Source organism: Mytilus trossulus, chromosome 1 (assembly GCF_036588685.1).
Source record: "Mytilus trossulus isolate FHL-02 chromosome 1, PNRI_Mtr1.1.1.hap1, whole genome shotgun sequence".
In the NCBI taxonomy this organism is placed as follows: Eukaryota; Metazoa; Mollusca; class Bivalvia; order Mytilida; family Mytilidae; genus Mytilus; species Mytilus trossulus.
Window position 1 is genome coordinate 80,832,698 of NC_086373.1, and position 102,575 is coordinate 80,935,272.

Consider the following 102,575-nt stretch of genomic DNA (forward strand, 5'->3'; position numbering starts at 1 on the left):
TTTTTGAATTAAAAAAAACAAACTAAGGATTTTCTTATCCCAGGCATGTATTACCTTATCCGTATTTGCACAATCGTTTTTAGAATTTTTGGTCTTCAATGCACTTCAACTTTGTAATTGTTTGGATTTAAAACTATTTTGATCTGAGTGTCACTGACGAGTCTTATGTAGACAAAACGCGCGTCTATCGTATTAAATTATAATCCTCATACCTTTGATAACTATTAACATGAACTTACGTTCGTTGTTATAGCTGCCTAAATAAATAGAACTAGTTGTATAATCTGACGAAGGATTTATTTTCTGTAATAAAATTCTGGAAAACTTGAACTCCTCAAAGGTACAAGGCTTAATTATAACAATAATGAAATAAACGGTACCAATTTTATTGCAAATGATGTGTATTTCGACAACCATAATCTCGTCAGTGATGCTCGAGGCCAGCATATATGAAAATCCGAATTTCTTATTAAACAATTGAAGAAATTATTAAACCTAAAAAGACCAACACCATTTCTATATCCAGACAAGGAAGGATATGTTGTTCATAATTTTATATGATTTCCTAGTTTTTAACGTCAAATATTATTTTTTATTTTTATGTCAAAACCGAAGTTCTTGCTTCCTGGAATAACATTTAAGTGAACTTATGTCTATACAAGAACGAAGATAGTTCAATCAGTAGTCATACAAAACCTGTTACTTTGTAAATCGAAGTTTGTTTTCCTTCCTTGGTATGTGATTTTTCGTAGTACTGGTGTTTAAGTACATGTCATCTTAATAAAAGTCACATTCAATGAAATTTCGATCGATGACAGTTGGACGTGATTGAGGTTGAGTGGATGATATGTGTGGTCATATATGACATATTTGACAATAATATTTCATATTGGTCACTTAAATCCAGATATCGAAGGCATTGCTGATTGATATCCAACATTAAAACAGCCAAATACAACTCAGGTAAGCTATACCTGAGGTAGAAAAGCCTTAGTTTTTCAAAATTTAAAAGTTTTGTAAACAGTTAATCTTTTATTATGACCATATCAATGATACTAAATGTCAGCACAGACATGCCGACTTCTTAGCTGGTGATACCCTCGGGAAATTAAATGGTATTACACTAATGTTCCAATGGGTTAAAATTGACGTCATTCTTTAAGACGTGTTTTTCGATCACCATTATCAACGGATATGTTCCACTATATATACTTGCATGAGCAGTAAATAAACTCATCATAGATACCAGGACCAAATTTAGTATATACGCCAGACGCGCGTGTCGTCTACAAAAGACTCACCAGTGACGCTCGAATCCAAAAAAGTGTAAAAGGCCAAATAAAGTACGAAGTTGAAGAGCATTGAGGACCAACATTCTTAAAAGTTTAGCCAAATACAACTAAGGTAATCTATGCCTGAGGTAGAAAAACCTTAGTTTTTTCAAAAAAATCAAAAATTTGTAAACAGTAAATTTATGACCATATCAATGACAATCCATGTCAGCACAATAGGTGCTGATTACTGGGCTTGTGATACCCTCGGGGAAATAAATCTCAACCAGCAATGGCATACCCTTGTCACATATGAAATAGGTACTGCTGACCCTGCCGGAATACGTAAGTTATCCCGTGACTTGTTTGTGGTTGTTGTTTGTTTGTTCATCGATTTACACTTTTCGTAAGCATTAAGATGTTGATAAATATTATTATTTTGATAAATTTCTTTTTTTTTCTATGATTAATGAATCAGTCGATTTTCTAGTTTTGTTAACTTAACACCTGGCGTACATCAAATTGTAAACCAATTTGTAGCAACCTATAAACTTCGTATCTTTGATGAGTTTTATTATCACTTCAAGTTGAATGTGTCTTTAACTATTTTTAAATCGACAGTCATTTTGTGTTCGTATGTTTTTATTGTGTTTTGAAGTTCTCCGATGATCTTTCAATTTAAGTGCAACCGTTATTTCTTATTCTTAAATATTAATGTATAGATAATACAATACACTAAATTTTTCGAAATACTTAGAATTTTTTAAACTAGAATACATTATTTTAGCTGCATGTGGCTAACCGTTCTGAATTTTAGGTCCTTAATACTCTTAATCTTCGTTCTTGATTTAGACCTTTGAACTTTTGATTTACTCAAGCGTGACTAGGGAGTCCTTAGAAAACGAAACGTGCGTCTGGGGTATCTTTAAGACTGATATCCTAAATAAGTTAATTGTTGAGTTTAAAAAATTATTCTAAATACTAGTTTTCTTATCCCAGGCATAGATAATCTGAGCCGTAATTGGCACAACTTTTTAGAATTTTGGGTCATCAATGCTTTTTAACTTAATAATTGTTTGGCTTTCTGACTACTTTGAACTGAGTTTCACTGACGAGTTTGATGTAGATAAAACGCGTGTTTTGCATATTAAATTATAAGTCTGGTACCTTTGATAACTATCATCATGTCGTAATGTTCTATTGTATTGTTATTTGTGTATTTTCTGTCCTGAATGTTTTTCCATTTATTTGTATCGTAGTCCCGTCATGCAATGTCGTCATTGAAGAGTTGTATTAAACATTGCCAAGTCAGGAAAATGGCAATTGTTACCTTATAGTTCGTTTCTGTGTGTGTTGCATGGTCGTTTGGTTTTTTGTTGCACTATAGTGTTTCTGTTGTTTTACTGTTTTCCTCTTATATTTTATGTGTTTCCCTCAGATTTAGTTTATAAACCAGATTTGTAAGTTCTCAATCGATTTATGACTTTCGAACAGCGGCATACAACTGTTGCCTTTATTCATGTCAATACCAAATTAAGCTTTTTTTTGTAAATATTTATCGAATGTTTTAAAACTGTTGTAGGTAGGCATAATTGTTTTCGACCTGTGTGTCCTTTTCCCTGTTCGACCATGCATTCGTCACGTATTAGTTTAGAGTTTTAGTTTTAAGTATGTTCACGGTTTTGAAGGCAGGTCTTAGTTCTGGTTTAAGAGTGTTAAGTTTCGGTTGAAAGCAGTTAACCATGCCATTGTGGTGGCATCAACTTGTAACTTAGTACACTCGTATTATTCTGTGTTAACTTAAAGGGAAACTTCGCAAAAAAATCAAAAATTCATATTATGTCCATTCTGTATAAAAATGCTCAAATTTATAAATATTAAAGTTTTATTCCGCTAGATAAGAGATCACCATCGATTTTAAATTTTGAGTATCAGTTCTTTGCCTTCCGCCATTTTGTTATCTTGTCCAAATAAAAATCACGATATGTCTATAAACCATAAAGAATCAAAACTACAGTAACCGATGTTGTCGTAATTACGTGTCTATATCTTGTCAATCGTACGGTTGTTTTATCTGACCATGGAAGTAATATTTAGATATTACTTCCATGATCTGACTAACTAACTTGATTCGGAAAATGTTCTTATATTTTTAATAACCATATAGTCTGTTATTTTTAAACTGTTAATATTGGAATTAGTTAAAAAGTTAAAGTTCAAATCATAAATAAGAGTTCCGTGAAAATTGTTTTCGAAAATCTAATTCGTTCATAATTCTTTAAAGTAATATACTTTATTCAAATAAATTAGGATCTTCGCTCCACTGATCACCCGCATGGCTTAGGTATTACTCCCAAAGGTATTGTGAGGGGTGTAAGGTGACACGACCAGGTATTCAAGCGATTTCCTGTCGGGCCTGCAAGTTCATGCATCGTTTCGCTTCTGTAGGTATTGATCAGTGTACACGGCCGATAACTTATAACTTTCCATTTTGAACTATCAGGTGCATGTATAATATACATCTCTGTCTTGCGTGTCCGAAAGTGATATAATATACTAGTCATTACTTAACTCATACGCTTGTTTATAAATAAAATGTCTGGTGTAAAGAATATTATTTATAAAAAAAAAAAAATGATACCAAAAAAAAAAATAAAAAAAAATTGAAGATATACAAATATACGTATTTTTTCCAAGGGCTAATTTGGGGAAAATCAGAGACATAAAATTGTATTATATGTCTCTGGGATAATGTAATATTTACTCGTTGTCAATAGTAAAGGACATAGTTGGATCAGTCCAGAAATGTTGATTAAAAAAATGTGCGCACTTGTCGACGATTCGTTTATACGCCCGGATAGAAAGTTACGGAACTACAGCGCAATTTAAAATATATACATGTATACATTGAACATAAGAAAGAAACACACATTTTGTGCAAATTGGGGTAAAAGTTTTGTAAATAGACTAGTCCACGTATACCAACAGTATGTAATCATCCAATTCGATAGACTATTGTATACCAAAAGAAGAAGAAGAAGAAGAAGAAGAAGAGGACCAATTTGATTTAAATACAGGTCGATCTATAACTTGCTTTGGTTCATCGAAGTAATGAACATAGTAAAATCACAGATTTATATATCAATTAGATTGTTCTCGAATAAAGAAAGAAATTCGTCATCACCACAACTGTTCCGACATATGCAACTGGACGTACACTAATAATCCCCGAGGGATGTGAATATTTTCTAGGAAAGCTATTGAGTTTCAAATCATTTTCAGGATTTATTTTCTTTCTTGATATTCAATGACAGCAAATTTAAAGAATAAACTGCTTGTCAGATGTTTGTCCGCTTTAGGGGTGTTCTTGCCAGTTGAACAGACTTATAATTACATTCAAAAATAGGGAAAGATGACATTAAATTCGTTGTCTTTTGTTTTTAAACATCTTTGGTCAAATAGTTATTAAGTATTATACGTTGTGAGACGAAGACTACTTTAATTAATAAGGACGTCCCCGATTATGATTAAATTTGGTTGACGTTTTTCACACTTGATAAAGAATATCTATTCGTAATTTTTCGATTCCATTCCAAGAAGACCTTAAATTTGCTGTCAATGTTTAAGAATTCTCAAGTACAAAAGTATTTTTTCTTTATTCGTTCATATTATATTCCGCTTCGGTAGAGGTATCTTCAGTGAGTTCCAGTTATTAATTTGTACGTGGCTTTTAAAAAGTCTAAATCTAAGTGTTCTCATTCATTTATTTGCCTAATAAAGACAAATAAAAATACTTTGGTAAAGCTATTTATAATTTCTAAGTTCTCCTTTTTATTAGACATCAATCAAGGACAAAAGGTGTAAATCATTTCAATCGGACATATGAATTAAGTTTCCCGTCTTTAACCAAAAATTGTGTATTTCTTAGTAAATTAACTTATTTGAATTCAAATAAATAATAGCACCAAACATAATTAAATAATTCCACGGCGATCAATTTTTATTTGTCACCAACTTGAATATATATTTTAAATATGTGTATTGGATGCTCCCCTTGTCTTATAATTCACTGATCCGAATAGACAGTCACACCTGGCAAGGTGTGCCCGAGAGGCGTGGTTAAATACCGAAGTGCAAATAACAATTTACCTTTCAACAAGCCATCTACGAGTATTGCTACAGAACCGTGAATACACACATCGTATCAACCAAGTCATAGCAGAGATAGTAAAAGGTCAATAAGAGTACACCAACATATTGTCTTTACAGATTATTGTACTTTACTTTGTTCACCTTATCAGTCCGAAAATACATTAATTAAAAATCAATTTATAACTTTTTGTGTTGTCTACAAAAATAATTCGAATATATACGTTTAACATAGAAAATTTATCTCATGAATATGTACAATTGAACGTATGTGCGTTTTATCTTCTTATTATCGGATGGTTATTAGATAAAGCATAAGTCATCGGCGCGCTTACGATTACGTTAAAATATGATTAAAAACCAAGACTTTTAATGATTGTTTTTTAAATCCCGGCATGCAAAAACCAGGAGAAAACGTCACGACCTACAGGAAGTAGTTAATATTTTTTCATTAAATATTGAATTTCTCCTTTATTACTGCACATATAGCGATAAAACTTTGTGAATATATATATTATATCATAATGAACATATTTAAACCATAAGTAAAAAATCGTGAATTTTCCCTTTAATAAATTTCAAACTAGGGTATTTTTTATGGAAATGAACTTATCTGAAAACATAGTATTTTTAGTTCGTATGAAACCAAATCAAGCAGAAAACTTAACTTAGAACATTGCTTCTTAATTGAAGGTCTATGATAATTGAGCTATTTGACAGGACCTCGAAAAATTCGTTAAACTGGTATGAACTGATATTAAATAATTTATAGAAAATACCATTGATCTATCACAATGGTTCTTTTCAAACTAACTTGAGCTGAAAACTTAACAATTGTTAACGCCCACGACGGCGACGACTACTACGTCGCCGGAAAAGGAATATCTTTGTTTCATCTTCCTTGATTAATAATGCAGACAAGACAACACAAAACTCTTTTAAAAGTTGATACTTAAGATTTGTTTCTCGTTCTCGAAAACCTAGAAGATAAAGAAAATAAAAAAAAATAAATTGAAATTTCATTTTTTTAAATTTTTGTTAAATTGTTGGAAAGCATAAATAAAAACTTGCTTTAAATCTGAGGAAGTAAGAACAAAAGTAGGAACAATCTGTAAAACAAAACCACATTCAGAAATGTTATCCGACCAGATGAAAATGCAACCATTTACTTTATTTCAGCCTGAAACAAAGATTTGAAAGATTAAAAACTATGAAGAAACTGAATCTGTAATTGATATACATGTAGTGATATATACAGCGTCAAACGTATTCAGCATTGTTAATTCAGTTCCATGTTTTGTTACAATTGTGTTTGATATGCATACTAATTGGAAAAGTGTTAGAAACTCTGGAAATCTTATCTACAGCTTATTTGTCTAATGTTATTGAATTTAATCTCAAAAGAAATCCTTTACAGCATCGTAACATGTTTTCAGAGTAACATAAACCACATTCAATTTGTTATATAGCCTATTTTCATTGAAATAAAATGATGTGAAAACAAAGTGCGATTGATCGAATTCACCCTGGTTGTCAGTAGTCTATGACTTGGAAATCTTGTGCTGACAATTCGCCGTTTCAGAATCTAATGCATCCTGGGTAATATTTTCAAAAGCGTACACCAAAGCGTTTTGATTGGTTTTAAACGTTATAACCAATGGAAATTCAACCAATGACGTAACGTTATCTTCACTTTGGGGTACGAACAATGAAATTACCCATGATGCTCTTGATTCAGAAACGGCCAATTGACTCACAAGTACATTTTGATAAAAAAAAAATGGGAAAAACATGTAATTTGATATTTTCTGGAAAATCTTTTTAACGGTTTCTTCATGCTAGTTATTATCTGTTTGGTCCTGAAATCTGCTTTACAACTAATAACAAAAAGCAGTATGATGAGACGCCCCAATACTAACCCCATAACTCCATAATGTTAACGCATGAGTTACTTTTATGTGATCATTCGTCATCGTTCATTAAACTATATAAATAAAAGATATTTATTTGTTGAGGATATCATTTTCGTGTTTTGTTGCAATTTTGTGTGACTTGCATACTGATTAGAATATAATGAGTAATCTTAATTCCATCTTATCTGTCCAAATTTATAGAATTTACTTTCAAAAGAAATCCTTGACAACATCGTAAAATGTTTTCAATGTCACATAAACAACCTGTATCATTGTTCTATAGTCTATTTATGTGAACACATAATTACATGAAAACACAGTGGGATTGAACGAATTTCTAATGGTTGTCAGCAGTCTTCGGTTTTGAAATCTTGTTCCGACAAATGACTCACTAGTGCAATTTTTCGAGTTGGGGAGAACTTTGTAGAACCCCGTTACATCAAGATGCTAGTCACATGTAATTTAATATTTTTTGAAAATTCTTGTTTACTGCTACCTACTTCATGCTTATTATTCTCTGTCTGGTAGTGAAATCCGAGCTTCAAGTAATTACCATATGCAGTATGATGTAATATTCCTAATAATTCTACCAACACCATAACTTTAACGCATTGATCTGGTATGAAAAAAACAATAACAAATGTGTTGGTTACTCTTTTTGTGTTAATTCATCATCATTCGTGAAACGCTATAAACAATAAATCTTTATTTAGTGTGTATTACATTCGTGATAATCAAATTTTCTTCCAAAAAGATTAACATGAGGGGAAAGCTAGAATGTGTAATATTTTTTTTTAACAAATAAACGATAGAAACGTGTCTTTCAACCTTTTGTGAATTCTTCATGGACATTTTATAACACATATTTGTGTTTCTAATCTAAAACATTAAATGGTATATAAATAATGTTTAAAGGCTTCCCATATCATACATATAACCTTGAAGAAATAAGAAATTATGTGTAAATACAGTGAGAGAAGTCTTCTTTTTTTCCTACTGAATACATGGATGTCATTTAAAATGACTGAATATTAACGCCTTAAGTTATAATGCTCGCATGCGATTAACAGTGTTGGTTTCTGTTATGTACTTTTAATATGAAGGGGGTTCCAGAAACATATGTCGAGTAGCAATATAATATCAATGTGTCGGTCTGACAGTTTAGTTGACTAGCAGTCGCCGTAGGTAACATTCGCCTGGTAGCAGGTGCCTCAGTATTGCCACACGTATTGTGTAAGTTAACAGAACATTCAGTAAAATAAACAGTATAAGCAATTTGTGTTAATTTATTGCTCGCATAAATAATGTATAAAGGCTTTATACAATTATGTTTTCTTTCTTTTGTTTACTTTGGAATTAATATCTTTAAATTCAAATGCAGATTATCTTAAAAGCGATTTACATGTTAGCAGATTAATTACAGGTCTTGCATGTTTCGTTCTATTTTTTCGAAGCTATCCTTAATCTTTTAGAAGGGTCCCATCGTTTGAATCTAAATTTCTATAAACAAAATATATTTTTTTTCCGAATGAAAGTGAAAAAAGAAGGATTTGTTTCCAATAAGATGTAGGCACCAACATATATACGACATAAAGAATAAATGACTTTTCTTTTAATGTAATCAAAACATAGTTAGTTGAATGAAAATGCTCCCTTCAAAAAATGATGAATGAAGGTGCCTACATGATACAATACAAGCAACGATATATGTCTAAACACATCTTATCGCAGCGGCTTAGATTAACTGTATTTGTCAGATATAGAGATCAATTGTAAAATGAATTACTGCACCACTTCACAAAATATCATTTCATTTTGAAATCACCAATTTAATGAACACCCATTTGCAGATTTTGGTGGCTCGACTTATGTCTATTCAATATCGTTAAGTATATATTTAGACAAAACATCTCATTGTGAATGGGAATTTTCATTAACTTTAACAACATAAACCACAGGGCAATATCCGTTTTCTAAGGATGTAAATCTGCAACTTTGAGTGCATTTTAGTTAGTATCAATACTGTTAATCTGGACATAACAGATGAGTAAATCCTCTAGGAAAGTTAATCATTGAAAGGCTTCTTTCATATTTGCACTACCAATTTTGAAATAACCCATTAATGATACCAGCCTTAAAGCTTTTATGCCATACGCATGTTTCGTTCGCAAAAGACTCATATCAGTGATGCTTGAATTAAAAAAAATACTGCTAAATTTAGTTTAATGGCCATTAAGAAAGAATGAATATATACCATATTGAGGATAATTCTGTTGCATTTTGACAATGTTAGTTATATGTGCAAATATTGCATAGATTATGCATTCTTAACAAAACTGCGTAAGTTATGAAATGCATTTCATCTTGACGCATTTTTGTCTTTACACACAACTTTTGAGTTTCGCATTTTGAGGCGCCTTAGGGATATTGACCCAAGTAGTATTTATATCGTTATTTTGTCGTTTGGTTGCTGGCCCACATTTTTTTTTCTCATAAGAATGTCTTTTGTTTTTAATTTATGAACCTTAATGCTATTTTAAAATATTAAAAAACACTCTGAATATGCAAACATCGACTATTTTTCATAACTTAAAGCATTTTTTTTGTCTATGTTAAAACGTACTACTGGTTAAGCAGTATTATTGATTTTTCACCGTGATACACTTCAGGTGATTTATATCACACTGACTCTATCCACATATAAGATATTTTTCTATATAATTCATTTAATAAGTCAATTATTCTGCTTCTTATTTGTATTAGGCGTTGTTTTGACACTGTGTTTATATTGATGCATTAGCAATGACAAGTTGTGAATGTATTTACTAAACTGTTGCTTTCAAGCACTGTTTCTCACTGCCGAAGTGTTTAGAAAGGTAAAATGAATCAATTGACAAAAGTTGACAAGAAAGCCGAACGACGAAGAAAAGCTGAAATTGTCAATTGGTTGCACAGAAGTTCTCGGGAAAGAAAACAAATCTAAATAACATACATGAAATATATCACTTTCTTTTAAGCGCTTAATACTTGGAATACAGTAACTTAACATTGCCAATATTTTCCACAAAACAGAGAGTCAAAACAACTCAAAACACAATTCAAATACAATGAGATTAAAAGCTTCATTCATATATTAAAAGAAAGTGAACTTATTGAATTTAAGTACATGTAGTTAAAGATTGCTAATTTCACTCTTTTTCCCCCACTTGCTTTCTTTAAAAGTATAATATGCATGTGTGATAACCACTATTCAGTTTGTTTATCTTTTTTGTTAATGCAATTATGATCTTTATTTTTTTTTAGTTTTATTATATGTAGAATTAGGTAGTTTTGTCATTATGCCAGTGCGCTAAGTAGTAGTAAAGTATATACAAGCATCTGTAATCAAGTTTTATCGGTCATAACTGCTTCAAGCTGGCTAACAAAATTCCATAGAGGCTTCCCTTTCATAGAAGATTCATTCTGTAAAATTCCGTAAATAAAGGCAACAGTAGTATACCGCTGTTCGAAATTCATAAGTCGACAGAGAAAATACAAATCCGGGTTACAAACTAAAACTGAGGGAAACGTATCAAATATGAGAGAAAAACGACACAACTGATACACAACACCAAAATGTAACACACACAGAAATGAACTATAATGTTACAATGGCCATTTCCTGGTAAAGGGTATTTTATGAAAAAATGGTTGGTTGAACCTGGTTTTGTTGCATGCCAAACCTCCCGGTTTAATGAAAATGTGAATTATAACATCAAAATGACAATATTACACGACAGGGCTACAATAAATAATTGGGAGAAAATATAGGATAGAGAAACAAACGAATAATAGCCACCAAAATGTTAAAAAAAGGTATACGCTAAAACAAGTACAAAGTTGAAGATAGTCGAGGACCAAAAGTTCCAAAAAGTTGTGACCAATACGGCCAGGGTTATCCGCATGGGACAAAAACATCATTATTATCAAGAATAATGCATAGTTTTGCAAACAGTAAATTAAAAAAAAAATGACTATATATGAGTATCATTCATTTCCCATAGGGTCTTATGTTAAACAAATCCCCTCGCTGGCAGCCATCTTGGATGATGATCGGCTACAAAGTAACAACACTTGATCAGCATCTCATCAGGAACGTTCATGCTATGTTTGGTTTCATTCCATTCAGTGGTTCTCCAAAAGAAGAAATTTGTATGTATTCCCCATATGGTCCTATGTTAATTTAAGTCCCCCCACTGGCGACCATCTTGGACGTTGGATTGTCGACAAAGTAACAACACTTGGTAAGCATCTCATTAGGAACATTCATGCGATGTTGAATTTATTTCATTCAGTGGTTCTCTAAAAGAAGACATTTAAATGTATTTCCCATAGGGTCCTATGTCAAACTAAGTTCCCCGCTGGTGGCCATCTTGGATAATGAATCGGCTACAAAGTAACAACACTTGGTCAGCACCGCATAAGGAACATTCATGCTATGTTAGGTTTTATTCCATTTAGTGGTTCTCTAAAAGAAGTCATTTGTATGCATTTCCTATAGGGTCCTATGTTAAACTAAGTCCCCAGCTGGCGGCCATCTTGGATAATGTATTGGATACAAAGTAACAGCACTTAGTCAAGACTTCATAAGGAACATTAATGCCGTGTTTGGTTTCATTCCATTCAGTGGTTTTCAAAAAGAAGTCATTTCCATGCATTTTCAATCGGGTCCTATGTTAAACTAAGTCCCCCGCTTGTGGCCTTCTTGGATGATAGATTGGCTACAAACTAACAACACGTGGTCAGCAACTCATAAAGAACAACCATGCCATCTTTGGTTCCATTCCATTCAGTGGTTCTCTAGAAAAAGTTCAAAATGTTTACGCCGACGACGGACAACGACGGACGACGCCGGACGACGGACACCAAATGATGAGAAAAACTCACAGTTTAAAATGAATACATTACAAATAAACATTTCTAGCATAGCATTTTTGAATCAAACACATATTATCATTATTTATATAGGTATAATGTCATATTATAAGCTTGGAAAAGAACGATGCTACTTTTACAAGAAAAAACTACTAGTATTAGCCGATAGTGATGAAATATATACGAGAAAAAGGTTTTTATTTTGGGTAGAATGAATTTGATTATTTTATTTTACCAGTGAATATTTGTGTCAGTAAAGTTGCAAAACTCTTTGAGTTTTATTTATATAATTTCCTTTTACCAGTAGCACCGTTATTTCAAAACAATCTGGTATTAAGTAATTAGTTTGTTTATTATTGATTGTTTTCTTATGACTCTAACACACCTTATCGCTTATCCCGGCCTGAACTTTTGACGCATACAACAATCACTTTTCGATTGTGTGGAGTGCAACAAATACACACTTCAGCATTCATTAACCTTGAAAAATTTAATAATTGGCGAATGAACATCACTGATCTGATTAGAGCCCTTTTAACCAGTGAACATTGCTCCCTATACTAAAAAAATCCATTTAGTCCCGATAATAGAAGTAATCGGATGTAAAACCCCGCAATCAATGCAACCATCAAACACAAAATTCGCCAAAAGCACATTTTTATATTCGCAAAGAATGAAACAGATCAACTTTAGCTATATTACTTATCTAAGGAAACACATATCATCTGTCAACAACAATAAATTTAAGAAATTTATATGTTCTTTGTAATAATGATATGAACCCTCTTTTTTGTTAATTCATCAACTAATCCGTCAATGCAGTTAATAAATGCAACTTAGAAGCTTTTTTTTCTTTCAGAAGGATGCATTGATTAAAAGAAGCTGATGATATATAAAGTACATATTGTTAGTGATATAGAAGAGTATGGTTAAGTTTGAAATAAGTGATTTCAGATATTTCTTTAGAATAATGATCCCTTTCTCTAAATTTCGCCACCACGCAAAATAGGCTTAATAATTAAAAAATGGAAAACAACACGTTTTATAATAACTTGCGTCCGAATTGCTTTTCTGGATTTACCTTCATCAGGAACGCTCAAAGCCAAACATCGGAAATCCAAAGATGTAGAAGTATCGAAACCATTGAGGCTCTGTATGCAAAAATACCTAAAACTAATAGCCAAATTCATCTAAAGCCAACTTTGCCTGATGGAGTTGAAACCTTAGTTTCTATTTAATTTCAAAATTTATAAACGAGATGTTATGTTCATGTTCAAATGTCATGTAACTTTGTTCATGTCAAATGTCATGTTCCGTTTACATGTTTAAACAATTTGTCAACCAACATAAGGAGTTTAGTACGATTCAGGTTCAAAACTGAAAATGTGAAAATGAGATAAATAGAATGCATCATTCACCAATCTTTATAATCAGTTTCCTTTTCACTATGAATATCACGTACCTGAAAGTTATAACAAATCTTTCTTCTTGTGGTAGTCATTAGAAAAACTTTTAGCTGTTGATATCCTCCTATAGATTCGAGACAAAAGTAGTTTACCGATGCTTAAATCTCGCAAATCCTTTCTATAGATACAAATCAAGATAAAAATAACAAGAGCGAGAAAATCAAATCTAAGAAAATGCCTTTACCAAGTCAGGATTATGACAGTTGTTATCAAATCGTTTGATGTGTTTAAGCTTTTGATTTTGCCATTTTTGTGATTTTACTTTTTACGCAATAAATGGCAATATAACTAAAATATAGAGCAATCTTATTACTAAATATCTGAATTCAAATCAGATTATATAAATGCTCCAGACGCCCCTATGAATAAACTCACATTCAGTCAAAATGTCACATAATATAGAATAAGTCATGATCGGTAGATTTAAGATCAGACGATTTAAATGGTATCTAAAGATCTAAGACCACAACAACTTATGAGTTTGTGTTGGTCAATAAAACCCTCATGCTGTCCTTAATACTGATGTTATGTTGATTTCGGACTTTCTTCCTCATAACCCTGTTGGAGTAGGTTTTTTTGTCTGGAGATAAAGATATATACTATGAAAATTCGGTAGCGTTTGTAATTTTCAACCTTTAATTTATTAAAATTCGACAACACACTACTTCTCGATAGGACATTTTATACACAACATTTAACACTTATAATTAAAAAGTTGAAACAAGCGAAAATACCAGACGGACATTCTAACTCTAAGATAAAAAAAATAAACTGACAACGCCATGGATATAAATGTCATTCCTCGTGAAAATGATTGGTGTCCTTTTATCGTTAGGTTTCACGACGAAATTACAAAAAATGACAAGCATAGTAATATCTTTTTCTTATTTTGATTAATTCATACAGTCGCTTTACATCTTCGAACACAAGTTAAAGTTACGATAATTCATTTATATTGATTTCACAAGCACTTCTAACTATTTGGTGTTTATTTCAAACATATTGTTCTCTTACATTTGTATGTTTAAGTTATCATATTGTTGTTGGACGTTTTCAGTGTTTTACTGTTTTGAAAATTGTCACAAGAATACAATAGGACAGATTCGTTTCTGTGTGTGTTGCATTTGAATGTTGTGTCGTTTGTTTTCTCTTATTTTTGAGATATTGAGATAAGACGTGGCACGGTACTTGTTTATCCCAAATTCATGTATTTGGTTTAGATGTTATAGTTGTTATTCTCGTGGGAATTTGTCTGATGCTTGGTCCGTTTCTGTGTGTGTTGCGTTTCGGTGTTGTTTCGTTGTTCTCCTATTATATTTAATGTGTTTCCCTCGGTTTTAGTTTGTTACCCCGATTCTGTTTTTTGTCATTGGATTTATGAGTTTTGAACAGCGGTATACTACTGTTGCCTTTATATATCGAAAATAGTTTGATTCCATCATGTTCAGATGCTTGGCATTGAGATGTAATTTACATCTTTTTTTTTATAAATTTTCTATTCTATTAGTTTAATATCGCTATACTATTTATTTCAGAATATCAGTAAATACCATAGGCTTTTTATACACATTTTTATGTGCAATATTAAAGTTGATTGATGCATGGTAACAACGTAGAATTCGAATTCCAACTGCTGAAATTTCTTGTCGATTCATGCTCTTATCCAAAAAAATATTGTTGTTCATTAAATCATCCGATTGAAATGTTTTCAAAGTCATAATATCTTCCATTGCAATCACAACAAATATTAGATGCAATATCTATAGATAAGATTAAGGATACATTTATTTATTGCTATATGTGAATCAAGATGAGCGGATCGTGTGGAGCTGCATTTTCTTCAGAAGAACCTGGGATTATCGCTGGATTGTGGTAGGGATTAAGACGTTCGGTCGATTGTTTTCTATGTTGCGTTTTGTATTCTGTTCGTCTCATTTTTAAAATAAAAGTCTCAATCGACTTTTACTGTTCAACTTTACGTATTAGATAATAGGAGATCATCTATAAAGGGAAATGTCACGAAGCTGAATGATACTTCAGGTATATATTCATTCTCATTAAGAAACCTCAGGATTAGGTCTTTATCGTTCGAGTAATGTATCAAGGCGGATCAACTCGACAAACTGAAATGCTGACTACTGGAATGTATATATCCCTGATTATTAAATCTCCACCGGCAATGTCTAGTCGAATTGCAGATTCTCGGTGCATTATTCGTATATTTTGAAACAATTTCGATATAGATATCGAGGTCAATCAAATCAAACAAAATTTTTGCAAGGACAATTCGTTGTTATTTCTTCAGTGAATTAAACAAAAGATTGATGATCCGTAATATCATCCATGTAATACTGTCTATGATTTTCATCGGCTGTCGTCTGAATAACACTCATTAATTTTCTTTTTATAATTGTTCTATTTGAAGTCATTTATTGAAGTGTTCACACCATATAAAGCGGTTGTTGATAAATCACCTTAACCGATGGTAGGAATTATATACTTGTTGCTTCATTTAATTAATATTTATTGTTTTTAGATTAAGTTCGATTTTTTCAATTTCTTAATAAACAGTCTTTCTTGTAGAATATTTAAGAAACTGTGTCCTGATCATTTAAGATGCACCCACAAATACAAAATATGTTAGTTATGTTTGCATATAAACCAATAGAAGAATTTAAAAAGTACAATCACAAAAATACTTAACTCCAATGAAATTCAAACTGTTATATTTTCCAATTGTAATTTTATATTTTATATTCAAATTTGTTTTTGTTTGAAGGACAGTTCAACAGCAGACATGCAGCTGGAAAAAATGATTCCCACTTTCAAAATAGCTTTACTTGTTTGATCCCATTCTCAATTTTATTTATTACTTGTTTGATTACAAATAATCACATTTTTTTCTATTTTGTCGAACACATAGGAAATGTACTTTTCAACATGAACTTGATTTGATCCTGGTATCTATGATGAGTTTAATTATGAGGCTTAATTATAACAATAATAAATAAACAGTTCCAATTTTACTGCAACAGGCGCGTATTTCGACAATCATAATCACCAAAGATACAAGGCTTAATTATGACAATAATAAAATAAACGTTACCACTTTACTGCAAAAGACGCACATTTTAACAATCATAATCTCTTCAGTGATGCTCGAGGACAGCATATTTGAAGATCTAAAATCTAATTTAGTAATTGAAGAAATTAATAAACTCGAAAAGACCAACAACATTTCTATATCCAAGCAAGGAAGTATATGTTGTACGTAATTTTAAATGATTTCCTATTTTTTAACATCAAATTTCAATTAAACATTATCTTTATTGTCATGTCAGTGCCGAAGTACTCGCTATCAGGATTAAAACTAAGTTAACTTAATAAAATGTTATGTCTGCCACTATATGAGAACATAGATATCTCAAAACAGTAAACAGACAGGAGCTTGGTACTTCGTAAATGGAACTTTTCCCCCTGCTTCGATATGTTTTTTCCTCTCAAAACACTGATATCTTAAATTAAAAAGTTGCATTCAATGATATTACGACTGATGAAAATTGGACGTGAATGTCACTACAGGTAGAGGATATTTGAAACTTTTAAAGAGATGCAATCAACTCGATAACTAACTTTCAAGCATCTAACTTTTATCGAGATAAAAAAAGAAACACAAATAGTGGGAACATATCAACTAGAATGATGTTACATAGAAATGGGAAGTTAACAAACTGAGAATCGCAATTGTCTCTTTTTTCGGTATATATTATTTCTCAAACGACGCTTGACGTCAATTTTGTTACGTAGAAGAGATGCAGCAGATAATAAAGTGACATTCTAACCTATAAGACGGCAAAACAAAAAGTAGAAAACAAACTACAGTACACAAAACACAACATAGAAACTAAAGAACGGGAACCTTCCGAAATCTGGGGTTATCTCATCTGCCCCATAATGGTACACATTTCCTCTTTCTTTTGTGATACGTCTTATTCAGTAAGTCACATTCAGGTAAATAAGGATCGGCATTTTAATACGATAATAGGGACGTATCAGTCGTTGTCTGTGAAAAACGGTATTCTATATCAGTCAACATAGTCGGGATAAAGTCCGTAAAATTTACGAAGGGATGATTTCAACTTCACAAATTGATCCTCTGTAAGCAGCAATCCTCTATCAAGAAATCATAACCGTAAAAATAAGCCCTAGTATATCGTATTAACTAGAGGATGTATACTCCATATACACGCGCTGTGGAAATGTTGCTACGTAGAAAAGGAATGTTCACAATTAGGAAGCTGCAAATCATCTCTACTATCGTAAAGCGTTGTATCCAACCGACCTCCATTCTTTATTTCTAGATATAAGTCAATACATGAGACAGAATTAATTTAATTCTTCATTTATTTAAAGAGGATTACCATTAACAATACTGTAATAATTGTATCCTTTATCTCAATTTCGATTTAAAAGATGCGTTCTCCAAGGTTCCATTATGATCTCATGCAGACTTTTAAGAACTATGAAATCTTCTATATATATATATAAAAGTAACTCAATTTCGGTTAGAGCAAACATGTAGTGGAACGTAAAGTTATAATTTTGGATGTATCGTGTCTTCTGATTTGCTGACCTTTTTTGTTTATCAGCTCATGTACATAATAACATAACGTTTTTTCATGGTGTACTCCGATTTAAAATGGAATTCATGGTTAAAATATAAGAAATTACAGTAATATTTTTCTGTCTATTCGAAATACCAGAAAAAATTGTATATTGTATGAGCCATTATTATGTATATCTCTGATTCTGCGCTAAGTATAGATATATAGAGAATTTTATCAAGATATTGTTTACAGAGTCAAATAATGAATAATATACAAAATAAGTAAAAAGTTATAAGCCACCTTTTATTTCCAAACTTATCTAGTTTGTTTCAACTGATATCTTACAAGATATGTTATATTTTTTAATTTCAAAAATAACTTATAAACTATGATTTAATCAAAAGATATGGCACAGTAATTTTGCTGGTGTATATTTAAGTATGCTTATCACAAAAAGACTGCTTAAACAGAGACTACCTTAATTGACACTTCATAAGTTTGACTCTCACCATCACAAATTGTTTAACCGATACGATGTATCTATGTCTGAATCCACTAGCGACATAATTTACATCTTTGGTTAACAGAGTTGTTGTCAGATCTGTAAATATGTTTTTTTTTGACAAGAAGGCCTCGTGAAGCATGCCTTAATAGAACAGGATGCTCTTTCGACGTACCTAGGGCCGCTCTTTAAAAATTGCCAACGAGTCCTTCAGTGCTAGACCTTATCAAAATGTCCCTCTGGTATCTCCAAATGTCTCTCTAGAGTGTTTCTTCACCTTTTTTGTATCTATGGAAAGGATTTGTAATTTCCGTGTGTCTGAAGCCCTTTTCTTGATAAATAAAACAATAAAGACAAAACATTAATAATTTCATAAGTCTGAATCGCTTTTCTGAATTAACCTTCATCAGGACACTCAAACCTTTATACTTGAAAGCTAAAAATGTATTAAAACATAGAAAAGTTAGAAGCTCTTTGATAAAAAGGACATAAAGGGTAAAGCCAACAATAAACTTTTATTCCCTTTAATTAACAAAGAATATACTTACGAAAAAAGTAAAATAACAAAAATACTGAACGCAGAGGAATATTTAAAATGGAAATTCCCTAATAAAATGGCCAAAAACAAAAGCTCAAACACATCAAACGAATAATGGATAGAACTGTCATATTCCTGACTTTGTTAAGGTGTACGGTTTTTTTCAGACATCATAATCACATCGGATTTGTTCCACTTTTTGTGACCACAATTCTGTTCCCTTCGATTACATAATGAGCTTTATTATCGAATATGTACTTGCACGAGCAAGGACCTGCTTAGACCATTAAACGCTGCCGAAATACGTAAGTCCATCCGTTACTTTGTGAGGGTCGTGTCGTTAGCTTCCTGTTTGTAATTGTTGTTTGCCTTTTCGTGGTTTTCACATTGATTTAACATTGTGAAGTTTATAAATATAATTATTTTGATACATTATTTTTTGTTTGATTAATGAACCAGTTATTTCGATTCACTAGTTTTGTAAACTTAACACCTGGCGTACATCAAATTGTAAACCAATTTGTAGCAACCTATAAACTTCGTATCTTTGATGAGGTTTATTATCACTTCAAGTGGGATGTGTCTGTAACAATTTTGGAAATTGACAGATATGTTGTGTTTGTATGTTTTAATAGTGTTTATAAGTTCTGCAGTGTTTTGAATATTTCAATTAAAGTGCAACCGTTATCTCTTATTCGTATATATACATGCATAGATAGTACAATACTTAAAAATTTTCGAAATATTTATAATGTTCTAAACAGGAATACATTATATTAACTGTATGTGGCTAACCGTTCTTCAACTTCGTTCTTAATTTGGTCTGTTTCACTTTTGTTTTACTGGCATTTTGGGTCATACATGCTCTTTAACTTTATACTTGTTTGGCTTCCTGACTAATTATATATGAGCGTCACTGATGAGTTTTATGTAGATAAAACGCGCGTCTGGTGTATTAAAGTTAAGCATGGTACCTAAAATTATGTCGAAATCTATTATTGTATTGTTTATTTGTGTATTTGTCTGTCCTGAATGTCCTGATTGTTCTTGTATTTATTTATTCTGTAGTCCTGTCATGCAATATTGTCCTTTTAGTGTTATATATAAAGGCAACAGTAGTATACCACTGTTCGAAATTCATAAATCGATTGAGAAAAAATAAATAAATCCGGGATACAAACTAAAACTGAGTGAAACGCATCAAATATAAGAGGAGAACTACGACACAACAGAAACACACTATTTAAGAGATAACTGTATTGTATTTGAAGCTTTAAGGATGTCCATCGGTAGTTTTACTGTCGCAAATTTAGTTTACGGATATTTGCGACAGTAAAACTACCGATGGACGTCTGCAAAAGCTTCAAATACAATACAGTTATCTCTATTCTAATGCAAAACAAGTTCATAATTAGATTTTAATCATTATGTCAGTGTAAAATCTTCATTAAAGAAAATTCCGCAAAAAAGATATTATCTTCTTTGGTCCCTACACTAGGTGACGTCATAGGTATGCTTCCGGCGTCAAACATAAACACCGGGCGTTTTCTGGCTTCTGTGTCGCTTTAGAATGTAAAAAAGTGTGCTACATGTGAGTTTTTTTGCTTATTATTGTAGAAATTACATGTCAATACATACAGCAATTCAAAATGTCGGCTTCCTTAGTTACAGACAAGGAGATAGAGAAATTTACGCTAACTGTCATCCAATCAGAATCATGGATACAAAATGATTGCATTTGAATAAAATGTAACATACACAGAAACGAACTATAATATAACAATAGCCATATTTAACATTGCAATAAAGCACGAGGTTTTGCAAGCCACAAAACCAGGTTCACCCTACAATTTTTCTAAACATGTCCTGTACCAAGTCAAGAAATGTCAATTGTTATCTTAAAGTTCGTTTCTGTGTGTGTTACATTGTCGTTAGGTTACTTGTTACACTTCAGTGTTTCTGTTGTTTCCGAAAAGCGGTATACTACTGTCGCCTTTATTTCCTCTTATAATTGATGCTTTCCTCTCGGTTTACAATTGCAACCCAGATTTGTTTCTCTCATTCTGTCGATTTACGTTTTCCTATCACCGGTTTACTGATGTTGCCTTTATTTCACTTCTGTAATATTTTGAGAAATTACTTTTTTTAAAGACAATCTGTCAAAGTGATCAGGAACTCCTTTTATATCATAACGAAAATCAAATATTCTATAATGGCAGGCTACTTTTACAGATACGTCTGTAAAATATCTGTAAAATGATGAAAATAAATACTGTCAAAAAATATCTAAAGTGAAAACACCTTGCACGTGCATTTTCAGTTTCTTGTTTGATCAGATATATATGCATATCAAAGTCAATTTGCATCACTATATCATAATTTTAACCAAAACATTGCACCCAACAAACTATTTAAAAATCACGATACCAATAGTACACTTTGAACCTCTATCATACAAAAACGTAATTAAAAAAAATAGGAATCGGGTTGAGAATATAATTAAGTGACGGTCCATATTCTATCTACAGAGAATGCAACACTAACATCAAGAGGGATTTATTTCTAGTATTTAAAAAGTAAGTATACTGCAAACTAGCATTAACATCAAAGAATTAACAGGAGTTTACATAAGTCGCTGTGATATTGGAGCAAGACCAACTATTTGTTTTACACTATTTCCAATAATGTACTCATGGTTAGTGTATTAGCAACTTGAACTCTTTAATCAGAAGAAGAAATTATCAAGAATGAGAAAAACTAATGCAAATGCAACTTTAAAATTGCGTGAGTCAATACAAATGTAAGAACATATCATCTTAATTTAGCTTTTGCATGGATTGCACACATCTATTAGGGACCGGTCAAAATTTCTTGATGCATGGGACCGGTGCAAACTGTAATGGGACAAGCACTTTTTGCAGTGTTTACAGGAATGGGACTCAATGCTTTTTCCTTACTGGAAAGCATGGGACATAAACTTTTTGAAACAATGTCTGTATATGAAAAAAAAAAATATTTGATAAATCTATAACAAACAAAAATAACATCATGAACATCTAACAATGTGAATTTAACAGTTACAACATAGCAAATTCATTTTCAAGATTTAAAGAACAGTGAAGGCAACAACAACAAATTTTGAAACAGAATAAACATGAAAAAATACTTTGATATAAAATTAAAAAAATATGTAAAAATCTGATTAGATATTTTACATGTATAACTGTTTAACAAATGTAAAAAAAACGAATTCATGGATAGTGTTTCTGCACTAAAAAGCATGATTGTCAAATATAAATCTGTCCTCCCATATTAAAGCAGACTTGTCTCCCATTTACCAGAGTTGTCTGTCCTGACATAAGGTATTTTTCTATTAAACATCACTTTTATCTCCATTTCATATGCTTTAGAAGTTTCAATAAAAAGAAATGTGGTGTATAAACCAGCCATACTTTTAAGAAAATTGACAAAATGTGTGATTTCCATGTACTTTCTATACAAATTATCTCCCTTGGATTGAAACAGAAATTTTGAAAATGGCCATGCAATTAAAAGAGCTACTTCAACTATAATTAAACAAAATGAATTGTTTTAATGTTTCTGTTTTATTTTGTACATGTAGACCATAATTCCTTAAATAAAACAAAAATCTAACATGCTCAGAAATGATGTTCAGTGATGACCCCCTGAACTACCTTAATCATAAATGTTATTATCATGATTATGCAAATTCAACAGACATTGTAGAATGAAAACTCTTTTTTTTATAATACATACTGGCTGTAGAAAAAGAATGTTTGTGGAAATTTAACAAATACAGTAGCATACTACCAAAAGAAATGATTGGAATATTCATTCAAAGGTCACAACAAATCTGGAACCCACACCCAACAAGCTCTGAATAGCCCAGATATAAATATATAATCAATCAAGCTGCATATATTTTGAGATAGTAAATGTTACTTTTTTCCCACTTTTAAAAAAATGTTTAAAATACAATATTGTTGTAAGTGGAAGTTGGAGATGTTCACTTCTTTAATTTTGATGCTATTTTCACATTCCTCTCGTTTTAAATTTGAAAATTTAACTGTCTCGAGACGTTCACTTCTTCTGGTATGACTATTCAAATAATTGGAAAATTTACCTACCCACTGTTAATTTAGAATAGTCAGATTCTAAATTAAGCTGCAATTTTTTTGAAAAAATATATTCTACCATACACTTCATACATGTTAATTGTTTAATATTGCATGTATCATTTATTATAATCAATAACATATTGTCATCTGTTTGGGCTCCTGTGTTGGCAATAACATATGCTTATGTATTGTTTTGTTTACTTTATAATAGCAAACTAGATACAGTTCACACATAGTAGCATTATTTTTCAGCTATCCAAATACAGTGTAGCATGAAATATATCCACAACTTTGATCATGTTTTTGTGCTTTAACATGGGACACACACTTTTTTACTAGGTAAAGTGCATGGGACAAGCATATTTTTATTCTGCCAGCAACCATGGGATCAAGAGAATTATTTCAGACAATTTTCCTTTTGCACCGGTCCCATGCATCAAGAAATTTTGACCGGTCCCTTATGTATAATGGTTAGGGGTCAAACTTACTTAAGTTTCCTTAACCACTTCTTTTAAAATATTGAACATATCAATGAAAAGATTATTTTTAAAAAGTCGTTTACTATTTAAATCAAACTGTATCTTTTATCTTTTTTATTACTGCAATTTGTACACTGATTGAAAGCAGTTTATCAATGTAATATGCTGCACTGTTTTACCATTATATAATATAGATTGAAACTCATTATAGAATTCAGCGACGACTAATTCTGCAATTATGGTACTAAGTTCACCTTTTTGTCAAAGCTTAGACGAACCATTCTCCTAACCAATAGTTTGCAAGCATTGGTGATCCGTAAAGTCAATACTTTATCATTACGTTATGGATGGAAACTGAAGTTAATTCTAAAAGAATTTCATCGAGTCTTACTATTGGAACCTCTCGTGTCGTATTGATCTCTGTAGATGCCTCCGGAGAGATTGGAATCGTCTGTCAGAAAAGTTGTTTCAATTATACACCTTCGCTGCCAGGTTATGAAATTAATAGCCATCGATTTGTGAAATTAGCAATTTTAAGGACACAATTGTCGTGAAAATATTTAGTAGGTTTGATGATCTATTAACGTATTCATTCTCGAGTCGGAGTTGCAGATACAATATCATATTTATTTTAAGGATTTAAGAAAGAGAGACAAACAAATCTGAACGATGGCAGAGATGGAAGAGGAATCAGGTCAACGCATTGTTGTCATGGCTGTTGACAATAGTGAGAATTCTATGTGGGCTTTTACCTGTAAGTATAATTGTTTTATTCCACTTGTTCAAACATTGACCGCCTTTGATTGTTATGATACAAAAGAAACATGTTAGGACAATGACTTGTATAAGAATATCAAGTTTTAAATCGATAAGAAATATCAAGATTTTCTACAACTGTGAACAAATTATTAGTTCTTGTAGATTTATGCAGCTAAAATATTCTGGAACAAAACAAGAATTGATTGGGAAATAGAAGCTATCAGTTCTATTAAGATTTCTATATTTTCTTGAAGAAAAATCCTTATCTGACAAAACCTCATGTTTTGAACATCACAGAGATTCAATTTGTATCTTCTTAACAAAAATAATAGTTATTTTGTTTAAAAATGAAAGCATTATGTTTTCATCATAATCGAAATGGCGTCAATTATTTATAAGATCAATTTGATACGTGCAGAAAAACCGCGAAAATTACATAATTAACAATAAACCGTTTCTGTCATACTTGTTCTGTCAGTTCTTTTACATAATTCACTGACAGGCTTTCATTGCATGATGCAATTAGTCAAATGTGATAAGTAACATAAACAGAAGAATTTAACGGAACGTTGTATACAATAGGTTGATTGAAAAAGAAAATATACGAAATGGATGTGTAACACGTAACAAAGGTATCATTAAGTATATAAAAAATGTTTTATTTATCCTGAACTCTCTTATTTCTTATATTTTTACTGATATTGGAATGAGACTATTTAGATAATAACAAAACCTGCAATTTAACTCTTTATACTCCTATATCTAGTTGTAATATACCTTATAATCAAAATAAACATATATAAACATAGACAGACTGTCACATGTTAGAATCAAGTTTATTTGTTGGAAAATTAGTACATTTCCGTACGTTCATTGGCTTTTAAATTAAACATGAGAAGATGAATTTGTTGCAATGTTTTACTTTTAATGGAGTTGCAGGAGCAAGAAACACGATGCATTATTCTCATTATCAACATTTATGTTTGATGCTAATATGCATTTGCATTCAGATATCGCAGATAAAATTTATTCGTTCGTAGTGTGTTAATTTACGTTTTTTGATTGAGTTAAGCCTGCCAATTGATATTTTATCGTGTGTTTGTCTATGTTGTGATGTTATGCTATTGTTTCAGAAAAGGGGAGAAGGTTTGGTACCATTTAAACGTTTAATCCCGCTGCAAATGTTTGCACCTGTCCTATGTCAGGAATCTGATGTATAGTAGCTGCCGTTTGATTATGTAATTTATACGTGTTTCTCGTTTCTCTTTTTTTTTTATCGATTAGACCGTTGGTTTTCCAGTTTGAATGGTTTTACACTAGTAATTTTGGGGCCCTTTATAGCTTGTTGTTCGGTGTGAGCCAAGGCTCCCGTGTTGGATGCTGTACATTGACCGAAAAAAGCGATATGTGACGTTTTTTCTGTAAATTATTTATCGACTCATTGCACACAAAAAATAAATCTTACGAGAAAAAACTACACGTTAGTTCTAAACATTCAGTATATCTAACGATCAATTTTTGCTGTAAGAAAAATTTTAACAAACGAGACCTGATAATTTTGAAAACAATGCTTTAAATTACCATGTTTTCAGCGGTAAACGCTACTAATATATTGCGCGTCAGGTCGTAAAGAATTGAATAAAGGCATGGATTACATATTTATGTTTTGTTTTGTTAATTGTTCGTATTTTCCACTTTGATCATATTGTTTTCGATTTCACTTTCCATTCTGCTTCAATCTAGTCGATCTAGACGGTTACTGGACATCTAAGACATTTAAGTCATAAGACAAAATTCGGAAGAAACTCTCTACTTTGCAACGAAAAAATGACAATATGTATCTGTAAAGGCAATACATTTAATAAAATTTTACTGAAAAAGTAATGTGTTTATGTTTAAATCGCCTATAACATAGATAGGTTAATACAAGATTGGTATATTTGAAACGATTTACGATGCAAAAAGATGTTCTTTATATTTAATTACGATTTTTTGTTTATAGAAATACAGATATTTAATATAAACTAAAGCTTTAAAGAGATATCATCTACATCGGTAAAACACGGGATTTGGGCTACATTTTATTTTTATCGTTCGACTCTAGTGTTCATCTTATGGACTTTTCTCCCTTTGAGTTATGTGGGGCAACGAGGCTCCTGTAGTATGACTCCTGACTACACAAGGACTAAAACTAAGGAACGTATCCTCGCGAAAGATATGATGACTCCTGGTCCCTAAGGAACAGAGCCCGATGATTTAAATGTGTATTTTGAAGCAAAAATATCTTGTTGATTAGACTTTATAATTAAGCATCTTTAAAATGTTTATTTTACAATATTTGATTAAAGAATACAATCTGATTAAAATGAAAATCCTGTGTTTATGCTTCGTTTTCCCTTGTAAGTGAATCGTGGACACATGATCTTTTAGTGTTTCAATCAGATTGACACGGATAAATAAGACAATACGCAACATGAAGTATTAGTTAACACGGCTTACAACTCTCTGACGACACACCTGATCTCAGTTTAATTAGAAGTCATGTGTTGTTGCGCATGCGCTAAATTACAGGCGGAAAATTTTGAGTCACCGAAAATTGTTTTTAAAATCCTATTATTTAGCTAAATTCTACTGTGAAAAGGGTGGTAAGGTAACATTACATCACACAATACATCATACCATACCGTAAAGATCTCCGATTTTGCGATAAAATCAACAGCATTAAAATTTTTGAGTCTGAAGTGTTTACTTTTGTAAACATCAATCACAAACAACAAACAACGATCACAAACACCGGTCATACCTGAAAACTTTTACAAAGGAGTGTATTATCCTTTGGAAGTTCGATTGCTTTTTAAGGAAGTATATCATTCCTTAGAGCATTTGGTCCTTTCAAGGAAGTAGTCTCATTCCTTGGGGATCATACAGCAGTAGACAGATCTACATTGCAACAGGTTGTCCAATATCTTGGCTCGTTGATACACTGCGTAGGCAATAAAATGCTTGTATTTCGTCAGATATTTTTGTACTCATGCATACTTGTCATCAGTACCTTTAACCAACCAGACGTGGATAGCAAATTTGTCATTTGCAATAACACCAAGATAAATGGCCTCTCATTTGCCATGATAAAGTTCCTTGACCTCACCACACAAACTGCACACCTAAATAAGAAGCAGTGTGCAAGCAGAGATGACATTCTCTTGACCTTTCTGTCTATGACTCTGATTGCTTTATCAAATGATGTCAACCTAAACCCAGGTCCAAACCAGTCATTATACCCATGCGGTACATGCGATGAACCTGTGACATGGAATGATCGAGGTATTGTTTGCGACACTTGCAACCAATGGTACCACATAAACTGTCAATCAATGCATAGCGGGTCATATGATATCTTTGTAAATGATAGTGCAGTAGCTTGGGACTGCGTCTTGTGTGAATGCCCAAACTATTCGACCTTGTGTTATGACCTGTCATTCAGTACGTCAAATCACTTCAGTATACTATCAGATACATCCTTAAAAAGTCCATCACCTACTGAAACTGGAATAAAACCTATCCATTCTTCAACACCGGATAGATCAAATAGGAATTGCTACAAAAAAAAAGAGAAATACCACACCATTAAGAATACTTAATGTAAATTTTCAGTCTATAAAGACAAAACAATGCCAAGTTAAAAATCTTGTAGAGAGCACACACCCAGATATCGTAATTGGAACGGAAACTTGGATTGACTCCTCCATAAAGGATTCACAGATTTTTCCATCTGGCTATAAGATATACCGGAAAGATAGACAGCTATGTGGAGGAGGTGTACTTATTGCCATTAAAGATACATATATAAGTTCACCTGTTCCAGAGCTCGACACAGATTGTGAAATTATCTGGTGTAAAATAGAATTGGCTGGCCAGAAAAATATGTATATATCATCATTTTACAATCCAAAGACCGCAAATGAGCAAGGTTATTTGGAATACAAAAGAAGCATTGATCAAACAGCTAGCATTAAGAATTGCTTCATAGTTTCCGGTGGGGATTTCAACCTTCCGGGGTGGGACTGGAAAGCAAAATGCCTAAAAGATAACACACAACATGTTGGAATACATCAAAGATTCGGAGATATACTGGATGATAATGGTCTCTTACAGATTGTTGAAGAACCAACAAGGCAGGCAAACACACTTGACTTGCTAATAACAAATTATCCTAATAGTTTTACAAGGGTGGAAATACTCCCAGGGGTATCTGATCATGACATCGTCTTTGCTGAAATAAGTGTCATCCCCACAAGAAAAAAGCAGGCAGCAAGAAAGATTCCTCTATACAGCAAGGCAAATTGGGATAAGATGAGGGAAGATATAAATAATATTAAGAACGAAATTGTAACAATGACAACCAGCAAAAGTAACATCAATGACATATGGTTAGTATTTAAAACAAGTTTAGAGAAAAGCGTTAATTTGAATATCCCACACAAACAGGCTAGAACCAAGGACAGCCCACCATGGATATCCAGAGATCTGAAAAGACTCATCAGAAAGAGAGATCGGCTGTATAAGAAAAAGAAGAAATCTCATGACAAGAAAGACTCTGAGAAATACAAAACAATCAAACGCCAGGTACAACAAGGTCTGAGGAGGTCATACTGGAAGTATGTTGAATCCATTGTAACACCACCAGAAGATAACATCATAGAAAATCGTGGCTGTATGAAGAGATTCTGGACATTCATAAAGCACAAACGAAGTGATGGAAATGAAGTATCACCACTGAAAAAGGATGGCCTTCTACATTCAGATCCTTTGGATAAAGCAAATATACTAAACCAACAGTTCCAGTCTGCTTTTACTGAAAAAACAAGCTTCTCAAATCAGGAATTCCAAGACAGATGCAGCTCTTTAAACAAAATATATCCATCTATGCCAGAAATTAAAATCACAGAAAATGGAATATTGAAAATACTAAAAAATCTCAATCCACACAAGGCAGCTGGCCCAGACCAAATTACATCTAAAGTCCTAAACGAATTAGCCACCGAAATAGCACCAATACTTACCATCATCTTTCAACAGTCATATGAGTCTGGAGAATTACCAATAGACTGGAAATCAGCCAACGTCTGCCCTATCTTTAAAAAAGGCCAAAAATACAAAGCAGAAAACTACCGCCCAGTATCCTTAACTTGTATAGTCTGCAAAATCATGGAACACATAATTACCAGCAACATCATGGCTCACTCGGATAAACATAATATCCTACATCCTATGCAGCATGGCTTCCGCAAAAAATTATCATGCGAAACTCAACTCATCGAGTTCATAGATGATATCACACAAAACCTGGACGAAGGAAAGCAAACTGATTGTTTAATCATGGACTTCTCCAAGGCTTTTGACAAAGTTAGCCATTCACTACTGATCCATAAACTAAAGCAATACGGGATTGATGGAAAAACCAACAGATGGATCCAGAGCTTCCTAAGTGGCAGACAACAGTCGGTAGTGGTTGAAGGTGTAAGCTCTGGCTTCATTGATGTAGAATCAGGTGTACCACAGGGTTCAGTCCTTGGACCAGCACTCTTTCTCTACTACATTAATGATATGCCAGAGGTGGTTCGATCCAGAACACGGTTGTTTGCTGACGACACAATCATTTATCTTACAATAACATCAGATGCAGATACCACAACACTGCAGGAGGATCTGAACAAATTATCAGACTGGGAACAACGATGGCTCATGAAGTTCAACGCAGACAAATGCAATGTCATGACCATCAGCAAGAAAAGAAAGCCAATCACAAATGATTATATCCTTCATGGCCATGTACTGGAAAGAGTATCAGACGCAAAATATCTTGGAGTTACAATCAGCTCAGATTTAAATTGGAGTACCCATGTACATAACATCTGCCAAAAAGCAAATAAAACTATTGGGTTCTTAAAAAGAAATCTTAACATCAGTAACAAACAACTAAAAGAAAATGCATACAAGTCATTAGTCAGACCAACACTAGAATATGCAAGCGCAGTCTGGGACCCCCATCAACAAAACAACAAGAACAAAATTGAGATGGTACAACGCAGAGGGGCTAGGTATGTTACCAACAAATACCGTAACACATCATCAGTAGACGCCATGATAAAACAACTCGAGTGGCAACAACTAGAAGAGAGAAGAACAACAACAAGGATGTGCATGATGTACAAAATTACTAACTGCCTAGTTAATATAGATGCAACATCTAGGCTCATTCCAACAAGCCGAGCATCAAGAACAACTAGGACTGGATGTTTCCAGGTTCCTCTTTGCAGAACGGATATAAGGAAAATGTCATTCTATCCAAAATCTATACGGGAATGGAATGCCTTACCACTTTCAACTACCACCGCTCCGAGTCTTGAATGCTTCAAGGCTCGGCTAACAAAATAGACCTAAACATTTGTTTTTAATGAGCACCTGTATATAGGATTTTAACTTTCACAAAATGTAAATATATTAAATTTTCTTTGGACTTTCATGCGCAACACACAGTGGCAGAATAATCAGACAGTTGATTGCGGCCGCTTAACTGGAAGAAGAAGAAGACTAAATTTATTTTGACTAGTAACGCTCAACGATATCAAAACCTAGAAGTCATGGTATAAGAAGTCGTATAAACAGAGTATCGATTAAGAAAACTAAATATTCTTGAATAAAATGCTAAAAAAGAATTATAATTTTTAGTTTGCCAATACAATTGCCAGTTAAAAAGAAGAAATCAAACATAATAACACATATTTGTTAACATTGGTTGAAAAACCCAACTTTGATATTTTTACTATTTCAGGAACTAAACTAAATTACAATTCAGATTATACTGTATTCTTCGGTAAACAGTTGTTACAACTAAGGTTTACAAGAATAAAGCAAACATAAAAAACTATATCACGTTTTACTATATGTGAGGTTTGCTGTTTAAAATCTCCTTAGAGCTAATGAAGGAAGGCGTTATTTCGTTATAAACTGATAAAGAACACCAACATTGCCTTCATTAACTGAGAAAATGTGTTAGTGCGCTGTAGCTGTAGCTGTAGCTGTAGTTTTGTGTTCTGTAATACCGATACTATTGAATGAAATTCTTGCTTTTTTTTAATTATTTTATTATTTTACTTTCATTACGTTTTGTCTGAACAGAACAACTACTTAAACTTTATGTTTCAATTGGTGAAATTACATAAGATATTTGTTGCGTTTGAACCTCGTATTTTAATATTATGCACTCGATTTGCATTGAATATTATATAACCAATGCTTTGAAATATGTAAAACTGTTTTGAATTGATGCTGCAGTACCATGACTTCATGATTATTTGATGGATGAACATTTTTTTTCATGAAACCTATTTATCATCTTTAATACTTAAAGTCTTAAGAGAAAACAGTGTCAGTCACTTAAGAAAATCGTTTTTTAAAAGTTGATTACGAGTTGATTGGAGTAGTTATTCATATTCTCATGTTTGCTCTTCCTTTGTTGTTCATTAGGGATTTGAAATTAGCAATATTACTTCCAAGATAATGAAGTATGCTTTAAGTTTAAAAAAAAGCCCAAAGACATTGTTTGGGTAAATATCCATTTGTAACAAAACGAATTATCCCTCCACTTTATTACATCGATTATATGTTATAGGACAGCGGCTTGTTACAATATTAAATAACGAAACCATAAAACTAATGGAAGAATCAATACATTGTTAGGGTACTATAGTTAATAAGAAAAGATAATGTTCAGTAGCAGAACAGAAGTGGGAGTAAAGCGCTTTAGGATCAAGTTATGCATGTCTTTTAGTAGTTAACAATAATTGCTCGAAGTCATTGCAAAATGTTACGGCTACGTACCATAAAATAACACGACATTTCTGATATCAGTACATGTACTGGTATAACTAAGGGACCCCATAAAGATCACAATAGTTAGGATGGGTTGAGGGCTGATATATTGTGGCTGATGGTGTGATGGGATAAATGTTTAACGTCCAGCGGCAAATTAATTGCATATTAAGGACGAGAACACATTAAAGTAACATGAATATTACCACTGCTTTACATAAGACCAGCTTTGCGAGCAGAATATTTAACTCGCTAGTTCTCAATACAACATTCTGTAGGACGATATGCAACCATTCCCGGACATATTATTCTGACTTTGACCCAATCAGTCTTTAATCACACATGCCTACCGGAGAAGCAGCAAATATCTGTTTTAAGTCGTTAGTTTGTCCCGTCCCGGTTCAAACCTACGATTTCTTACACCCGAGAAAAAATACGCTACCATAATCCCTGTTAAAGCTGTACAAGGTAGTACTAAGAACATTTATTCCGATTAAGCAATTTGAGCTATGAAAAAGACCCACAATCATCTATGTATATATAAATGAAACTGTTCACAATTTGCTTGTTAATTACGACAGACGTGAGTAGGAAGAAAACCCAAAATCGGTTCACTACAAAACAGATCACAGTCGTTAAAGACATGTGATATATATTAAATCCTATCTGGATCTAGCAATAAGATATCGTCATAAAAAATTATGGCCTTTGTGCTGCATTTGATGAATACACGAAAGAAGATATGCAGTTCTTGATGGAACTCAAATTGAATATCAAAATAAAAAATCACGAAAAGCACAAAAGGATTCTGCAATTTGACTTTCATGTGAAATTTTATCTTTGACATTTGACTAATGAAAATAGTGACTGTAGAACAGAACATAATAATTACATAGAACATAAAACAGAACATAAACAGCAATCCATGCAACACTACAAAGAGATATTCAATATATTTACCCTCTAGCCGTCTTTCTTTCATATTACAAAAAAGAAGCAATTTAAGATGAAAGAATCATTGTTATATCTTTTTATTTTTATATTGTTATATAATTTGCCTTTCTGAGTTTAATATTTAATCAGTCGAATGAATGCATCAAAATAATTGTATTGTATTTACAATGGACTGTTTGCACAACTAGAATAATGACAACACATTAATTCTAAGCAGAAATAACAAATTATGTGAAAATAGCAAAATAACTACTTCTTTACTTTTAACTTTGTCATCAGTGCAAAGAGATTTTGTACTATGAATGAATACACAATATATCTTCCTTTCCATTATAAATAAAAAAAAGATTCAAATAATAAGGTTTCACAAATAAACAAGAATATGTTTCCATAAGAAATCATGTTCCGTTCATACTATCATATAGATATAGGAAGATGTGGTATGAGTGCCAATGAGACAACTCTACATCCAACTAACAATTTATAAAAGTAAACCAGTATGGGTCAAGATACGGTCTTTAAAACGGAGCCTTGGCTTACACCGAGCAGCAAGCTATAAAGGGCCCCCAATAAATTCTTATTTAAAACCATTCAAACGGGAAAACTAACGGTATAATCTATATAAAAAAACGAGAAACGAGAATCACCTAGGAACATGTCTATATTTGATAAAACACGAAATCAAAGTCAATACCCAAGTTTGAAATATCTTAAGTTAACACAGCATAATACGAGTGTTTTAAGTTGATGTGACCACAATGTCATCGTTAACTCTTTCAAACCGAACTTAAGACTCGTAAACCAAAGACCTACCTTTAAAACTTGATCATACTTAAAACCAAAACTCTTACCTGATACTTGACGTATGCATGGTCGAACAGGCAAAAGGACGCACATTTCGAAAACAATTTTGCCTACCTATTACAGTTACCTTTTGAGTAACTATTTACAAAAGATACTTAATTTGGTAATGACATAAGATATTTTATATAAATAGTTTGTATATAATGAATAAGAATATATTGTTAGAAGTATCTATTCATATCCTATTTTATGGGAACCTTTATACCAAATATTGTAATTTCGAAATACTACTCCAAAGGAAGATAAGGTTTATATAGTGTAAATATGTGTGGACTGTTGCTGATATACTGTCATATTTTAGTGCTGTTTGACTTAAAACTATAATTGTGATTGTCTCATGCCATCTTTCTACGTTTTTTGTTATAAAAAATAAATAAATGTTTCCATTTTATTAAGACAAAAATTAAAAAAAATGCTTGAAAGACAATAAATGACTGAATAAGACAAAGATAAAGGAACAGTTACGTGGTCCTCTACCAAAAAAATAAAGAATTCTGCAGTTTCAATTGTCATTTCGTTAATTAAACCCTACAACATAAGACAAAGAGCTTTAATTAGATTTTAAAACAATGAGTTGAGTTGTATTTTTGCCAGTAAATCATATGCCAGCTTATTCATTGATAATCGTATGAAAGAAAGTGTCATTGATCAGGATATCTGGAATAAAAGTGACAAATCGAAATAACGCAATAGACAATTAGTATTCATGTGAGTGATGATGGTAATATTACCAGGATATAGAGAAACAAAGCTTTAAATCCAAAGTAACAAGTGTTTTCAACATGCAATAATACCAAAAAAAAGATAGTTAATTAGATGGATGTGTCATCAATATAACTGTTATTTCTAAAATGCTATCAAATACATTGAATACGGAAACAAGAGAAAACACCACATAACAGTGTTTCGAATAAAGCCTTCATCTTCATGCGTATCGCTATCTGAGAGAATTAAGTACAGTTAAAGGAAAGGGCATAATGTAGACGCTACATCTTGAAAATTAAGCTTTCAAGATACAATAAATATTAAGTTGTGTTTGCAATTCTAGCGATCCTTAATACCGAAGAACGTTTAACTGCCAAGACATTTTTGCAATCTTTCAAAATAATTTTGCATGCCTAAATTAATTAAAACCTAAGACATGGTAACAATGAATAAAATTATATCGTATGATATTGATTTAAGTCTTCAAGTTGCTTGTTTCTTGAATAACTTTCTAATGATACAACTAAGACTAGACTAAATAAATAAAATGTATAAGATGTAGTAGTAACACAAGAACACAAAAACAGACCACAATCATTTGTACAAATAACGATAAATTTGGTTAACAGTCAAACCAACATGATACAAGTTTATTAAGAATATTTAAGAACATTTATAATTACGAAAACGAAATACAAATCGATGAAAATTGCGCTATATATTGATTGTAAACGCATTTATCATATCGTTAGACTTAAAAGACATTATAGAATCTCGATGACATTCTTTATCACAAGCCATATATGCAGAATAATGACTGTGTGTAATATAAAGTCGATTCATATAAATTTGAATGTTAAGAAATTGACATATAGGCAAGAAATACGATATTGAAGTTATGAATCAGTTTAATGATAACCATTCATCATTTGATGTTAGGAGAATGCAAAGCCAACCCATATCATAAAAGCTACACATAGGCTCTGGGATTTCTGCTTTCGTCAAATATGAACATGTCCTAACAGGGGAACAATTTCAATATGCTAAATGTGAGGTTATTTTGACATTTTTTTTCATTTTTGTAATACCCTACAGAAATTATAAAGACATAATACAAACATTTTTGAGATATTGAGATAAGACGTGGCACGGTACTTGTCTATCACAAGTTCATGTATTTGGTTTTCATGTTACGTTTGTTATTCTCCTGATGTTTTGTCTGATGATTGGTCTGTTTCTGTGTGTGTTGCGTTTCGGTGTTGTGTCGTTGTTCTCCTCTTATATTTAATGCGTTTCGCTCGGTTTTGGTTTGTTACCCGATTTTGTTTTTTGTCCATGGATTTATGAGTTTTGAACAGAGGTATACTACTGTTGCCTTTATTTAAATCCGACAGAACAATTTCTATTATTAACGGGTGGATACTATTTAACAGACTTTTTTCGAAATTAACGAGCCACATATGAGGCTTCACCATAAAATCTCCCTTATCTTAACTATGTCAGTTTGACCATTCTGGTACTACATACATGATTTCTAAGTTTTCACATTTGTATCAATCAATCTCGTTCAAATACCTTTCAATATGGCAATAATCATTTTACAAAACATACACTCAATATTTTTCAAAGAATTTTCACAAGTTGGTGAAAATATGGACAATGCTCGCAGGAAGTAGGGAGTGAAACAGTCATTCTCTTTGAAACTATGAACACGTTCGAAAATTCTTACTGTCCATTCTCTTGTCGTCTTGATATCCAAACTATCCTTGTTCTGTATATTAGGTTCCAAATCAAGCTCATAAAACAAAGCGTTCTTTAATTCATAGCTGGTGATCATATTTCTTTTGCTGTATACTCCCATCATTGGATGAATGGCTGACAGAAATCTTTCAATCCCCTGCTCCTCGGTACTGATTATTTCTATTTATATATAAAATAAAATGTATTAGCAAAGTAATATAACACGATATAACGTCAGCGCATTGTTATATTTTATTATTTTATATATATAAAAACTCCTATGCAATGTGAATTATAATTTTTGGAACTTTGAAATATAATATTTCCTAACTCAGGCAAAGTGTCGTGCACTTAGACGATAATTAAAATGAGTATCTTATCTAAACAGTAATGACATAATCTTTCAACAAAATAGTTCAAATACCTTGCTGAGAAATTTCCGTTAATGGAGGATACAAATGTTTCTGTTTTAGGAGAATCTTTGCCAATTTGTATGCGTCTACCACGGCTTTAGGAAGGGATTGCATTATGCAGAATTCCGTCAAGTAAACTGACACTTTAAAACGAGTAAGGAATGTAACAGTTTCACCAGATAGCATAGTCTGTTTGGTAGGTCTACACATGATCATACAACCATTTTCCATTATATTCACTGTGTTTAATCTTCCGTCTTGTTTTGCAAAAGATGGCCACCAATGTCTCTGACGTATTACGGGTACAATATCGCAGCTTAATGGCATCTCTTTATGATTTGCATCAGTATATAAGAAATGTAGACAAAGAATACTCGGAAAGTCTTCTGCTGATGGAAATTCAAAGTCCACAGTATCTTGTGACAATCCAGGTGCACATTTCCAAACAGATGGTATTCCAAGACATTCTTTTAAATGTAGGTAAAATAATTTTACAATCCGATTACCCATCAAGAGACCTTCTTCATTAAAGAACTCATTATATGATTGATTTTGTTCACCGTCTTTTCGCCTACATTGTGCACAGTATGTTTCCCGGATTTCTTCGACATCACATAGACTTTCGAAATTATCAAGAAAGCACAGAATATCGAACTCGTCAGGCGCGTCAACTTTCGTACCCTCTCTGGTGCTCCCTGATAGCTCTATCGAGATTTGAAATCTATTGTCACGACGTTCCACCTCATTAAACACTGACTTCATGAGATCAAGAAGTTGTCGCAAAACAATGTTTTCTGAGACATTATTTGATAATGAGCTATTTCGAGACAAATGCAGTAAATGGAGGATTTTTTCATTAGTTAGTGTAATTTTTGCAATGTTACAAGTTAACCACTCTGAAACATCATTGATATGAACAGTTTCTAAAAACACGTCCAGTTTATCGTCAAAGTGTTTGACTCCCTCAGCTAAGAAGTTTTTGAATTCAACACGGTTAACAAAAAGACACAGATCTGAGGCAGTCATTCCTTCGACATCTTTCAAACCATCATCTATTCCTTTTTCCAAAAGTTTTAACGCAATTGCTTCACTGTCGCAATATACTGCGTAATGTAGTGCCGACGAGCCGTACACATCTTGACCGTTGATGTTAGCGCCAGATTTCAATAGTTTGTCAAGTACAGTACTAAAATCGTTCAGATCTGTGTCTAATTCTTTTCTCGTATTAATAGCAAGAAGGTGTAGTGGTGTAGCTCCATGGTTGTTACGAATAGATACATTGGCATTTTGTTCGATAAGACAAGTAACTAACTCTACATCACAATACATTGCGGCATCATGTAAAGGAGAAAATCCGAAAATATCTTGACAATCGAGGTTAGCACCGTGCCTAAACAACAAAGCTACTTTATTTTGCCAGTTTGTTTGCATTACATTCCCCATTTGACCAGGTGCACCAATGATTTCTCCTTTTATCAAACAATGTAGGGGAGTTTTACCAAGAAAATTTCTTGCATTGGTATCAGCTTTAGCATATTCCAATAAACCTTTTACAACGTTAGATGAACATTTTAGATCCGAAACTGCGAGATGCAGAGCTGTTGAACCAGACACACGTTTAGTATAATTTATATAAATCTTCATTTGCTTTAAGACAGGGCGCAAACTGTCTTCAAATCGTGACTTGTGATCAGAAAGGTAGAACCAGTCTGACTGCTGCATTTTGTATGGAAGAGATTTACATGTACATGGTGCATGACTGAATATCATGGACATCGGAGGTGTATCACATATGTCCATAACTGAAGTCGAAAGAGAATGTTGATTTAACATTACATTTATCAATTCAACGCAGAGAAATTTACAAGCCAGATAAAAAGGAGTAATTCTGTATTCGTTTGGCAAGAATATATTTGCTTTTTTGTTAATAAACATTTCTGTAATAAACCCACATAGAGACTTGGATTTTAATTCTTTTAGTTCCTCTGGAACCAATTTAAGATCTACTATCTCTGATTGTACACAATTGTGGATGTGAGAACACAATAAAAGCAAAGAAGAATTACCTTCATTGTCCAATGAATCGATATCACCGTCGAAACTCAGCAATAAGTGCACTTTTTTTACTATTTCAATAGAAACATTTGAGATAATTTCCTCTTCGTCGCAAGCTGGTTTATTCATGCAAACATAATGTAGAGGTGTTCTTCCAATAACGTCGATGGTTCTCCAGGCCCCTTCCGTTTTTAAAGCAACATGCAATATTTTTTCGAAAATTTTGTACGGTACATTGTTATACGCTGCCCAGTGAAGTGTTGTTTTCAAATCTGTGTCTTGTACATGAACATTACAACCATGATCAAGGAGAAAATTAACTACACAATCTTTTGAAAATATGACTGCAACATGCAACGCTGTCCAACCTTCTTTTGTCTTCTTCTCTAATACTGACACACCCTCTTCTTCAACAATTGACTTCAGAATCTCAATGTCAGATTCCAAGACAGCAGCAAATACTTTATTGTTTTTTCTGACCTTTTCTTTTCTGCTTAGTTCCATTTCTAAATGAAAAATAATGGACATAATAAAAGAACTTGAATTAAAAACAATCACTTTTCTATGAAATGAACATAAATAGCTCAGGAGTCCGTACTTTAGCATTGACATGATTTATGACACGCCTCTAAATAAATAAGAACGTATTTAGGAACTGAAGCCAAACTCTATCAAGCAAAGTTGAACATACATTGGTGGGTGTGACAATTCTCTTTAAATCCCTTTTGATGTGTAAGTATTGATCTTATTATATAAATCGTTGGCTTTCAACTTTTTGAGTTGTTGGGTGTTCATGCTGAAAGTTTATCAACAAAAGCGCTTGAAACGCGTCAAATTCATAAAGTGTTACAAAAAAGTAAAATCACAAAAATACTGAACTCAGAGGAAAATCAATACGGAAAGTCCATAATCACATGGCAAAATCAAATAACAAAACGCATCAAAAACGAATAGACAAGAACTGTCATATTCCTGACTTGGTACAAGCATTTTCAAATGTAGAAAATGGTGGATTAAACCTGGTTCTATAGCGCTAACCCTCTCTCTTTAATAACAGTCTCATCAAATTCCGTTATATTTACATGATGCGTTAAATAAACAGCCACAATTAATAAAATAGTCAAAATATGGGTACATCAGTCATCATCGCATAACAATTTTAAAAGGGACAATTTAACAGAACACAAAAACATCTATCTACGAACACATGGATTGACTTGAGTGTCTGACGTCATAAAATTTGTATACGTCACATAATTTTGTCTTTCAATGTGCAAACAAACAGTTTTAAAATTTACATAGGCAATGTAAGCATACAGAGTTAAAAAATCAAAAGTATGTAAGAACAAATTACAGAAATAGACCGAGATTTAAACAAAGGATTCATTACTGTTCGTGTGATATCAATTTTCTTGGATTCCGTGGGTACAGAGGAACCACAAAGTGGAGCGTTCAACTAAGTGCATATTTTCTATAGGCTTAATTATATGCAGACTTATGTAAAACCGCGAAATAAAATATCTACAAATTTGTATGCAAATTTCCCTTGATCCACAAAAATTTATACCGATGGAAATTGAAAATAAATCTATTCAAGTTTTCAATATTAGGTCTAGTCTATATTTTATCATGTTTTTTTTACTATCGATGCAGTAAGCTACAAGGAAGCTATTAAACCAAGAGTTCCAAATGATGAAGTTGAAATCATCCCTTCGTAAATTCTACGGACGCCATCACGAGTTGGTTGACCGTTATGGAATAACCCTTTCACAAATGATATCGGATATGTTCCTTACGTCGTAACTACAATCCCCTTCCCTTTCATGAATTTGACCTACCGAATTAGACTATATACCGGATTTGTAATCACATAAGCAACACGACGGGTGCCGCATGTGGAGCAGGATCTGCTTACCCTTCCGGAGCACCTGAGATCACCCCTAGTTTTTGGTGGGGTTCGTGTTGTTTATTCTTTAGTTTTCTATGTTGTGTCATGTGTACTATTGTTTTTCTGTTTGTCTTTTTCATTTTTAGCCATGGCGTTGTCAGTTTGTTTTAGATTTACGAGTTTGACTGTCCCTTTGGTATCTTTCGTCCCTCTTTTCTATACCTTACTCAATTGTTTGTTTTCTATTAATGCTAAATATCATATCCAGCTCTCTTAATTGACGTTTATGTTCATGCCTATCGTATGTTATCGTCAGCTGACTAAATTAAAGAAACCTCATAAAAAGTTCTTTGTCAGATGCCATGACAACAGGACACATTTTATCATGTTTTTTTGACTATCGATGCAGTTAGTTATAAGCTTCTCTCCTTTTCTATTATAAAAAATAATGGAAATAATACAAACATAGCGAAATAGTGTGTTGTGTCATGTTCAATAATTGATAAATAACAATTTTAGTTTGCATGCATGATACGTAAAATTTAAGATGTTATATTGACTTAATTATCTATAAATATACCATAAATTACTTCCTGTACGTTTGTGCCCGTATAAAGACATGTAAATGATTTAACTTATTGAATTTCATTTGGAACTTTCCATTATTTTTGTCAAGACTAATACGTACATACATATACTTACTTGTATGTTTTCCTTGTGATTAATACAAAAAAGAAAATCTGAACACCTTTGATTAAGTTTGTCATAAACAAATGTCACGTGACAGGACTTGAATCCTTCGACCCAAAGACATGGAAAGAATTTTCCTTTAAAAAATTCATGAATTTCCACAGAATGTTTCCTTATTAGTTTTTTTTGTATAGCTTAACCATTTCTAATATTTAACAGATTAGAAATAATATCAATTATATATAATTATGAAATAACCTGATAATCGTATTACGATCTAGCTCAAATGTGAGACTACTATATAACACTACTATACAGTAGTGTCTTTTCCGATACATAAAAGGTTTAAGGTGGTATATTACATTGCAGGGAGATAACTCTGTAAAAGTTAGCTGAACATTTCAATTGTTAGAAACTATTGAGACACTCAATGAATAAATTAGTGGTTGCATCAAACTGCTATATATTCAATGATATACTTTTTTCGCTAAAGTGAATGGTTTATTTTTTTGTTCAAAATTTGTATTTCTGTCAAAGGGGCAAAGAAATATTTTGTCAAAATTTTACAAACATTAAATAATTCATTTTAGCGAAGGTGTTTGGTACTACCTTAAGTAATTTAAGGTTTTATAATGGTCATTTCTAAAACCAAGACGAAGACAGTAATACGAATAAGAACTAGAAAACGGACAATTAAGGAAGGGGACCTCAGGTCAAATAAAAGAAGATGTGTGTTTCCTATTACCATATCCTCCCTATTACATTAGCTTAAAATAGCCAGCCCTAAAGTTTTTTTGGTCATTTTTAATAAGCACTGTTAAAGTCAAAATGTCCCTCCCATAGACTCAATGTAAAAAAAAAGGTAAAAGAAAAAAAATCCTATTCCCATTGAATACCTTTAAGAGAATACAACAACTTCAATCCGTCAACTACATAAATCAACTATGAATGTGATTTTAAGCTTTGCTGTCACATTTAATTGTATTTGATTTAACAAATCATTAATTTATATAATATAATACTCGGGCGGTTGACTCTGATAATTGTAGAATCACTTTGATCTCTCTTGAGTAATATATCTTATCATAACGATATGTCAATATTTAGCTGAAGCTGTTAATATGTGTTGCCACAGTACATTCACGTGTATAAGCTAAATACGATATCCCAGAGCTTTCGTATGAACCAGCAAAAAGTACAACACAGATTGAAACTGTAAAAATCAGCTGATAATGGCTCCAAATATCCGATCGACTCATTGCAATTCGGCGAACAGACAAAAGACACATCGTACCGATTATGACCGGTTTTGTAATGCTCATGAGTTGACACTTACTCCTGGATGAAACTATGAAAAAAACTAATACTATATGACTTTTTGGCATGTGTGTTTCCTTGATAAATCCTATACCAATAAAAGTTCTTCAACAAAAGACAATAGATTACAATTTGTACATCTGAAAATCTTCCTGACTCGAGAACAAATATAACAGAAACTATAAATTTAAAAGTATGCATGTGCATTGTACAATATCATGTTTTCATGTATCATAGTTTGTTTTGTGCTTTGTTCATTTATGGTATGATGTATAGGTTGTGTTGGTAGCCGGGACAGTTTGTTTTGTGCATTATATATTATCAAACAATCATTTAATGGCTTTAAACATTTCTTTTCATCACAAATTTGTGAATCCCATGTAAGTATTATTACTAAAAGGAATAATATAAAGACCGAAGTAGATATTGTCACACCTTTTTTCAATAAAAAATGTCAAAACTCTGATTGAGTTAAATAATTTGTATTAGAAAAATATAACTGTCAATGGTGGGATACTTACTTTAAAAGGAACGTAGCCGATCTAAGACTTTTGAAGAGTTTGTTTTTCAAACTCAAGAAATATTTTTTTATGTTCTACTATTGACATAGTCTTTGTCACAGTATTGATTACGAGTTCTTACCAGTTGTAATAACATAAGTCAGAAGAATCATTAGTACAGCATTTACTTCAGGCAGATATATAACGAAATTGGCATGGTTAAATGTTATATTATACTATTTGTGGCTAATACAAAGTGGGAATCTTGACGTGCTTAGCAGCAGTTTTTAATGCAGTCTTTGTTGAAAGTATTTTAACTATTGTTACTTCAATTATACATTTGAATAGCAAAAACGTAATAATACAAAAGTACATGTGCAATTGATGTAACTAGTATATGCAATCAATTTATATTTGCCTTTTTGACTAGACGGCATTGAAGAGTTGATGGCCTTTGAATCAATCAAACCGTAGCAATTGCAGTTCTCATTCCATATACATGAAATTTCAACAAATCTAAACTGCTTTTTGGTTGTTATAGTATCAAATTATAATTTATAACCGATTGCGCATTGATACAGCTTTGGTTATAGGATTGCGTGTGGGTAATCAGCGGAAATGAAATTGATATTACGTGGTAAATGTATGTTTTACTGTGATTGATGCCACTATTTTGTTCACTGGCGCATTTATTATTGTATGATACAGCTCCATCTCTATAGTAAGGACGATAATATTTATCGTGATTTGTCAGGGTTCAGAAGATCATTTCTTACTAATCACTATTACAATATAAACTCAATTCATTTAAATCACATTCACATTACACTGACCATTGGGATTTTAGCTTTAGACATCATCTTAAATTAATCAGGTTTTTATATGTGTAAAAAAAACATTATCATTTTGATAAGGATAAATTGCATGAAATCATAACATTGTTTAAATAAAAGATTGTTTTCTTCAAAACAGTGTCAAATAATTTTCATGCAGAACTAAAACAAATAAAAGTTAAAGTTTGTCGACCATGATTACGGGCTACAATGTCTAAACTGCCTCGTAAAAAGGAGAGTATGTTAAAATTAATCCGGAAACTTGACACATACTGGTCAAAGAGTTGCTACACTGTTGTTTTAACTGCAGGATATCATGACACTAGACATACGTTCACGATGCGTATAAATCAATGTTCTAATTTTAGGGCTGCGTATTTAATCTTCTAAACAAACATCGCTTCCTCCCACCTGAGTATGGGTCTCCCTTCAGTTCGCCGAGAAGTCTAGTTGAAATATATATTTCCGTATGACTCAGACATGTTCCTGATTAATTTTCAGGTATTCTCCCAATTATTCCTTGTTGTATATCTTGGCGCTTTACTTTTCTTTAAATGTCAGAAGAAATGTCTTATTTTAAAATTTTCACAAATCTGCAATTCTCTTTTAAAAGCTATTCAATGTTAATGCTGTCAGCGAAAGATGTTTTAAAGTTTGTTTTCCTTGCCGGAATTCTAGAAAGAACAATATTCGATTACATCTTATTGTCGGTCGTTATTAATTTCGATGCCACACAGACCACGGATTTCTCTACTTTTTGTAGCACCAATTTCCTTCTATTTTCTTCGTGTATGACATCTCGTAATGTGACTTATGTGGTAGTAAAAGATTCATCTTCTTATCTTTTGAGCTTCTTTGGTTTGTGTTGCAATTTCTGAGAATATGCACAAAGATGACAGCACTTAACAAAAACTTACTTGTTAAATGGAGGAATTATGTTTTGCCTGCATATATTATGGTATCTTTTTTATTTATTTTTTTATTTTTCAGTATTCTTTGCCAAAAAGAATCATCCTGAGAGATTACTGTGATAGTTCATTCTAAGTTTAATGTAATAATGATCCGCTAATTAAGTCAGATTACGTTTGGAGAGTATTTTTACATTAGAAAACTTGTCATCAAAGATTTAATCCAATTTAATGTTGCAGGGAAAATTTATCACCAATAACAGTTGAGGTTTATTGTAAAATTGAACACTGTTTTTTCCTTTATTGTACTCGATGCGTCGTTTCATTTTATATAAATGAGTTATTTGAGTTGAACTTTGTGGTTAAGTGTGATTCATGATTTATACGTTAAAAACCATAAAGGTTTACGCCTTATAATTTGTCACGTGAGACGCGCGTTTTCATGCTAATACTGCATGTAGTTTATATGAAGAGCAGAGTTTTTTAGGCAACGATTCCGTAAAAACCCAGTAAACCAGAAATAGCTTTTAAGACTGTCCATATGTTTCTATAATGAAACCTCTCAAGGGTATTTGTTACAAAAAATATATATTTCACGTAATAAGACCTGTCAAAACCTGTAACTGCAATATTTCAAACTACCAAACACTTTAGGTAATACAAGTAAATGCTTGTTTAGTATAAGTACTTTTTTTAGTGCTTACTAACTATTGTGTTTTGTTGAGTCAAAAAAGACAAATTAATTGAAAATTGACACGTGTCAAACTATATGAAATGTTGAAAGAACTTATAAGTGAAAAGCAATAGGGATGACGTAATAACAGTCAGTTCATTTCTCAAAAGACTATACACATCAGTATGATTCTGATCATATTGTCACTATGCTTGTTTGTCTATGCATAACCACAATCACTCAACATTATAGTTGAAGCATGTTGTTTCAATCTTTTTTGATTGATCAAAGCGAGTCCATGTAACTTTATTAATATCGACATTGTTCCCAGTCACTTGTACATATGATATGGGCAATGGACGTTCATGACTTAATGAAAAACGGATACCAATAAAGAGAGATTGTTTTGTTTATCGTAAATTCTATGTAAGAGTACTTTTATTATAACGTTTTTATCATAGAAATGAGTAAACAATATTAATGACTCTTGTGTGGTGAAACATGCGACTATAAATATCACGAGGTCAGGTGGGTTTTTTTCTGATTTTTGTTTGTGTGTTAAATTTTCTTGTGGGAAGATTGAAATGAGGTAAATGTAAAAACAAGAAAATCATATGATTTTTTATCCTAGGAATCTTAGCTGCATTTTGCAAAACCAAGGACGTATATTATATGTTCATTATACGTCCTTGGCAAAACGCTTCGGATTTTTGGATCTTCTCTGTTCCTCAAATTCTTACTCTTTTTGGCTTTTTAACTTTTTTGACTCAAGTGCCACTGATGAGTCTTTTCTAGAAAAAAATGTTCGTCTGCTGTACACACATAACGGGAAAAAATCTTTTTCATGCTTACATGTACAATTTCAAACTCATAAGTTCTTATGGTATTTTTTTGTTTCCGAATAATTACTCTATGTGGAAAGTACCATATAAAACGTTTAATGCAATCTCTGCACCGAACTATGTATTTCTACTCAGCCATAGCACGTTAACTAATCAATCGAAGCGCCATCTATAAACGTTTCAAATAGAAAAGCTTAATCTTCTTATTTTTTTATTAGTTCCATAAAAGTAAAGTACCAAAACCAATCTATATCTTTTTAATATCTTAATGTAATACAGTCTTTATTAAATTGCAGTCTTTTCTTCGAAGCGTTAAAGACACAAAACAATTATTCGATAAAAATTCTCCGCTATTTAAAAGTGGCATATTGTTATTGGAGAATTTGTTATTACCAGTACAAGCATTTTTCAAGATATATTTGAAAGTGCAAAATTGTAGACTAATCAGTCACCTAGAAATAAAAATTTAACATGTTCATTATATGATTAAGTTAATGTCTTTAATGTATATAAACTAAAGATGAAGTAAATTTTCAAGTCACTGCGGAAATATAAAAAAGAAGAACATATTTGACAAGACATGCTGTTAATCATTATCCTGCTAGACCAGTTACTAGATGTTATTGAAGTCATTATTATTTCTAGTAGTTGATGACTTCTCTGAATCAACTTACGTTAACTCTAATAAATAGTGAAAAAAGAAGAGAAAATTATTATTGATCTCGCTCTCCTAAAGGTAGTATATTTTTGTGTCACAGATAAGTCGCGCACATACAGACATCTTCGGAATCTAGGCTTGCATACTTCTTTTGAAAGAATCTATAAGAATCTACTGTCATTCAACAAAGAGATAAATGTTATGCAACCAAACTAAATTGGAATTTATTATCTGACTTTATTCTCAGATTTGCAGAACTAAATAAATAACATTTGATAATGTCATATTGCCATGAAAAAGGATTTTAGATTGGCGCCTTATCTTTAACAATTTATAGGAAGTTGGTATTGTCTTGAAAAACTGTTAAGAATGACTCGTAATGAAGGCAACACATAAACAAACATTGGAAAATTATGCTATACAGTTGTTAGAAAAAAGATATTTTGGTTTCCATAATGTATTGACATTCATTTGGTAAAATGGTTAAACATCCTTATAGGAAAAAAAGACCGACCGAAATTCATTTCTGTAGGTCATTAACACACGGAACGGAACAACGCAGTACAGCAAGCAAACAAAATATTAAATCTGACGCCTTCAAGCTTGTCTGAATTTCCACTTTAGGTCGCGTTTCTTTTCTTCATATACACATCTTGCAAAACATATTTAACCCCACCGTATGTTTGCGCCTGTCAAAAGTCAGGAGCCTTTTTTTTTATAATGTTTTGGAGATTATTACGACACCTATATTCAAGGATCTAGTACATATTTTTTTAGAGTGAACTGAAGCCCGCTTCCGGGCTGGTATGTTCTCGCTGTGTCAAAGACCCGTTGGTGGCCTTCCAATTGTTATCTTATATCGGGTTGTTGTCTCTTTGACACATTGCCCATTTTCATTCTCAATTTTACATAGGCTAGGCCAATATCAAGGATCTTTATAATTGACAACATGCAGACTATGATACCTCATATACTAATAAAGGACCATCTCCAATAAAGTCATACCATTACATACTCCCATTGAAAAAATAATTTGTCCTGGCAAGATCAACATTTATTTTTGATTGGTCACTGTTTAGATATCAGTTTCATCAGTTCTTGGTCTTTAGTGATATATTGACTAAAACAAGACCGAAAGTCAATGTTTAAAATTTTGTTTTCTAAAGGCAAACTGAAGTTTTCTTTGCTCATTGTTAAAGTTCTAATAATGTCATTACATAGCTTACTTTTATGATGTTTTTGTTTATTGTTAAAGGTCTAATGTTAGCATGCTTGAATTTGTTCCTAAAGTTAAATATCTCATGACTGGCTGTTGAAGTTGTTTGTTTTAGTGCAAAATATTTGCCTCATTGACAAGCAAACACACATCTTCTGATTTTGATATAGAATATTTGTATTTCTATTGAGAAACGTCTACTCGAAATTAACTAACGTAGACAACAAAGTTTCGAAACATATTTATCATGGGAGTCTTGATGAAAATATGTTTGATTATAAATTGGCAAATAAAACGAAATATAAGACTTGACGAAAGTTTGTATTGTCAAGATGATTTTCAATACAAAAAAATATTAATTTAAACAAAAAGCCGAATTTCATTAATGATATTCAAAATAGTCGAAATAAAATTATCATAGATAAAAAAGGTAAAATAGCTACATCGAATCGAGTTTAAATAAATGGTTCGTTCGTGTGCCATTTAAAAGAGGGACGAAAGTTACCAAAGGGACAGTCAAACTCATAAATCTAAAACAAACTGACAACGCCAAGGCTAAAAATGAAAAAGAAAAACAGAAAAACAATAGTACACACGACACAACATAGAAAACTAAAGAATAAATAACACGAACCCCACCAAAAACTAAAGCTGTAACTACACTAAATCCTTTAGATTTTTGTACCAAATGAACGCTTTCACAACATTGAATCTTAAAAAATCGTCAAAATTATTAAGAAAATGGCTACTTCAGATTAACATCAACTCATTCCGGTAACACACGATAGCTTTTATTCCATCAGTTAAAAACTAATTTGTCGTTTTTATTCTTTTGTATGAAATAAAAAAATAAAACAACTTCTTCCTGTTTATATAAGTTACTTTCGGTGTCATTTGTAAGATGTTTTGCCAACATTGCTAGATATCCATCAATATAATTACTAAGAAGTACATTTACTTCCGGTTTATTTCAAAAAGTTACTTTCAAATGAAGACTTAATTAAATAAACAACAAATGGGATCTAAATTTGCCACGAATGCGAACTTTAAATCAAATATAAAGTTAAGATGCATTTATAAGTTCAGCTTGCAGTACAACTGTAGAAAACACAGATATGATTCCGTTTTACATGGAAAAAACCTTCGTGACGTACAATCGACACAAAAAGTTTTAATTACAGATCATCAAAAGTTTAAGTGCACATGATTAAAAATGGTATTCAGATATCGCAGATCAAATTTATTCGTTCATTGTGTAATCATACGTTTTTTTATTGAGTTAAGTCTGCCAATTGATATTTTATCGTATGTTTTTCTATGTTGTGATGTTATGCTATTGTTTCAGAAAAAGGGAGAAGGTTTGGGCCCATTAAAACGTTTAATCCCGCTGCAAATGTTTGCACCTGTCCTAAGTCAGGAATCTGATGTACAGTAGTTGTCGTTTGTTTATGTAATATATACGTGTTTCTCGTATCTCGCTTTGTTTATATAGATTAGACCGTTGGTTTTCCCGTTTGAATGGTTTTACACTAGTAATTTTGGGGCCCTTTATAGCTTGTTGTTCGGTGTGAGCCAAGGCTCCGTGTTGAAGGCCGTACTTTAACCTATAATGGTTTAATTTTTAAATTGTTATTTGGATGGAGAGTTGTCTCAGTGGCACTCACACCACATCTTCCTATATCTAACCAGAAGATTATTAACAAAATATCAAAAAGGACGTAAAAAGAACACACAAAAGAGTCTAGATAGAACATTCAATAGGATGTAGAAAGAACAGTCAAGAGAGTCTAATTAAAACAGGAAATCAAAAAGGATGTAGACAGAAATTCAAAATGGTCTCACCAAAATGGTTAAAAGTTTCTTAGATAGAGTTGCGACCGACGATCTAGAAACTTATAGGAGACTCACTGTGGCAATTAAAGGCTAGGACACAGTACTTAATCGTTGGCTATGATACCCTCGGGAAACATTATAGTTGACCATCAGCGGTAGAGGTTTGATAATTTCTTTACTCGTTTAACTGTTGGAGTAATTTGTTCACTATGTACTCTGCTCCGTTCAATGATCAAGCACGCTGGGTGTATAAATGTTTAAACGTAATTTAGTATTTTAATGAAAAAATGGTCATTAGATTATGGAAACTAAATATTACATTTAACTCGAATACTGTTATGTAATCACAGTTGCATGATTCCTGCAATCTGCCGTAAACATCTAATTTGATGAAGATAAAAGCATTGATTTCAAATATTGAAGTTTGGTTAAAATGAAATAGAGTACTTGCTGCTCATAAATACCAAAAGTATGATACGATTGTCGCTTTATTTGATTATGGTACATAAATTTCTCACTGACTCTGGGAAATACAGACAGAAAATATTATTTTTTTATTTGCAAAAAAATATCATCTCTCTCAATTTTTTTTAAATACTGACAATCGGGTACACTATTTATTTATTCGTTAACTATGTTTTGAAACCATTTGTTAATGATTGGAATCTTGATAACTTAAAAAAAAGCACGCAAACTCATAACTAAGGTTAATGTTAATGGTTCTATTGTTTTTTCATATGTAAAACTGATATCCCCAGTTTGTTTTATCATACTCTTATGTACGTTTGCTTTTCAATTGACCTCTATTGAAAGTAAGAAGTGGGTAATCAAAACTAGTTTGACCATTTCAATGTGCCTGTCTTAAGCCAGAAATTTTGAAAGAAGCTGTAAAACATATCTTTTTTTCTAAATATCCTTAGGATAGTGCTGATGACTGTATATCTTTCGCAGTATCGGCTTCTCAACTTGTATATATTGTCGGCTATTATACCTTAAGTAGCCACAAATCCACTTGTCTAATGGAGACGGTAATAACGTTGATATCTAGATGTCTCTTAATTCTGTTTTTTGTTTTGGTGCGATGCTCTCTGTTTGGAGTGTAGACCATATTTACATTTATAAAAGTAGTATTGTCACTAATAAATTAAAGGCATCGGTAGTTTGCCGATGTTCATATCTCATATTCACATTTAGAAGATATTAGTCAAGGTAACAAACAACAATACAAATTACGGGAAGTGCATGAATTCCAAAAGCAGCTTAACCGGAAAAGCAGCACCTGCTGTGCACCTATAATTCGCGATGCGACTACAAGCACCGAGTCAATGATTCACAGTCGGGAATAAAATATCTAATCAGTTAATTTACAGATCAGACAAGTATTAGATATAGTTACAGATATTACAAGACTTGGAAAGCAGATATTCCCGCTGCTACTGTCTGATATGTTAGACACAGTTACCTTATATAGCTGCTTGGCAGGCAATGCCAACCAAGAAACGTGTATCATAGACATAATAACAATCAAAATGGCAACTTTGATTATGGATATTGGAGGCAAAAGTGAAAAGCTTAATGTAGGGTTAAATGATTATATGATATCCTTATCGAATAGTCGACCGACGGAATATAATGTGTTTAAGACTGATAGCATCTTACGGCATTATCAGTATAAAATCAACTGTCTGAATGTATGATATCCCGACATAAAACATCATGCAATCTGTAATACAGCTTTATATCTACTTTTGGATCATAATAGTTATACTTACATAAGTAGTTTGTTTCCTAATGTGTGAAAGAATGATAAATAACAAAACGCAACACCGATATAAGATATTGATAGGATAGAGACAGTTGTCACTATACACATTTACATCTACATTGAATTAAAGAGATACTCTTATCTGAAATGTTGTATCAAAGAATATATAAAAAAATCTGCATTGAAGTTGGTCGACTCAGACTCAGACTACAAATTAAACATTCTTGCAACGCTTAATGTTTAATAATCACAAACAAAAAAGCATTCACAATAATTGTCATACTTATGAGTAATGTCGTCAATACCATAAATGGGTACTTAAAAACAAATAAAGCTCCATTATATAAACTTTGTGTATTTCAAAGATATGAAAATGACATTTTCGGATGAGAGTATGAGTGATATTTTAGATTGTGTTGACTGTATTAAATGTCAAACAGTAAGATTACAGTAACATTGCATCTTAGATTTGAATAACTTTTTTTCCCACTATTTTCCCTTGCTTTGCCTATAGTGTGAGATTTTACCATCATTTAACATTCATTGTGAATAATATTCTACTCTATAATTCTGTTCAGACAATGATCAAACCATAGTCATAGCAGTCTTTTTGTCAAGTTTATCTGAGGATGACATCGAGGGCAACTTGTCTGATATTTGTAACTACAAAATGTATAAATAGAATATAGTGGTAACACCAAGCAACTACTGTCAAATTTAAAAAAAGGGGATTCCTAATATTTCACAACTTTTGATACCGAATAATATTTAACATGACTTCAAGCTTTACGAAAGACAGAACATTTGCCCCCTCCCAAAACAAATCAGTATTTATGTTTTTAAGCGAGATCCTGCTCCAACTGAAACCAAACTTATTTAAGGTAAATTATAAGTTGATGATTTAAAAACGTACTTGTATTAAAGCTTGAAATGCCGTCAACAATGGCTGCTTCTGTAATTGAAATATAGCGTTTATAAGTTTAAATAAACACTGACGACTGCAACATAGGGTATTGTTGATCGGCTGTATGAATTTTTGACGACCAAACTGCTACAACTAAGTATATAATTTCCTCCATACAAATCGGAAGGCATCGTTTAGAGACAACATCACGTAAAGAAGACAATTTTCTTGTGATTATTCTTTTACTTTACATCAGCTGATATTCATCTAAGTAATGGCTACTCGGCAAAAAATATTTCCATACCGCATACTTTTTCCTCCAAATTGCACGATTTGGATCGGAAATTTGATTTATAAGTACATAAATGAACTGAATTATGCGTAATTATATATTTACAGATAGTCTCGAAGGAATAGTAATGAAAACATTACATAATTTTGATGGTTACATTAAAAACAACATACGACAAATCACTCACAATGAAAGTCAATTAAAAACTATCTTGTTTAATTAAATATTGATGACTTGATATGATGTACTTTCATGTTATTTCAAAAGTGTATCTGTGGAACATATCTTTGACATAAATGTCACTTCAAATACATGTTTTCTTAGACTTCTTAGACAGCAGTGTGCAAATCCATGTAGAAAATGCAAATTTCCTAATCTACTAAGGATCACAATAAGCTAAAGAAGTTACGTTATCCTGTTCCAGCATCCAACGTGTCACCATGTAATGTTTTAGACTTTTTCCAGTGATTTATATCTTTTACCAAACTTTGATATCGTTATTTCAAATAAGTTAGGTTTCTAACAATATTTGCTTTCAATACAATTTATTGCTAAATAAGCGTTTGTGGAAATAATTTACATTTAATATTTTAGTAATCTTTGGAAGAAATTTGTCCTTAAAGTTTACCGTAAGAGATTGTTTGAAGTGTAAAGCACCAATGCTACCAATGATCAAGTTCGATGATAGTTGTTGAGTTGTATTTTGTATTTAGAAAACATTTCATCAAGATTTAATCCAATTTAGTGTTGAAGGGAAAATTTATCACCAATAATAATTGAGGTTTATTGTAAAATTAAACACTTTTTTTTCTTTTTTCGATTCGATATGAGGTTCCATTTCCTATAAATTAGTTAGGTGAGTTGAACTTTGTGGTTAAGCGTGATTCGTGAATGTACTTTTTGTAGAATTTACTCTAAAAAACCTCATAAAAATTTCAAGCCTGATAACATTGATCATACCAGACGCGCAATTTCACCAAATACCGTAACAAGCTTGACTGGGAGGCAGAGTTGTTTTTGTAGATACAGGTTCTATAAACTAGAAACAGCTTTTAATACTTTCCAATTGTTTCTGTAGTGAAACCTCTTGGGTATAGGTGACAAAAAAAACCCTAAGTATTTCACGCAATGAAACCTGTCAAAATCTCTAACTATTATATTTTACACTACCAAACAATTTTAGTAATAAAAGTGCATGCGGTATACGGTATCAGTACTTTCCAAAGTGCGTACTAACTTTTGTATTTTGTTGAGTCAAATAACACAAATTAATTAAAAATTGACATGTTTCAAACTATAAACTGATAACTGAAAGAACTTGATAAGTAAAACGCAATGTGAATGATGTAATAACAGTCAGTTCATTTCTCACAAGACTTTTAGTATATGGAATCATTATAATTTTGTTCTTGACGTAACTATACTTGTTTGACTACACATATAACCACAATCACTCAGCATTATAGTTGACGCCTGGTTTGTTTCAATCTTTTATATTTGATTGATCAAAGTGAGTTCAAGTTACTTTATTAATATTATGTTCCCAGTCGTATATATGGACCAACGGACATTCATTACTTAATGAAAAACTGTTACTTACAAAGATGTTATTTTGTTCATCGTACATTCTATGTAAGAGAAAATTATTTCAAAGCTCATATCAATTAACTTTATCATAGAAATAAGTAAACAATATCCATGACTCTTGTGTGGTGAAAAATGCGACTATGATTATCACGATATCTGGTCTTTTTTCTGATATAAGTTTGAGTGTATTTTTTTTCTTTGGGAAGACGGAAATGAGGTGAATGTAAGAAAAAAGAAAAAAACCACATGATTTTTAACCCAGAAATAGCTTATCCGCATTATGCAAAACCAAGGACGTACATTATATGTAAGTCAAACGTCCAAGACAAAACGTTTTGTAATTTCATATCGTCTCTGCTTCTCAAATTCGTCCTCTTTTGGGCTTTTTAACTTTTTTGATTCGAGTGCCACTGATGAGTCTTTTCTAGACAAAATGTGCATCGGCTGCACACACATAACGGGGAAAATCTTTCTTATGCTTTCCTCTATAATTTCAAACTCAAAACTCATAAGTTCTTAACGTAAGGATATTATTGCTTTATGTTATAAGTACCATGTAAAACTTATAATGCAATCCTAAAACTGAACTACGAACTTTTCACTCATAGCCATAGCACGTTTACTACTTAATCAAAGCGTCATCTATAAAGGTTTCAAATAGAAAAGCTGTATCGTGTTATTTTATATTAGTTCCATAAGAATAAAGTACCAAAACCAATTTATCTATCGTTTTAATATCTTAATGTAATACTGTCTTTATTAAATTGCAGTTCTTTTCTTCGAGGCGTTATAGACACAAAACAGTTATTCGATAACATTCTCGGCTATTACAACATGTACAAGTGGTATATTATTATTTGAGGATTTGATATTACCAGTAAAAACATTTGTCTAGATACACATATATTTGATAATGCAAAATTGAAGAACTAGTCTGTCATCTAGAAATAAAAACTAAATAACTATGTATACTCTGTGATTAAGTTGGCGTCTTAAATGCATTTAAACTCAAGTAGAACTAAATTGTTAAGTCACTGAGGAAACATTCTTGACAAGACATGATGCTGATAGATCTTATTGACTCAAGAAGTATTTCTAGTTGTCGATGAATTCTCTGAATCGAACGCACATGCGTTCACACTTAAAACAAACGTGTTTTGGGTTGTCGATGACTTTTCTGAATCGAACGCACATGCGTTCACACTTAAAACAAACGTGTTTTTGGTTGTTGGTGACTTCTCTGAATCGAACGCACGTGCGTTCACACTTAAAACAACCGTGTTTTGGGTTGTTTATGACTTCTCTGAATCGAACGCACATGCGTTCACAATTAAAACAAAAGTGTAAAAAAGAAAACAGTTGTCATTCCAATTTTTTTTAAAACTTAATCTCTCACTCTCTTAATTCCGTTTTCGTTTTAATGGTAGTACACTTTAGGGTCACAGATAAGTCGGGCAAATACCCACATCTGCAGAATCAGGACTTGTACATTTTTTTAAAAACAATATACTGTCATTTAACAAAGGAATAAATGATATGCAACCAGACCGAATTGGAATTTATTATCTTACTTTATTCTCAGATTTACAGAACTGAATAAATAACGTTTGATAATGTCATTCTGACTTAATACCATGAACAAGGATTTTAGATTGGCGCCTTATCTTACACAATTTATAGGAAGTTGGTATGGTCTTGCCAAAGTGCGATTCCCTGATAATAACTATCGAATCGAATGAAATGACTCGTATTGAAGGCAACGAACAATTATTGTGAAATCAAGCTTTACAATTGTTTTAAACAAACAAAGAACTATTTTACAAGGTTTCCATAATGCATTGACATTGATGAGGGAAGAATGCTAACACAGACTATTCTATAAAAATAAATACCGACCGAAATTCATAACTGTAAATCATTGACAAACGGATCCACTTAGAAAACAAAAAAATGAATCTGACGTCTTCAAGCTTGTCTGAATCTCGACCTTAGGTTGCGTTTCTTTTCTTCATTTACACATCTCACAAAACATGTTATACAAACCCATGTTTGAGCCTGCCATAAGAAGGGAGTCTCTGTTTTTTTTTAATTTTAGTTCTTTTTTATATTTTGGAGATTAGTATGAGGTCTACACTCACAGACCTAGTACACATTTTATTTAGGGTTGATCTGAAACCCGCCTCCGTTGCGGGATCTCTCTGTGTCGAAGATCCATTGGAGGCCTTCGGCTGGTATAATTGGTCTGGTTGTTGTGTCTTTTATATATTCCCCATTTCCGTTCTCAGTTTTACATACATGTATCAAGTATCTTTATAAATGACAACATGTAACCTACATGTATGATTTCTCATATACTATACAAAGGGGTTATCTCTCATAAAGCCAGCATACCCGTAGCCAGGGGGGGTCGGACGACCCTCCCTTGAAAACAAATAAGCACTGTTAAAGTCAATGTTCTGTTCGAATTGTGACTGTTAAAGTCGAGTTTGTGAGTCAAACGAACCGCCCCCCCCCCCCCCCCCCTGGGAAATTCCTGGCTACGGGCCTGAGCTGCCATACCGTTTCATACTCCCATTGAAAAGTTAATTTGTCCTGGCAAGAGCAATATTTTTTGTATTGGTCTCTGTTTTGGATATCAGTTGCATCAGTTCTTGTTCTTATATAAGATATTGATTGAAATAAGACCGAAAGTCATTGTTTACCATTTTGATGTAAACATATAGTTTATTTTCTGAAACGGATCTTTGCTAATTGTTAATAGTCTAATGGTGTCAATACATAGCTTACTTTCTTGACGTTTTAGCTCATTGTTAAAGGTCTAACGTTAAAATGTTTAAATTTGTGCCCATTGTTAAATATAAAATGACTAGCTTTTCAACTCGTTTGTTTTAGTGGATAGTTGTCTCATTGACAAGCAAATACACATTTCTTGTTTTTGATATAGATTATTTGTATTTCTTTTGACAAATGTCTACTAGAAATTAGCTTACGTAGACAACACAGTTTCGATACAAATCTATCATGGTAGTCTCGATGAGAGAACCATCACTTTTGAGTAGTCTCTAGGGTGAGACACTGTCTGAAGACATTTATTTTGTTGTATCGTTTCTGGAAGATATGTTTGATTACACATATGCAAATAAAATGAAATAGAAGACATGACTAAAGTTTGTATTGTTAAGATGATTTTCAATACAAAAAAAAGTCAGAATAATTAAGTCAAAGATAAAAGAGGTAAAGTGGGTACTTCCAGTTATCAAAAATAGTTTATTCGTGCGCCATTTAAAGCTACCAGAACATTAAATCTAAAAAGTTTAAGAGTTTAGTATCACAGTCATAAAAGCATTTGCAACATTAAATCTAAAAAATCGTCCACACAATAAAGCAAAATGGCTATTTCAGATCAACATCAAATCCTTCCCGGTAACACACGATAGCTTTTATTCCATCAGTTAAATCTTATTGGTCGTTTGATTTTTTTTTAACAATTACTTCCTGTTGATATAAGTTACTTTCAGTGTCATGTGAAAGATTTTTTTAACAACATTGCTAGATACCCATCAATATAATTACGATCAAGTACATCTATTTCCGGTTTATTCAAAACGTTACTTTCATTTGTAGCCTTGATTAAATAAACAACATATGGAATCTAAAATTGTCACGAATGCGGACTATCAATCAAATATAAAGTTAAGTTCTAGTCTTACAGCACAACTGTATAGAAAACACAGAGATATGATACGTTTTACTGGAATCACCTTCGTGGCATACACTCGACACTAAAGCTTGAAAATCAAGACATAAAACGTTAAAGTTTACAAGATTCAAAAGGGTCTAAACAGAACAATCAGAAGAGTCTAAACAGAACGTCATAGAAGAATAACAGAAAACTGAAAATATTGTAAATAGAACATGAGTGGAAACGGAACATTCAAAAGAGTCTAAACAGCACATCAAAAATGATGTAAACAGAACAATCAAAACAATAAACAGAACAGTCAAAAATGTTGTAAAAATAACAATCAAAATAATTAATAGAACGGTCATAAGAGTGTAAACAGAACATCCATAGTGATGTAAATAGAATAATCAACAGAATAAACAGAACAGTCAGAACAGTCAGACGAGTCTAAACAGAATATCCCTAATAATGTAAATAAAATATTCAAAAGGGTGTAACCAGCATTATCAATTTGTAGATATACTTTTCACAAACGAGGTGAGACCGAAGATTTAGATTTCATCAACTAGAAAACTTATATACAAACTGTGTGATTTCAAGCATGCCAGTCCACAGTATTTAGTCATTGGCTATGACACCCTCGGGACACATTATATTCGACCATCAGCGGTAGATGTTTGGTAATTTCTTTACTCATTTAACTGTTGAAGTGATTTGTTCAATATGTACTCTGTTGCGTTCAATTATCAAAGCATGCTGGGTGAAAAAAGTATTTTTTAAACGTAATTTAGTATTTTTCATTAAGGAATGGTGATTAGATTATGGAAACTAGATATCAAATTTAACTCGACGACTGTTATGTAATAACAGTTGCATGATTCCTGCAATCTGCCGTTAATAATTAATTTGATGAAGATAAACGCATTGATTTCAAAAATTTAGGTTAAGTTATAATGAAATAGAGTATTTGCTGCTCATGAATACCAATAGTATGATACGCGTGACACATTATTCGATTATGGTACATAAAGGTTGTAGTGACCCTCAAAAATACAGTAAAAAATATAAAAAAAAATATTTGCTAAACAAATTTTTTTTTTTCAAATTACAGCAGACGCATTTCATGTTACTTTAAAATCAGTATTGGGACAGTTTATAAGTAATTAAAATTTTAAAAACTTTAACAAAGCACGCAAGCGTACAACTTAATGTTAATGGTTGTTTTGATTTTTTTTTTAATGCAAAATTGATATTCCCCCTTTTTTTAGTGTACTCATTTTGCTTTTCAATTGACCAATATTGAAAGAAAGAAGTGAGTAAACAAAAAACGTTTTACCACCCCACGAATTTTAATGTGCATATCTTAAGCCAGGAACATTGCAAGTAGCTGTTATACATATCATTTTTTTTTTAAATTTCCTTAGAATAATGTTCCTTACTGCATATATACCGTAGTATCTGATTTCAACTAGTATGATTATCGGCTTATAAACCTTAAGCAGTAATATAGCCATTTGTCTAATGACGGAGATGGTTATAACTTTGATATATTGATGTCTCTTTTTCACTTTTTGTTTTGTTGCGGTTCTCACTCTCTGGAGTTTAGACCATATCTCCATTTATTAAAGTAATATTCTCACTAATAATAAATAAATAAAAGGCATTAGTAGTTTTGCGATGTTTAAATCTCATATAAAAATTTAGAAGATATTAATCAAGATAACAAACAACAAAACAAATTACAGGAAGTGCATGAAATCCAAAAGCAGCACCCGCCATGCGAATTCATGCACTGAGTCAACATTTCACAATCAGGAATAGAGTACAATCAGTCAATTTACAGATCAGAGGACTACTAGAGATAGTAACAGATATTACATGACTTGGAAAACAGATATTCCCGTTGCTTCTGTTTAATATGTTAGACAAAGTTACTTTATATAGCTGCTTGGCAGGCATCTAAACAATCAAAATGGCAACTTTGATTATGGATATTGGAGGAAAAGGTGTAACGATAAAGATAGGGTTAAATGGTTCCATAATGTCTTAAACAGTCGACCGATGGAATATAATGTGTCTAAGGTAGAGCACAAGTATATATTTTTTAAGACAGAATTTTTTTATAATATGCCAAAATGAAGATTTTACTATGCTCTTTTCAAAAATTTAATAAAAAGTATGGGTCACCGTGCTATTTTTCAAGCTATGAGGCATTGAAAATTGCAAAAAAATGGTTAGTTTGTTCCTGAAAAAACACATTAGTGTGCATAAAAATAATTCTATGAGATAGAATTTTGAAATAAATTGTGAGAAGGTTTTATAATATGTTTTACGAAAATAAAAAGAAAACACGGTGTCACCGAACTTGTTTGATTGCTACAAGTATAAAAAAAAAATCCCTATTAGCCCAGTATAAATTTTGTACTTAAAGAGTTTATCCCCCTAAATGGCTCATTTGAAAAAAAATGATTTTTATACCAAAAAAAATGTTATTTGTTAAAATATTTTGTATAATAAAATTAATTTACAAGTTTTCTTTAAATAGAAAAAAACATTCTAAGCATTGAATTGCAAATCTGTCTCAAAATTTGCAGATTTAGACAAATAACTAGACCGATTTTGTAATGTGATTGTACAATCCAAGATGGCGGTACAGGTTGCAGTCTTGTAATTGACTGCTCCATAGGCTTCCATGCTAAACAGCTGATCTTTGAAAATAAACAAATTAAAAATGCTACATAGAAAAAAGTATTTCATGTTCATATCATGTATGTACTAATGTGAAATTGTGATTTAATCGAAAAAAAGGGGGTCTTGCCACGAAGAATAAAAAGTTACGCAATCATGAAGTCAAAACATTGTTTTTCTACTTTCTGTTTGCTATTTTTACTAGGCCGCACCACTTCCAGTAAACATGATATCCTTCTACTTTCCTGGATTGATATCCCCAAAAGATGCAAGATTGTTTTTAAAGTCTATATATATGTTTCAATTCAGCATAAACCTATAATCAAACAGAAAAAATTGAGTTCAGAAAAAAATTCAGAAAAAAATGCACTATTTTGTTTCCCTCCATGTTTTGACATGCACCGAAAATTGGAGTTGTAATACAAGACTGGTACCTATACAATAAATATACCTTAAGACTGATACCATCTTACGACATTGGGAGTATCAACCTAATTGTCTAAATGTTAGATTTCATGATATCATGAGATCCCGTTATAAAATATCATACAATCTGTAATACAGCTTTTACGGATACCTTTTAATTCTAATAGTTATACTAACATAAGTAGTCTGTCTCCTATAAATGTGTGAAAGGATGAATAACAAAACGCAACATATCAATTAGATTTTTTATATTATATAGACAGTTTATACGTTACATATTTACTGATTTACATCGAAATTAGAAAAAAATTTTACAATATCTGAATTGTTGTTTCATATAGCAGAGGATAAAAATATCTGTATCAGAAATGTGTCTACTCAGACTTATAATTTAACATTGTTGAAACGTTTAATGGCCAATAATCACAAACAGGAAAGCGTTAACAATAATTGTCTTACTCAAAGTAACGGCGTCAGGACAAGAAATCACATGGATACTTAAAAAACAAATAAAGCTCCATCATATAAACTTTGTGTATTTCGAAAATATGAAAATTGCTTTTGCTTATGAGAGTAAAAGTAATATTTTATATTTTGATTTTTGTACGAAGCAGCTAGGGGATTGGATCGTAACCCTTGGCTAGCAAATATGGGTATCTACATATAGAATAAAAATATATTCCTCGTACCACGTGCACACTGCGGAGTGTGATACAAACATCGTCAATTTGATCAGCATCATGAAACGGTTTTACGAAACTTCCATTCGCTATTCGTTAATTCACGTATGACTTAGCAGGTTCAAACGATGTACATGTCCTCCATACAAATCACAAGGCATCGTTTAAAGACAAACGTCACGAAAAGATGATAAATTCCATGGGATTAATTTAGTTTACATCAGCTGATATAAATCTAATTAATGGTTACTCCGTGTAACTATTCAGGAAAAAATGGCCATCCATACCACATTCCTTTTTTTCTTACTTGCACGATTAAGAACGGAAATTTGATAGATAAGTACATCAATGAACTGAAATATGCGTAATTATATAGTTAGTATATACCCACTAAACACATAACGTTTAAAGAACGTTGTGGATTGGTTCCTGTAAGGTTATTTCGGACCTAAACGTTACACGAACGTTGTAAGAACGTTAAAATGAAACGTTACAAATCAACGTTCTAAGAACGTTTTGTTTTAACGTTGTGTGGAAGTTTCAGTTTGGTTATGTTACAAGTAATACGTTGTAGAAACGTTTAATATTGGTTACTTTTTAACGTTACTTTACTTACATTCTTAAAACGTTCGAATAATGTTCCTAAATTATTTATGAAAAAATGACCTTTCCTAAAAAAAAAAAATTATCAAATTGATACAAAAAATGCAAGTAATATGTTTGCCGTCTTGCATGTTAATCAAACCTTTATTTTGCTTCAGAAAGTCAATGCTGAGAGTTTTTAAAACTAAAAAAACAACACTGTATTAAGAACAAAATAATTTCTTATTCCGTCAACATATAGATTGCTCGATTAAAAATTAAAATTCATTATTCTCATTAATTATTATAACTTTTTTCATTCAACTTTAATTTGTGAAACATGATTATCAATTATATACAAAATGATATTTGATACAGCCATTATGTTAATCAAGCATATTCTGATAAGGTTGACCTATAGAATGATGTTGACCAGATGTTAGACAAATTTCAAAGATAGTTGCTATGGTAATTAAGGTTATAGGAAATCTAAGTGTAATGGGATAGTCACTTTTGAGACTATTTCCTGTCGTGTATTTGTAAGAAAGCAGTAATAACAAAGAAAACAAAAGAGAAAATCGCATCATCTAAAGAGAAAGAAACATGTAAGTTGATTGTTACTTTAAAAATTCTTATATACGTATATGATTATGAATGACAAATAATACATTTATAACCCTTATCAATGGAAAAGTGTATTTTACAATTTTCCTTGTTACATACTGTTTCAGAATGTTGTTTAATTATTTTTAGTTCATACAAATTTAAAAGAATTGGACAAAATGCACAATACATACTTTTAAGTTAGTAACATATATAGCAATCCTTAATGCCACATCGGATTGGAAGATTGCAAATATATATGCATAATTGAAATGTTAAATATTATAATACCGATAATGCTGTTGTATTTAGACTTGACTCCATATTTTTTTCACTAGAATTATTCATTTAGTTAGAACATTTTTTACATGGTCCTGTTTCCTGTATCCATATCTACCCTCAATTTTCCGGCTAAACTTAGCAAGCTCAGTGAAGTCTAACAATCTAAATAATTGTTGGAAGATGTGGTATGAGTGCCTTATCCCAATGGAATCGCCTTGTATAGTCTAGTTTTAAACAAGAGTCTTTTAGGATTTATTATTTTCAAAAGAAGTATACATTGAGTACTCATTTGTTCATTTCTTTATTACAGGGGCAGTGAAATAATTTTTCTGAAGATATGCTACACTGGATTAGAATTAAACAAAAGACGGATTCAGAAAAAGTGCCAAAAGAAAGGGTAGCAGAAAACCAAAGGAACACTCTTGTGAATACAACCCATGTTAGATTAAAAAACTATTAAATTACTGTATAAACCTAATAAAGTGAAATTACAGAACTAGGAAGTACATATAAGTGTATGAACCTGATGAAGTGAATTACAAAACTAGGAAATAACTGTATGAAACTGATGAAGTGAAATTACAAACTAGGAATTTACTGTATGAACCTGATGAAGTGAATTATATAACTAGTAAATAATTGTATGAACCTGATGAAGTGAAATTACAGAACTAGGAAATAATTGTATGAATCTGATGAAGTGAATTACAGAACTAGGAAGTAATTGTATGAACATGGTGAAGTGAAACTATAGAACTAGGATAAAACTGTATGAACCTAATATTAGAAGTGAATTACAGAACTAGGAAATAACTGTATGAACCTGGTGAAGTGAATTACATTGACAGAAATGAAACATCATGGATATACTTTATAATTTTCATTCTAGATCTGATGTTGCAACTTGAATTTACATAAAATAAAAGTTTTAAGAATTTGCTCCTTGTAAAATTAAATAAATTATGTATTGGTATTCATATTTTTGTATTAATTATTTAAGAAAAATAGATAAATGGATGTGTTGATTTAATTCATTCAAATATGGGTACAATTCCTTATCGATTGTTATTTGCTTAAACGTCCATTGGCAAAATGTTCATGCATGTTCAAGAAGATGGAGAGAAAAACAACGTTGGGCCGTTGTTGTGCCAACATACAAATTTGGGACTAGGCTTAATTTGGGATCCAGATTGGTAACACATAATTATATTTAGGTTCCAGTTTGGTTACACAAGGTTCTATAAAGGTTCCAGATTGGTTATACAAGGTTCTACCAAGGTTCTAGTTTGGTTACACAAGGTTCCATTTAGGTTCCAGGTTGGTTTTCCATAACGTTATATCATAACGTTCTTACAACGTAACTGGTAGTCCACACTTTTACGTTTCAACAATGTTAAATCACAACGTTCTCACAACGAAACAGAAACGTTCCTGGAACATTTCCTGAACGTTTTTGTGTTTTGTGGGTAGTCTCGAAGGAATAGAAGTGAAATATTACATAATTTTGATGTTTACAATTAAATAAAACAAACGACAAATCAATCATAATAAAAGTCAATTAAAAATTAGCTTGTATAGTCAAATATTGATTACTTGATATAAAGTACGTCCATGTTATTTTAAAAGAGTATCTATAGAACGCATCTTTGACATTAAAGTCCCTTCATATACATGACGTTTTCTTTAGACAACAGTGAGAACATGTCAATATAAAATGCCATTTTCTTTAGACAGCAGTGAGAACATATCAATATAAAATGCCATCTTCATGGTCTACAAAGGATCACAATAAGCTATTATAGATGTTTTGTTTTCCTGTTCCAGCATCCAGCACATTTATGTGTCTACTCTTATCTAGAAAGCTTAACGTGATTGTAGTTTTGTAGGTGAACAGTTCGAAGTAGTAGGACTAAGTCATAATAACAAATACATTTTATTTTCATACTCGTATAAATATTTATTTGGAGAAAATAATGTTAATTCTAAAAACAAATGACAAAAACCAAGGACTTTCAAAGTAATAATAAATATAGTGCACAGTTAGATTATCAAGTCCCACGTTGCATATAAGAACTTATATACTTACTCAGTCGACCAGTACTTACATTTCCGTGTTATTCTTCGAAATAATTCATCTGTCGTATTATGAAATCATGACAGATTATGTATTGATATGTCTATGTTACGTGTAGGTAATCAAATAAAATGGATTTCCTGCGATGAAGTCTGTTATAAATCTGATTGTTACAACTGCTTTAATCACTGATGTGTCCAAATGTTATGTAATTTTTAGGAAAATACTGATCAGATACCGCACAATTTCAAACAACTACAAATACATATCAGTAAGGAAATGGGAAAAAAAACTAATAATGTCATTTCGTCATCCTATGTATAGCATCATACTAATTGACTCAATATCTTTCATCTAATTTTGTTTTGTTTTAAAGGTTAATTCAACGACCAGTTAAACTACGTCGATTGTTCTGGCTAGAAATTTCTTCGTTGCATGTCTACATTGATTTATGTCTTTGAAATGTTTTGCTTCTAAATTTTGAGGTTTTTTGTTGGTTATATACATGTAATATGTTATACTGAAACAGTCCAAAAATGCAATAAATCGATCATTGTTGTGCAACAGCATCATATTAAGGTTATGGTTTGGAAAGTTTCTAATTTCTAATTATATGCCGAAAACTTATTCAAATGTATGTTTACAGAACTTGATAAATTGATTGATTTGTGTTACTCTACGTCAAGTGCCAATATTGCATGTGTGTCCATGGTGAGAACATATAAACAAACAACAATTTAGGTCCTAGGAGGTAGGAGTTCGACCGTGACATTTTGCCAAGCTACAGGCAACAAGGAGAAATAAAGGAGTTGTTGCAATTGATTTTTTAATATGTACAGAGCGTAGTTTTCTTTCCGCACGAAGGCATTGCTTATAATGTGTTCGTACTAACCAGACGTGGCTGCGTACTTATGCACCCCGCTATCAAATTGCCTACTCACCAAAACAACTCTCACGGTATCACCCCATATTACCAATTTTTGAGTTTCCGTGTATATTTTTGGTATGTCAATAATTTATTGGTAAAAATATACGAAAGCATTAGACTTTATAAAATTAAATAATGTTTCTCAACTAGAATAAATAAGAATGTAATAACCTATTATAGACAGCAGTATTAGATTCGTCTTCTTATCCTCTGGTTTATTGGTTATGTTTTGCCATTGTTGCGCCATTTCTAAGAGCATGTGCAAAGTTTACAGCAATTTCCAAAAGCTTGATTGTGATATAGGGGAATTATATTTTGCCTAAATATAAGGTTATCTCCTGTTTATGCATTTAGTTTTCTAACAATGTTTGCTTTAAATATAACTTTTTGTGTAATAAGCGTTTGTGGAAATAATTTACATTTAATATTTTCTGTAATTTTCGGAAGAATATTTATCCTTAGAGTTTACCGTAGGAGTTCGTTTGAAGTTTAATATAATATTGATACCAATGATTAAGGCCGATGACAATTGTTGAGTTTTATCTTTTTTATTTTAGAAAACAGTTCATCAAAGATTTAATCAAATTTATTTTTGAAGGGAAAATATATCACCAATAACAACTGAGGTTTGTTTAAAATTAAACACGTTTTTTTTTCTTTTTTGAACTCGATGTAATGTTTTTTTCCTGTTAACGAGTTATGTGAGTTGAACTTTGTGGTTTAGTGTGATTCGTGACTATAAATTTTGTAAATGTACAATTTGAGTAATAAAAGTGCATGTTGTATTTTGTATCAGTTCTTTCCAATTTTGCTTACTTACTATTGCGTTTTGTTGAGTCAAATTACACAAATCAATTGAAAATTGACATGTTTCAAACTAAACTGTCTCCTGAAAGAATTGTATAAGTAAAACGCAATGTGGATGACGTAATTACAGTCAGTTCATTTCTCAAAAGATTATTAGAATATGCAAATCATTATTATTCTGATCTTGACGTAACTGTGTTTGACTATACATAACCACAATCACTTAACATTATTGTCGAAGCATTGTGTGTTTTAATCTTTTAGATTTGATTGATCAAAGATATCCCAGTTACTTTATTGATATTAACATTTGATGCCAGATGAATATATGGAAAAACGGACATTCATAACTTAATGAAAATTATTACAAAGAAAGATGTTGTTTTGTTCATCGTACATTCTATATAAATGCACTATTATTAGACCATTTCAACATCTCTCGACACCGACTAATGACACCTACAGTTTACAGGTAAAATGGATGGGTCGTCTCAAAGACAAAAACCATCATGATTATCATTACGTAACATATTGGATTGGCGGTTTTATACTGTTTTGACTATATAGTTTAAGAATATATATCAAGCAAATAAATAAATAAATATATGTATGGTGGCCGGATGCGGTCCTTTATATTTCGCCTTTTCGCGTTTTCGTGACTTCTCCTTTTATTTTGCAAACGCAAAATAGGGAATTTGAGAAATCGAAAAAGCAAAATCGAGAAATTGAGAAATCGGGAAATCGGGAAATCGAGATATAGGGAAATCGAGAAATCGAGAAATAGGGAAATCGAAAAACCGAGAAATCAAGAAAGCAAAAACGCCAAAACACGAAAGAGAAACCACGAAAACGCGGAATGAATTCTCTTTTTGCATTTTTGCTTTCTCTATTTCTCTATTTCCCAATTAAATGATTTCTCGATTTCCCGATTTCGCTTTCTTGATTTCTGGATCTTCCCCAAAACAGGAAAAGGAGAAACATCCGCATCCGTCCACCATACATATAAGTGATATACTATTCTTATTTCGTATGTATTTGTAATTGATTAAACAAATATTCCAGTCATTCTGAATCCTAACCCATTTTCTCTTCACTTTTGTGATTATGTGAGTGCTTCGCCAAATATTTGCCGCATGCCAATAACCATTTTTAAAACTTGTTGGTGTAAAAGCTTGTGAACACGACCAACTTGGTTTTTTTGCACCGATCTTCAACTTAGTTGATGTACATATTCAATTTCTGGAGGTATAATTACATATTGAATTTTTAGGTCGAAGGAAAATATCATGTTTTTTTTCGTTTATTTTTTATCAACGACGGTCTTCTCCGCTTCAAGATAACTTGTTCGAATTAAAGTTTTTCCTTGATGAATTTTGGAAAAAAATGTAATTGACCCCTCGTTTCAATGTTAAAATATTTAAGCAGTGATTGGTGAATACAGAATTCAAGTAGAACACCAAATTGGTGAATTGAAATGATACAAAGTATTGAGTACATTATGGAGGCATCCAAGGCAAAAACTAACAGACATGGGCCGCCCTTGTCAACCGACATAATCATTGTTTAATTAAATGTCAACAACAATAAAACATGATTTGTTCTTTTCGTTTTCCAAATTCAACCAGGACAGTTAGAAGCTAAACGTCTAATAGATGAAATGTGACTTAAAGTCTATCATTTTCTTTTTAAAGAAAACCATGTCATTCGGACTCTGTAGGAAAGTTCTATTATTGTCAAGGATTGACAGCAATAAAATCAATGATGATCTCAATTTTTTTTTTTTTTTTAGACGACCCTTCACATTTTACCTGTCGTAGTCGTTCTCAACTGTAGGTGTCGAGAGATGTTGAAAAGGTCTATTACGAAGCTCAAATCATGTAACTTTATCATAGAAATAAGTAAACAATATTAATCACTCCCGAGGGGTGAATCATGCGAATATAAATATCACGAGGTCAGATTTTTCTTCTGATTTTGGTTTGTGTGTGTATTTTTTTCTTTGAAAATATGGAAATGAGGTGTACATGAAAACAAGAAAATCACATGATTTTTATCCCAACAATAGCCTAGCTGCGTTCTGCAAAACCAATGACGTAAAGTATATATTAGTTATTCATCCTTGGCAAAATGTTTCGGAATTTTGGATTCTCTCTGTTTCTCAAATTCGTACTCATTTTAGCTTTTTAACTTTGTTGATTCGAGTTCCACTGATGAGTCTTTTCCGGACAAAATCTGCGTCTAGTGTACAAACATAACTGGAAAAGTCTTTATTTGGCTTTCCTTCCAACTCATAAGTTCTTTCTGTAATTGTTTTGTTCCCGAATAATTGCACAATGTGGAAAGTACCATATAAAACTTGTAATGTAACCTCTGGACCGAACTACGAACTTTTCATAGCACGTTTAACTGCTAAATCAAAGCGTCATCTATAAGCGTTTAAAATAGAAAAGCTTTGTCGTCTTATTTTTTATTAGTTCCATAAAAATAAAGTACCAAAACCATTTTTTATAGTTTTAATATCTTAATGTAATACGGTCTTTATTAAGTTGCAGTTCTTTTCTTGGAAGTGTCATAGACACCAAACAGTCATTCGATAACATTCTCAGCTATATTAATGTGGTATATTGTTATTGGAAAATTTGTCATTACCAGTGAAAGCATTTGCAAGATATATTTGATATTGGGATCTAATCTGTCATCTAGAAATAAAAATTAAATATGTTCTTGTACATTCCATGATTAAGTTGGCGTCTTTAATGTATTTAAACTCGAGTAGAACTAAATTGTCAAGTCACTGAGGAACCTTTCTTGACAAGACATGCTGTTAATCATATTATCCTGCTAGAACAGTCGATAGATCTTATTGACGTCATTAGTTTTTATAGTAATGATGACGTCCCTTGTCTACTTACATTTACTCAATGTAAAAAATGTAAACAAGAGGTATAAAACCACTAATTCATAGCCCCATTGCTTTCTTTGCTAAATTCTGCAATTTTAAGCATGAATGGCTACGTTGTCTCAAATTCAAATAAAGAGACAGTCATATCGTGTTAAAACTTTATAAACATACCTTTAATTTCATGTTAGAGCATACATGTTCCCGGAAGTTTGATAATACAAAAACAGGTACTTCCTATTATAATTTTATATTTTTTTATTATTCAAAAGAAACTTTCAACCAGTATTCTACAGTGACTTAAGTTCCCAAGCTTTCATTTGATAGCAAAACTACTCAAATATTTCCCATATTGACAAAGATACAAGTGTATAAATTATAGTCCTGGTACCTTTGATAACTATATACAGTTTTACGTAGGATCTGTTCTTTCCGACCGGGGCCGAATTAGTGGTTCTATACCTTAAAGGTAGTAAATATAAGTGTCGCAAATAAGTCGTGAACATACAGACTTCGGAATCATTGTTTGCACACTCATGATTTTAAGAATATACAGTCATTCAACAAAGAGATAAATGTTATGCAACCAAACTGAATTGGAATTTATTATCTTACTTTATTCTCAGATTTACAGAACTGAATAACTAACGTTTGATAATGTCATTCTGTCTTAATACCATGCAAAAGGATTTCAGATTGGCGCCTTATCTTTAACAATTTATAGGAAGTTTGTATTGTCTTGACAAACTGTTGTATTCCCTGATAATAATGACTCGCAAGGAAGGCACATTAACGAACATTGGAAAATTATGTTATACAGTTGTTAGAAAAGAAACAACGGTATTTGGTTTCCATAATGCATTTACATGCTTATGGGAAGAATGGTTATAAATCTGTTTAAAAAAACTACCGACCAAAATTCATTTCTGTAGGTCATTAACAAACGGACCAACCTAGAAGAGGAAACAAAATATTTAATCTGACGCCTTCAAGCTTGTCTAAATCTCCACTTTAGATAAGTTTACTTTCCGGAACAGATCTTTGTTCATTGTTAAAGTTGTAATAATGTCAATACATAGCTTACTTTTATGAGGTTTTTGCATATTGATAAAGGTCTAATGTTAGCATGTTTGAATTTCTGCCTACTATTAAATATTTAATAACTAGCTATTCAAGTCGTTTGTTTAAGTTGATAGTTGTCTCATTGACAAGCAACACATATCTCTGGGTTTTTACATAAAATATGTGTAATTATATTGTGAAATGTCTACTAGAAATTAGCTTCACGTAGACACACAAAATAAAATCAATGTAGATGCTTACAAATATTCGATACATATTTATCATGGGAGTCTTGATGAAAGTATCATCACTTTGGAGTAGTCTCTAGGGTAAGACACCATGTGAAGAGTCTCGATGAAAATATTAACACTAAGGAGTATTCTCTAGAGTAAGACACCGTCTGAAGACATGTTCTTGTTGTATAGTTTCTAGGAGATTTGTTTGATTACAAATTTGCAAATATAATGATATATAAGAATGGATCAAATCGTATATAAAAATAACAAAGATCTATTATTACCTCATGCGGCATATTTCAACATACATAAGATTGGTTTTGTGTGTAAGGCCAAATTTATCCGTCATTCTTTCTTTTTTCCATGAAGTTTTGTATGAATCTGTCGTTTTGAATAAACGCTTTAAATTTTTCTTTTAAATTTCAATCATGAATAAATGAAACTGTCCGTTTATTCAGACAGGAAACGTATATATCTTTACAATACCGACTATGAACTTTCAAGAATTATCTGAAAAATAGTGCAGGGGACTTCAAATTAATATCAGATCGATTTGAATTTGTCATTCAAATTATTTTAAATAAAAATCCGAATTACATTAATGATATTTTAATTAAAAAGTCGAAATAAAAGAAGAAAAAAGACTACATCAAGTTATAATAAAAAGTTAGTTCGTGTGCCATTTAAAGCCATCATTACACGAAATCCTAAAATTCTAAGATGTTAGTACAACATGAACGCTTTCACCACATTGAATCTAACAAATCGTCAAAACAGTGAAGAAAAATGGCTACTTTAGATCAACATCAACCATTCCCGATAACACACGAAAGCTTTTATTCCATCAGTTAAAATATGATTGGTCGTTTGATTCTTTTGTACGAAAGAAAAAAAAACCAATAGCTTCCTGTAGATAAAAGTTACTTTCAGTGTCATTTGAAAGATTTTTTGAACAACATTGCTAGATACCCATCAATATAATTACGATCAAGTACATTTATTTCCGGTTTATTCAAAACGTTACTTTCATATGTAGCCTTAATTAAAAAAAAAAAAAATTGAATCTGAAAATTGTCTTGAATGCGGACTATCAATCAAATATAAAGTTAAGTTGTAGTCTTGCAGTACAACTGTAAAGAAAACACAAATCACCTTCGTGGCGTACACTCGACACTAACGTTTGAAAAGCAAAACATAAAACGTGAAAGTGCACAAGATTTAAAAGGGTCTAAACAGAACATTCAAAAGAGTCTAAACAGAACATCACAGCATATTACAAAGAGTCCAAACAGAACAGCCAAAAGAGTCAAAACAGACATTAAAAATAATAAATTGAACAGTCATAATGTTGTTAACAGAACATCCAACGTGATGTAAATAGAATAACCAAAAGAGTAAACAAAACAGTTAGAAGAGTCTAAATAGAACATCCAAAATGATGTTAAAAATTATTCAAAAGGGTGTAACCAGAATTACCAAAACTTTATAGATATACTTTTCACAAAGGAGTTGAGACCGAAGATTTAGATTTCATCAACTTGAAATTTATTAAGACAAACTGTGTCATTGCAATCGTGCCAGGTCACAGTACTTAATTGGCTATGAAACCATCGGGACACATAATGGTCGACCATCAGTGGTGTGTGATAATTTCTGTACTCATTAACTGTTGTAGTGATTTGTTCACTATGTACTCTTCTCCGTTCAAAGATCAAATCATGCTGGGTGAATACAGTAATTTTAAAATGTAATTTAGTATTAGTTTTCATTAAGGAATGGTGATTAGATTATGGAAACTAGATATTACATTTAACTCGACTACTGTTATGTAATGACAGTTGCATGATTCCTGCAATCTGCCGTAAACAACTAATTTGATGAAGATAAAAACATTGATTTCAAATATTTTGTTTGTTCAAAAGGAAATAGGCTCATTAACACTAAAAGTATGATACGATGGACGCATTATTTGATTATGTGATATAAATGTCACAATAACTCTGGGAAATATAGACAGAAAATATCCTTTATTTTATGTGAAAAAAAGGTAAACTCTTTTAAATAGTATACGCATTTCATTCAAACGCCGATAATTGGTTAATTTCATTTGTCCTTTAGCCATGTTTTTGAAGAATTTGTTAACGATTGGAATCTTGAAAACTTAAATAAAGCACGCTATCACATAACTTAGGGTATTGTTAATGATTCTTTCGTTATTCATATGTAAACCTGATACCCCCTTTAGCCTACTCTTATGTACGTTTTGTTGTTCAATTGACTATAATTGAAAGGAAGAGGTGAGTTATCAAACTCATTTTACCACACCACTAATTTTAATGTGAATGTATTTAAAGTAGCTGTTATAAATATCATTAATTTGTTTTAAATCTCATTAATTTGTTTTAAATATCATTAGAATGATGCTATTTAATGCATATCTTTCGTAGTATTTTTCTCAACTTGTATAGATTGTTGGCTATTAGACCTTAAGCAGTCCTATTGTCAATTGTCTAAGGATGAAGATAGTAATAAAGCTGTTATCTAGCTGTCTCTTTTCGTGTTTTGTTTTGCTGCGATGTGATCGCTTTGGAGTATAGACCATATATATACATTTATAAAAGTGATATCGTCACTAATAGATTAAAGGCATCAGTAGTTTTCCGATGTTCAAATCCCAAGAACACATTAGGAAGATACAAATCAAGGTAAAAAAAAAAGTATGGGAAGTGCATGAACCCCACAAACAGCGTAACCGGATAAGCAGCAACTGCTATTCACGCATCATCATCCAAGTAAATCTATTCACCGAGTCAAAATTTCACTACCGGAAATACAGTACAATCATTCAATTTACAGATCAGACGACCATAAGAAATAGTAACTGATGTTACAGTATTTGGAAAGCAGATATTCCCGCTACAACTGTCTGATATGTTAGACAAAGTTACCTTATATAGCTTCTTAGTAGGCAATTCCACCCCAGAAACGTGTTTCATAAACATATTAACAATCAAAATGGCAACTTTGATTATGCATGTTATGGATATTGGAGGAAAAGGTGTAACGCTTAATATAAGGTTACATGGTTTCATACTGTCCGTATCGAATAGTCGACCGACGGGATATAATGTTGTTAAAGACTTATCATCTTACGGCACTGGAGTCTTTAAATCATGATAGTTATACTATTATACTTATATTAGTATAGTCTGAAATTGCGAAAGAATGGTTTTTGTTCAGAACAAGGATGGATAACAAAACGCAACACCGAAATGAGATAATAATATTATATAAACAGTTGTTACGCTACATATTTACTGATTTACATCGAACTTTAAAAAATAATAACGATATCTGAATTGTTGTATAATAACATTGTTGAAACGTTTAATGACCAATTATCACTAACAGGAAAGCGTTAACAATAATTGTCTTACTCAAAATAATGGCGTCAAAACCATAAATCATATGAAATCTTAAAAACAAATAAAGCTCCGTTATATAAACTGTATGTATTTTGAAAATATGAAAATTGCATTTTCAGATGAGAGTAAAAGTAACATTTTAGATTATGTTTTTTGAATAAAGAGATGGGATTGGATCGGAACCCTTGGCTAGGAAATATGGATATATGCATAGAGAAAAAAAGATATATTCCTCGTACATTTACCACGTGCACACTGCGGAGTGTGATACAAAATTCGTCAATTTGATTGGCTAGTCAGCCTCATGTTTTTTTTCGAAACTTCCATTCGCTATTCGCTAATTTACGTACGACTTGACAAGTTCAAACGATGTACATGTCCTCCATACAATCACAAGGCATCATTTAGAGACAAACATCACATACAGCTAGATGACAATTTTCATGGGATTATTCATTTACTTTACATCAGCTGATATTAATCTAATTAATGGTTACTCCATGTAATTATTCAGCAAAAATATTTCCATATCGCATACCCTTTTCTTATTTGTACGATTATATGATTACAAATAGTCTCGAAGGAATAGAAATGACAACATTACATAATGTTGATGGTAACAATCAAATAAAACAAACAACAATTCAATCATAATGAAAGTCAATTACAAATTATTTTGTATAATCAAATATTGATTACTTGCTATAATGTACTTTTATGTTATTTTAAAAGTGTATCTTTGTCATTACAGTCACTTCATATACATGTTTATTTCTAGGCAGCAGTGTAAACATATGAATATACAAAGCTATATTCGTAGTATACTAAGGATCCCAATAAGCTATAATAGATGTTTCGTAATCATAGGTACAATTTGTCATTTGGGTAAACCAATTTAACAGTAGGTCATATGTTTTTCGATCTTTGTTCACGGTTTTGAAAAAAAAGTCGGAGAGACAGTCAATATTGAAATTAACATTATTGTAGTTTGTAGATTAACAGTTCGTTTTAGGACGGCTAAGTAGTATTATTTTTATTCTCGTATAACTACTTATGGGAGAAAACAATGTAAATTCTAAAAAGCAAATGACAAACGCCATGGAAATTACAGGCACATAATACAGTCCGCAGTAAGACTATCCAGTGCCACGTTTTACATGGATATTTCAGATTCTTACTTCCTTATATTTCCATGCTGTTTTAGGAAATAAGTCATCTATCGCATTATGAATTCATGACAGATTATGTATTGATATGTCTATGTTACGTGTAGTTAATCAAATAAAATGGATTTCCTGCGATGAAGTCTGTTATAAATCTGATTGTTACAACTGCTTTAACCACTGATGTGTCCCAATGTTATGTAATTTTCTGGAAAATACTCATCAGATACCGTACAATTTATACCACTACAAATACATTCCAGTAGTTATAAGGAAATTGACAAAAACCTAATAATGTCATTTCATGTTTAGATTTATACAATTCGGCTCAATATCTTTCATCCAATTTTTGTTCAGTTTTAACAGGTTAATTTAACGGCCGTTGATTGTTCTGGCTAGAAACTTCTTCCTTTCATGCCTTTGTTGTTTTATATCTTTGAAATGTTTTGCTTCTCAAACTTCGAGCTTAATTTACCATTAAGATATGTCGTGCACACCAAGGTAGTATTTATTTGGTTGTTGGTTATAAACATGCATGTAATATGTTTTATGCTCTAACAGTCCCAGCAATGCAATAAATCAATCAATGTTGAACAGTATAACATTTAGGTTATGGGTTTTGATAACCAGTCTACCTTTGTCATTTCAATATGTCAGTATATTTATAAAGGCTTTGGGCATGCAAGATGGATTACCTTATCTGCCATGTAACATGCAAACATTCTTGTTTATTATTTACCAAAAACTTATTTCAACCAATAATTTACAGACCTTGATTAATTGATTGATTTGTGTTTGCTTTACGTCAAGTGGTAAACATAATAATTGCATGCTTGTTCAATCCGAGAACAAGTTAACAAAAAAATAATGCGTAGGTCCTGTGAGATTCGACCAATATGAAGGTGGTCATTTTTTCCCAGCCATTGGGAATGAAAATGTATTCGATAAGGACATATTTGTTTTTACTTTAAACAGGACACATTCGGCGACATTAGGGACTTGTTGCAATTGTTCTTTAACATTTAGAGAGTTTGGTTTAATTTCCGCACGATGTATCGAATATAAAGTTTTCATTCCGACCGGAAGTGGCTACGTATCTATGTATGCCCAACAGTTAATCTGAAGCCCAACCTTAGCAAGGGTTAAGCTTTTGATTTTTCCATTTGATTTGGGGATTCCGTTTTTAATTTTCTTCCGAGTTCAGTTTTTTTTTTATTTTACTTTTTAGTATCGAAACGGAAGTTTTGTAGCCCTGTTATACACTTGAGATCAAAATTGGTAGTAGGTAATACTGATAAAAGATGGAAAATAATAATATAAAAGAAAGTAATCAAACCCTTTTCAAACAATTTGCTGGACATATCTTCCGCTGCAATTACAGGAGAAATTTTCATTTCAAGAATTACAAAGATATGAATCCGATAAACGAAACGATATAGAGTTAAAAGTAAACTGATTTGCAAACTTATTTGAAGAAGATATTTTTTAAGTGTTTGACTTACTACAAGTTGTTGAATTATACATACTATTTTTGAAGTTAACAGATTAGAAACTTTCAAAAGAACCAGAAACCAGTTTCACTAATTGTTACAGCATGTTTATAATGTAGTAGATATACACATTGAAACAAAATGATAGAATTATGGAACCTTTGAAATAAAATAAGCCGTTAAACTTGTGTTAAGTTGTGTTTACTTATACAAAGCTTCTCATCTATCATCATGTTCGAGTACAACAATATACAATGCATATATCTTCTACGTTCAACTTAAAACAAGTAAAATTATTGATAAAACGAAGAATTCGGTGGAGAGGTTTACTAATTCGATTTCTTTGGCCCTGTTTGTTGAATGGTAAATAAAATTAACTCAAATTGAGAATTGAGTTAAGCCATTTCAATTGACATTTTACAACGTGTCTTTCTGTGTTGTAGTATTACATTACAGATTCAGATTCAATATTTTATCAATTAGTATTGAGTTAAGCCATTTCAATTTATATTAAATAATGTGTCTTTTTATGTTTTAGTGTTACATTGCATCACTATATCAGGTTAGGGTGAAGGTTGACACCTGTAAAAAACGTTCAAACCTGCTGCATTTGTTTGAACCTTTCCCAAGTCAATAACCTGATGTTCAGTGATTGTCGTTTGTTGATTTGGTCCATAAGTATTTCTCTTTCTCGTTTTTATATATGGATTAGACCTGTGGATTTAGCCTTTTTTAGTTTGCTGTTCTGTGTAAGCCAAGGCTCCGTGTTGAACAGAAAACCGTACTTTAACCTATAACGAACCACTTTTACAAATTGTTACTTGGTTGGAGAGTTGTCTCATTGGCACTCATACCACATCTTTTTAAATCAATGTTAAACAAATACACTTAGTCACCGTCACAATTATTATTATAGCAATAGCTGATATAAGCCTTCCTCAAATTTTTGTATAATTGTGATTTCATTTGTCGTACTCTGAAGTGTGATAGGTTATTTGGTGAGGGCTAAACTGAGAACTTGTTGCTTAATTAAGATAGGATTTTTTTCAATCTATATTTATAGGAATTTAAGGAGGGAAGGAAAACGTGTGCTTTAACTCCTTCCGTTATTTATTTTCGTATTATATCTTATCTAGTAGACAAATATCAACAAGTCTAGCACAATTTCATAATATTTTGATACAATTGTTTCTATAAACAGTTTTAATAACACGTACGACTTAACACGTGTTTTTGTCATTGTAACATTTTGTCCTCAAAGACAATTTTGTCAAAACTCAAAGATTCAATCAAGACCTATATCATATATCATCACGAATAATGTCTGATGGGATTAGTTTATCTGGAATTGATAGACAACAAACATGAAATCCATTATTATCAATCATAAAGAACCAGCTTTTTTTCCCGTTGCTGTTATTTTTTTCATGTTTGGATCAACAGAAAATCTGGATCCTCAGTATTTATTTGATTTTATGATGGTTATCTTTATTTCATCATAGAATAATTTCTTAATAATGGATGTTCAATATATAAGTACGATTTTAGAAATAACTAGTTTTTTTTTACCAACATGGTATGTACTGTTAGAAAAATAGAAAAAAATATGTGAACTTATAGCTGGTATTGAATTAAACTATAGATATTAATGAACAACGATATTACTATTTCATATGGTATAAAGTGGATAAGGAGAATGTCCTCATGGTCATCCGCTGTAAAAATAAGAAGATGTGGTGTTATCGACAATGAAGCAACTCTCCAACAGAGATAAAATGATGTAGACGTTCACAATTTAGGTCATCGTATGCTCTTCAACAATGAACAAAATCCATATCGCATAATCAGCTGTAAAGGCCCTAAAAGGACAAATGTAAAACAGTTATAACGTCCTGACTTAAGACAAGAGCTGAATTACAGGAATTCATTAGGGACAGGCACAAACAGAATGTGGTGGAGTTAAACACATTTGCTGGTATACCATCCCGAGCCGGTAATAGTAGTGTAACATAACGAACTACCAGTTAAAAAGGACACAAAAAAAACATTCGCACGTGTCAGGGTATTTATACATACCTCGCAACAAAAAATTCACGAAGTTCAGATCTGAGAGTAGTCTTATAAGTAGTTACTGACAGCTAGTTCATTAGGAAAATCATGTAGTTTAGACTATAAAATCAATTAGTACACATCCAACACCAAGTGGATTTAGCATAAAATGTCATAAGCAAACAGGAAAAATCATGACCCTTTGCAATACCAAAATATAGGTATCGACAGATTGTAGAATCGTGAATATGAATATGTGTATAACAATTATCATATTTAGCATAGTTTTATTTCCTTGTATCTAAATCAATATCAATACCAATAAAAACAATATTCAAAGATATACAGTGTTGAATTTGTAACCTTTTAGGATTAGTTTATCTAAAGGATCGATCCGGATAGTATCTAAGAATTAGGATGTGATTTCCCGTTTGAAATAAGTTTTCTACAGGTAAAGCCAAACTTTTGATCTATATAAGAACTTATTTAAGGTTTACGTAATTTGTGGTTACAAATTCCCCGAATAGATAATACACCATGCAGTAGTATATGATTGTACGGAAGCGTATTAGCGCCACACATTTTTTTTTTTTTTTTTCCTATGTTTGCGTTATAACGCAAACCTTTGCGTTATAACGCAAAATGTTTGCGTTATAACGCAAAGGTTTGCGTTATAACGCAAACATAGGGGGAAAAAAAAATGTGTGGCGCTAATACGCTTCCGTATGATTGCGTAAGCCGTTCATTGAAATCTAAAAACGTCACTACAGACACGGGAATAGCGACGGAGATGGGACATATAAACACCAAAACGAAGTATAATTTAAGGTCTATTTTTTACGTTATTTTATCACTACATGATCACTGTGTCTAAACCACACCGGCAAAATTTGTTCGGACTCGATGGTATCTAACATCCGGCACAATGACGGAACATTAATAGACAGAAGAAAGCTAGGTTTCTCCTTATTTTCTTTTTTTTTTTTGATATCGAAGAATATATTACACATACAACTATTTTCTGTTGTGATATGCAATATTTTCTACAACCGTTCTATATTAATGGAGAAATAAGTAAAAATGCACGTCAAAATGACGAATTGAGTGAACCTTGCCTCGAAATTGTTTAATTTCTCGTTAAATTGTTCACATTGTACGGAAAGAAAGGTACGGGAAGATAGATATTGACACGGAGATTGCAAATTTAGTTATTATGAGTATCTCAATAATTGTAACTCTGTGTATGGAACGAAAGAAATGGGTCATGTCAAAATGGAACTGGCCGGTTTCGTCAATGTATACAACCCGGTTTCGTCATAGATTTCAAAATGCATAACCCGGTTTGGTCAAATAAAAAAAATCATAATCGCATTACATTATAATTGATTATTTAACTTCAGCGTTCAAAAGGAGTTTTGTGGGTCGTTCGAAAACAAGTTCGTTCACCGGACAGCGGCTTATTATTTATATGAGTCTCAGATTCAAATAAATAATAAGCAAATTCCTACTCTTATAGAACACAAATATTTTAATTTTACTTTGCATTCCGAACTTTTTTAGCAGCATATTGAGATTAAAGCTCTCTAAATATGCGCTTTCTATATGAGTTATGGGAAAATATGTTGAACATGTTTAAACATGAAATTAAAGTTTACGGTCTTAAAAATCGAAACACACAATTGATATGTGATTTTCTCGCACAAAAGAATGGACACCTTTATAAGTAATCTAATCATTCCAGGTATGTAATCTTTTCTACCATCGTTAAAAATAAATCTTCTCAAGGATAAACGTTGATAATAAGACAAATGTATATGCATGCATAATCGACATAGAAAATGAATGTAGGATTACAACTACCATGCATTAAAATAAAATTTATTTATCACTAATTGTAACTATACTGTTATGTACAAATTAGTATAATAGTCTCAGGTCATCGATAAAATTCATTAATAATTATTTTGTTAACATTATTAAAAAAACCGAGTCTGTACTGTCGCCATTGTGTTATGATGATCGTACACTGACGTTGGTCAATATATTTTGACAATATATACGGACAGACGGATTCAGTTTATTTCAAAGTGGGCGTATTTCGAACAACTTTTACATACCGCCGAGCGTAGCGAGTCGAACAATATTTTGATTATGTTTTGCTTTACAGAATCGTTAAATACAGGAATCAATATAGTTTTGGCAACCGAAGGTGGGGTCGGGGCGTGCAACCTATACGTCATCTAGATTCGCCACTTATCTTTGAAAGTGTATACCGAATTAAAATATTGTAAGAAATGAGAATACAGGGACACCCGGGAAATCGGATTATGTGAGTTGGATTATGTTTATTATAATAAATGCCGAATATCAAGTTCTTTTTATCGATTTCTATACATTTTTCTCAAATATATATAAAAGTTATATAGGAAAATGATAAGGCAGACAAATATACAAATAAATCGACTTGGCCGATATCCTAATAAAACTTATTGACCTTTAATTACGATTTTTTTTCATTTCTTTGCGTTTTTACACGCCCGTCCCAATTTTGACAGGATGTTTTATTGTATACACCCGTCTGTCCGTCCGTCCTTCCATCCGTCCGTTCCTCCATCTATCAGTCATTCGGTCCGTCCGTCCGTTCCTCCATCTATCAGTCATTCGGTCCGTCCGTCCGTCCGTCTAGCTATCCGTCTATCTCTCTGTCCAGCGTAAACATGTCGCACCGTAACTTGAGAACAGCTTATCTAGTTTTCATGAAATTTAACAAAGTTATTTCTTGAAATGGTCAAACGATTTGTAAACCTTTTAGTGAAAATCAAATTAATCTTTTTGAGTTACAGAACTTTGTAAGTAAAACAGGAGTGTGTTTTTTTTAACATGTCGCGCCATATCTAAAAATGATTTATTATTATTGCATCAAACTTTACACACTTCTTAGTAATATAAATCTTAACTTCTGCATACTTTAAGGTGATGTTTTAAATTTTGTTTTTTAAGCGTTAATTAGGTTTTCTTTGTAAAAAAAAAAGGGGGGGGGGGTCACATACTGCGATGTATCTCAAAACCTATATAAAAAAATATCATAATGTTAATGTTAAAAAAATAATTGGATATCAGTGTTTGCTATTGAGTATTTATATTCCATTTAAAATTAGTTTGAAGATCAGTGAAATAACGGATACGACTTTCATAAGGAAAATGTGTAGTACTATAATTACCTATGTAAATAAATGTAAACACGTCAAGTTTACTTTATAATACATATATATTTAAATTCTTTCGAAAGACAATGTTCAGATCCGTGTTAACGTTGCTTTTCATAAAAGAGGGACGGAAGATACCAAAGGGATAGTCAAACTCATAAATCTAAAACAAACTGACAACGCCATGGCTAAAAATAAAATAGACAAACAGAAAAACAATAGTACACATGACACAACATAGAAAACTAAAGAATAAACAACACGAACCCCTCCAAAAACTAGGGGTGATCTCAGGTGCTCCGGAAGGGTAAGCAGATCCTGCTCCACATGTGGCACCCGTTGTGTTGCTTATGTGATTACAAATCCGGTAAATAGTCTAATTCGGTAGGTCACATTCATGAAAGGGAAGGGGATTGTAGTTACGACGTAAGGAACATATCCGATATCATTTGTGAAATGGTTATTCCATAACGGCCAACCAACTCGTGATGACGTCCGTAAAATTTACGAAGGGATGATTTCAACTTCACCATTTGGAACTCTTGGTTTAAAAGCTTACTTGTAAGCAGCAACCCTCTATCAAGAAAATCATAATAGGAAATGCAAGCACGGGAATATCGTATCAATTGGAAGATATATACCCCGTATGCAGGTGCTGCTGGAATGTTGCTACTTAGAAATGGAAAGTTCACAATTGGAAAGCTGAAATCATCTCTTTTGTCGTAAAGTTTTGTTTTCAACCGACCCTCATTGTCAATTTCTAGATGTAAGTCAAGATATGAAGCCGACTTAACTGTATCTGTAGTATCCTTTATCTCTAGTTCGATGGGATAGATTCGTTCCACATAGTCACCAAATTTTGAATGGTTTAGTGAAAGCACATCATCTATATAGCGGAAAGTAGAGTTAAAGGATATTGCTAAGTTCTTATCTTTCTTCCTAAGAAGTTCCTGCATGAAGTCAGCCTCATAATAATAAAGAAACAAGTCGGCAAGTAGCGGGGCACAGTTTGTTCCCATTGGAATGCCGACAGTCTGTTGAAAAACACGTCCTCCGAACGTAACAAATATGTTGTCAATCAAGAAATCAAGCATCTTGATAATATCAGTTTCAGAGATTTTTTTGTTTGAATCAGAGTGCATGATTCTTTACAAAGTAGGATTTATCCCTCCCTAAGACAAGATACTTCTATCTACGTTGGCCATTTTCATAAATTGTTGATTTTAAAAAAATATAAAAAAACCGGGTGATATATATAGACGAAACCGGGTGTTGTGTAGTAAACAACAATGACGAAACCGGTGTATTTTTATTTGACATGACCCATTTCTTTCGTTCCATACACATAAATACAAGTATTGAGATGCTCATAATAGATATAGGAAGATGTGGTGTGAGTGCCAATGAGACAACTCTCCATCCAAATAACAATTTAAAAATTAAACCATTATAGGTTAAAGTACGGCCTTCAACACGGAGCCTTGGCTCACACCGAACAACAAGCTATAAAGGGCCCCAAAATTACTAGTGTAAAACCATTCAAACGGGAAAACCAACGGTCTAATCTATATAAACAAAACGAGAAACGAGAAACACGTATATTCATAATGACTAGTTTTGCAATCTCTGTGTCAGTATCTATCTTCCCGTACCTTTCTTTCCGTACAATGTGAACAATTTAAAGAGAAATTAAACAATTTCGAGGCAAGGTTCACTCAATTCGTCATTTTGACGTGCATTTTGACTTATTTCTCCGTTAATGTAGAACGGTTGTAGAAAATATTGCATCTCACAATAGAAAATAGTTGTATATGTATTTATATTCTTCGATATCATTAACAAAATAAGAAAATAAGGAGAAACCTATCTTTCTTCTGTATATTGATGTTCCGTCATTGTGCCGGATCATAGATACCATCGAGTCCGATCAATTTCTGCCGGTGTGGTTTAGACACACTTGACATAACGCCGAATAAAAGCTTATTGTCATGGGTCGCCTACTACAAATTTACTCTTCAATGATGCAGGAAACTTTGTAACATTTACATTTTTTTGCTGATGACACGTGCTCTTCGTTTTGGTAATCTAGGAAATAAATAATGGTTGAGTGTATATGAGTCAACGATTTCATTGAATACTTGAAAACAAAGCATGATAAATCTCTTGACGATAACTTTGTCGGAAAGTCTCGGAAAATTGATATGGCTTTTATCATATTTATTACATTCGGTGGTAAACAAATGGATTTGAAATATGATATTTGTTTCACTGTTTACAGATATAAGGCATTCAAACAGATCAGTTACTCTTTTTAACCAAATTACGAATGCAAATTCAAATTTAATCATTTGACTCCTTATTTTTGTGACATCTACAATTATAATTGCTTTATAATCAAAAAGAAAAAGAAAAGTAATTGATGGCGTTCACACACAAACGAAATAAAGATCATACCAGTTATTGGCTTATTGCTTATAAATCAAATGATAACAGTTCACTTTCCTGAATCATAAATACTCTTTAATTGATTGATATGCTCATTTCCTATAGGATGTCGGATGTCAAAATGACTGTATCATGCGAACTTTCCATTAATATTCACTATCCTAAATATTACATAGACAAGAGCAGATTATACTTTTGTAACATTATGCTCTGTCCTTGGCACAAGTCGTAAAAAATACACATGTCCTGAGCTTGGTTGCATTTCATAATGATCAGCATGTATAAATGCAAAAATACGGTAACCTATATTTGTTAATGTTTGTGTCATTTTGGTCTTTTGTGGATAGTTGTCTCTTTGGCAATCATACCACATCTTCTTTTTTATATAACATTTAATTACAAATTTTTTTATTTTTTTTTATTTTAAATTTTACCAGTTTCATGATTCTGAGATAGTCATCTTTAAGACATCCTAGGCATTGTCATACTTATACAATTGCAAGTTCAAATTCGCAATCATACCACATCTTCTTTTTTATATAACATTTAATTACAATTTTTTATATTTTTTTTTATTTTAAATTTTACCAGTTTCATGATTCTGAGATAGTCATCTTTAAGACATCCTAGGCATTGTCATACTTATACAATTGCAAGTTCAAATTCAAAGTTTTATGTTGAGTCGTAATACTCATTTATTATAAAGGGATTATAAACACTTGTAACCGAGAAGATATACATTTATCCTTGTCATTATTGTTTAACAAGAAAAGACAAGACGTATGATAAGACAATGCTTTTGTAATTCAAGTATCAGCTCATTTAAACATTTACTTCATTTTTGTATATATAGATAAAAGAAGATGTGGTAAGAGTGCCAATGAGACAACTCTCCATCCAAGTCACAATTTATAAAAGTAAACCATTGAAGGTAAAATAATAGATTAGACCGTTGGTTTTCCCGTTTGAATGGTTTTACACTAGTAATTTTGGGGCCCTTTATAGCTTGTTGTTCGGTGTGAGCCATGGTTCCGTGTTGAAGGCCGTACTTTAACCTATAATGGTTTACTTTTTAAATTGTTATTTGAATGGAGAGTAGTCTCATTGTCACTCACACCACAACTTCCTATATCCATTGAAGATAAAAGTACGGTCTTCAACACGGAACCGTGGATCACATCGAACAGCAATCTATACAGGGCCCCCAAAATAGCTAATGTAAAACCATTCAAACGGGGAAAACCAACGATCTAATCTATATAAAAAACGAGGAACGAGAAACACTAATGAACCACATCAACAAACGAAAACTGCTTAAGATCAGATTCCTGACTTAGAATAGCTGCACACAATTGCAGTTTGTTTAAACGTTATAATAGGTACCAACCTTCACCCTTATCTGTAACACTATGCATAATTAAAAAGGTAAAAAAATGAGCAATACTGTTCAATACAAAGGGCGTTACAAATAATTAGTTTAAACGTTCGAACAATTGATTAACCCAGCCTAAGAATAACATCGCCTATAGTATATCAAAATAAACAACCAATTTGGGAATGTGATAGCCAATAATCAAAATGTAGCTAAGTGCTCTATTATTTTTCTCTTTAGAAAAGCTCAATGGATTTGCAATAGAATGAGGTATATGTCTATAAAAAAATGTTTCATGAATATTAACAACACCCCTGACATTTACTTATTAACTATTGTTTTGCCTTCTCAATGTTTTTACAAGTGATTGGTTAAGGACACCCTTAATCGAATATCACTATTGTTTATAGTTTCGAGTTGATGTCAGCATTTGGTAAACCGATACAATTTGTTTAGAATGGTCCCATGTTAACGCATGAACAACATTGTATATCCATATACCCGTAGCCAAGGGGGGGGGGGGGGATAGGGTCGGACGAACCCTCCGTTGAAACCAAATAAGCAACGTTCTTTTCAAATCAGGACTGTTTAAGTCAAGTTCCTGAAACAAAATACCTCCCCCGCCCTCTTTTGGAAATTCCTGGCTACGGGCCTGATATCGTAGATCTACTTTGGTGACATTGCTTTGTTGTGTTGCTAGACTCAGTTTATCTCGTATTTCCCTTTATTCATACCTTACACATTTTTAAGATATTCAATTTCTACATGTTTTAGATACAAATAATTCAAGTATAAGCTTTAAGACTGTACTATTAGGTATAAATTTAAAACATTTAATGTTCGAACAATATGTTGTAGAATATTAAGCTTTCTCGCCTTGACAAGGACTGGCGCCATGTGAACAGTTTAGATTTCAAATCGTTCCAAATAAAAAAAAAGTTAAGGCTATCCATAATTTATCATTGCTGACTGGTGCATTTTATTACGTCTCCGAACAATTTACTTTGGACTTGTTGAGGCCATGTAACGTCAACAGAGCGGAATTCATTTGGAAAACATGTAAATCGCCTCCAGACCTGAAGCGGCAAGATTCTCTCTCGAAATCGTAAAAAATCCATTTTCAATTAAAGAAAACATACATCATTCTATTCCTTCATCGATTATGCAACTTGTATGTATTCACGTATTAACTGCACAAAAGAAAGCTTTGTGTTCATTAACCCACATATTACAGAAGTGTTATTTCAGTACACACTTGCGTCAAGTCTAAGTAATAGCATGCATTATTTAATGTAACCGGTTCTTTTGGAACTAGAGTTTCTGTTTTCTTCTCCAAAAGATAAGAGTATGGACCAAATCCATTTTTTCTTTAAATTAAATATGCTGAAATATTTTAACAAAGTATCTGTGGAAAAATTATAAAACACATAATTCGACAGCTCAAAGGACACTTTTTTCTGGATAGCTGAAATGCCAATTAAAACTAAAGAGATTCTTACATGGGTCAGATAACTATATAATCTATGTAAATTCCTACATATCGTTGTATCCATAATATGAATGATATTTTAAATAGGATGTCAAACTTAATGGAAGTTTTTGTACTAGTACTTATCATTTATAGTTGAATGTCTTATATACTGACCATTAACTGTTGTCTTTTCTAACTTGCCTTACGATGTTGGCATTTATATGTTTGAGGGTCATATGGTGACCTATATTTCAATGTCCTTTTTATTGTTTTATTCGTTATATAATACATATCTACGCAGTTGCATAGCACAATTGTATACAATAGGTATATATTACAATACTTAAATGGGGAAGAATATCATATTTGTATGGTTAAATGTAAATCGTGAAACATCCAGTTTGAATCTGTTTATGCAAGTTACATAAAAAATAATGCATAACTACATGTATATTATGCGAGGTAAAAAAATACTTTTTGTCCCAGCTAGTAAATGGACGCAAAACGAAACAAGTAACACAACATTGGCCTACCATACGGAAACAAGACTTTTTTTTTTAAATTAATGTTGATTGAATTTTTTATTATTTTAGTATGTTGTTTCAACAGATCATGCAGCTTTTTCTAGAAGATAACATTTTCTGATCGATATCAGATTACGATATATAATATGATAATAATTTACGCATTGATTTTTCTCCACAGTAAACTTGTGTATACAAACATTTTAACCCAAAATTAGTATTTTTTTCGCAAAATTTTAAAATCTTATTTGAAAGACGATAACCGAGTGGAAATTTTTGTTAGTGATTGTCGAAGTGTGGAAATAAAACGTAGTACAGATTTGGGTCAGTTATTAATATATTATCAGTCAACAACTATAGTTAACATGGCGAAAGTTGTTATATGTTTAGATGGAAGTCAGTATGCTGAGGATGCATATAACTGTGAGTATGACAAATATTGTTTGGCTAAATGTCATATGTAACATGTTCACGTTTATCGTGAAGTTACGCGAATTATTTATGGAATGTTTAATATCGACCAGGTATAGAGTAGCCATTGACATACTTAATACGCATATTTGTACAATTATGCTATTTTCTGAGGAACAATGACAAGGGATACTGGTACGAGATGAGCTCTCCTTCACTTTTCACTAAGATTCCCCCCATTTTTTGCCCGACACATGTTGATTTGTGGTTAGATACACATAAAAATCAATGCCGGTATCAACTCGCAGTTTCCGTATCATGGACCCTCATCCTCTTTTCTGCACTAAATTTAGCATATTATTTGGGTTTTTTATTGGAATTATTGACTTTATTTTGAATTTCTATTTAAAACAAACTATGCTATATGTATGTTTATGTGTTGTATACACGTTTTTGTTTTGTAAATTGTATGTGTGGACGGTACAAAGTGTATATTTGTAGTACATTGTTTATTATTAATTCTACACGTCACATGTACACAAGGCTTATATAAATATCTATCATTATGACCACATGTATGAAGCCTTCATGCATTATCACGTTTCACCTTCATTCCTCTTGTCTTAAATAATCCTGACCCGTTTCGTGTTTTGAATCAAAATTAATGTAATATTTTAGCGGTCATCGAGTAATGATTATAATTGTCAAATCATTTTTCTACCAGTACCGTACAGGAAATAATATATAAAAAAATAAGTTTGCTTGCCAAATATGGTCGGATCATTTCTAAAGCTTTACCATAACATTGGACTTTTTCTTGTACGAGAGGTGGTGGGTATCTCTTTTTATACGACCGCAAAATTTGAAAAAATTTTCGTCGTATATTGCTATCACGTTGGCGTCGTCGTCGTCGTCGTCGTCGTCGTCCGAATACTTTTAGTTTTCGCACTCTAACTTTAGTAAAAATGAATAGAATTCTGTGAAATTTTAACACAAGGTTCATGTCCACAAAAGGAAGGTTGGTATCGATTTTAGGAGTTTTGGTTCCAACATTTTAGGAATAAGGGGTCAAAAAGGGCCCAAATAAGCATTTTCTTGGTTTTCGCACTATAACTATAGTTAATGTTAATAAAAATCTATGAAATTTTGACACAAGGTTTATGACCACATAAGAAAGGTTGGGATTGTTTTTGGGAGTTTTGGTTTCAACAGTTTAGGAATTAGGGGCCAAAAAAGGGCCCAAATAAGCATTATTCTTGGTTTTCGCACAATAACTTTAGTTTAAGTAAATAGAAATCAATGAAATTTAAACACAATGTTTATGACCACAAAAGGAAGGTTGGTATTGATTTTGGGAGTTTTGGTCCCAACAGTTTAGGAATAAGGGGCCCAAAGGGTCCAAAATTAAACTTTGTTTGATTTCATCAAAATTGAATAATTTGGGTTCTTTGATATGCCGAATCTAACTGTATATGTAGATTCTTCATTTTTGGTCCCGTTTTCATATTGGTCTACATTAAGGTCCAAAGGGTCCAAAATTAAACTTAGTTTGATTTTGACAAAAAAATGAATTGGTTGGGTTCTTTGATATTCTGAATCTAAAAATGTACTTAGATTCTTGATTATTGGCCCAGTTTTCAAGTTGGTCCAAATCGGGGTCCAAAATTAAACTTTGTTTGATTTCATCAAAAATTGAATAAATGGGGTTCTTTGATATGCCAAATCTAACCGTGTATGTAGATTCTTCATTTTTGGTCCTGTTTTCAAATTGGTCTACATTAAAGTCCAAAGGGTCCAAAATTAAACTTAGTTTGATTTTAAACAAAAATTGAAATCTTGGGGTTCTTTGATATGCTGAAACCAAACATGTACTTAGATTTTTGATAATGGGCCCAGTTTTCAAGTTGGTCCAAATCAGGATCTAAAATTATTATATTAAGTATTGTGCAATAGCAAGTCTTTTCAATTGCAAAGTATTGCACAATGGCAAGAAATATATCTAATTGCACAATATTGTGAAATAGTAAATTTTGTTTTTAGTTAGAGTTATCTTTCTTTGTCCAGAATAGTAAGCAAGAAATATCTAATTGCACAATATTGTGCAATAGCAAGAATTTTTTTTATTGGAGTTATCTTTCTTTGTCCAGAATCAACTTAAATCTTTGTTATATACAATATACAATGTATGTTCACTTTTACTACCAACTGATAATTATAGTATAACTAATCGCCGTATTTGAATATAAAAAATAAGACAACGCGTGACCGAACGGCGCATGGATTAAACGAGTGCGCAGCACGAGTTTAATCCATAGCGGCGTTCGGTCACAAGTTGTCTTATTTTTGATATTCAAATACTGCGATTAGTTATACTTTTTATTACATTGTCAAATTGGTTTTTTTTTATGGAAATTAATGTAGAAAATGTAAGGAACTATATGGTTTTCCTACGCATGTTTTGTTTCGACGTTATCGACGTCTTGACAACGCCTATTGTTGTATGACGTCAGAGAGTGAAATAACCACGTTTATTTCACATGTGAAATTATCGGATTTATCTAACTGGGAAATCAATGTAATTCATTGCAAACAATGTAATAAATTAAAATAATCTTTACCATTCAGTGATAACAAGCAGTTGTTTTACATTTTAATATTTTATGATGTATTTAAATGAGAAGTTATTGTTGCAAACTCCATTAGAAATTTTAATTGAGATTAGTTTTGGAATAAGGGAAAGGGGGATGTGATTAAAAAAATTGGGTTCAATTTTTCTCATTTGAAATTTCATAAATAAAAAGAAAATTTCTTCAAACATTTTTTTGAGAGGATTAATATTCAACAGCATAGTGAATTGCTCTAAGAGAAAACAAAAATTTTAAGTTCATTTGAACACATTCATTCTGTGTCAGAAACCTATGCTGTGTCAACTATTTAATCACAATCCAAATTTAGAGCTGAATCCAGCTTGAATGTTGTGTCCATACTTGCCCCAACCGTTCAGGGTTCAACCTCTGCGGTCGTATAAAGCTACGCCCTGCGGAGCTTCTGGTTTTATTCTTCCGTTCCTTACTCAGTTCAAGAAGTTAAACTTCCCTCTCTGGGTAGTGGTGTTGATTGAGAGGGAGGAGGGGGCATCAGTCTTTTATTACTTATTCCCACTTTTCTACCCATTATTTCAAGGTCTCCTTATCACTGTCCAATCTTTACATGACATGTATGTTGGTCTTAATTCTGTAAAAAAAAACTTGTGTAAGGTTGAATGAGACTTTCTGAAAAAAATAACCAAACTTTTGTTGAGATTTATAAATATAAATTGGATCGTTTCAAAGTGAAAGTTTTGATTTATCAACATATTGCCTATATTGAGCACTTAGTTAGAAGATAAATACACTCAGGCTGTAGTTTATATCGAACATATATATATAGAGATGGTTCTGATTTTATATTTTAAATGTGAAGTTGAAGCTGCTTAAACTATACCTCTAGAAACATATTAACTGCACGTTTACTTTTAAAATAGTTCGTGCAAAAAAAATCATAATGGTATATACTTCTGGATAAAATGCGTTTTGAAGTTTTGTGGTTCAGAAATCATTTAGAATATTCTGGTATTTATTCCACTTGGTTGAATTAGACGCGCATTGTTCCTTAACCCAAACTGAAATCTTACATAAAATAATTTCAATATAAAAGCGTATTTAAAATATATCCTAGGTCGGTCATTAGATTTTGAAAAACATCGTTGTGCATACGAATTGAAGATCAACAGTGCATTTTATTTATACTTAGTATATATCTTAAAAACTTGAAATATTTGAGCAGTCAAGCACGTTAACCCGACTAATGGCAAATATGTTATGTTCACGACATTAAAGTTAAACTCTAGTTTGTTGTGTTTTTCAAAGACCGGTTCAAAATTATCTAACAATGGGTTTGCGTTTCAAACCTGTCCTATGAAGGAATGATAAAGTACATTTATTCAAGACACAAAATTCTTGAAATGAAATTGGTAAACATAAGCTAAGAAACAGCTTTTTAATTGCTATTATTTAACGAAAGATCCAATCCCAACACAGTACAATAACTCAGAATTCAGCAATTGCCAAAAGTTCAAGAACTCACCCCCACTTTCTACCTTGTATGTCACATTAGAGATCTATCTAGATTCTTATACAGCAACATATTTATATATCGAATACAACAAATGTACGAGACTACTAAATATGGGGAAAAGAAAATTTAAAAATACCGTCGTAATGTCCGATAATAGTATTGTTCAACAGATCAAGAGAAGCTACAAACTAGAAAACCAAGAGAGTTGTTGATATATTGTCACAAGCATTAAATAAATTGAATACCAGCTTGTCATAATAAATACGATTGTATAAAGTTAAAATATATAGTACTACTTGACAGAGATTGAGTATTGCCACATTACAAATCTTATAAATTATACGCCTACTTTTTCAATTTAATTGATTTGAATTAAAATATAAAAATCGTTTTATAAGCTACACTTTACTGTTAGATCCCTTGGAGGTGTTGTTTAAGTTAGCACTAGTTGTATATTGTTTATATTTTGAGAAATTATTTAGGGATCATATATTCCTAAATGTATCTGCGTACTTATACAAATCTAGATTTCGAATGATTAGGTTCTAGCTTTTAAAAAGGTTACAATAAGCACTTAATACTAGCAATTTGCTATTCATATTTTTTTACTTTTTTATACATAAGAGTACATAATTTCTCGTTACCACAAAATGATTATGAAGCAGTCTATCCCGCATCAAACTGGAGCTAGTCTGGCATTCCAGACAGTATTCAGAACGTGATGAACACGTGATTAAGCTGTCACTTGATGTCATTCTCGTATTCATTGTCAGATATAATCCCAGTCGTTTAGTCGTTCGTTGTAAACATAGACCACTTAGAATAATCCAGATGATTTCAATTATTAGCTTGTCAAATAAAGACAGGTCGATAAGAATGTCTTCGCAGAATTCTGTATGAGCCTGTAGGATTGTAATTGGTACATGTATAGTATCTCTATAATATGTTGATTGTGATTTAAAATATTTTCAATGCCGCACACGTATGAAATATTGCGGTCTCAAAACTTGGAATCAAAAATACAAATAAATAAAATGAGCGAATATGTATAGGATTTATATTGTTTAAAAGAAAATTTTATAGTTTACTTTTTATGGTGGTGGTGGTAATGTTTTTTTTTTATGAAACTACCTTAAGTACTTCTATGTGGTAAAGGTACCACCGAGGAAATGGAGGAGACGGTCTGATTTCGTTCAGGGTGGGGGAAAATTACTTTACAATCATTCGTAAACCTTCCTTGTAAACTTTATTAAAGCAGAGATAATGAAAAGAAGACGGTCTTCGCTCTTTCAATTTGCGTTTACCATGGTGAATGATCTTAAATTTTAATTGTCATTGTGGTACTTATCAAAAGTACCCGTATTATGCTTACCTTGATATGGTACTGTTTATCAAGGGTCGCACTTTTGTATTATTATAACAAAACAGGGCAGTATATATGATTCTCTTACCTGGGTTTTTATAAATTGAATACTTTGTAAGAATGATATTCTTATTGTGTTATTTATGAAGAGGATAAGATAACCTCTAGAGTGATATTGAGGATACTTATACGATTGTATCTCTTCGTGATGATCTGTAGAGAAGATGAAATCACGTGCACTGATGCAACATTGCCCACAGTTTGAACATGCAGAAAAAGATCTAATATTACTGCTAGGTTTTTTTTTCACGAATTATACTTTTTACTTGTATGTTTGTCTACCAAACACAATTTAGTCCATGAAAAATAAAGTTAAGAAGTTGAACGCGTTGAAAATATAAGAAGAAACGGTTTATTTTAGTTTTGGACTGTTTCAAACGGGGGGATTCTTGTTGAGAGAGGAAGAAGGGAAATTTATAATAATTCATTAATTCACTGTATATTAGAGGATAGTTATCTGTATATAATTTTTTCCTACCATTTTCAGGGTATGTCCAGAACTTCCACCAAGCCGGAAACAAAGTTCTTTTTCTGCACAGCCCTGAAAGTTACATTAACGCAACTACCATGAGTAAGTAAAGGCATATTCAAAACAAAACATATGAGACATCCATTTTAATTGGTAGTGACGTTTATTACCGACAATACGACTATCTGGGGTTATTATAAAGGGTTTTAAGAGTTGGCTGCATTTGAATGTCATGTGGATCTTAATAAACATGATAAAAGATCATAAAACATTTTACTAGCAGGGGTAGTTATGATAAAACATTTCCAGAGATCAGTTATAATTGTTTGTTGAATTTATACAGGTTCCTCTAAAAATATTTAAGTACTGTACAGTTCCAAAATATAGAAGAAGAGGTACAATGAACTGTTAAATGTATAAGCAAGAGAAATATGTAATTCAAACAGAGGAACTTTATACATAGCATGAAAGTGTGATAAATATATAGAGAATTTAATTAAAAATATACCCATCCGAAAACAAAGATAAGCTTCATAAATTACATTTGTCAAGAACCGGGTTTATGCTTGACTATCTATTATTGTCTTGTTCTTCTTAAACATGTATTTGAAAGTGACGAAAATATATATAGCTGTAAGTAACACTGGTATAAATTGATTCATCGAATGTTTATTTTTACCTACACTTTAATTATCTTCAATAGGTCCCGGAAGAGTTCTAGAATGTCAAAGAGAGGCTGATGCAAAAACTTCTGAGTTAAAGGCCAAATTTATATCCAAAGCCAATGCAGATAATGTATGTACACATAGTATGTTATGTAAACGTTTACAGGATCCTACATATTACAAGTAGTTTACTGTTATCAACATGTCACTGAAATGTATAATATACGATGCAAAATATGCAAAACAAAGTAAATCTGCTTTAATCCAGAAAAGTCTTGGTACTAAATTATTCAAAAACTAATTACAGTACTATCGAACGAAAATAGTTTTTATCAATAAGGAGCAATCAAGACAGATTTAATAAGTTGCAAGCATCGTATGCTTAACGTATGCCTTAAATTATGAAGTTGTGTTAATTCAAAGCAATGTCATTTACTCAGTAACATATTTCCAAAAATTACGTTTTATGTGATGTTTCAGGCCAATATATTGGATATTCGACACCCTTTACAAACGTTTTAGTCACATCAACATAAAAATCCAAAACGTGAAAGCATTATCCGACTAGGGAAATGCAGTTGAACATAATTGAAATAACCCATCAGACAAGAATGGTCTCAGCATAAACGATTTTAACAATCAGCATATTCCATGCTTACCATTTCCATTTTCAATTCACCAAAGTATCACACGAGTTCGGTGCGTGACCACAATTTGTTGCGTTATGATTTCTCCGTAAGGGTGAAAACATATCAGTATTGAATAGAGGTAGCCGACTTTTAACAAAAATATGTTAACTTCACTCTGATGTTTATAAGAAGACATTGCGAGTTCATGGACTACTGTTTGACAAATAATTCCAACAAGTACTTGTTGCACATTGACAATATACACCATATGAATTATGAATAATAATCAATTTTGTTTTAGGTTGAAGCTGAATTTGTTGTAGAATCGGCAGAAAAACCCGGTCATGCCATTTGCGAGTTTGCCCAGAAGCATGACGCAACATTTATTGTTACTGGAACTCGTGGAATGGGTAAACTCCGAAGAACACTACTCGGAAGTGTTAGTGACTTTGTTGTTCATCATTCCCATGTACCTGTTTTAGTATGTCGTCATACCAAAGATAAGTAAATAGCGGGAAACATACTTACTCGTCACTATGGTTACCGGGAACAGATGGACTTCAACATGCACTATTTATAGATGGCATAGCGGATACCATTTGGACTGTTTAACATTATGTTGACAAACAAATTGTACCAATGCTTTAGTATTTGGTTAATTTTATGCTTTTGAAAATATACTTTAAACAAAGTTTATATCTAAGGAATTTGTTAGTCAAGGTATTAATATAGCAACTGTGTAACCAATGTAAGCCTATTAAACGTATAAAACAGGGTATATAATAATAAAATATCTATATCAAATATTTATATAGTTATCTTTTGAAGTTACTGATGTAGCTATTTGTGACAGAGAGAGAAAAGAGTGGCGAAAGATACCAGAGGGACAGTCAAACTCACAGATAAAAAACAAACCGACAACGCCATGCTAAAAAAATAAAAAGACAAGCAGACATATAAAAGTGCAGACGACTCAACATATAAAACTAAAGACTAAGCAACACTAACCCCACCCAAAGGTAATTTACATTTTTAGTACGTAATCACAGTTATAAGATTGTATAAAAATGAACATCGATATAAAAAAAATATGTGGTATGAGTGCCAATGAGACAACTCTTCATCCAAGTCACAATCTGTAAAAGTAAACCATTTTAGGTCAAACTGCGGTATTTAGTACGAAGCATTGATTCACACCGAACATGCAGCAAGCCCAAAAAATTACTATTGTAAAACCATAGAAACGGGAAAACCAACGGTCTTATCTATATAAAAAACGAGGAACGAGAAATACTTATATGAACCACATCAAAAAATGACAACTACTAAACATCAGATTCCTGAAATAGGACAGGTGAAGACATATGCAGCGGGTTTAAACGTTTTAATATGTACCAACCTTATCTGAAACAATAATCAATTAAAATAAGGGAACATAAGTAAATTTATTAAAGAAATTAAAGAAAAACACAAATCACAGATGCACAGAAAGAAACAGAAAAGGGAAAGTCTTTTCTTTAAAGTATTTCTACATTGGATTTTGTAAACATGCGGAACCTATGTTTTTCCACCAACTAAATATGTCTAAAAGAATATATTTTCGTTATCTTTTCACTATTTTAATTTTAACACATCAAACATTTAAACATCTATACTATTAAACGAGAAGACCTCATTTTGGGTGTCGCTTCTCTTCTTTCCACAATAAATTAATCTTCATGACTCTGTGTCCTATATGTACAGTGCATAATCGCATTTGTCATCCATTCATATGATTATCCAGATTGAGTTATTTTGGGAGAAAAACGAGAAAAAAGGCGTCCGGATATGTTTCCGTCATTGGACGAAATTTTTAGCCAGAATGGACTTCGGTTTGCGTTTTCTGTATACTTTTATCATACATATACTACGAATAAAGTGTATTTTCTGTCTGATATACGTCATTGGACGAAATTTTAATTCAGATTAGACCTCCGGCTTGCGTTTACTGTATACTTTGAAACAAATACATATACTAGGAATAAAGTGTATTTTCTGCCTGATATCATTTTCCAGTTTACTATCATCGGCGGTCACAGAGTTTATTAAATAGAGAGTGTCTGTATAATATATCAATAACCGCTGTGGAATGATTATTTAACTGAGAATTGAATGTAAAAAGAAAATACACTTTTTTTACAGTAATAAATGAAGCAGGACCTTTTCGGGACGTCGGGAACGGGTGTTTTTAAGATCGAAATTTCAGGATTGACCATTTCAACCACGCTCTAAATGCCCGCGATTTCGCGGGTGTGTTCTAGTTGATATTTATAAGTATAAATCGAAACACAGTCAGTTTTGTCCATATTTTGATATTTCTCGCACAGACTTAATTGGGATAACCTCCATTCTTTAAGATACATACTTTTTTAACCTTACTGTTTTACTTTACACTACACATGTTTTAAAAGATGGATTTGATATACATGTAAAGTGCAGTATTTTAAGTTGATTTAGCAGCACAGTTTAAGAAATATAAGACCTACTTTTTACCATATCGTTCTGTTTCATATTATGTGAAGTTCACTACCATAGTCGAATAGTTCGTTTTTTTACAAATGAAAACAAATGATGTTCAAAAGAGATAACAACGCAAAAATATTATATAATGACATAACAATTTCATCCGGTAATCTATTGTAATCAACTGTCGATGAAGATTAAACTTCTTTTGTGACAACCATCGAAATGAAACGTGTATACGAATTAAACCAACAAACATTCAGTTAATAATAAAGTGAACAAGTTCAAGTACAGGTTATTTTTAAAAAGATTATAATTTACGTTTGTAGGAACAAATGGATACACATTGAATTGGCCTTTAAAAGCTATTACTTGTTTTGTACCTGTGAATGCCCGGTCTTGTATGTCAAGGTTGCATCTACAAAAAATAGTATATGACCTTCTACAGTTGACTGATTAAGTATTTACTGCTAACCAGTCTGACGAGTCTACTCATATTTGGGACGATGGTATATTAAAAACTCTTTACTTAAAACCGATAGTGTTTTTTTTTATCGCTTTATGGTCCGAAATTGAAGTCAGTCAGGGGAGAACTGTTAACCTGTCAACGTCCAGTGACAACTAGTTAAATTGCATTTTGAACTAAAACCCAAATTATAAATAGTTCAATTTTAAAACAATGAGAGAAGATGATGTATAACAAATTGAATAAGTGAGGAAAGAGAATTAGGAATATAGCCAAATTCATCTAAAATCAACTTTGCATGAGGGAGTTGGAACCTTCGTTTTTAAAGAAAAATCTGTTTGAATATATAAATCATGTCAATACCGAAGCATTGAGTACGGTGCTGATGATACCCTCTTAGACTTAAAGCGCTTGAAAATGAAAATAACACAAGCATTTTCTGCATTTCCGAGTAACCCGTACCTTATCAAATAAAGGCAACTGAATGGTGTATTACTACTTTGCATACTTGCGAGCTTATGTTCAAAGGGAACCTCATAAAGGATAGCAAAATCTAGCTAAGGTCAAGTTTACTTTGGGTCGACATCAAATGCACGCTTTATGAAAATGCAACACTTTGTTTATTGTGTTTTCCGAGAAAAATGTCACTCAATCAGAATACATAAAGAGAAAACTTTTTTGAAACTAGTAGCAAGCCGGGAATTACGAATAACGTTTTTTTTTGTCCCATAAGTTCTATATGTAGGGAAATATAAATATCTCATAAAAAAGCGCGCGTTAGTGATACCAACTTAATAAAGGATTTATTTTTTTATTAATTTAGAATTACTAGTAAAGTTCATACATTTCTTTTTACTTCATCCGAAGCCCAACCAGTCACACTTCCTTTTCATAATGATATATGATTTATGTGTCTGATAATTGTTCAGAAAATTCATAAGACAAAAACTTATCTCACGAGAAAACACCAATTAGAAGATATTACATCATAGAGCTTGCTAGATTTGACTTTGATTTTGTCATGATTATTGAAAAATACGACTTCAAATATACAGTCCCGTTAAGGTGGACAGACATTTCAGGTTATGCTGGGGTATCCATCGGCCATAAGATGTCTGCCGTAAAAGAGAGACGGAAGATACCAGAGGGAGAGTCAATCTCATAGATAGAAAATGAACTGACAACGCCTTGGCTAAAAATAAAAAGACCAACAGACAAATAATAGTATAGAAGACACAACATAGAAAACCTAAGAAGTAACACGAACCCCACCAAAATCTTGGGGTGATTTCAGGTGCTCCGGAAGGACACGCAGATCCTGCTCCACATGTGGCACCCGTCTTGTTGCTTATGTTATTACAAATCCGGTAAATAGTCTAATTCGGTAGGTCACATTGTAAGTTGATTGCATGATCAGTCTTATGTGGCTAACAGTATGGATACCTACTGCTGTTGGTCTAAACACATTATGGATGAATGTCTGATGACCTTGTATCCGATTGTTGTTGAAAAAGAAGCAGCAGTTCAATGTCTCGAATGTTACAGGTCTACTGAAACTAAGATCCTTTCCCACCAAACGCTCTCCCAGAAAAACAAGAGAGCTCTCTACAAGGCCTTGATCCGACCGGAGACTCAGCTGAGTTTGTTTACAAATATAAAAGTCAAAAGGTAAACTTGCATGTTTTTTTATATTATTTATAGATTTTGTAAAGTAAATAATTTTAGTCTCTTTTCACGATTGTCATATTCTGTTAATGAATTCGATGCATATACATTTTATTTTGACATGAGGATATTAATTTCCTTTTGAAAATCACAATGCATTATAAAATCTGATAGAACACTTAGTAATAATACTATTTATATTTCTCTATTCAAAAAAGAAACCAACAAAATAAACAAATGTGGTTCCCAAATTTCTTAGTTATTCGTGTTAATTCTTTATCAAGCTGTCTCTGTTTACACACTGGCAGATGAATTGTAGAAGTCCGATAAGTATGACCGATAATTTTTGTTCAAGAAACTAATCAGAGTTATGTATCTTTTTACGCTAAATTATTTCTGCTGCAATTCGTTTAGATTTATGCCATATTTGGGATAGACAGACGGTAGATTAAAAACAATACATAATTAATAAAAATGTAAAAAAAAATAAAGATAATAAACACAAATAAAGTATTGCAAAGCCTCAATGAAAGATTTAATTGAAGCTCATATTCATAAAGTAGTTCAGTGATTTTGGAATTGAGAAAAAGCCGTTTAGTTTCGGGGAGTCTGGTTTTTCAACAGAAATAAATAAAAGATAGATGCAAAACTGTATTAGACAGTGGGATGAGACAAGTTTTTGTAAATAAAAGTTTAACAGGAGAATCAAAAGAGAATCTTTAAAGGTTTCTATTATCTCTATCACATTTAATAAAAAGACTAAACACGGGATGAACAAAGTAATTATTTTAGTTTGTCTCTTTTTGGGGGTTTGTACGGAATGACAAAACGATTCAAGAAACAATCAAAATTCATACGTCAAAAAGTACCGGATAGCCTCATT

General features: G+C 32.0%; 1 protein-coding gene across 2 annotated transcripts; it reads left to right on the forward strand.

Moving 5' to 3' along the window:
- The first annotated feature begins 24,314 nt into the window (after positions 1 to 24,314).
- Positions 24,315 to 97,865, forward strand: LOC134686786 (universal stress protein YxiE-like). 2 transcript variants are annotated; one of them, XM_063546555.1, is made up of 4 exons: positions 24,315 to 24,732; positions 95,784 to 95,867; positions 96,469 to 96,560; positions 97,361 to 97,865. In XM_063546555.1, the coding sequence occupies exons 1-4, from the start codon at positions 24,648 to 24,650 to the stop codon at positions 97,565 to 97,567; spliced, it is 468 nt and encodes a 155-aa protein (XP_063402625.1). In that variant the 5' UTR covers positions 24,315 to 24,647; the 3' UTR covers positions 97,568 to 97,865. The 2 variants fall into 2 exon arrangements, with proteins under 2 accessions (XP_063402625.1, XP_063402633.1); XM_063546563.1 differs by lacking the exon at positions 24,315 to 24,732 and adding an exon at positions 89,574 to 89,769.
- The last annotated feature ends 4,710 nt before the right edge of the window (positions 97,866 to 102,575 follow it).

Bases quoted from the DNA above. Each gene is read 5' to 3' on its own strand.
- LOC134686786 (XM_063546555.1), top strand. From the start codon at position 24,648: ATGGCAGAGATGGAAGAGGAATCAGGTCAACGCATTGTTGTCATGGCT. The intron at 95,868-96,468 runs GTAAGTAAAGGC...TATCTTCAATAG, and splicing joins CATTAACGCAACTACCATGA to GTCCCGGAAGAGTTCTAGAA. The intron at 96,561-97,360 runs GTATGTACACAT...ATTTTGTTTTAG, and splicing joins CCAAAGCCAATGCAGATAAT to GTTGAAGCTGAATTTGTTGT.